We start from the raw sequence: 144,179 nt of genomic DNA, 5'->3' as shown, positions 1-144,179 counted from the left end.
AGTCTCTCATGGTTTATCTCCCCCTCCAATTTCCCCCAACTCCCTTTCCATCTCCCCATGTCCTCCATGTTATTCCTTATGTTCCACAAATAAGCAAAACTATATGATAATTGGCTCTCTCCTTGACTTATTTTACTCAGCATAATCTCTTCCAAACCCTTTTGATAAAGCCAGCATTACCTTGATCCCAAAACCAGACAAAGACCCCACCCAAAAGGAGAATTACTACCACTATTCCTGACAAAAATGGATGAAAATTTCTCACCAACATACTAGCCAATAGGATCCAATAATCCATTAAAAGTATGATTCATGGGGTGCCTGCATGGCTCAATTGGTTGGGCGTCTGCCTTTGGCTTGGGTTGTGATCCTGAAGTCCACATTTTTCATAGAACTGGAATGAATAATCCCCAAATTTGTATGGAAGCAGAAAAGAGCCCGAATAGCCAAAGGGATGTTGAAAAAGAAAACCATCACTGATGGCAATGCAATTGCAGACTTCAAGGTCTACTACAAAGCTGTAATATCAAGACAGTATGATCCTGGCACAAAAACAGACACAGAGATCAATGGAACAGAATAGGGAAACCAGAAATGGACCCTCAACTCTAGGGTCAACTAATGTTCCTCAAAGCAAGAAAGAATATCCAATGGCGGGGGCGGGGGGGAGTGTCTTCAATAAATGGTGTTGGGAACAAGGGAGAGCCATACGCAGAATAATGAAGCTGGACCATTTCCTTATACCATACACAAAAAATAGACTCCAAGTGGATGAAAGACCTCAATGTGAGACAGGAATTCATCCAAATCCTTGAGGAGAACAGAGGCAGCAGCCTCTTTGACCTCAACCACAGCAACTTCTTGCTAGACATATCTCCAAAGGCAAGGGAAACAAAAGCAAAAATGAATTGTTGGTATTTCATCAAGATAGCAAGCTTTTACACAGCAAAGGAAAGAGTCAACAAAACTAAAAGACCACAAAAAGAATGAGAGAAGATATTTTCAAATGACATATCAGATAAAGGGCTTGTATCCAAAATCCAGAAAGAACTTACCAAACTCAACACCCACAGAACAAATAATCCAATCAAGAAATGGGGCAGAGACATGAACAGACATTTCTCCAAAGAAGACATCCAAATGGCCAACAGACACTTAAAAAAGTGCTCAACATCCCTCAATATTAGGAAAATACAAATCAAATCCATAATGAGATACTACCTTACACCAGTCAGAATGGCTAAAATGAACAAGTCAGGATAAGACAGGTGTTGGTGAGGAGGTGAAGAAAGGGGAAGTGTTTTATACTGTTGGTAAGAATGCAAGCTGGTGAAGCCACCCTGGAAAACAATGTGGAGCTTCTTCAAGAAGTTGAAAATAGAGCTACCCTACAACCCTGCAACTGCACAACTGGGTCTTTAATCCAAAGATACAAATGTAGTGCTCTAAAGGGTCACCAGTACCCCAGTGTCTATAGCAGCAATGCCCACAAGAGCCAGAGTATGCAAAGAGCCCAGATGTCCATTGACAGATGAATGGATATATATGGGTATATATACCATTGAGTATTATGCAGCCATTAAAAAATTAAATCTTGGGGCACCTGGGTGGCTCAGTGGATTAAAGCCTCTGCCTTCTGCTCAGGTCATGGTTCCAGGGTCCTGGGATTGAGCCCTGCATAGGGCTCTCTGCTCAGCGGGGAGCCTACTTCTCCCCCTCTCTCTCTGCCTGCCTCTCTGCCCACTTGTGATCTCTCTCTGTCAAATAAATAAATAAAATTGTTTTTTTAAAAAAGAAATCTTGCCATTTGCAACAACATAGATGGAACTAGAGGGTATTATGCTAAGTGAAATAAGTCAATCGGAGAAGGACAATTATCATATGATCTCACTGATATATGGAATTTAAGAAACAAGACAGAGTATCATAGGGGAAGTGAGGAAAAAGGGAAGAAAGACAAAACCCAAGAGAGAGTCAAAGGAAAAGAGACACTTAATCTCAGGAAACAAACTGAGAGTTTCTGAAGGGGAGGGAGATGGGGGAATGGGGTGGCTGGGTGCTGGGCACGGAGAGAGTATGTGCTGTGGTGAGCACCGTGTGGTGTGTAAAACAAAGGATCTCAAACCTGTACCCCTGAAACAAATAACACATTGTATGATCATAATGACAAAGAAGTGAAAGAAAAACATTTAGAATACCAATGTAAACTACAAAAATAAATAAATAAATAATCTCACTGATAGCAAGCAAGCAAGCAAGCAAACAAGCGACTAAGCCACCTGGAGTCACCACACTCCAATTTCAAGCTAGATTACAAAGCTGTTGTCATCAAAACAGTACGGCACTGGCATAAAAACAGACACACAGGTCAATGGAACACAACAGAAAGCTTGGAAACTGATAATCATAGTACTTTTGGCAAAGTTTATTCATTAGTATATTAAAGGTATATTTAAACTTAGCTCTGACAGAATGATTAACTCTGAATGGGAATTTATAATAATGATGTCCTATTCCTATTAATTATAATAATGATGGATAATTCCAATAAATGCATTCATTTTTAAACGTGCTGTTTTATAGACATAAATATTATAAAATAAGGATGATTTAGAATCCACACTTTTAAGAAAAATTCAATTCACTTTAATAAACCTACCATGGAAAAGGAAATATAGATATCCATCATCACAACTGAGAACATCACAAAAGAAGACAGACAATCTGGTGTCTGGTGGAAGAGCAGGATACTACAAGTAGCTCTGCCCAAATGTTCAACCTGCTGAAGCTATAGATCCAGCTACTCATGTACAAAAACACAAAAAGATGTCAGAGAAAAGTCCTACTGAAGAGTATGAAGGCATCAACAGTGAAGTCCACACTGCATATATTCCGATAGGAAAAATATTTTCCCAACAAATAAACTGTAGATGAAAGAAAGAAAGGGGAAAGGAAGAGAGAAACTCCAGAAACTAACCCACACATGTATGGTCTTAACTTATGACGCAGCAGACGAAAATATACAATGGGGAAAGGACTGTCTCTTCAGTGAATGGTATTGGGAAATCTGGACACTAAATGTGGAAAAATGTGACTGGATCACTTTCTTACACCACACATACAAATTATGAATGGATGATTGACTTAAACCTAAGAACTGAATCTATGAACCTCCAAAAAGAAAACACAGGTAGTAGGTTTCTGGATACTGGTTTTGGGGAAGTGACGTTTACATCAGACACCAAAAGCAAAAATAAACAAGTGGAAGAACATCAAACTGAAATTTCTACATGACGAAAGAAACCATCAAACCCTTAAAGGAAACCTCCCCAATGAGAAAAATTATCTGCATATCCTATGTGTGAGAAGAGGCAAATATCCAAAATACACAAAATGCTCCTTCAAATCAAAATAAAAACTGGGGAGAATTTGTGAATAGATACTTTCCGAAGACGGCATACAGGTGGCCAACAGACACAGAGAGAGTTGTTCAACATCACTAATTGTTGTCAGGGAAACAGAAGTCAAAACCGCAATCAGCTATTACCTCACAAGTATGGGAACGGTAATTCTTCCAGGACAAACACCAGGTGTGTCAAGGTTGTGTATACAAGGGGACCCTGTGCACTGTTGGTGGGAACGGAAATTGGTGCAGCCACTGTGACAAACACTGTGGGGTTTCCAGAAAAAATTAGTAGAACTACCACATGACCTGGTAATTGCTCTACTGAGTATTTCTTAGGCAAACACAAAAACACTCCCTCCAAAAGAGAGATGCACTGCCATGTTCACGGCAGCATTATTCACAATAAACAGACATGGAAACATTGACCTTGGGAGCCTTATGCTAAGTAACTCACACACAGAAAGACAAACACCAGAGACTCTCATGGACATTCCACATGGGAAAAAAAAAAATACCGCATAGGTAATGAGAATAGATGGGTGGTTCCAGATTCAGGGATGGTGGGGGGAAACAGGTGAAGGTAGTCAAAGGTGCCATGTTTAAGTGATAAAATCCACCACAAGTCATGGAAAGTTCTATGTAGCATGGAGACAAAAGCTAACCCTGCAGGATGGGGTACAGGCCCTGCTACTTCAAAGGACAGTTTTCCTAGGAAACCTTTCACAGCAGAAAAGCTGTAAACAAAAAAAGGAATGACCATTCATTTCTACAGAAAAATGAGTGAGCATGTTCGGACACCAAAAGTTCCTTCTCTTTGGCTCTTCTTAGGCCTCAGGACACAACATCCCAATGGATACCCCAAATAAATGGAGATAAAGCACAGCAGATGCTCACAGACACGATTCAAAGCACTGGTGGCTGGATGTGGAGAGCAGTACCCAGGAAGGAGCTTGTTAGGATGCACGCCACCTCTGCAGTGGTTTCCCACAAAACAGATGCTGAACGCAATGCCCACTTTTTGACTTTTTTCACCAGAGAGAAACCCTCTTCAGGTTTCTTCTTGCTACCGGAGCTCGGTAATAACAGATCTTTCAAAAAAGCCAAGTGTCTTACGATGAGCTTTGAGAAAAGTGGGGAAGACTTGTACTTGAAAGTTGCTGAGGTGGTAGAAGTTCAGAGTTCTCCTGGACACAAACATCAGCAGGTCCACTGTGAAAGGCACCTTGCTCAGCAGGTGGAACATGGACTACCTCCTACCCCCAGAAACCTCGTTCACCTTGCTCGGGACAACCCACAAGATCTCAGAGTTACCGCAATTCCTCTTTTCTCCCATTTCCAATATCAAATCCATCAGCAAGTCCTGTGAGCTCCATCTCCAATAGGTACCCAGAATAGCACTAACCCCTCCTTCCAAGGCCGCCTGCCTTGTCCACACTGGAGCCCATCTCTTGCCTGAATTCCTGGAAATACTTCATCATTGACCTCAATTTGCTATCCTCCACCTTGTGTCATCTGTTCTCAACACTGTAGCCAGGATGGCCCAGTGAAACAGGGTCTCATGGGGTCACAGTCCTGCAATGGTTCTGTCATCCTACTGTCACCTTTCTAAGGTCATGTCCTAAGCTGTCTCCTATGGCCACAGGGCTTGCTTCTCCTGGACATACATGCTATGCTCCTGCCCCAGGGCCTTTGCATATGCATTCCCTTCCATTTATAAGGCTCTTGGTGTGATATCACTCACCTTCTTTAGAACTTGACTCAAGCACCACCTTTCTAGCAAAGTCCCACCTGGCCCCTATGTGAATATCAAGCACCACTGCCATCCCCCCTTCAGCACCCCAGCCCTGTCTCCTGCTTTCTATTCCCAGAGCAGTTATCCCAGTCACCAGGCCTTCTTGGCAAGGGGGAAACAGAGCACTACTTGGATGGTTTCACCACAGACTCCCTCCAATTTCCTAATCCAGAGCCCTGGGGGAAAAGGTGATCAGAGCTCTTGCACAGCCAGGATGCCCAGAACAATGGGTCCCCCTACGGCACCCTGAAGACCATCAGGAAAATGAGCAATAAGAGGAATCCACTTGCACATGAAACCTGAAACCAGACACCTTCCTACAATTCCAGGTGAGCACACACATGTCCTCACCTTGCCTGGTGTGCTCATCTGAGAAAGCTGAGCAGAGAAGCATCCCTGGGTCCAAATCTCCCTCTGGCCAAGGTCCTGGGAAACAGACATCTCTCCTCCCTGCACCAGCCAACTGTGACTGATGTCCGGCATCCTCCCATGCTGGGGCAGAATGGTGCACCTGTCCCTCTCTCCTGGAACGTCATCACAAACCAGGCTTTGCTGCACACTTTTCAGGAAGGAACCTGCAGCAGCAGCAGCAGGCTGCCCAGGTTCAGTCTCAGTCTCACATGTCAAGCCCTATGTGGAACTAGAGCTTCAAGGAGACTGGTATGCCATGTGGTTTTGGAACCTCATTGCAGGAGCTGAGATTTCAGTTCCAAATGAAAACTGGCTTCTTGCACACAGCACAGGAAAGTAATTTTCAGGGGTGTGGCTCTGGAAGAAGTGCTTCTGCTGGCAGAATTCACAGGCACAAGGAAGAGGACACCTTCAGGGCTTCATTGGAGGAAGCAAGGGGCACACTAGGCAAGAATCTGTAATGCTGCCTGTGGGCTGCTTCCCACCAAGCCTCCTGCTGAGAGGAGGACTGGAGAACCAAACAGGAAGCAAGTTTCCTATCACATCTGCAGCAGGAGAGCTGGCTGGGGAGCAGAGCCCCGTCCCTGGAGCAAGCTGGCCTGTGCATCAAGAGCGAAGGCCCACCACCACAGCCTCACAGTCTCCCAGCTATCTGGTCTGACTGCCCTGCCAGGCTCACACCTGCTGACACAGTAACTCCTAAGACCCAGAGACTGCTTTCCTCCCCAGCGCAATGCTGCTCACAGAGAAGCAAACTCCAGTCTCAGAAATGTGTTCAGCATTCAAAAGGCAGGAATGGGTCTGTTTAGGCAGATCAGCTTAGCAACTCTGTGTGCAGAAAAGTCAGACCACATCCTCCCTGAACATCAAAGCTTCCAAGTCCATACTTCAATCCCTCGCTTACTGGGCATGGAGCACCACATCAGCATGAACACTGCTCTTTCAAATCTCTTGTCTCCCATTCCTTCAAATCAGAAACCAAGCTCCAGTCTATATTCCCTATATTCCCTTCAGAGAGATCAGGAAAAGGATAGGATAAAACACTATGTGAGCACAACACACTTTTATCCAAATAGAATTCCATGTTCTTTCTCATGCAGGCAGCCTGACATCACCTGTGCTAATGAGAGGCACAAATTCAGTCCTCATAGATATAGTTGAGCTTTTGTTTTTCCTTTTGATATTTGGATTTCAAAGTCAATGTCTACATTGTTTTGTTAAAATAACAAGAGTCATAATGACATGGTCACGTAAAGGTCTGGATCTCCATAACCAGACAACATGGCTCTCGTTCAGACAAGGAGGAAGACACAACCTCTTCCCAGGAAGCAAAGCCCACACCCTCAGGCATCTTGACATGCCTCACAGGTGATGAGTTCCTTTGCTCCGTGGAGTTGTCCGAGTGCAAAGGATGCAGGCCCCCTCCAGGGTTCATTCTGTTTTCTTCATCAGTTCCCCAGTTCAAGTCACAAGGAACTCGCTGGGTCAGGTTCCAGGATGGGCCACCAAGTAAGCACCCTCACCCCCAGGGAAGAGTAGATGTTCTCTGGGAACACAATGAGCCCCTCCCTGAGCAACTCAACAACCTACACTCCTCCATTTGTCCTCCTCACAAAGGCCACTGGATCCTGTTAGAGCCCCACGCCTGTGCTTTACTTTAAAAAATATTTTCTAATATTGGAGTGTGTTTCACGGAAGAGAAAAACATGAGCACCCACAAAGAATTCTTCTAATATTTCAGGAGATTTGTTTCCCATTGTTTAATTAAAACAGGAAATAAAAATGCACAGATAGCTCCTTCCATCAGCAGACACGACTCACTGCAGTGACTTAGAGGAGAGCTGGAAATACAAGAGGAACAGATGTTCTGATGACCCATCACTTCCATCATCCAGGTCGTGAGACTCCACACATACCCAAAGAAAGAAGTCCAACCCAATGTCTTGGCTGGCAATGCAGAGAAGTCTGAACTGGAGGGACAGGGACAGACAAAGAGCATGTGTGTGTTGGCTGAGGCCAGTGGCACAGAAGAAGGGGCTCTGCCAGCTCACCGCCCGGGCCTCAGCCAGGAGCATGCTCACAGCCCTGACCTGTCACAACTGTCACATGGGAGACACACAACCACCCTTAGAGCCAGCCCTGCTCACACCCTCCTGCAGAATGCACTCCACTCTCCTCTGGGACCCCTGTCAGCTCTCCCCAGACCTGGTACTCCCTGTCTGCTGCAATACTCCAGGATTCCCACCTCTTGCCAAAATGACAGTGGCCCAAGGCTTTCATAAATGTGTCGTATTTCTCTCAACTCATCTTCCTACCTGGGCAAACTGCAAGTCACACATCAATGGAACATGAACATAATCTAAGTCTTTCATTGTAGAATTCTGAGGACTCCTTGTGCAACAAAATACTATAGCCTATGACGGGGGTTATAAAACTATTATTTACAGAATAATACCGCCCAAATCACCTCATTGTTAGTTGCTCTTCATTAGCCCGAAAGTTTCTGTGTAAAAAGCCTTTCCATAGGGGCGCCTGGGTGGCTCAGTGGGTTAAAGCCTCTGCCTTCGGCTCAGGTCATGATCCCAGGGTCCTGGGATCGAGCCCCACATCAGGCTCTCTGCTCAGCAGGGAGCCTGCTTCCCCCTCTTTCTGCCTGCCTCTCTGCCTACTTGTGATCTCTCTCTGTCAAATAAATAAATAAAATCTTTAAAAAAAAATCCTTTCCAAAGATATTACCTTCCAGCAATTTCACGAGGAAAAACAAACTCTGCAGGATAAGCTGACTCACCCAGCATCAGGCAAGCAGTTCCAGAATTCACTCCAGGGCTCCTGAAGTCCGCCAAGCCTCTGGAGGCCATCAGTGTGCCTCTATCCAGGAGAATTTCCAAAGAATCTCCTCTGACTCCACCACCAAAGAAACTACAGAGAAAGTACACCGCGTCAAAATATCTAGATGATACATTTAGTCAAACTAGAAAGTCAAGCTTTAAATGGTAAAAGCCTACTTTGAAACAGCTGAAAACAGATCTTAGATAAACTATGTGTTCTAAATTATTATTGGTTGACTGTACCTTTGAATCAGTATATTATGTTTTCCTCTCCCAGAAAGAGCTGAATTTCAATAAACCTTTTATGTTAACATGTTCCCCATAGAGTTAGAGTCGGACCTGCCAACAGTGTGTGTATTTTTCTAGCATCTATAAGACTATCTGAAATAAAATCATAGATTTTCAAAACTAAAAAAATAAAAAAAATAAATAAATAAATAAATAAATAAAAGCCTACTTTGAATAATTTTGAATTTTTCTTCTACCTTAATTGGAACTCTTGTGATGAAACACTAATCAGCTATGAAACATCACCTCTGACAAGTGGCAAGATATCATCCATGTCTCTGTCTGGCCACAAAAAGCCACTTAGATGGTGGCCTAGGACCACACCCCATGCCCAAGTGAACAAACGCTGTTAGACGAAGGATCAAATTATACGTTAAAAACACACAAAAAGTAAATCTCATCTTCCTTCTCTGATACAAGCGATTTCCTAGGAAACAGATGTTCAGATTACATTTTGTAAGAAGTAAATGAACAGAGAAAATGGTATTCCCTGTGATGTTCCACCTGCAGGGAAACTAAGTAACTCTTGCCCCAAATCCAGAATGGTGACAGCTACTTAAGTTTTGTTTTTGTTTTTTTTTTAAGATTTTATGTATTTATTTATTTGTCAGAGAAAGAGAGAGAGAAAGCACAAGCAGGCAGAGGCAGATAGAGAAGCAGGCTCCCTGCTGAGCAAGGAGCCCCACATGGGACTCGATCCCAGGAATCTGGGATCATGACCTGAGCCAGAGGCAGCGGCTTAGGCTTAACCGACTGAGCCACCCAGGCATCCCAGCTACTTAAGTTTTACTTGGTGGCTCAACTAGAGAAGAGAGAAAAGCCTTGGAGGTTTTGGTTAAAAAGAAGTCTTACCTCCAGTCCTGACACGTAAGTGACATTGAACCCAATGTACCTGCTACTTTCTCGGAACACTTATGTCCTGTGACAAGCTGCATGACTGAATCAGACACTGTTGTTCAAAATGTTGGGTCTCGTGGAGCCCGATCAGAGAAGAGTTGTCAGCTGGGGATGAGAAGGCCTCCCTGACCTAAGGCCGGCACATCTGCTTCTGTTCCTGGGAGAAGGGAAAACATAGACTTGTTTTCTTCTTTTCTTTCTTTTTTTTTTTTCTTTTTTAGAAACACATACTTGTTTCTTAAGTAGTACTTATCAACATTCGAAAGTAGACCAAGACTTTGTCTTTTTTGGAAAAAAGAAATTATCCTTCCAAAGGAACACCTCAACTCACCTGTTCCTCATGCAACTTGGGTGGGGTCTGATTTCCTCCAGCTTCCAGGCCCCCACCTGGAGGACAACACTCCTGCAGGATCCTTGACAGCCCATCACCACCATCCCCTGGGACACGGGGCACAATGCTAAAATTGGGGGATGGCCCTGGGGCTGTTACTGCCACACTTGTGTCATGGAGGGAGATGGGGACAGGATCCTGGAGGACCCTAAAGTGCGATCCTGACAGCCCATCACCACCAACCCCGCAGAAAGTTCACAAAATGTTGAAGCTGGGGAACTGTTCTGCGGCTTGTTAGCGCCACACGTGTGGGGTGTGGGGACCAGGGAAAACTCTGCTGAACTCAGGGTGCTGCTCAAGGTCCATTACCTGCACTGTGCCAGGGATGGGAGGCACCCCACTGAAGCTGGGGACTGTGGACTGTCTTTACATGCAGTCTTCCTGGGGAACATGGGAAATCCTGAAATGTACACAACCATCCCACAAAAGCTTGGGTGAGCGAGCGCCCTGGAATCCAGGGGTCTTGGGGAGAGGGCCAGTTGATGGACATCAGGCAGAAGAGATTTCAAGGGAAAAAGAAAACCCATCTGAGTCCCCACGATGAACATGCTTCATGTGCCCTTCGAGGACTCTACCCTGGGGACCGCCACGCCAGCGCAGAGCCCGCACTCACCGAAGCAGGACACCTGCCCAGGATCTCTCCCAGCTCCCCCGTGCCTGCGACACCTCTGCAAGCTGAGCTAGCTCTGGGTCCGCCCACCAAGGACATAGCTCCACCCCCACATGCTCATTGGTCAGGGAGGGTGATACCCTGAGCCCATTGGATGCCGCGCCTGCTGGTACCAGGCGACTCTCTTGCAGCTGCACCTCCCTGCTTTTGCACATAATCCCTGAGGCGGTGCCTCCGCGCTAGAAAACCTGGCTCTGTGGGGCAGCCCCTCCCTCAGACATCTGGTCGGAGACGCCTCTGGCTGCAGACCACCCTCAGAACCCTGTGCCTTCGGTTCCTGAGTGAGCCCTGCCTGCAGAGCTCTTCCTGGCTCCTGGCAAGGTCTGCTGGTCTCAAACCTTCCCTGGCTTGGGCTTTAGGAAATGCAAAGGTTGGGGCGCCTGGGTGGCTTGGTCATTAAGCCTCTGCCTTCAGCTCAGGACATGATCCCAGGGTACTCTGATGAACCGGCATCTGGCTCCCAGCTCAGCAGGAGGCTTGCTTCTCCCTCTCCCACTCCTCTCTGCTTGTGTTCGCTCTCTCACTGTGTCTCTGTCAAATAATAAATAAAATCTTAGGGGGAAAAAAAAGGAAATGCAATGGTTTCCCACATTTCCAAGGCAACTTTAAGACCCAAAAAGTAATGCTCTAAGCTGGAGGAGCTTCACGTTCTGGTCTCACCCGTGGAGTGGATAGTGCTTCTCAGACCTTCCGAGCATCCTTCTAGGATGAGCCCATTTGTGCTGGAATATATAAACATATGCTTGGTTCTGCAGGGAAGCTCCAGGATGAACCAGAACAACCGCCCTTCTGTGCTGTTGGAGTGGTGAACCAGGAACACTGACTTTGCACTTAAAAAGAAAACATATGGTTATTGTCGACAGTAAAGGAACAAACCCCTTTAAACATTTTGGAGAGAAAAGAAGAGAGTTTTATTCAAACCCAAGTCAAGACAGCTGTCTGGGAGACACAATCTTCACAAGGGTGGGAGTGCTCATGGGGAGGAACATTTGGGGCAGGTTTCTATATTTGGTCTGTTTTGTGTTATATATAGAGTGACACATCATCATGAGGAAGAACATTCCAGAAAGTTACAGATTTTTTCTTTCTTATGTTTTCAGTATGTGCAAGTCAGTATGGCTTTAATCTTATGGGAGCAGGAGAGGTCCTTTTGTTTTTCTTATCTTTATGTTTGCAATAGCATTTTTTTTTTTTTTGTTCTCTTTTTCTTCTCAAAGGAAGGAGATGTATAACATGTGCTTAGGGCAGAAATAGGGCCCAAGCTCTGAGGTTTTGCCCAGTCATTTTGAACTTGGTAAAATATTAAAGGATAGCTTCCCTGGGAGCCCAGGATCCGGGCTTATGGATGGTAAGAGACAAAAATTTCCTTTACCATTCTAATTACTACCAAAGAGAGGAACTTGAGACAAAAGCACCTTTAACAATCCTACTAAGAAATCAAAATGATGCCTACAGAAGTCTACCTGTTCCATGGTCAACACAGGTAACAGGTTTTCACAGAAGCTGGGCTCCTCCCTTTCTCCTGCCCAGATCTCTGAAACACACAGATAATTTAAAGTCAGAATTTTAGAACCTCCCAACAACTTAGAGATGTCTAGCACCATTCCCTTGGACTACAGAATAAAACAGAGTAGCTTATTGTTACAACACTAATCGAAACATGAAGTCCCCCTAAAGCTTGGATACACTGTCCTAGTTCTTTCCCTGCAGATTTTGACTAATGTAAGTCATGGTCATACCATATAAACACTATGACAGTTGGAAAGTAAGTAATCATGGGCAAGGGAATAGTTTACTAAAGTTTATAAGCATTGCCTCACTTTGTAGAAGAGGCTGAGCTGAGTGTTTTTAAACACTATTTCAGACCTGTCTTGCAGCACACTCTGAACATACCAGAACCTGAATCGTTTTTTAAAAAAATAGTTCTTTCAATAACTTTAATATCAGAAAAATATTATAATGTCTCTGCTCCTAGGGACCTTTGCATATCTTACTCAGAGGTCCTCCACGCTTAACAATCATAATGGGCAGAGGTAAAAAGGCCAGGTGAATTCATTCCAGTTGACCCCACAACAAGAAAATCCTCAGACTTGAGATGTCTCCAGATCAAGAAGACCATAGATAAGAAGGAAGTAGTACCATATATGGAATAACAAGGGATTTGCAGTCAGTTTGGGGATCTCACTTAGGTTTCTGACACTCAAATCCTCTGTGACTCAAATCATCTCTGAGCCCCTGTCTAGCCATCTAGAAAATGTGACTAATAATATCTACATCACAGTTTGGAAGTTTAAGAGGGAAAATTCCACAAAGAGCCGGAGTAATGACTCTCAAGAGCAGGTGCTCAGGAAGCCATGATTATGATTAAGGTTTATTTCTTTTCCAGAAGAAAGAACACAAGTTGGATCCGTGTTTCTAAGAGATGACTCACAAGATTATTTTCAAGCCTTAAGGAAGGTCAAGAACCAGTTATTGTGTCATATTTCACTCAGAAAGCATGCTGTTGGACTGGTGAGGACAATGCGATAGCTCCATCATCACTAGGGGTGTGGAGCTTCCCACTTCCATGCAGCCATATTGTCCCCGTTAGCTCAGGGACACCAGAAAGCACAGCTTGGGTCGGGGGCACCATCATCACTAGGAGTTTCCCATTTCCATATGGCCATGTTGTCCCTCTTAGCTCAGGGCTACCAAAAAGGGCAGCTGTGTGGGGACCACAGACCAAGGCTGTCAGGTGTGGCTGTGGCAGGCAGAACTCTGACTTAAGGCTCAAATCCTGTCTAGATAATCATGCTGCTCTTCACAGACAGAGTGCCATAGTCTGCAAGATCTGATGTAGGAAGGGTTGAAAATTTCCCATGTGCTTCCCTCTCTGGCCCTTAGGATATGTAACAAAGTTACATTTAATTTTAAAACATTGAGGGACTTTCCGGTTTTCTTCTCATTATGACTATGGTTCAATTCTCCTGTGGTCTAAGAATATAATCTAGTTAATTTCAGGCTTTAAGATGTGTAGACTTGCTTCATGGCCCAACATTTCATCTACTTGAGTAAATATGAGTAAATATCCTAAGACCACTTGAAAATAACGTATTCTGCACTTAATGTGTAATGTTCCATATATGTCAATTAGGTCACATTTGTTTTTGTTTTTTTTTTTTAAGATTTTTATTTATTTATTTGACAGAGAGAGAGATCACAAGTAGGCAGAGAGGCAGGCAGAGAGAGAGGAGGAAGCAGGCCCTCTGCAGAGCAGAGAGCCCGATGCGGGGCTCGATCCCAGGACCCCGAGATCACGACCCGAGCGGAAGGCAGCGGCTTAATCCACTGAGCCACCCAGGCGCCAATTAGGTCACATTTGTTACGACTGTTTCCTCTGCTTTTTCTATCAGATATTGAGAAAGATATATTAAAATCTGCAAACAATGCTACTCTAGTCAACGATGCATTGGAAAATCTACCAAGTGTTATAAGGCAAAAGAAACATAAAGAATTAAGAATTGAGGGGATAATTGTGACTATTCACAGATCATATGAGGTTGTACATAGAAAATATAAAATCATCTATAAATACACTATTAGAATTAAAAAATGAAAAACTTGCAAATCTTAGAGAAAGCAAGAAAACAATCCAGAAAGCAGCCCAGGGGAAGAGATTTCTTATGGATGGAGGAAGGAGCATCAGAATAATGTCTGCTTGTCCACAGAGACCTGGCAAGCCAGAAAGGGCTGGCAAGACATATTCAGGATATTAAATGAGAAGAACATGCAGCCAAGGACACCATATCCAGCAAGGCTGTCATTCAAAGAAGAAATAATACCTATTCTTGTGAAGCTGTTTCAAAACATAGGAACAGAAGTAAAATTTCCAAACTCATTCTATGAGGCCAGCATTGCCGTGATCTCAAAACCAGGCAAAGACCCCATCAAAAAGGAGAATTACAGAGCAACATCCCTGATGAACATGGATGCCAAAATACTCAACAAGATCCTAGCTAATAGGTTCCAACAATATATTAAAAGATTTATCCATCATGACCAACTGGAATTTATTCCTGGGATGCAAGTGTGTGGTTCAACATGGACAAATCAATCAACATGACAGAGCACATTAATAACAGAAGAGACAAGAACCATAGGATCCTCTCAATTAATGCAGAAAAAGCATTTGACAAAATACAGCACCCTTTCCTGATTAAAACTCTTCGGAAAGTAGGGATAGAGGGGACATTCCTCAGTTTCATAAAAACCATCTATGAAAAGCCCACAGCAAATACCATTTTCAATGGGGAAAAGATAAGGGCTTTATCCTTAAGATCAGGAACACAACAGGGATGCCCATTCTCACCACTACTGTTCAACATAGTTCTAGAAGTCCTAGCCTCAGAAATCAGACTACAAAAAAAAATAAAATTCAAATTGGCAAAGTCAAACTCTCTCTTCCCAGATGACATGATACTTTATGTGGAAAACGTAAGACTTCACTCCCAAATTACAAGAACTCAGGCCAGTTTGTATTTCTGTAGATCCTTTGGAGCTAGAATGCCCCCAGTGTCCCCGGGGGTCTGGGGTCAGGCCCAGCACACACCCTGATGCTGCCCTGTTGGAACCTCTGACGAGCCTCCTGGTCCCTTCCTCCAGAGACACCCCCTAGCCCCTGACAACTCCAGCCTGCTTCTTGGAACTCCTACTGCCCTTTCTGACCCCATCGTTCACTTTTCCCATCACTGCCCTCATAGAAAGTACATTGAACTACTTCCTATTCTGTCATTTAAATGTTTTTTGTCCTGTTTGCTGTGAAACAGTACCTTGCATCATCTACACTGATGTAGAATCCCTTGCCACACTGCCTGACTTCACTGTGCCCTCACAGTGTCATGGGGCTAGTGTCCTGGGCAAGGTCCTCAATAAACTGGCTCAGTGGTGGCAGTGAAGGCCTGAGCCAGGCACTGCTATTTGTGTGCAAGTAAGGCAGCACAGCCAAAAACCTTGGTTTGGGCTCAGAATTGTTCATGGCCCCTCAGCCACATCAGATGGCCTAGGGGTATAGCCTGAAGACACTGGCTAGTCCGGTGTTGCCCTGGGGAATCTCCATGGAACAGCCATTGTGTCCACTGGGGGAACTGCATAGGAGCGGGGACGATGGGAATCAGAACCCCTGAGATAGAATCTGTCTTGGAGACTGCCCAGAAATTCCTAGGAGTTCATTCCATAGTCTAGAATGAATCAATTCATCTAAAAACATTTCCTCATTTTAGAAAGCATGAGCCTCAAGCTCCAGTGAAGTTATTCTCCTAAGTCATCTTGGAAATCAGTGAAAGAGCCAGACTGCGATGGGAGATGGCCTCCAGAATGATCCCCCAGAGTGGCTTTATTAGAGCCACAATTACCCAGACTCTCCTAGGACTCTTCACAGAGCATCTTCTGGGAACAAAGGTCAGGTCAGAGACACAGAAACCTCTGGCAGTGGTTATAATGAGACTCTGGGATGTCAATGACACTAGGTTCCACCGAGGCTGGGGCACACAGAAGGACAGAGATTCCCCCTGATCATCAGGGTTTTGAGGGATGCCTGCTGCTCCAAGACCAAAGAGCTCAAAGCATTCATTTGCCAGGCATGCCATTCCAGCCAGGCATCTGTGAGAGATATACTCCAAGCAGAAAGGACAGACCAAAAGACAACAAATAACAGCCTTGTGTGACAAGTGGCACGACAGGGGAACTCAGGAGGACTGGGGGTGCAGCATTGGCCAGACCTGGGGTTTGGGGGACAGGAAACACTCCAGAAGGGGGCAAGGGGACCACAGGTGTTCCAGGAGGATGTCACAGATGTGCCCTTGGGTACACGTGTCAGCGTGACTGGGCATTGGCCAGACTGGAAATAACAGCAAGGGCATGGGGTGGTGTCCCTAAACTGTCTTCTGCAAGGCAAAAGTTTGGTCACGAGATTTCTTTCAGTACGATTTCATGTCACATGTGTCCATGAGTCCCTAAAGCTGATTGTGTAGAGCATGCAGTACGTAGTTGGCCATGGCTTTCAAACCTGAGATGCCAGGGCAGAGCACACTTGATCTTTCTTTTGGCGGCTTTCAGAGTAGGATGACTTTTCCCGACTTCCTCTTTGACCCCAGGACACTGAACAAAGGCAATACAGATCTACACTTGGAAAGATCGACAGAAATCTGCAAACCCAATATCTCACAGGAGCTAAAGGTTCAAGACCAGGGTGACAGAAGGGGAGGCCGATAGCAAGGAACCAAGGGAACACGTCATGTGCATGTGAGCAGGCTCACTTGTATAGCTGTTGGAAGCAAGCCATGCCTAACAGGAGGGAGTCCCACCTGCACCTGGTCTGCCTGTTTGCTGCCCTTGAGCGGAGCAGAGGATGGACTGAGCTGCATGTGGCTGTCGGGGGGAGATGGCCAGCTGGCCACAGAGGTTACCTGCCAAGTACCTATAGGACCAGCTCCTGGTCCTCAGCTAAGATGAAACAATCGTTATGTGCAGTGACCTATTTCCGGAGACAGATCATGTGCTTAGTGCTTTGGTGACTATATCCTCTCCCGTTGTATTTTTTTAAAAAACACCTTAGGTAGGTAAGATTGGCATATAAAAACTGTCCCTAGTTAATGTATGTAACTTGACCCTGACCCTAACTCTCATATCTAGTTAAGAGATACTCGATGTGGAATACTGCTCATAAATTAGAGGATGGTTTTTAGGAGCTAAGGACTTCAGGGACCAACCTTCTTCGGTCTTACTATTCTCCCTTGAATCCTGTAATTCGGAACCCATTCGGCCACGTGCTATCTGGAGAGTGGCCACACGGGGGCAGCGGTGAGTCAACAGTGCCCCAAACCCCAAGGGAAAGCCCATTCTTCCTTCACCCCGTCAAACCTTGTTCATTCAATGTTTGCAGATCATGGCAGAGATGAGGAAAAGTGTGACTTTGTTGAATTTTTTAAAAAGGAAACTAATTCTTTCAACCTGTTAAGAATAGAAGACGTTTTCTAAAATCTCAGCCTTGGAGAGCACGTGAAGGCCCAGGGACCTGGGAAAGGGCTATGACTATGGAATCTGCTCAGGTCTGCTTAGGAAACAAGGATGGCTTCTATTCCCCTTCTTTTCAGGAAGAATTTGTCTCAACTACCAGCACTGAATCCACACCAATAAAACAGTGCAAAATGGTGCCACTCAGAGGAAAACAAAGGAGAATCAACAGCCTCCAGAAACAGAGAAAGAGCCATACCCAGGAACCAAGAAGACAGACCACTAAGGCTCTGCTCAGGCCAGTATGCATTTCTGTAGATCCTCTGGAGCTAGATGCCCCCAGGACCCCAGGGGGTCATGAGTCAGGCAGAGTGCACACCCTGATGCTGCCCTGTTGGAATCCGTGACAAGCCTCCTGAGGTTTGACAAGCCTCCACCAAACACCCCCTACCCTGTGACACCATCCTGCTTCTTGGAACTCCCACTCAGGAACGGCCATGCAAAGTTGCCTAGTGGTCTCAGAAGGAAGCCACCTTCATAGAACAAACTTAATCTGGGAGGACTCCCAGTCCCTTGTCCTGGACACTAGGTTCCACTGAAGCTGGAGGCACACAGAAGGACAGAGACTCCCCCTGCCCATCAGGGTTTTGAGGGATGCCTGCTGTTCCAGGACCAAAGATCCCAAAACCATTCATCTGCCTGCCATCCAGCCAGGCATCTGTGAGAGAGATCTACTCCAAGCAGAAAGGGCAGACCGAGAAATAACGAATGACAGTCTTGTGTGACAAGTGACACCACCAGGGACACTCAGGACTGGGGTGCGCTAGGGGGGCCAGAAATCCTCCAGGATCACCTCCCATTGCCGACCAAGGCTTTCTTGTACTCAGTCCTCTGTGGAGCCCACCTCAGCCCTGGCAGATGGGCCTGCCATGCCCCTAGGCCATAACCCTAAGCCTGGGTTTGGTTCTCAGGCTTCTGTCCCGAGAGGCCTGGTCCCCAACCCATCCTGATAGTGGACCCCTGTGCCACACCCCCAGGAGTTCGCCTGCCGCCCTTTGGAGCTGCAGAGAACCCTCAGAGCGGGAGAATCCTGCATGTACCCCAGAGGTGACCCCCATACTCGGAGGCCCCCTGGGCCACAAACCCAGATTTGACACCCGTTTGAACCATGCCCTCCAACCAGCTCCCCAGCTATCCTGCCTCAGTGCCAGCAGATAGGGCCTGCCATTCACCGAGGCCCAAACCTAACTCTAGTTTGGGTTGTCAGTCTTCCATCCCCAGAAGCCTGGTCCCTAATCCCTCCAGATTGGCAACCCCTAGCCACACTCCAGGACTCTGCCTGCCACCCAGGAGGAGACTGTGCCATTGGGACCTGTGCCAAACCCTCAGACTGGAGAAACCTGCATGCCATCCTCAGGCCACCCCCACCTTCTGTGCCACCCTGGGCTACAAACCCAGAGCCCCAGGCTCAGCCTCCACCCTCCATTAACTTTGACCCCAGGGAGCTCGAGTCCCTGGTGGCCAACAGGGAAGCCGCCTGGACCCAGACCACAGTCATACATGTCCCAACACCCAGTGGGCACGATCCAGTATTGCCTCACAACAACGGCCAATTCGCACTAGTTTTCTGCCTAAATGAATGCCAATTTGGGCAGAAAGCTTGTGAGAATTGGTTGTGTACCCCGGTGAACTAGCTTTCAGCGGTGAGTGCATTTGGGGGCCCCGCATAGTCGTGGGCCCAAGCTTGCAAGAAAGCCCTCTAAATGCCAAGTGCAATTGCAGCGTGGATGGCCTCTGAACGCAGGTCAAGCCTGTCCTCTACTCTGCCCTCTGGGGAACCCGCCTTATACCTGGCAGATGGTGCCTGCCATGACCATAGGCCTTAACCCTAACCCTGAGTTGGGTTCGCAGGCTTTCGCCCAAGAGGCCTAGCCCTCAAGTCCTCCAGATTGGGGACCCCTGAGGCATACCGCAGGACTCAGCCTGCCACCCAGGAAGAAAGTGTGCCACTGGGAGCTGCAGGAAACCCTCAGAGCAGGAGAAACCTGCATGCCCACCTCAGGCAACCCTCACCTTCAGAGCCCCTTTCTGCCAAAAGAAGCCTGTGCCTGAGGCTCAGGCTCCAACACCATAACTCAACTCTGCCCCCAGGGAACTCGTCTCTGTGGGGAGCCTCTGGAAGCCAGGTGGGCCAGCTCCTGGTCTCGCATGACCACAACACGCACCTACCAACAAACGCTCTCATCCCAGGGCGGGAGTGTGGCCCGAAATGCTGCCCAACGCCAGCCAATTCCCACGAGCTTTCTGCCCAGATCGATGTCGATTTGGGCAGAAAGCTCGTGAGAATTGGCCTGAATGCCCCGGCGAACTCGCTTCCAGTGGCAGGGGCCTATGGAGGAACCTTCTGGTGAAGGCCCAGGGTCTCACGTGGTGTCCCCTGAAGGCTACAGGAAAGCGCTCTGAAGGGCGAGCGCATGCGCAGCCCCTTCTCCTACAAATGCAGGCCAAACAGGCCCTCTACCCAGCGCCCCTGGGAGCCCTCCTCAGCACCGTCAGGTGGGGCCTGCTAGGACCCTAGGCCTGACCCTAAACCTGGGTTGGGTCTCGGGCTTCCGGCCCCAGTAGGCCTGGGGACCCCTGAGCCATACCGCAGGACTCCTCCTGCCACCCCGGAGGAAACCGTGCCATTGGGAGCTGCGGGAAACAGAGCAAGAGAGGCCTGCACGCCCACCTCAGGCCACTGTGACTTTCGGTGCCCCATTCTGCCAAAAAAAGCCAGAGCCTCAGGCTCACACCGTAACTCAACTCAACTCTGCCCCTGGGGGGCCTCCAGGAGTTGGGACCAGCTTGCGGTCTCGCATGGCTGCAACACTCACCTACCGACAAACACACTCATCCCCGGCCAGGAGCGCGGCCCAAAATGCCACCCAACACCAGCCAATTCTCATGAGCTTTCTGTCCAAATTGATGTCGTTTTGGGCAGAATGCTCATGAGATTCGGCTGGAAACCCCTGGCGGAACTCGCTTCCGGTTGCCCCGGCCTCCAGGGAAACTGCCTGGTCTTGGCCGGAACTCTGCGAGAAAGCGCTCTAAAAGCCAGGTTTACGGGTGGTCAAACCCTCCCTTGATTCAGCCCCTGGGGTTTCATTTTCAGCGCTGGCAGATCTGGCTTGCCATGACCCTAGGCCCTACCCCGAACCCTAGGTTGGATTTTCAGGCTTCAGTCCCCAGAGGCCTCCTCCAAACCCTCCAGATTCGGGACCCCAGAGCCACACCCCAGGAGTCCGCTTGCCACCCAGATGGAAACTGTGCCATTTAGAGCTGTGCAGAACCCTTCAGAGCCAGAGAAACCCGCATGTCTCCCTGAGGACAACCCCACCTTCTGCAGGAGCCTGGCTACAAACCCATAGCCTGACACTCTGCCTGACCCCATCCTCAACTCAGCACCCCAGGGAACCCTCTTCAGCACTGGCAGATGGGGCCTGCACGCGCTTAGCTGAGCTCACCTCCTGTCCCCTAGAATGAAACCTTGCTATTTGGAACTGCGCAAACACCCAGAGGGATAAAAACCTTCATGGCCCCCTTAGGTCTCCTACACATTCAGTGGCCCTCAGGGACACAAACTCCAGCCTCAATGATGGCCTGACACCTGCCCTAACTTCAGATCCCAGGGAGATCACCTCAGTGTCTGCAGATCAGACCTGCCATGCCCTAGGCCCTATCCCTAACCCTAACTTGGGTTTTCAGACAATGGTCCCCAGAGCCCTGGCCCACAAGCCCTCTAGATTGGAGACTCGAGAGCTAAAAACCACAGGACTCTGCCTGCCCTCCAGAAGGAAACCGTGCCCTATGGAGCTACACAAAACCCCCAGATTAGGAGAATTTTGGATGGCTCCCAAGGCCACCCCCATTTTTGGAGGCCCACCATGGACACTAATGCACATTCTGACACTCAGCCTGAGCCCGCCCTCATCTGAGCCCCCAAGGTATCTTGCACCACAGCCAGCACATCTGGCTTGCCATGTCCCTAAACCCTAATCCTAACCCTAATTTGGGATTTCAGGCATCCATAACCAGAGGCCTGGTCTCAAATCCCTTCATATGCGGGACCCCTGAGTCACAAAACAGGACTCCTCCTGTCCCCCAGAATGAAACCTTGCTATCTGGAGCTGTGCAAATTTGGAGTCAGGATTTGGATTTGGAGTCAGGAGAACTGGATTACAGTGCAAACCCCATTATTCAGTATCTGTGAGATTTCTGGAAAGTCTCTGAATCTTTTTTGACTTCAGTTTCATCCTCCGTAAAATGAAACTATCAATACTTGCCTGGCTAACCAGTGAGTTGGTATGAGGATCAAATGCAATGAATTATGAATTTTAAAAGTACTATAGAAACATATTCATAATTTGTATTTATCTTTTGGTAAGCTTTGTGTGGATAATCGACGCACATATATCCAAGATGGGCAATTACTCTATCTTCTAAGTCCATCTAAACTCAAGAACCATTTAGTACAATTCCTGTGCAGTCAAGCACTTAATAGGTGTTTCTTGACAAAACTATCAAAAGTAATGAAACATTCCTTACCCAGAACTACTCCCCAAGGCACTTTTGTTAACCAGAAGAACATTCACCAGAACAGAGCAGCCTTAGGTTGAGGTATGGTCTATTCAACTAGTTTAAAAGGGCTGTAGTTAAAAAAAAAAAAAAAAAAAAAAAAAAAAAAAAAAGGGCTGTAGTTATGAGCACAGGAGCGTAGAGCCAGATGACCTGGGTTCAAATTTCAGCTCTCACATTCAGGAGCTAAATGATCTTAGACAAGTTACTTTAATTTCTTAGTGCCTTAATTTTCCCATCTGTGAAATGGGGTAATAGTACCAACTCCTTAGGGTTATTATGAGGATTAACAATGTTTCTGAAGTACTTTATGATACGTACCTGAAACAAAGTAAATATTATTTAAGGGTTTTAAAGATAAATTGAACAAGTGTGTGATTTCCTGGCATATATATGGGCATTTGGTTCTCCATATATAAAGTAATATCAAATTCTTCTCTTTTGGATGCTAGCCTAACTTTTTAAACTTTAGATTAAGGCTCAAGACAAAAATCGAATCTACATATATACACACAGACCCAAAATGGTGGGGTTTTTTAGTTATGTTTTTGGTGTATAGGTGATCAGTGAACCATAGGTCGTAAGAACTCTGTAAGGATTTCAAACTAGAAATGTTCTTCAATCCAAGGATCCCTAGTGTTCCCATCTCCCAATTTAAAACTAAAGACAGACAATATGCATAGTAAGAAACTTAAAATCTGTAGTAGGTAAATAGAACCTGAATATTTAAAGGTGTCTGATTTAGGAATCTCTCGGTGTTTCTATTCAGTATCAACGGATACCGACTCTTTAAGTAACTATTAACAATTAGCAATCAACTGACATGGAGGAGAGATGTTATTATAATGAAGCCTAAGGGACTCTACCGTGTTTTGGATAAAAAATAAAAAAACCTTTCCTATACTAAATAATGCTTCAATGCTCTATTCTGCCTGAGGCTTCCTGCCTCACACCCACTTCCTCTAAGAAAAATCAATGATTGGGCTAGGACAAGTAAAGACAGCTTACCTGACCTATTTTCCAATTTCCTTCTCTGCCAGAAAACCCATCTTGAATGAGTGAACTTTTGATGACAATGGTACTGGACTTAACAAGCATCAAGATGAAGGATATGAGGAAGAGAAGCTGACACAGAACTCAATGGTTAACAGCTCACAGTTGCATTATTTTTTATTTAATTTAATGCATTTCACAAATATTTACTGAGAAATCACTATCCATAAACAGAATCAAAATAAGATTTTTCAGTCTTCAAGAATTGAGTCATAAGAAAGACAACCACACAAAGTTAATACAAAATGAAACATATTAAAATATATTCATGACATAAAAGAGGATTTTAAAAAAAGCAATATCAAAGAAATTATTAAACAGAACTGGTTGAAGAAATCTGGAAATGCTTCCCGAGGGACATAGCATGTATAAATGCTCAAAGAGTGAATGAAACTATTTCTTTTTTCCTTTTATTAGAGTCAGGTTTTTTTTTTAATGTTTTTCTGATTATGAAAATACTACATGGTCATTGTGGAGGATTTTTTTTTTTTTGCCTATTTATTTACTTACTTTTTAAAAAACTTAAATTCAATTAATTAACATATAAGGTATTATTAGTTTCAGAGGTACAGTTCAGTGATTCATCAGTCTTATATAATACCCTGTGCTCATAACATCACATCATGGAGGATTTTTTTTAAATCCAAAAATGTACAAGGAAGAAAAAAAATCATCTGTAATCTCACCACATAGAGATAACAACCTTCCAGTACATATGAAGTGGGTTTGAATCTCAGCTCTGCTACTTTCAGTTTCCTTATCTATAAAATACCGATAACGATAGTACCTACCTCATAGAATTGTTGTGAGGATTAATTTAGGAACACTTAAATCTGTTTGTGGCACATAATAAATGCTCCAAAACGTTGGCAATTAATATGTAAAAACGCTATATGCAAGTATACATGCTTTAAATTAAAATGTCTTATTTATAAACTTTTTAAAAAAGACTTTATTTGATATGGAGAGAGATAGTGAGAGCACAAACAGGGGGAGCAGGCAGACAGGGAGGGCAAAGAAGCAGGCTCCCCACTGAGCAGGGATTCCTACTCCATTCGAGGACTCTGGGTTCAGGATCTGAGAGGAAGGCAGATGCTTAACCGACTGAGCCACGCAGGCATCCCTATGAACATTTTAAAGCTAGCACTTTATTTTTTTTTTTAAAGATTTTTATTTATTCATTTGACAGAGAGATCACAAGTAGGCAGAGAGGCAGGCAGAGAGAGAGGAAGGGAAGCAGGCTCCCTGCGGAGCAGAGAGCCCGATGCGGGGCTCGATCCCAGGACCCTGAGACCATGACCTGAGCTGAAGGGAGTGGCTTAATCCACTGAGCCACCCAGGCGCCCCTAAAGCTAGCACTTTATTAGTCTGAGATGAGAAAGCCAGACTGTAAAGTGATCAAATTTAACAACCCTTTCTGGTCCTCTTTGGTTGGATTCCACCAAGTGCTTCTTTATTTCAAAATAACGTAAGTTTTCAAAATTGAAAGATTTTTATAATCCTGGGTATTTAAACTACCATAAAGGGCCAATGTCATTAGATAAACTATAGATAAGCAGTAGATAATAGGTAAATGGGACATACATAGTCTGAACATATTAAAGATTTTGGAGCCACTCAGACTAGAATTAATATTGGGTTTCCACAGTCCATAGTTGACTGACACAGCTAATGTAAGAATCAATCTACGCAATTATCTACTTACTGAGTTTAACTACAGGCTGGCACTGTCCTATGTGCTAGACTCTGGAGATACACTGAAATAGGACAGGAATCCTTGCCTGACATTTTAAAACTACAAACGTGATGCAAAAGTGATGGAAAATATTGTATATATGAAATACCTGTTGTAGTGTCTTGCACACGGTGGGTCACTAAACAAATATAGCTGCTTAATTGTTACATTAATTGTATTCTACTTCTTTTCCGAATTTCTCTTCCCAAGTTTTGTTTGTTCCTCACTGTAGTCAGAGGGACTGCAACCTAGTCTGTATCCAGTAGTAAAATATCAACAATGAAACCTAAATACTGAGCACTTATCGTGTGCAAACATATATTATTCCCAGTCCTCACAAGAACCCTTTAAGGTCAGCACTATTGTTGTCCCCACTTTGTTAATGAGTAAATGGAGGTACAGATAGATTATGTAAAGTGCCTGAAACTGAGATCAAGTGTGGGAGGGGAAAGGGGTTAGGTTAGGGTGGGGATTCAAACGCGGACACCTTGAGCCCATACTGCCTCTGAATAAACGAAGCAACAGTGCCAGAAAAGTAACCTACGAGTAGAACTCCCTAAGAATGCTCTCCTTTTCGTGAACGGTAACATATTAGTACGTTTAAAGTGAAGCTTAGGAATTTTCAGCGCTCTTGCGAGGATCCTCACGCTCCCGGCCCCTGAACACGTGGCACCATAGAAGAGCAATTAAACGACTAAATCACACGTGGTTTGAACTACGTCATCTGGATCTCAAGAGCTCGGTACTCTAACCTACCAACTAGCTAATGAAGCCCTTATGGAACATTCTAAGCACACCTGACCGGCGGCGAGGACCCACGCGAGATTCAGCAGGATGGGAGGGACTCAAGCCGGACGCCCCATCCCGGCATGCACCACAGGCCTCGGCAAGCGCCCGGAAGCGCTGCCTGCCCATTGCATGCCGGGAGTTGTAGGCTCCCGGTCGGGGCCCGCGGGCTGTCGTCCGCACTCTCCATGAGGCTGCAAGCTGGCCCGCGCGGCGCCGACGCGGGGAGCGCGCTTCGCGCTGACTCAGCGGCGACGGAGGCGGCGGCGGCGGCGGCGTTAGCCGGCCCCTCGCGCTCTTTCCCTTCCTGGGGCGCCGACCCCGCCCGCCTGCTTGCTAGCTTGCCGGCCGGGCGCCACGCAAGAGAAGGCGCCAGGGGACGCGGAGCGGCGCGCGGCCCCAGCCACCTGGGTCTCCGGCGTTAGCGCTGCGGCCGTGGCGGAGGACGACGGCGACAAGGACGAGGGCCGCTCTCCCCGCTCCCTGCGTGTGGCATCGCTCCGCTCCGCTGACCAACCCTCGGGAGTGCAGGCGGGGAGGCGGGATGGAGTGATAGGGAAGGTGACTCGGAGCTCGGGGGCGGCGGGACTCGGACCCGGCTTGGTCCGCGCGAGGCTGCGGGGAAGTTGGCCGGGCGACCTGGCCCGGGGAGCCCCCCACTCCGGGTAGGGGTGCGGGCCGGGGGCCCTCCATGGCGCGCCCCGAGGCTGGGCGGACTGGGTGGGGGTGGGTACGAGCTGCGGCCGTCGCAGCGGAGCGCGTCCCGAGTGCGTGGCCGCCCGTTGCCGGGTGTTTCATCACCCAATTGCCACGAGGCTTCCTTTAGGGGAGGGACGGAGAGGGGGTGAGGAGGGGGCCAGGGCGGCCGAGGAGGGTCGGCGTCGTCTCTGGCCGCTAATGTAGTGAAAGTGGCCAGCGTCATTTGTAATAGCAGCGTGTCCCTCCAGTTTAGCTGCAGAGACCTCAAACTTGCTTTGCCTACCCCCCCCCACCCCGCCCCAGGACAAAAAGGAGAAAAGTGTTATTTCTGTGTAGTAATTTGCCAGCGCAGACACGCCATTTCTTCTCTTCCCTTCCTCACAGTTCTGTAGGGTAGACAAGCGTGATGTTTCCCTGTAACCAGAAGAAATGAGTACTTTTTGAAAGTGCTAATTAGTTGTTACTGGGGGAAGTTACGTTTTATTAAAGCGACTTGTCAGCGTGGTGTTAAAAGACTGGAAAGATTCAGTCCTGGTCTTTGAACGATCTCTAGTAGGTGTGGAGGAGTTGCCCCAGATTGTTTGATTTTTTATTTAATGGCTATCAAAGAAAAGTTAGGGCTTAATATTTTAAGTATGTTGCTTACCTTCTCCCAAAACATTTACTAGATGCATAATTGAAGTGTTTATCGCATTGTAACAAATGTTTAAGCCTGCACGTCTGTGCCACGTTAGAACGTAATGTGTTCATGCACAACCTTTAACTGAGGGAACTGTTACCTTTTCTGCACAGATTGTAACTTTTCAGTTGTTTGCACACGTGGGTAATTCACCGTTTTATGGTTATGTTGCACTGCATATTGATTATTATGCAAATTTCTTCTCTGTGGGGGATTCTTTCTGTACTGACAATTGTAACAAGTTTATGTTTCCTTAGGTTATTGATTGGCCAGGTTTTTTAAGACCTGTTTCTCTTCAGTGCTATTTCTCTTGATAGAATTAAAGTGACTCTACCAAGCTTAAGGAATTTTCCCTAAATTAGAGGAATCTTTTATAAGACTTTTTTTTTTTTAAGATTTATTTATTTGAGAGAGCACAAGTGGGGGGGGCAGGAGCGGGAGAAGCAGGCTCCCTGCTGAGAAGGGAGTGGGAAGAGAGAGATCTCAGGACCTTGGGATCAGGGCATGAGCCTAAGGCAGCCTGTTAAACTTGAAGCCACCCAGGAGCCCCATGGGACTTTTTTTTTTTTAAGATTTTATTTATTTGACAGAGAGCTGCACAGGCAGGGGGAGCAGAAAGCAGAGGGAGAGGGAGAAGCAGACTCCTTGCTGAGCAGGGAACCCTACTTGGCTTGATCCCAGCACCCTGGGATCATGACCTGAGCCAAAGGCAGATGCTTAACCAACTGAGCCACCCAAGTGCCCTGCCATAGGACTTTTTAACCTGGGATTCACAGAAATTCAAATTTTCTTTTTTGTGTACGCATTTTTTCCAGGGAATCATCAAATTTTCTAGTCGTTTATGGCAAGGTGGGAAGGAAAATCACTGCCTTTTTTTGCATTTTCCCATCTATTCAAATGCCCGTTTATTAGTATGAAATGATAAATCTGGACTGCTCCAAGTAGTTCCCATTCCGCGTGTGACTAGCTCTGAATTAAAATTATCTGTTGAGGGCCCACTATATGCCAGACATCCTTTACATACCTTACCTCACTGAGGTCTTTACAACTTTTGAGATAGATGGTCTTTCCCACTTCATCTCTATGATGAGCCCTCTCTAGGGCTCTCTCTTTCACATTTCCTAGTTGTCCATGTGGCCTCAGTTTGAAGATGACTAGATTGGAGTACAAACCCAGGTATTTCCAAACCCAAAGCTTATGTTGTACTATGTCTTAGAGATATAATGAGGAATATTTAAGACAGCCCTTTCCCTTTAAGATTATAGAGAGCAAACTGGTAAGTAGGCAGTGGTGACAACATAGCAGCACTTAAGAGGGGCATTTAATCCAGTTTGGAAGAATTGGACAATAGGGGTCAAAGAAGTGTTCTTGAAAGAGGACTTCTAAGCTGAATTTTGAAGGACAAGCAGGGGTTAACCAAGTAACAAGAAAAGCAGTGAGTCCAGCGATGAAAGGCAGAATACCACTGGCCTTGCAGGGTTGGGGGGCAGAATAGTGAGGAGTCATTCAAAAGAGTTTGCATCTTAACCCTGAGGGCAGTGGATCCTGCCTTGCTTTAGTCTGAACATATGATAGTAATCACAAGAGAAAGCTGAGCTTTTCCCTCAAAGGGCTCTCAGCACATACCCTGACTTACTTGTTTCAGGCACGCCCAGGGGAAGACAGAAAAGCATATTGTAGTTGGAGTCCTCTAACCTGGATCAGATACTGGCCTCACCGTTTCCAAAATGCTGTGTGCCCTCACCCCCTGCCTTTAGTCTCTTGGCTTCTTTAGGCTCTGATCTTATCTTTGGTTTATGATCATTAAACACACACACAAAGCTCTACAGCCTTTTGATGGGAGTAGTAGGCATGTTCTCCCTACCTCATAGGCATTGAGAGAATGTGATTTTCACATCATTTAGAATTTGTTCCTTGTTCCCTCAGTTATACATTCTATCAAAAACTAGGTTGCCTTTTGGGGCTTAATCGTGTTCTTATTTGAGAATGATAGACCCTATACTATGAAAAAGTGCATTGCTTTCCAAAGACTAAAAAAATGGTTTTTGAAATACATTTCTAAAATTATCCAGAATGTCTATTGTTTAAAAGTTAAATGACTGGTTTTTCACTCTTCTTCTTCTTCTTCTTTCGTTTGACTTATCTTGAAGTACTTGAGAGACTCTCAAGTAAGGATATTGAACTCCAAGTTTAACTATTTAGTCAACCACTCTAAGTTATTTTTTTTCCCTAAAGATTTGTGATATAGGTAAATGGAAGTAGGCAAATTAGTATAAGAATCTAGATGTGTTGTATTTTAATATAGTTGCAGAGTTGCACTTTTAAGTACTGGGGATGATTATACCACATAAATCAGATGCTTCTATTTAAAGTAGAAAAGAATTATTTTCTATACTTGATCCTGAAGAATAAGAAAATTTGAGAACATTAATTCCATATGTTAGATTTTTTGAAATTACACATTGTGGAGTATTTAGTAGGCACATTCTTCTGAGACTTACGTTCCTTTAGTTGTAATTTTGGGTAGTTTCAAAAGAAGTTCTTTCAACATTTACACTTTTTGCGTAATGTCATCCACTTGTTACGATATTCTGTATAAGCGTCAATTTTGTTTATCAAGTATTGTTTTCTTTCTCCTTTTTTTGTGTGTGTGCAGATGTTTGTGGATTCTTCTGTGGGATTAGAGGGCACGCCTGTTGTAATCAGAAAACTCCAAGAATAGCAGCAGGGATGGATGAACAGGCTCTTTTAGGGCTAAATCCAAATGCTGATTCTGACTTCAGACAAAGGGTAAGTTAAGTCAGCTTAATCAGTTTTTAAAGGTTGTTACTCCAAATTTGCACTAGAGGGCTTGGATTTAAAAACAAAATACATTTGATGATAAAGGTTGATTTATCAACCTGTTCATTGAGTAGAAATGGACAGAGACAAATTTGAGGTACTTGAATATATTCTGAATACAGAAACGGTAGCATTGTGATTGATGTTCTTTTTAGTTGGCTCAACAAAGGTATTAAAATCTGATGTGATTCAGGGCAGCTCTTTATGTCACATCAATCATTATTTCTAATTATTTAAAAGTTGCAGTGCAAAGGATTGCTCAAGGAACTCTCCATAATAGCAGATGTGCATATTTTATCTTTATATTTCCTGGCTTGGTCTGGACAAGTTGTTTAACCTTCGTGTTGGTGATATTTAGCGTCTTTGTTATTTACTCCAGGCAGACATGTAAATTAGTGGTTATGTATGCCATGTCTTAGGTTACATAAAATGATTAGATGACAAGGAATCCATTATGAGGTGCTGGAATATTTGAGCAAAAATAAACAATTAAACATGATGTAGGCTATACCTGTAATCAGGGCTATAGCTGAATGATAAAAGAAGAATTTAAAGAATAAGCCTATAATTAAGTTTTTTTAAAGACATGGGTGTTTTGAGGTATAGGGTAAGAGGAAGGAGAAGCATTTTTTCTTTCTGCTTCTCATAGCAAAGGATATTTTTTATAAATGACCTAATGAGGGTAACAGTCTCACTAAATATTATTGCAGTTTTTGTAGTGCTTTTAAGGAGAATTTTTTTTTAAAGATTTTATTTATTTTTGAGAGAGAGAGAAAATGTGAGTGAGCGGGCGTGAGCAGGAGGTAGGTGTGGAGGGAGAAGCAGACTCACCACTGAGTAGGGAGCCTGATGCAGGACACAGTCCCAGGACCCTAGGATCATGACCTGAGCCAAAGGTAGATGCTTAACCGACTGAGCCACCCAGGTGCCCAAGGAGAATTTTTTGGAAGAACTTTCTGAATTTTATTTTTTTTTTAAGGATTTTATTTACTTATTTGTCAGAGATAGAGACACTGCAAGTGCAGAGTGGGACAGAGGGAGAAGCAGGCCCTGCACTGAGCAAGGTGCCTGATGACCCTGGGATCATGAACTGAGCCGAAGGCAGATGCTTAACCCACTGAGCCACCCAGGCATCCCTGGAGAACTATTTTTAAGTAAAAAAACAAAACAAAACCTCAAGTGGTATCTAACATGGTTCTATGCCTCTGCTGTTAAATAAGTAACCAGCCATCCACATAAAGGGAAATAACAGGGATTGAGATTTAAGTAATCTGGCTACTAACAAGATACCTAACAAACTAGTTAGGACATCAAAAGACATTTAAAATCCATGTTTTTGCGGAGTTCCTGGGTGGCTCAGTTGGTTAAGCAACTGCCTTTGGCTCAGGTCATGATCCTAGAGTCCTGGGATCGAGTATCATGTCAGGCTCCCTGCTAATGGGTAGTCTGCTTTTCCCTCTGACCTCTCCCTTCTCATGCGCTCTCTCTCATTCTCTCTCTCAAATAAATAAATAAAATATTTTTAAAAATAAAACCCATGTTTTTGGATTGGGTGGCTCAGTTGGTTAAGGCTCTGCCTTCCGCCCAGGTCATGATCCCAGGGTGTTGGAATCAAGCTCCACATCAGGCTCCCTGCTCAGCGGGGAGTCTTTTTCACCTTCTCCTCCCTATTCATCCCTGCTCACGCTTGCATGCTTTCTCTCTCGCTCGCTATCTCTGTCCCTCTCTCTCTCAGATAAATAAAATCTTAAAAAATAAATAAAATAAAATAAAATAAAAGCCATGTTTCCTGTGTGTAGATAAATTTCTTTATTTAAGAGTTTGAGCTGCCTACCTTCAAAGCCTTAGTCACATAGTTGAAGTATCATAGATCTTTACCTTGGTGTTACATGACTATAACTAAAAGCCTTTATTATTTTGTTTAGTTATATAAATAGCCTTTTTTGTTAATTTTTTATGATCCTTTTTGGAAATCATTTGTTTTTTTGTTTGTTTTATTTTATAAGATTTTATTTATTTATTTGACAGAGACCCAGTGAGAGAGGAAATACAAGTAGGGGGAGTGGGAGAGGGAGAAGCTGGCTTCCCGCCAAGCAGGGAGCCCAATATGGGGCTTGATCCCAGGACGCTGGGATCATGACCTGAGCCGAAGGCAGAGGCTTAACCCACTGAGCCACCCAGGAACCCCGGAAATCATTTTGTTTTTTATTAAATACCAGTATCCAACAGATTTCTTAAATACACAATAATTTTCTTTTTCAGAAAAGTAAATCCAATGCATTGTTAGTGGTCTTAATACACAATTATGCTCTTTATCAATAAAAATGAGTTCTGTCAACTACAGGGTTTTTTTTCTTTTTTTTTCAGCTACAGGTTTATGTTAAGCTTCCAAATTCAGGCTTAATTTGATATCCATTAAGCCAACCTGAGTAACAGATTTAATTAGGACCAAAAAAAGAAGGAATCTTAAGGAAAGTGAATTCTGATCTGATGTTGGAAATCAAGAGTAGTGGAACATAATTCATTTTGATCATAACTGTCTGCCAACCCCAGTTCTCCAATGTCTGGCTATAGTTCTCTTTTTTCCAGGGACAGTAGCTAAAGTGACTCTTGCCACTTAGAGGCAGGAGCATTAGAGAAAAGGTATGAAATAGAAGAAAAGATGATAAAAGCTTTGACTTGTTCATAATTGCCACAGAATTTCACTTAAAAATGCCAGTAAACGCAGCATCTGGGTAGCACAGTTGGTTGAGCATCTGTCTCTTGGTCTCGGTCAGGTCATGATCTCAGGGGTGAGGGATCGAGCCCCACATTGGGGCTCTGCTCTCAGCTGAGAGTCTGCTTGAGATTATCTTTCTTCTTCTTTCCCTCTGCTCCTCCTCCCACACTTGCTTGCTCTTCCTCAGATAAATAAATTTTTTTTTTAAGATTTTATTTTTTTATTTGACAGACAGAGATCACAAGTAGGCAGAGAGGCAGGCAGAGAGGAGGAAGCAGGCTCCCTGCCGAGCAGAGAGCCCGATGCGGGGCTCGATCCCAGGACCCCAGGATCATGACCTGAGCCGAAGGCAGAGGCTTTAACCCACTGAGCCATCCAGGCGCCCCATCAAATAAATAAATCTTCTTAAAAAAACCAAAAGTGCTAGTAATGCATGCATTCAGAATGCAAAGACTTCAATTAAAAACTGAAAACTTTAATAAGACAGCAATTCCATTAAAAAAGTGAAAATAATATTAATTTTCACTTTTTTAATGGAATTGCTGTCTTTGGCTTAAAACTTGCTATTATTTAAAGAAAATGGTATGTCAGTGATAATTCTAGCAGCTGAATTCCCCCCCCCCTTCTTTTTTTGGTAAGTGAAATATTAGGTGGTAATGCAGCATACATGAGTGGCTTCCACCTTGTCCTTAAATGGGACAGTAAATGTTCCTAAAGGAGAACCTAGGTTTCAGGAATATTGTTAGTTGACAACTGAATTAGGTTCTTTGCAGCACCTGGCTTCTTCTATTCTTAATTTCCAAAGACAGCCATTATTTATACTTAAGATAATAACTGGTGATGTTCATCGACTTACCTTCATTTACGTGGATCTTATCAGTGGGAGCAGCCAGTGAGACCACAATGAAAACCCATTACCCGCTTCATACAACTCTAACAGAGCTTTTTTAATTTTTTTTTTAAAGACTTTATTTATTTATTTGACAGAGAGATCACAAGTAGGCAGAGAGGCAGGCAGAGAGAGAGAGAGGAGGAAGCAGGCTCCCTGCTGAGCAGAGAGCCCGATGCGGGACTCGATCCCAGGACCCTGAGATCATGACTTGAGCCGAAGGCAGCGGCTTAACCCACTGAGCCACCCAGGTGCCCGCTTTTTTGATTTCTTTTAAAATCTCTAACCTGGGGCGCCTGGGTGGCTCAGTCATTAAGCATCTGCCTTCGGCTCAGGTCTTGATCCCAGGGTCCTAGGATTAAGCCCTGCATTGGGCTCCTTGCTTGGCGGGAAGCCTGCTTCTCCCTCTACCACTCCCCCTGCTTGTGTTCCCTCTGTCTCTGTCGAATAAATAAATAAAATCTTTTAAAAAAATGAATAAGATCTCTAACCTAAAGGAAAAAAAAATTTATATCTTGACTCTGTGTTCGTATAGACTTACATAACTAAATATATATTTTTACTATATATAGTATCTATATGCACACACAACTAAAACAATTTACACAAAATAATTTTTATTTCAATCCTTGGAATGCATTTAATTTTTTAAAATAATTTTTTAAAATAAACATATAATGTATTATTAGCTCCAGGGGTACAGGTCTGTGAATCAAAATAAATTATTTTATTATGTGCAATGCACTCTGATATTGTTTTTCATTTTTTATTTTTTTTTTTTTTTTTTAAGATTTTTTATTTATTTATTTGACAGAGAGAGATCACAAGTAGGCAGAGAGGCAGGCAGAGAGAGAGGGGGAAGCAGGCTCCCTGCTGAGCGAAGAGCCCGATGCGGGGCTCGATCCCAGGACCCTGAGATCATGACCTGGGCCGAAGGCAGAGGCTTAACCCACTGAGCCACCCAGGCGCCCCTGTTTTTCATTTTTTTATTGCGGATCAAGACCTATAAAATTGATGTCATCACTAGTGGGACACAAACCACAGTTTTAAAGAATATTTACTAATTAAAATTAGGCTCCTCTAGGTGCGCCTCAGTGGCTCAGTCACTTAATTGTCTAACCCTCAATTTCAGCTCTGGTCATGATCTCAAGGTTGTGAGATTGAGCCCCACATAGGGCTCTGTGCTGGGAGTGGAGCCTACTTGGGAATCTTTCCTCCACCCTCAGCCCCTTCCTACCCCCTCTCTCTCCCTCTCTTAAAAAAAAAAAAAAAAGAGGTTCTTCTAATGCTTCTAATGCTTCTAAAAAAATCCTTCTAAAAAAAGAGGTTCTTCTAATGCTTCTAATGCTTAATGTTCTTTCTACATGATTTCGAAATCTGATGCTTTAAAATTATTTCACACTGTTTTTGTGTGATTTTCTTGACTGAGATACTTTTCACAGCTTGTTAGGATTACTGTTTGTCCATTGTCATATGTGACATCTGCATCTATCATTGATTCCAGTTGCAACATGCTAATGGAGAAGAGTAGCAGAAGTAGTTCTCATTTTCCCAACAATCTGGTAAAGAACCCATGGACTTGGTGCTGCATCCATTCTAGAGTATACTTTTTTTTTTTTTTTAAAGATTTTATTTAGTTATTTGATAGTGCAGTTGGGGGAACGAGGAGAAGAGAAGCAAGCTGCCCCCGCCCCCGCCATGGAGCAGGGAGCATAATGTGGGGTCCTATATCAAGATCCCAGGATCATGACCTGAGCTGAAGACAGATGCTTAACCAACCAGGTGCCCCTAGAGTATATCTACTCTTACAACAAAGCCCTGAATTCATGAAATGAGATACATTTCCTAAAGCTTTTCAATTTATTCATACTTTTCCAAAATTCATATCATACAGTTGGACTCTAATTTTGGTTTGGGTTTTTTTATTTTGTTTTTTGTGTGTGTGCTTTTTTTTTTTTTAGATTTTTATTATTTTATTTACTTTTATTTTTAATTAATTAATTTTTTAAACTAGGCTCCACACCCAGTGTAGTGCCTAACACAGGACTTGGCCTCAGAACCCTGAGAGCAAGACTTGAACTGAAATCAAGAGTTGAATGCTTAACTGACTGAGCCATACAGGCACCCCTGGTTTTTCTTTTTTTTTAAGATTTTTTTTTTTTAAGATTTTATTTATTTGAGAGAGAGAGAGAGCACGAGATGGGGGAGGGTCAAAGGGAGAAGCAGACTTCCTGCTGAGCAGGGACCCTGATGAGGGATTCTATCCCGGGACTCCAGGATCATGACCTGAACATAGCACTTGTGTATTTTTTCTCTTAATATTCATAATTACCCATTGAGGTCAGCAGGGCATTTTTATGTTGTCTCCTTTGCTATAAGGAAACAGATTTGAGTATCTAACTGATGGAATTTTTTTTTTAACTTAAACTTTTTTTCTAGGAATGATTAGTAGTTGCACTTATTCAGAAGCCAGAATACAGTGTTTTAGCTATTTTTCTTCAGGTTGACTGATTTATTATTGGTTAGCTACTCCTAGAATATTTTAATACCAGTAGGGCACTGAGATCAACTATTCCAAATGCATTTATACCTTTGCAATCTTACAGGCCCTGGCCTATTTTGAGCAGTTAAAGATTTCCCCAGATGCCTGGCAAGTGTGTGCAGAAGCTCTAGCCCAGAGGACATACAGGTAATTATAAGAAAATTTACATGACTTAGAGGAATTTAAATTTCTGTGAGACCTGTATTTAGAAAATGTTTTCATAAAAACATTTTTATGGCTTGTGTTTTGGAAAACCATTTAGTGTAGAAATGAGAAAAATAGTAAACCAGTAATTTGGCCATTCCAGGATTAACTTTCAGTAAAACTAGACTTTGTCTTATGCTGTGTACCTGACAGCAGATCCCAGCTGGAATACAGTACAATAAAAACTTAAGATGGGAAGTGATCGTTGGTTTTCTAAAAAGTTGGCAAAGGAGGTAATCATGAATTGTATGTATCTTGCATTTTTATTTTAATTTAAAGTTAGAAACTCTCAGTTGGCAATATTCTTATATTGGGCCAAGGTCTTTCCTTTATGTATATTCCATTAGCATTCACTTCATCTTTCTTGCAGAGACCACACTCAGTGATCCATTCTCTATAATTTCTACTTTCGATCTCTAGTGGATTGAGGAACAATTAGTACAGATTCCTAGACTTTTGGTTATTTTCTTCTACCTCTCCAAAGTCTTCTGGTTATCTAGGCCACATCAAATACACACAAGGTTTTTCCATTTTTAAAATTTCTTTTTATTTTAAATTTTATGTTGATTCTAGTTAGTTTACATGCAGTGTTGTGTTAGTTCCAGGTGTACAACAATGTAGTGATTCACCACTCCATACAACGCCCTGTGCTCATCACAGCAACTGCCCTCCTTAATCCCCATCATGTACTTAACTCATACCCATACCCTCCTTCCCCTCTGGTAACCATCAGTTTAAACTCTGTAGTTATATAAGTCTGTTTCTTGATTTGTCACTCTTTCTCTCCCTCATTTTTTTCCCTTTGTTCATTCTTTTGTTTCTTAAATTCCACATATGAGTGAAATCATAGGGTGTCTTTCTCTGACGGACTGATTTCACTTAGCGTTATATACTCTAGCTCCATCCATGTCATTGCAAGTGTCAAGATTTCACTCTTTTTATGGCTGAATAATAGTCCTGTGTTTTGTGTGTGTGTATGTGTAGGTGTATATGTGTGTGTACACCACATCTTTATCTATTCATCAATTAATGGACACTTGGGCCACTTTTATATATTGGCTATTATAAATAATGCTGGTATAAACATAGGGGTGCGTGTATCCCTTTCAATTAGTGTTCTAAGGTTTTTCCTTTTTGCAATATGACTTTCTATGAAGTCTTTCCAAAGCCTTCAACTTAATTTTTACAAAAATAGGCACTTTCACACACACTTCATATTAGTTTATATAATAGTTAATTCAGTTACTTAATTAAAAAAAGACCTACGACTGACATAGTAAGGCTTAGGGAAACACAGCTGACTAATGATAAGCAAACAACTCACTGGTGGGAATAGACGTTCCTGGATATTAGTGATGCTTCTAGCTGGCATCCTCAGCATGCTGTGGCTGTCATACTTGCCACCTTTTACAGTCAGAAGCAAGTGCTCTAGTGAGAGTTAATTTTGAGAACATATACTATATATCTGGGAGTATAGAAGACTGGCTTTTTTTTTTTTTTTTAATCTGGCTTTTAATTAAAGGATTCCTATAGTTTATTTTTTTTTTTTTAATTTTTTTTTTTTTTTTTTTTTTATTTGACAGAGAGAGATCACAAGTAGAGAGGCAGGCAGAGAGAGAGAGAGAGAGAGGGAAGCAGGCTCCCTGCTGAGCAGAGAGCCCGATGCGGGACTCGATCCCAGGACCCGGAGATCACGACCTGAGCCGAAGGCAGCGGCCTAACCCACTGAGCCACCCAGGCGCCCCCTATAGTTTATTTTTGAGTGGAAATAAGAGTCTTGTATACTTGATTTAAGGCTTCAATGTCATCCGTGTTAAGAATAGAAACCCTAGGGGTGCCTGGGTGGCTCAGTGGGTTAAAGCCTCTGCCTTCAGCTCAGGTCATGATCCCAGGGTCCTGGAATCAAGCCCCGCATCGGGCTCTCTGCTCAACAGGGAGCTTGCTTCCCCCTCTCTCTCTGCCTGCTTCTGTGCCTACTTGTGATCTCGGTCTGTCAAATAAATAAAATCTTTAAAAAAAAAAAAAAAGAATAGAAACCCTAAGTTCATTCTTACAAGAGGGGCTGATTAAACCTAACTTAAAACTTTTAAAGATTAAGTTTCATCTTCTTGTGTGTGAAATTACTTTATTTAATTAATTCATGTAGTCTGAGTTAAGATACTATCTATTCTTGTATTGACCAGTTAGCTTTATTTATGAAAATTGTCTTCCGTGATTAAGCCCGACCCAAACCAGCTGTCTTGGATGAACAGATTGTTGTTCACTAAAGAGATTTTTGTCAGAGATTGTAGCTGGCTCACTGTGAATAACTCTGTATCAACCCTGTAGAGACCTTGAGAGTAGATAATTGGTAGATTTCTGCCCTTTCTATACGGGCAGTATATTTGTAACTTGGTTTTCTGTATAAATATTGAGGCTGAACTACCAGTCTGTGTGACCCTGCTTGTTTTGGATTTGGCTGCAGTGGAACTATGTAGGATTGAATTTTAGGTATGACGAGTTACCATCTCTGATTTGACTCAATCCCTGGCTGTGTGACCATTTGTCATTTTACACCTAGCTTTTCTACTGTAAAATGTAGGAGTGGTTCCAGTAATCCTAATATCTAGAATTTAGGGAAGTTCCTTCTGTTTGCAGTATACTTAAGGTGCATCTTAATTTTTTTTCATTGTTTTGCTTATGAGATTTAATGGAACTATTGAGCATGAAATAATTAAGTTCTAAACAGTGTAATAAATGAGATCGCTAAGTAGAAAGTAAGTCAGAGGTCTTGTTTGAGAAACTTTTCAACTATGTTTCACTACTACTTTACTTTTTTTTTTTCTTTAAATTATATTCTGCTTATCTGATTTTCCTTTTTTCTTTTTCAGTGATGATCACGTAAAGTTTTTCTGCTTTCAAGTACTGGAACATCAAGTTAAATACAAGTAAGGCTTTTCTCACTGTTTTGACTCTGAAATATATGGGGAGAGGTCACTTTCTTTTTTTTTTTTTTTTTTTCTGCTCTCAGGACTCCTTTTTTTTTTTAATATTTTATTTATTTGACAGAGAGAGAGGTCACAACTAGGCAGAGAGAGAGGAGGAAGCAGGCTCCCCACGGAGCAGAGAGCCCGATGTGGGGCTCGATCCCAGGACCCTGAGACCATGACCTCAGCTGAAGGCAGAGGCCTAAACCACTGAGCCACCCAGGCGCCCCGGGAGAGGTCACTTTCTAAATTAGTTTTTCTCTCTTTGGGAAAATCTTAACACAGGCTATAAATGAGAGTGTATGAGACACATCCAGTTTATAGATGTGTTTTTGATTTATTCCAAAGTGTTTTAAAAACACTGAGTTAATTGATTACATGTAAAAAAATCCAGACATTTCACAGGAAAAATTCATTTCGAGCTTCTCTGGAAAAATCAGAAGATCTAGCAATGCCAGACCTGTTTCTGTAAGCCAACTCTGTTAGAGGTTAGTGGCAGCATGGCCACTTGTATTTAGAACCCTGCTTTAAATAAGCAAAAACAGTGAATCACTGCTTAGAGGACCCTTCATTTCGCCTATTGATTTATTCTGTAAGCCACAGACCTCAAAATGTAGATGTATTTCCATTTGACAAATTCCACAGCTGTCATTTTATTTTAACATAAACTGGATCACAAATCAAACTAAGATCAATGACGCTACCTGTCCGGCCCACCCCTATCTTTTCTTTTAAGCCTTGATGAGAAGCATTATCAGTTTCTTTTAGGAAATTTTAAGTAATTGAGTGTTACACAAATTTTCCCTTTCAGATATATGAGGCTGTTACTTTTTAAACCACAGACATCAAATACAGCTGTCATTATTTTTCTTCTCTATTTTGAACAGATACTCAGAACTAACTACTGTTCAACAACAACTAATTAGGGAGACGCTCGTATCTTGGCTTCAAGCTCAGGTAAAATAGTAATTTCATTCAGTATGTTAAGTTACCAGATATTTAAATTTTTAGTTTTGTGAGAGTTTAGAACTTTGCCTCAGAAATGTTCATCATTTATCCTCCCTTTGACCCCATACTTTTTTAGAAAGTGCTGATTTCAAAGATCTTGGGTATATGAAATTAAGCAGTAATTTAAAATTATATCAATCACTGAAACTTTTATGCTTTACATGACACGTTGTTGAAACCTTGGTTTTAAGGTAGGTTTTTTTTGTTGTTGTTAGTTTTATTTTGTTTTGTTTTTAACTACTCGACAAAAACAGATTTTTTTGCTCACTCCTAAAGGTGAGCCCTCCTAGACAGCTTCTTCACAAAGAGCCCTTTACAAGAGAGCCATTAGAATTCTTTATTCACATTATGTTCTTTTTTGTTAATTTTAATCTTAACATATGAAGCAGTTAGGTAGCTAGAATTTCTATTTTTCTTAAAGAACAAACAGAAGAAGAACAATTTAACTAGTAGAACCAAAAACTAGTAAAATTCTGCACATGAAACTTTAAAAGTATGAGAATAAGAAGTAAACATAGCACCTTTGTTTATTTTCCATCTGGGTAATCACTTAAATTACTTTGGTAATTTTCCAGCATATTTGTTGCATAGCTAATCTAGACCGTATTGAGGCTTGGTGAGTTTTTGCCTGTTGATCATAAATAGGAAAACTTTTTGAGACTTTACAGCTTACATTTAATTTCATGGTCTCTTTATCTTTGTCAGATGCTGAATCCCCAACCGGAGAAGACCTTTATACGAAATAAAGCGGCCCAAGTCTTCGCCTTACTTTTTGTTACAGAATATCTCACTAGATGGCCCAAATTTTTTTTTGACATTCTCTCAGTAGTGGACTTAAATCCAAGGGGAGTAGATCTGTACCTCCGAATCCTCATGGCTATTGATTCAGAGTTGGTGGATCGTGATGTGGTACATACATCAGAGGCAAGTAACTTCCCATTAATTGTTAATTCTTAATGTGGATTTTGTAGGAGATGTTGGGCACATAATAAAAAAAGCAGGAAGTCTTTCTTTGGAAACAAATTTTCTGTTCTTTCTACCTTTTTTTTTTTTTTTTTAAAGATTTTATTTATTTATTTGACAGAGAGAGATCACAAGTAGGCAGAGAGGCAGACAGAAAGAGAGGAGGAAGTAGGCTTCTGGCTGAGCAGAGAGCCCAATGCGGGCCTCGATCCCAGGACCTGGGATCATGACCTGAGCCGAAGGTAGAGGCTTTAACCCACTGAGCCACCCAGGTGCCCCATGCCTTTTTTTTTTTTTTTTTTAAAGCATATTTATTTTTTTAGTAATCTTCTACCTAGCGTGAGGCTCAAACTCATAACTCTGAGATCAGGAGTCTCATGCACTTCGAATTAAGCCACCTTCAAATTTTCTTAATAATTCTAAATTCAGAGGTACGGGTGGCTCAGTCGGTCATCTGCCTTTGACTCAGGTCATGATTCTGGGGTCTGGGATTGAGCCCTGCATCAAGCATTCTGCTCAGCGGGGAGTCTACTTCTCCCTCTCCCTCTGCCTTTGGCTCTGCCTGCTTGTTTTCTCTCTCTGTCAAATAAATGAAGTCTTAAAAAAAAATTCTGAATTTTCTTTAGTTTTGGGGGTTTTGTTTGTCTGTTTTTAAGTGAGGCTTGAACTCATGACCCTGAGATCAAGAGTCCCGTGTTCTATCAACTGAGCCAGCCAGGCACCTCTAAATTCACCCAGCATTTTGAATTTTGTTATACAAAGTAGCTTGAACTGGGCTTTCTTTTCCCCAAGTGTATGTTGAAATTAGAGTATTACTTTGGATTTTCTTACCTATGCAAGCAGTTTCTCCAATAAAATACACAAATTGGTTCTGTTTTATGAATTTCTAGAGAAATGTAGTCTATTTACTACTGCTATATAGTTACTGAGTGAGGAGGAATCATTGCTTATGAATCTACTAGTTTCTTCTGTATTCTCAGTAATAAAGCCTATCACCATAGTCTCTCTCTATTTATTATCCCATATAACTTTTTCTTTAATGTTAGCACAGTAGAAGTTGCTTGATTCAAAAAAAGAAAAGATCAGAAAGAAAAAAAGGAAATTGCTTGATTCAAATGTGTATAATAATTTAAGATCATTATATGTCATATAACTTTTTTTTTTTAAGATTTTGTTTATTTGAGGGGCGCCTGGGTGGCTCAGTGGGTTAAGCCGCTGCCTTCGGCTCAGGTCATGATCTCAGGGTCCTGGGATCGAGCCCCGCATCGGGCTCTCTGCTCCGCGGGGAGCCTGCTTCCTCCTCTCTCTCTGCCTACTTGTGATCTCTCTCTCTGTCAAATAAAAAAAAAAAAAAATCAAAAAAAAAAAAAAAATCAAAAAAAAAAAAAAAAAAAAAGATTTTGTTTATTTGACAGACAGAGATGATAAGTGGGCAGAGAGGCAGGCAGAGAGAGAGGAGGAAGCACGCTCCCTGCTGAGCAGAGAGCCTGATAGGGGGTTCGATCCCAGGACCCTAGGATCATGACCTGAGCTGAAGGCAGAGGCTTTAACCCACTGAGCCGCCCAGGCGCCCCTATGTCATATAACTTTAAAGGTTATTATCATACATTTAAATTATTGCCATTCCTGGGGCACCTGGGTGGTTCAGCATCAAACTCTTGATTTCGGCTCAGGTCGTGATCTCAGGATCATGAGATCAACCCTGGGTTGGACTTAACTCTGGATGTGAAGCCTGCTTAAGAGGCTGAGGGTGCTTCGGTGGCTCAGTCACTTAGGTATCTGCCCTTAGCTCAGGTCATGATCCCAGAGTCCTGGGATCAAGCCCTGTCTTAGGCTCCCTGTTCAGGAAATCTGTTTCTCCCTCTGCTTCTCCCCTGCTTGCTTGTGCTCTCTCTTTTCTCTCTCAAAACCTGCTGGGCATGGTGGCATGCGCCTATAGTCCCAGCTACTCGAAAGGCTGAAACAGGAGGATCGCTTGAGCCCAGGAGTTCTGGGCTGTAGTGCGATATGCCAGTCGGGTGTCCGCACTAAGTTCGGCATCAGTATGCTGACATCCCAGGAGTGGGGGACTACCAAGTTGCCTAAGGAGGGGTGAACCGGCCCAGGTCAGAAATGGAACAGATCAAATAAATAAAATCTTTTTATTTTAAAAAAAAGATTTTCTTTCTCTCCCTCTCCCCTTTCCCTCTCGCCTCACCCATCTCTCTCTATCCTTCTCTCAAAAAAAAAAAATTACTGCCATTGTTGGGGCACCTAGCTGGCTCAGTTGGTGCAACATGTGACTCGATCTCGGGGTTGTGAGTTTGAGGCCCTTTGTTGGTTATAGCGATAACTTAAAATCTTTTTCAAAATATATAAAAAATATATATTTTTTTATATTTCAATATATATATATATAAAATATATATTTTATATATATTTCAAAAATATAAAAAAATAGGGGTGCCTGGGTGGCTCAGTGCATTAAGCCTTTGCCTCTGGTGATGATCCTGGGGTCCTGGAATCGAGCCCCACATCAGGCTCTCTGCTCAGCTGGAAGCCTGCTTCTCCCTCTCCCTCTGGCTGCTGCTCTGCCTACTTCTACTCTTTCTCACTTTGTCAAATAAATAAAAATATTTAAAAATAAAAATAAAAAAATAAATTATTGCCATTTTGCAGAATTTATGGAGATACTGAGTCACTGTGTTGTACACTTGAAACTAATGTACCATCTTGTGTCAACTATACTAAAAAAAATCGTTTAAAAACAAATTTCCATTCTCTTAAGTAGTTTAAATATCATGTTTGCATAATATTAAGAAGTACCTTTTATCATATGCTTTAGGTTTCTAAGTAATGCTTATTCATAGTGTGTGTGTTGTTTTTTTTTAAGATTTTATTTATTTATTTGACAGATCACAGTAGGCAGAGAGGCAGGCAGAGAGAGAGGAGAAAGCAGGCTCCCCACTGAGCAGAGAGCCCGATGTGGGGCTCGATCCCAGGACCCTGAGACCATGACCTGAGCCACCGAGCCAAAGGCAGAGGCTTTAACCCACTGAGCCACCCAGGCGCCCCTGTAGTGTGTTTAATAAGGACTGAAATCTGGTTCTAAGGAATACAATGGAAAAAGGAAATTAAAAGAATCACAGGATATGATTTTAGAGTTGATAAGTAGGAAATAGTGGCAGGGAATGTGTTAACAAGTCTAGAAGTTTAATTGTGAGTTATTACTATGCACAAGTATTCAGATGTCACAACAGTTTGTGTGATAATCTACTTTGCACATAAGGTGTTTGGTTTTGTTTTTTAGGAGGCTCGTAGGAATACTCTAATAAAAGATACCATGAGGGAACAGTGCATTCCAAACTTGGTGGAATCATGGTACCAAATTTTACAAAATTATCAGTATACTAATTCAGAAGTGACATGTCAGTGCCTTGAAGTAGTTGGGGCTTATGTCTCTTGGATAGACTTATCCCTTATAGCCAATGATAGGTAAGTATACCTATACTTTAAAGATAGACCTACAGAATACAGTATGTAAAACTCATGAATTTGAAAACATTGTTAACAATTTTTTCCTCCTATTTCCAGGTTTATAAATATGCTGCTAGGTCATATGTCAATAGAAGTTCTACGGGAAGAAGCATGTGACTGTTTATTTGAAATTGTAAATAAAGGAATGGATCCTGTTGATAAAATGAAACTAGTAGAATCTTTGTGTCAAGTATTACAGTCTGCTGGATTTTTCAGCATTGACCAGGTCAGTAAATTTATGTATGAAATTTTGAGAATTGTTACAACAAATTAGGAAAGGTACTAATTTAAACATGCTTTCTTTTTCTTTTTCTTTTCTTTTTTTTTTTTTTAGTATTATAAATTCTCAGTGACTATAAGGAAATATTGTATCCAGAAAGCCATAATGTTATCTGTAGCATTGGCCCCCATAGTAGATTATACCAGTGATTAAACTTGAAATCTGGGATGGTACCTACAATTGTGGATTTCTAACAAACTTCAAGTTGATTCTGATACTACTGGTCTATACTTTACGTAGCAAAGAACTATACTATATATATGCCAATACATTTTGACCAAACTAGACTTAGTTATAAATATTACATTTTCACTATACTTTTGAATTGTTACTCATTTGAGCTTTTGGAATTTAGCTCCAACAGAATGAAGTCTCTGAGTGTGGTAAATAATTTAGAAACAGAATTTAAAGATTTCTATTTTACTGTGACAGTGATAAATTAGTAAGAAATTGTTTTGTTGTTATGTCAGCTTTAGTGTTGTTTTTGCTGACAGAAGAATAGTAACATTTTCTTACATTGTTAATAATTGTCTTATTTAGTCTGTGGTAAAAGGCCTAAAATGATGAAGGTAACATTCTTTCCGTATGAGAACATCAGAAGGATAATTAATGAAAAAAATCTGAAGTTTGAGTTCTGACACACTGGTATGACCTTAGGCAGGTAGTTATAATATCAGTTCTGTCACTTTGCAGCATAGTTAAGGCTCTAATTGTTATAGATTATTACACATACTGTAATATGACATAACTTATACAGCATGTTTACTAACTTGAGCAGTTTTGTGGGTTTTTTAAAAGATTTATTTTATTATTATTATTATTTATTATTTATTTATTTATTATCAAATATTTATTTATTTGACAGACAAAGATTACAAGTAGGCAGAGAGGCAGGCAGAGAGAGAGGAGGAAGCCGGCTCCCCACTGAGTAGGGATCATGACCTGAGCGGAGGCTTTAACCCACTGAACCACCTAGGTGCCCCTCACTTGAGCAGTTTAGAAGGAAGGTTTTGAAACCACAGTTCTTTTTTTTTAAGCTTTTATAAAATTGGCAATATCTGTAGTCCTATAACCATTAAAAAGAGTTGCTTGAAAGAGTACAAGTGGTCAATAATAGTTGAATTCAAATTCTAAAAATTTTTCAGTCCAGATGGTAGAATGGTTAAATGTCTAATGTTAGCTTAAAATTGAATCTTACATTGGGCATTTGATTCATACTAAAGTTCAGAGATTTTCTTCTTACTTTTATGTGGGTGGTTTTTTTGTTTGTTTGTTTGTTGTTTATGTGGGTGGTTTTAAATTGAGGTCTCTCTTGATTGCTTAATAGGAAGAAGATGTTGACTTTCTAGCCAGATTTTCTAAGCTGGTAAATGGAATGGGACAGTCATTGATAGTTAGTTGGACTAAGTTAATTAAGAATGGGGATATCAAGAATGCTCAAGAGGCACTACAAGCTATTGAAACAAAAGTGGCGCTGATGCTGCAGCTACTAATTCATGAGGATGATGACATCTCTTCTAACATTATTGGATTCTGTTACGATTATCTTCACATTTTGAAACAGGTGAGTCCTTGTTTTACTCTTTTTTGCCCAGTAGATAATATAAGCAAGCCATAGAGAATTGGAAAATACAGGAAAAATGAGAAGAAGAAAGTACCCATAATTCTACTAGCTAATGATATTTACTGTTAAATAGTAATGTATTTCCGTCTCTCCCCCGCCCCCCAACTCAATTTCTTAGCCAGAAAATGGGAATAGCCAAGTTCTAAAGTTCACTAGACTTCAACCAATTAAAAATTGGTAACTAATTAAAAGCTACAGGTTTAGGTTATTTTTTCATTTTGAATATGTTTTTATTATTTTTTTTTCCTTTTCTTTTTCTTTTTTTATTAAGTAGGCTTCACACCTAGCATGGAGCCCAGGGCAGGCCTTAAACTCATGAACCAGAGATCAAGATCTGAGCTGACATCAAGAGTCAGACGCTTGGGGCGCCTGGGTGGCTCAGTGGGTTAAAGCCTCTGCCTTCGGCTCAGGTCATGATCCCAGAGTCCTGGGATCGAGCTCCACGTTGGGCTCTCTGCTCAGCAGGGAGCCTGTTTCCTCCTCTCTCTCTGCCTGCCTCTGTGCCTACTTGTGATCTCTCTCTCTGTCAAATAAATAAATAAAATCTTAAAAAAAAAAAAAAGAGTCAGACACTTAACCGACTAAGCCACCCATGCACCCCTGTGTTTGTTTTAAATATAGTAGAAATCTTGTTAAACGTTTTTCATTATTTTAATTACATATAGAGCATTTCTTACAAGCAGATTTTTTCAATTAAAAATTTTGTCTTGGTGGGGCACCTGGGTGGCTCAGTGGTTTAAGCCGCTGCCTTCGGCTCAGGTCATGATCTCAGGGTCCTGGGATCGAGTCCCGCATTGGGCTCTCTGCTTGGCAGGGGGCCTGCTTCCCTCTCACTCTCTCTGCCTGCCTCTCTGCCTACTTGTGATCTCTCTCTGTCAAATAAATAAAAAATCTTTAAAAAAAAAAAATTTTTTTGTCTTGGAGAGTTGCTTCCACTAAGAACTTAAAATGTAGACGGTAATAGTCTCCTTATTATGGCTGATAGCCTTTTAAAAATTAGTAATTTCCCATTATGTCATTAGATGAGAAAACTATTCCTATTTAACTTACATTTGATTAGCTAAATCAAGTCAAGCTTAAAATACTAGCTTCCATGTTATTGTTATAAATGAAACACACATCTGCCTACATACCTTAAGAAATTTTAGGTAATGGGAAAGACATGAAGATATGAAAAAAGTTAAAATGACTCCTGGTAATGCCACTGTGTGTCTCTTAATGGACCTCTAGCTTTTTTTTTTTTGCCTTGCTTGAAAACAAGGGAAGACCATACTTTACTGTCCTATAAATTTCTTCAGTGAATATATTATAAATATGCTTAAAGTTAAAATTCATCTACATGTCGGGGCGCCTGGGTGGCTCAGTGGTTACATCCTCTGCCTTCGGCTCAGGTCATGATCCCCGGGTCCTGGGATCGAGCCCCACATCGGGCTTTCTGCTCAGCGAGGAGCCTGCTTCCTGCTCTCTCTCTCTGCCTGCCTCTCTGCCTACTTGTGGTCTCTGTCTATCAAATAAATAAAATCTTTAAAAAAAAATTCATCTACATGTCAAGTTATTTTTTTTATTTTATTTTTTTTATTTTTTTATACATGTCAAGTTATTTAGTAGAAATGGAATTGCTAGATCTTATGTTAGGTGCATTTGAAATATAGAAAGGTATTGCCAAACCTCCCTCCAAAGAAGTGTGCACATTTTAAAAGATCTTGATTGATTAGAAAAAAAAAATTTTTTTTAAAGATTTATTTATTTATTTATTTGACAGACAAGAGTTCACAAGTAGGCAGAGAGGCAGGCAGAGAGAGAGGAGGAAGCAGGCTCCCTGCTGAGCAGAGAGCCCGATGCGGGGCTCGATCCCAGAACCCTGGGATCATGACCTGAGCCGAAGGCAGCGGCTCAACCCACTGAGCCACCCAGGCGCCCCTAGAAAAATATTTTGAGGAGTGCTTGGGTGGATCACGTAGTTAAGAGTCTGCCTTGGGCTCAAGTCATGATCCTTGGGTCTTGGGATTGACCTTGCTCAGCAGGGAGTCTGCATCTCATGCTCCCATCTCCCACTCTCCACCCTGCTTGTGCTCCCTCTCAAATAAATAAACAAAATCTTAAAAATATTTTAATAAGCAAGTATGACTTTAGGAAACCTTATAAACTTATTGCTTGCTTTTTAACAGCTTCCAGTGCTCTCGGATCAGCAAAAAGCTAACGTAGAGGTAATTGACTTCTTTTTGCTTATAAACTGATACCAGAATCCATATCTGCAGTCTGTCTTGAAATGCAGCTTAATTTCAAAATATATCCGATAAAAGGAAACTGACAAAAGACATTTTATTCTTAATTTTAGGCAATCATGTTGGCCGTTATGAAAAAACTGACTTATGATGAAGAATATAACTTTGAAAATGAGGTAAGGATTTTACATTAGGGAGAATTCATTTTTAAGTCGTTATTTACTTATCTCAAGTTAACATTTTAAGTTTTGATTATTTTAGAGTGCTTTAAAGTAAGAAGTATTTTAATAATCACTTGTTTATCATTGACCTCAACCTTAGGTGGAATTAACAGAAGCTTCATAAGCCTTCATAATACCTTCAAAAAATACCTTTTTGATATTGTGTCCCTTTTTAAAACACTTTGTAGCATTGAACTTTGTAAAATATTGACAGTGTCATTGGTGATCACATTTCACTTTGTAATTATAAGAGTGATCATTTGAGGCCTGGGCAGTGGATTTCAGATTGTTAAGTGTGTGTGGGAAAGTACGAATGAGTCACTCAACTCTCTGGACTTGTTCCATTTATAAGTCTCATCCAGGGTTGCCAGTTTAGCCTCAAGTACAAGGATCATCATCAGGTGCTTTCTATCAACTCAAGCATGGCTTATACTGTTTTGCAACACACTAAGTGTTTAATTCCCCACCCGAGGCTTTCCAAAACCTTGGACTATAAAAAGATAGTGGTGATGATAACCAAAGCATTACACACTTGCAAAGAACCAGACTTGTTTATATATATATCCTCATTCATAGAGTATTACAAGATACAAGGAGTATGAGTAAGGTGGTGAAGTTATCATAAAGCCCAGTGTGAACCCATCTGGCTCTAGATTCTTGTCCTTAACCTCCTGCCTGTGTATACTGTTTCTGGCTCTAGGCTTTTGAGATCTAGGGCTATGTTCAGAAATGCTTCCTTGTGGGCAGGAGAGGAAAGGCTACTGACCATAATAAGTTTTCCTGTGTAAATAAATGTTAATGAAAAAATAAAAGTACATATTAAATTTAGAAACGCAGCAAACTATATGAGAACTAACCACGTATATGAATTTTAGGGTCTTAAAAGTTTTAAAATAATTTTAAAATATATCTTAGGGTGAAGATGAAGCCATGTTTGTAGAGTATAGAAAACAACTGAAGTTACTGTTGGACAGGCTTGCTCAAGTTTCACCAGAGTTACTGCTGGCTTCTGTGCGCCGAGTTTTTAGTTCTACGCTGCAGTAAGTTTGTTACTGTTTTTATAACAATTCTACCTCCTTCCTTTTCTCTGTGATATGGTCTACAATAAATGATTCACATAACTAATCTTTGTTACTTACTAAGATCTTTTTGTATCTCTGAACCAATGCATTTGTCTTCTTCTTTTTAATTCCAGTATAGTTAACGTAGTGTTATATTAGTTTTATGTGTGCATTGTAGTGTTTCAGCAGTTCTATACGTTGTTTATTGCTCGTCATAAGTGTACTCTTAATCCCCATCACGTATTTGACTCGTCGCCCCACCCACCTCCCCTTTAGAAACCATCTGTTTGTTCTCTGTCATGGAGTCTGTTTTTTGGTTTGTCTCTCTTTTTCCTCTTGGTTCATCTGTTTTGTTTCTTAAATTCCACATATGAGTGAAATCATAGGGTATTTGTTGTTCTCTGACTGGCTTATTTCCCTTAGCATGATACACTGTAGCTCCATCCATATCATTGTTATCTCCATTTATCATCCTCCTTGTGGGGTAACACTGCTCTTTGGAATGTAAACAAAAATGGATCACATCAGTTATTTCTGCTTTTGTGATGTGAATTTTGTTGCCTGTTAAAATTAATAATAGCTATGACTTCTTAAAGAGACTTTTGTCAGTGTTATAGAAAATGCTTATTCTCAGATCTCTTACATATACTCTCTTTGGTAGGAATTGGCAGACGACACGTTTTATGGAAGTTGAAGTAGCAATAAGATTGCTGTATATGCTGGCAGAAGCTCTTCCAGTGTCTCATGGTGCTCACTTCTCAGGTGATGTTTCAAAAGCTAGTGCTTTGCAGGATATGATGCGAACTGTAAGTATACTACAGATAATTTATTTTGAACATAATATTCTGTTTTCACTATAAGCTAGTGGGAGTTCTTTAATTTAGCATCTGTTAATACTGGGGCATTTTGATGTTACAATGAATAAGGACAGATTTCTTAACTTTTTCTTGCCCAGTTGGTAACATCAGGAGTTAGTTCCTATCAGCATACATCTGTGACATTGGAGTTCTTCGAAACTGTTGTTCGATATGAAAAGTTTTTTACAGTTGAACCTCAACACATTCCATGTGTATTAGTAAGTATACATTTGTTCTCCATTTCTGGGTTGGCTTTCTGTTTTTTGTTTTTCGATTTATTTCAGTTAATGAGCAGATAGGATTCTATCTTTATAACTTTTCCCAGAGCCAAAAGCTCTGAGAAACTCTTGAATATACTGAAACCAGCCCCTCCTCTATTTCTTTAAAATGGACAGTTTCTGGCTTAATAAGTCATCTAAAACAAGTCCTCAAGGGCTTTTTGGTGTCCTCAGGGATTATGTGTTATATATACCTGGTTCCTGTCTTCCAGGAGCTAAGAAGTAAAATTTGATGTGAACAAAAATACATTGTGACAATGCCAATAAAAATTTTAAGTAAAAGTGTCTCTCTTTCTTTAGATGGCTTTCTTAGATCATAGGGGTCTGCGGCATTCTAGTGCAAAAGTACGGAGCAGAACTGCTTACCTGTTTTCCAGATTTGTCAAATCTCTGAAGTAAGTACTAAACGTCAGCAGTTTACTTTTTGCTTTTAAGATTGTTAAATAAGACCTATATGTTATTTTCTAAAAGCCTGTGATAGATTTGGTTTTTTGTTTTGTTTTGTTTTTTTAGTTAGGTTTACTTTCTTGGTATCCTAATGTTACGACTTCTTTTACTTTTCATTAGCCATGTTCATCACTGCAAAATGGTTGTTTGCATATTTTTATTATATATAACACCTGTCATCATTAATGACATTAGTTATTTATTTAATGGTTTTATTGCTGTGGCTTACTCTCTGGTTTATTTAAAATGCTAAAGAATATATTTCTTAGAAGTAAATTTTTTTGACCTTTCTGTTTTGTGGTGTTTCTTACTAGTACCATTTTTTTGGTATGAAAACTCCTTGTTCTTAGACTTATAAGGTTGTAATTCTTAAAAATCCTAACTTATCTTAATGATAACATCTGGCTAGCTTAGAATTGAACTTTTTTTTAGTTCCATCCTCTTTAAAAGGCAATTTGGTATTTTGAGCACACTGGTTTATGTAATTGTGATTTTCCTTTTTTGCCTTTATTCAGTAAACAAATGAATCCTTTCATTGAGGATATTCTGAATAGAATACAAGATTTACTAGAGCTTTCTCCACCTGTAAGTATCTATCTTTCCAAATTACAGATTTCCCCCAAGTATCATTGATGCCACACCTACCTTTAGCCTTTAATGCTAATGCCTTGTAAACAGTTTTCTTAATGTGGGGTGATGGCAAAGATGAGGGGTTGTGTTAGTTCTGTTAGGTCCCTCATCAGAGTTGAGGGATTAGTTAGTTCTCTTTACCAAGATTCTGTTGATATTAGCAAACAAAGCATAGTAATAGAATTAATAAAAATTAAGGGGCACCTGGGTGGCACAGTCAGGTAAGCGTCCAACACTTAGTTCTCTGTCATAGAGAGAGGTTTTTCTTTTTTAAGATTTTATTTATTTATTTATTTGACAGAGAGAGAGATCACAGGTAGGCAAAGAGGCAGACAGAGAGAGGGAAGGGAAGCAGGCCTCGTGTGAGCAGAGAGCCCGATGCGGGGCTTGATCCCAGGACCCTGAGATCATGACCTGAGCTGAAGGCAGAGGCTTAACCCACTGAGCCACCCAGGTGCCCCCAACAGTTTTTGCTTGGGTCATGATCTCAGGTTTATGGATTCAAGCCCCCCCCACCCCACCCCACCAGTTGGGTTTTTCTCTCAGCACAGAGTTTGCTTGAGTTTCTCTCTCCCTCTCTCTCTATTCCCCCTGCCAATAAATAAATAAATCTTAAAAAAAGAAAGAATAAAAATGGAAAGGAGCTGACTGATAAATTTAGCTGAGTAAGATAAGGTCTGCCCTCTGTTAAATGTTGAAGTATTTTATGGAGAAGGAAAAATTCAATTTCTAAATTATTTCCTACTTAGTATAAGATCATATTAGCCATTCTAAGTGACTGCCAGGCTAAGTGATTAGCCTGCTAAGTGAATGCATTAGATTGAGTTTTGGGGGATAGCTTAAGGCTTTGGGTAAAATTTAAATGCTGATCGATATTTTGGTATTCATTTCGAAAGAAATATTTAAGTTGAGCCAACTATGTTTTGACTTCTACATGTTTTTATATACTGACATTGACCTTTTTTTTCATTTTGATAAAAGTTTCTATTGGAACAGCCACTTGAGAAATGTTAAACATAAAAATACTTTTATTTGGGGTGCCTGCATGGCTCAGTCATTAAGCGTCTGCCTTCAGCTCAGGTCATGATCCCAGGGTCCTGGGTTCGAGCCCCACATTGGGCTCCCTGCTGGGCAGGAAGCCAGCTTCTCCCTCTCCCACTCCCCCCTGCTTTTGTTCCCTCTCTCGCTGTGTCTCTTTCTGTCAAATAAGTAAAATCTTTAAAAAAAAAAAAACAAAACTTTTTTAAGTAAATATCAGTATTTAGGGTATAGTGATTACATAATTAGACTGCATTAAAGATTACTAATGAATTATGTGGTTAAATTATCTTTGCATATTACAGAACCCTATATATTAAAGTATCATTTGATTAATGCCTATTTTCCATGGCAGTTCACACTGACTTATAAGACTTAGGCATTCAGAAAGTCCTCAGGCACCTGGGTGGCTCAGTCCCTTAAGCATCTGACTTTTTTTTTTTTTTTTTTTTTTTTAAGATTTTATTTATTTATTTGACACAGAGAGAGAGCACAAGTAGGCAGAGAGGCAGGCAGAGAGAGAGGAGGAGGCAGGCTCCCTGCGGAGCAGAGAGCCCGATGTGGGGCTCGATCCCAGGACCCTGAGATCATGACCTGAGCCGAAGGCAGCGGCTTAATCCACTGAGCCACCCAGGTGCCCCAGCATCTGACTCTTGATGTCAGCTCAGATCTTGATCACAAGGTTGTGAGTTCAAGCCCTGTGTTGGGCTCCATGCTGGGCATGGAGCCTACTTTAAAAAAAAATTCCTGTTAGCCATGTTATCTTACCAATATTAGAAGTTTTTCATGTTTTTTATACCAGTCGTATAAACAAGGGCTGTAATCTCCTTTTAGTATATAAAAAGACTTCATTCAAATTGTGTTTACTGGATGTTGTCTGCTTAATAGGGTTTTAAGTATAAATTTTTTAACTACCTTATATAGCTCCTTTATCTTTGTTTTCTCAACTGCTACAGCAGTAATAGTCCTAGTGGTACTTAAATGCTTTAGCTGCTTTGATAGAGGGCATTACTGTGCTTGAATGAGAGGAACTGAATGAACAATGATAAACACCAATAGGACTGAATTTCTTTCTAGGAGAATGGTTACCAGTCTTTGTTGAGCAGCGATGATCAACTGTTTATTTATGAGACAGCTGGAGTGCTAATTGTTAATAGTGAATATCCAGCTGAACGGAAACAAGCCTTAATGAGAAATCTGTTGACCCCACTGATGGAGAAGTTTAAAATTCTGTTAGAAAAATTGATGCTGGCACAAGATGAAGAAAGACAGGCATCACTAGCAGACTGTCTGAACCATGCTGTTGGATTTGCCAGGTGAGTGTGATTATAATTAAAATTGTAAATTGAGTGTCTATACACACAAAGAACCATTTAATGGATTTGTTAGAATTGGGCATACACACCCATATTTCAAAGACCGAATTGTGGAGAGAATTATCTAAACCTTTCTTCTCTAAATCCAGTGAATTAGAAGATTTAGCTGAAGAAGGGAATAGATCACCTAACATTATGCATTTCTGGTTTGACAACTGTTTGAAGCATTAACTCCTCTGACTTCTTTAGTATAAACTGTTCATGTGTTTGGGGGATTAGCTGAAGAGTTTTTTGTTTTTGTTTTTCAAAAGAATATTTGTCAGAGAGCACAAGCAGTGAGGAGCAGCAGGCAGAGGGAGAAGCAGGCTGTCTGCTGAGCAAGGACCCTGATGTAGGGCTCAATCCCAGGACCCTGGGATCATGACCTGAGCCAAAAGCAGACAGATGCTTAACTGACTGAGCCACTCAGGTGTCCCTGGCTAAAGAGTTTATAGAACAGTGACATACTGGGACATCTTGGATCAGTCTTGGTACTGATAATCTTTTTTTTTTTTTTTTAAGATTTTTTATTTATTTATTTGACAGACAGAGATCACAAGTAGGCAGAGAGACAGGCAGAGAGAGAAGAAGGGAAGCAGGCTCCCTGCCAAGCAGAGAGCCTGATGCGGGGCTTGATTCCAGGACCCTGGGATCATGACCTGAGCCGAAAGCAGAGGCTTTAACCCACTGAGCTACCCAGGCACCCCAGTACTGATAATGTTGAGGCTTCTTTTTAGCTCTCTCATTTTGTCCTGAAGACTACCTAAGCTGCCTCTTCTTTCTCTCAGCCCATATATTTTATTGGCAAACAATAATAGTATGAAAGTTGTAGTGATTGCTGTTTGGAAGCTGCACAGAGAAATTGTTCTACAGAGTACTTCAGTGCGAAAGCTAATGTTAAGTTTTATAAATAACTTGATTCTAAAGATTGTTTACTAAATTTATTTTTTTATTTTATTTATTTTTTTAAAGATTTTATTTATTTGACAGTCAGAAAGCACAAGTAGGCAGAGAGGCAGGCAGAGATAGAGGGGGAAGCAGGCTCCCAGCTGAGCAGGGAGCCTGATGTGGGGCTTGATCCCAGGACTCCGGGATCATGACCTGAGCCGAAGGCAGAGGCTTTAACCCACTGAGCCACCCAGGCACCCCTGTTTACTAAATTTAAATCAGGAGTTTGTAGATTGTCTAGTACAGCCTAGTCATTGCAGTGGATTTTTTTTTCCTTTTTTTCTACGTACTTTATCAGTAGGATTTTAGTAAAACATTTAGGTGGGTTCTCATTAGAAGGCTTTTATCAATTACCTCTCATTCACTTAATTTGAACCCTTTCTGGAATGGCAACTGGAAGCAATAATAGTACAAATAGCCATATTAGTTAAAGATGGAAGCAGTCGTGACATAGAATGTAAACAATTGGCTTCTTGTTTTGTCAAATGTGTAATTAGCTCTGCATTATTTTTCATTACTCCATAAAATTTTTATTAAAGCAAAAAGTTAAAACTAGTTGCCTGATTTTGCTTGTGTAGCCGAACCAGCAAAGCTTTCAGCAACAAGCAGACTGTGAAACAGTGTGGCTGTTCCGAAGTTTATCTGGACTGTTTACAGACATTCTTGCCAGCTCTCAGTTGTCCCTTGCAAAAGGATATTCTCAGAAGTGGAGTTCGTACTTTCCTTCATCGCATGATTATTTGCCTAGAGGAAGAAGTTCTTCCATTCATCCCGTCTGCCTCAGAACACATGCTCAAAGATTGTGAAGCAAAAGACCTCCAGGAGTTCATTCCTCTTATCAACCAGATTACAGCCAAATTTAAGGTACCACAGACCTTTTAGAGCTCAGAGAATCTCCTGACTTACAAGTTAGATATATTGATCTTTAGACACATTTTTTGTTTTGTTTTAATAGAAGTCACTTGAGGGCATAGACCATAAATATTATTGTCATCTCCAGTGTCTCACACACTACCTGACACAGAGGCCATGCTTAATGGATGTTTGAATAAAAACAAACCTTATCTGCTCTGTGCAGAAGAAACAGTCTGCTATTTTAGAAAAGCAAATGAAAATGCCATTGAGTACTAAAATGTCTAGAGGTAAATAAAAACTTGAACCTTGGGTGCCCAAGCAGAAGTTTGAAGTTAATTCAGTATGCTAAAGTCAGTTTTATTGTACAAGGAAATGTAAAACAAGTATAAGCTGGCAAATAAAAATGGCTAACATGTAGTGCTTTCTGTTCAAAATCTGCTCTAAGCCTTTTTTTGTACATTTATTTATTTGATCCTCCTAATAGCCCTAGAGAGAACCATTGTATTTTATAGATGAAGAAACTGAAACACAGAAGTTAAGCAATTTGTATCAAGGCACATAAAGCCTTGAGAGCCCAGTCTTATAAATTCTGCATGTAATTTAGTAATAGAATTCATTTCTTGATAATTCACGGCAGTATTCAGTTGTGAAATATATCTGAATTCCTGGATTTTTGTGGGTTTGTTTGTTTGTTTTTGAGATTTTACTTATTTGACAGAGAGATAGCGAGGAAGCAAACACAAGGCCGGGGGAGGGAGAAGCAGGCTTCCTGCTGAGCAGGGAACCTCATGAGGCACTTGATCCCAGGACCCTAGGGTTAGGACCTGAGCCAAAGGCAGATGCTTAATGACTGAGCCACCCAGGCGCCCCTGAATCTTTATTATTTTAACCTGAGTCTTTAACTGTAGGAAATGAGTTGAACTAACAGTTTTGAAGATTTAAATAGTATATATGCTTAACAGATTTTTGTCCTGATACTGATATTTGCCAACAGAATTATGTAAATACATATCCTAAATAGAAACTCTGCATAAAGGCTTTATGTAAAATGTGTTTTTCTAAGTTTCATATTAATATTTTTCACATTTCTGAAATAGTAATTTTTGTTTTTTATCTTCAGATACAGGTATCTCCATTTTTACAGCAAATGTTCATGCCTCTACTTCATGCAATTTTTGAGGTATTGCTCCGACCAGCAGAAGAAAATGACCAGTCTGCTGCTTTAGAGAAGCAAATGTTGAGAAGGAGTTACTTTGCTTTCCTGCAAACAGTCACAGGCAGTGGAATGAGCGAAGTCATAGCAAATCAAGGTGGGACGCTGAGATTATCTGCTTGAGGCCTTGTTGCTGTTGTACATCAATATGAGAAAGAGCTAGTTGAAGTAAATACCGAACTTTTAAAGTGGTTGTGTTTGACCCTGGGGTGACAGTTCATTATTATCAAGGTGGGAATCAATTTCATGTAGAGGACCTTAAAAATAATTTGTATTCAGTTCCCTCTTTCCTAGGGCAGTATTCTTTAATTGATTCCTTGGTGGAATAAATAGCATGGTGGCAGCTTGTGAGCATTGACCTGACAGTTGAATCTTACTGGCCAGTTTGCCATTTCGAAATTAAAAGTAAATGGGACTAGCTCTTGCAGTGGCAGTATTGTAGCCAATGAGATTTATACAAGGTGCGATTGTTGCTAATTGAAAAATAAATGGGACTGTTTTAAGCAACATAGAGAATTTTGCTATGTAAGAAATCCAGAGAGCAATATAACAAGGGACTAGTTACTTTTCAGTGTTTTATGCTTAAAGTTTAAGATCCAGGTTAATAAAAATTGAGGGATCTTATCAATTCTGTAAATGGTTTTGTCTTGTTACACTATATGAAGTGAGAACTTCTACAAACCCAGCATTACCTTGATTCCAAAACCAAAGACCCCACTAAAAAAAGGAGAATTATAGAGCCAGTATCCCTGATGAACATGGAAGCAGAAGTTCTCAATAAAATACTAGTAAATTGAATCCAACAGTATATTTAAAGAATTATTCACCACGATCAAGTAGGATTTCTTCCTAGGCTGCAGGGGTGTTTCAATATTTGTAAGTCAGTCAGTGTGATACATGATATTAATAAAAGAAAGGATAGGAACTATATGATCCTGTCAATAGATGCAGAGAAAGCATTTGACAAAATACAGCATCTTTTCCTGCTAAAAATCCTCAGCAAGGGGCACCTGGCTGGCTCAGATGGTTGGGCATCTGCCTTCAGTTTGGGTCATGATCTGCGGGTCCTGGGATCAAGCCCATGTCAGGCTTCCAGCTCAGCAGGAATCTGCTTCTCCCTCTGTCTCTCCCCCTGCTTGTACTCTCTCAAATGAATAAATAAAATCTTTTTTTTTAAGGATTTTTATTTATTTTATTTTGAGAGACAGTGGCAGAGAGCATGACAGGGGGAGAAGGTCAGAGGGAGAAGCAGACTCCCTGTGGAGCAGGGAGCCCATTGCGGGACCTGATCGTGGGACTCCAGAATCATGACCCAAGCCGAAGGCAGTCGCTTAACCAACTGAACCACTCAGGTGCCCTGAATAAATAAAATCTTTAAAAACAAAACAAAACCTTCAACAAAGTAGGGATAAAGGTAACATACCTCAGCATCATAAGGCCATATATGAAAGATCCACAGCTAATATCATCCTTGGTGGTGAAAAACAGAGCCTTTCCCCCATGGTCAGGAACAAGACAGGGATATCCGCTTTCACCACATTTAACATAGTCCTGGAAGTCTTAGCCTCAGCAATCACATGGCCAAAAAAAATAAAGGCATCCAGATTGGCAAGGAAGAAGTCAAATTTACACTATTTGCAGATAACATGATACTCTGTAGAAAACCCAAAAGACTCCACCAAATAATTACTGGAATTTATACAGGAATTCAGCAAAGTCACAGGATATAAAACCAATGTGTAGAAATCTGTTGCATTTCTATATGCCAATACAAAGCAGCAGAAAAAGAAATCAAGGAATCGATCCCATTTGCAATTGCATCAAAAACAATAAGATACCTAGGAATAAATCTAACTAAAGAAGTAAAAGATCTATACTCTGAAAACTATAAAACACTTACGAAAGAAATTGAAGAGGACACAAAGAAATGGAAAAGCATTCCATGCTCATGAATTGGAAGACAAACACTGTTAAAATGTCCATATTGCTCAAAGCAATCTATGCAATGCAGTCTCCATCAAAATACCACCAGTATTTTCCAGAGTTATAAAAAACAATCCTGAAATTTATATGGAACCACAAAAGACCTTGAATAGCCAAAGCAATTCTGAAAAAGAAAAACCTGGATGGAGGTATCAGGATTCCAGATTTTCAGCTATATTACAAAACTGCAGTCATCAAGATAGTATAGTACTGGCATGAAAACAGACACCTAGATCAATGGAACAGAATAGAAATCCCAGAAATGAACCCATAACTATATGGTCAACTGATCTTTGACAAAGCAGGAAAGAATATCCAATGGAAAAAAGACAGTCTCAAAAAAAAAGACAGTCTCTCCAACAAATGGTGTTGGGAAAACCAGACAGCCACATGCAGAAGAAGGAAACTGGACCACCTTCCTACATCATACTCAAAAATAAATTCAGAATGGATAAAAGACCCAAATAGGAGACAGGAAACCATCAAAATCCTAGAGGAGAACCAAGTCAGAAACCTCTTTAACCTCAGCGGTAGCCACTCCTTACGAGACGCATCATCACAAGCAAGGAAACAAAAGGATCTTCATCAAGATAAAAAGCTTCGGCATGGCAAAAGGAAATAGTCAACAAAACCAAAAGACAACTGACAGAGTTGGAGAAGATCTTAGCAAATGTTTTATTAGATAAAGGGATGGTATTCAAAATCTATAAAGAACTTATCAAGCTCAACACCCAGAACAAATAACCAAGTTAAGAAGTGGGCAGAAGACATGAAGAGACACTGTTCTAAAAATGACATGGAGATGGCTAACAGACACATTCAAAGCTGCCCAACATCTCTCATCATCAGGGAAATGCAAATCAAAACCAGATGAGCTACCATCTCACACCTGTCAGGATGGCTAAAATTAACCCAAGAAACAACAGATGTTGGCAAGGATGTGGAGAAAAGGAAACACTCTCGCACTATTAGTGGGAATGTTAACGTGCAGCCATTCTGGAGAAGAGTATGGAAGTTCCTCAACAAGTTAAAAATAGAACTATCCTACGACCCAACAATTGCACTACTAGGTATTTACCCAGAGGATACAGAAATACAGATTTGAAGGGATACGTGCACCTGGATGTTTATAGCATCATTATTAACAGTAGCCAAACCAAAAGAGCCCAAATGTCCATGGACTGATGAAGGGATAAAAGTGTGGCAGATAAATACAATGGAATATTAGCTATCAAAAAATGAAATCTTGCTCTTTGCAACGACGTGGGTGGGAGCTAGAGTGTGTTATGCCAAGTGCAGTAAGTCAGAAAAAGACAAATACTTTTTTTACTCTCTTTTTTACTCTTGTGGAATTTAAGAAAGAAAACATATGGGAATGGGGAAAAGAAAGGAGAGAGCAAAACAAGCTGTAAAAGACTCAACTATAGATTACAAACAAGGTTGATGGAGGAAGGGGGGTGGGGGATGGTTTACATGGGAGATGGGTATTAAGGAAGGAACGTTATTATGAGCACTCAGTGTTGTATGTATGTATGTGTGTTGATGAATCACTGTATTCTACTCCAGAAACCAGTATTGCACTGTGTGTTAATGACCTAAAATGTAAATTAAAAAAAAAAAATTTAAATTTAAAAATAAAAATAAAAGCTAGTTAAATTACCCAAAAATAAAAATTAAAAGAAACAATGAGGGCCGCCTGGGTGGCTCAGTCAGTTAAGCTTCTATGATCCTAGAGTCCGGGGGTTGAGCCCCATATTGGGCTCCCTGCTCAGAAGGGACTTTGCTTCTGCCTCTGCCCTGCCCCTGCTCCATTTCTCTCTCTTTCTCAAATAAATAAATAAAAACTTTTACAAGAAAAGAAACAACAGAGCGCTTTAGGTTGCCTCTCTAGGTTGTTTTTAAAATTAAGCTTAGGGCTTCTGGGTATCTCAGTCAGTCTGTTAAGTGTCGGACCCTTGGTTTCAGCTCAGGTCATGATGTCAGGGTTGTGGGATGGATCCCCATGTCAGGTTCTCTGCTCAGTGGGAAGTCTATTGGAAGATTCTTCCTCTAACCTCACTCATGCTCTAAAATAAATTTTAAGATTAAACTCAAATTTTTATTTTTCTTCAGGTGCAGAGAATGTAGAACGAGTGCTAGTGACTGTTATCCAAGGAGCAGTTGAATATCCAGATCCAATTGCACAGAAAACCTGTTTTATCATCCTCTCCAAGTTGGTAGAACTCTGGGGTAAGAGCATTTAAAAAAATAAAAAAACAAAAAACTTCATTCCACAACCTGTTTCTTAAGACCCTTAGAGATGAAATGGAACCCTGGCTCTAACATAAGACAGGAGCTGGGAGCTAACTGTCCCCAGTGATAACTAATTGACTTTCTTTTTATACAAGATGAAAATTTGAATTCTCTTGACAGGAGGTAAAGATGGACCAGTGGGATTTGCTGATTTTGTTTATAAGCACATTGTCCCCGCATGTTTCCTAGCACCTTTAAAACAAACCTTTGACCTGGCAGATGCACAAACTGTGTTGGTAAGCACCTAGGAATCTTTGTTTACCTTGTGTACATCTTGTGTATTCTAACTCACAATTTCTTTAATGCCAGGCTGACTATATTAGTCTCATTGCCATTATTTTTAATTAATTTCAAATTAGGATTCATTTTTAAAAGGTTGATATTTTCTCAACCTTTTGTATATTCTTACTGAATCCTGATACTAAAGTTTCATATGTAAAATCCAGCTCCTTCAACCTGAACAGCCTCCAACTCCTTTTTCTAGGACCTTGAAAGTGTACATGAAGTAAGCACTTATTAAAACTTGATTGAGTTATTAGTTTTCTACTACTTTCAAATTCTAAACCTTGTACACAATGGTTTTTTCCTAACCATTAAGAGTAACTTTCTTTTGCTTGGACAGTAGTTTCCCTAATCTCATTTTCAGAATACTGATGTCAGGGAGAATCCATTCCTCATTTATGTAAAACCTAGATTTTATGATTTGATACGCTGGTGCATTAAGACAGCATTTTAAAATTTTTTTCCTTTTCCTATCCAACCCACTTATTCCATATGCCAATCACTTTCCTTCCTCTGTCCCTTGTTTGGGAGTAATTTTTAAAGAGCAGTGGACAGGGAAATAAAGAGACAAGTGGGATCAGTAACCAAAAATGAAGTGTATTAAAATACTCACACTTGTTTTTCATAGGCTTTATCTGAGTGTGCGGTGACATTGAAAACAATTCATCTCAAACGGGTAAGCCTTGTATTGTGTGACCCTTTGTTTTCATCATACGTGGAGATTTGTTATGGTTTTAGTTGTATTTGACTTGTCTTGTTACTATATCTTTTGTAAAATGTTGATTTAGTTCTTTTTTGAAGGTGGGGAAGAGGTTGAATGAAAGTAATGGTATCTATTACTATCCTTTATGTTTTAGGTAACAAGAAGTTTAAAATGTATGTTTGTTTTGGTTTGACAAATAATGTGAAAAATTGTAAAAAGATCCATGTTTCATGACTTAGTTGGCTTTTCACAGCCAGATTTCTCCAAATTCTTTTTTTTTTTTAAAGATTTTATTTATTTATTTGACAGAGAGAGATCATAAGTAGGTAGAGAGGCAGGCAAAGAGAGTGAGAGGGAAGCAGGCTCCCTGCCGAGCAGAGAGCCCGATGTGGGACTCGATCCCAGGACCCTGAGATCATGACCTGAGCCGAAGGCAGCGGCCTAAACCACTGAGCCACCCAGGCGCCCAGATTTCTCCAAATTCTTAAGTATTATAAATGGTTAGAGTTCTTCACTACTTTAGAAAGTTTTGTTCTCCTTGTCAGTCTAATCATTTGTAAAATTTTAAGTGATTCCGGGCTAAATCCAGTTGGTGACTTGTTTACCTGGTACAATATATTTTAGTAACATGAATTGATTGTCAACATTTAAAAATCAAGTACTAAGGTGCCCGGCTGGCTCATTCAGTGGAGCATGCAGCTCCTGATTTCAGGATTATGAGTTTGAGCCTCCTGTTGGGCATGGAGGCTACTTAAAAAAATAATAAAATTTTTAAAATAAAAATCAGATACTTCTTTTAAAAAGAATAATTCCGGTCTCCAACCTTCTCAAAGCCAGGATGCCAACAAAGAACTGGCATTCCCACAGAGCAGCTTTCCCCCACCCCTCAAAAAAGTATTCACCAGTCTCCACGCAGTCCACTCCCTCATTTGAACTTGAGTTTTTGATTCTGATACAGATTTGGAGGGTTTTCATTTCTGCAGTAATTTCTCTAGGCCTGCTGTATGCTAGGGTGAAGAGTATGTGGGACTAGGTGGGGGGGGGGGCGGGTGTAGCAGGGGAGCTGTCTAAAGATGAGTTAAGTTTAAAAGTCCCCCAATATTTTTAGGACTTAGAATCAGGAGATACACTGTGTAAATAACTCAGTAGGTTAAGTACTTGAATAGAAATAAATTAATACATCTATATTAAATGTAATATTGTGAGACTAAAGATGAGCAAGTAATTTGGCTCTGATGGCAATATGAGAAAGCCATAGGATAGAAGTAATCTTGATTGGGGCGCCTGGGTGGCTCAGTGGGTTAAAGCCTCTGCCTTTGGCTCAGGTCCTGAACCCAGGGATCAGGAGGAAGCAGGCTCCCCACGGATCGAGCCCCACATCGGGCTCTCTGCTCCGTGGGGAGCCTGCTTCCTCCTTTCTCTCTGCCTGCCTCTCTGCCTACTTGTGATCTCTGTCTGTCAAAATAATTCTTAAAAATTTTAAAATAAAAAAGTAGTCTCGGTTTCGTTGTGTTTTTTTTTTTTTTAAGGTTTTATTTGTTTGTCAGAGAGAGCACACAAGCAGGCAGAGGCAGAGAGGGAACCAGGCTCCCTGCTGAGCAGGGAGCCTAATTCGGGACTCGATCCTAGGACCCTGGGATCATGACCTGAGCCGAAGGCAGCGGCTTAACCAGCTGAGCCACCCAGGTGTCCCTTGGTTTTGTTTTTTGATAGGCTTTAGGACACATGTAGATTCATTGGACTGAGAGGAGGAGGAGCTGGCATTCTGGGCAAAGTTAAGCAGGTATATGAAGATAGAGCAGACGTTGCCTTGTAGATTTGATAGAAAATAATAGAATTATCCTGTTTAGCTAAAGTAGGGAGGTAAAAGTCATAGCTAAAAAGTAAAATAGGACTAGGTGGTAAAAAGCCTTGTGTCATATATGAAAAGTTGTGAAGTCAGTGGGCACTAGGGTTATAATTGAGGATAGCTTGAAGCAGATTCAGAGAGCAGTTTGGAATATGGGTCTGAAGCAGTTAGAACTAAATACTGATTTTGGAGTCCAACAGTATATAGTCAATGCAAAGTGGTAGGAACGAATGAGACTAAGACCAGAATAGAAAAAAACCCTGGCTAAAGCAAGAGTTAAGAGAAAGCTAGAAGTGTAACCAGAGGTATGAATGCTAAGAGAGGATGCTAGAAAGTCGAGGGGGGGGCACCTGGCTGGCTTAGTTGGTGAAGCATGTAGCTCTTAATCATGAGATTGTGAGTTTGAGCCCCATTTGGGTGTAGAGATTATTTAAAAATAAAGTCCTTTAAAAAAGGAAAATCAAGGAGGATGAAGAATGAATAGAAACAGTGAGAATGGTATTTGTAATTCCGAAATACTTGTCTGGTTTTTGGAAGCTCTAATTTAGGCACACAGAATTGACTCAAACAGAATATTCTATTTGAAAATGTTTCCCTTGGTTCTATTTTCTCATTTATTCATTTGACTGATTTTCTCTTGAGGTACACGTTTACTTTTCCTGATTTAAAAAAACAACAACAACACTCCATTTTTAAGTGAGAACAGTGGGGTTATATGAGGTGATGGGCAATGCATGGGCTCTAAATATAGGAGAGTACACTGAAGAAAAAGATGAAAGGCACCTGGCTGGCTCAGTCGGTAGAACATGCAACTCTTGATCTTGGGGCTGTGAGTTCAAGCCCCACAGTGGCTGTAGGGCTTACTTTAAAAAAGAGAGAAGGGGCGGGGGGTGGGGAAATAACTTGCATTTTGCAGTGAAATGGAGCAAAAAAAATATCTATATATATATATAGATATAATGCTAAGTAATGTTAACATGCAGTGAATGCTAAGCACTATTCTAAAATACTTATATTTCTTATTTATATTTCTTAACTTATCCACTCCTCACAATAACTCCATTTTTCGGATGGGGAAACTGAGACTCAGGTTAAGTAACCTCGAGTTACCAGAAATTTTGCCCAGTCAAGCCTCAAACCAAAGCAGTCTGACTCCAGACTATATTCTTCTTTTATAAGATTTTATATATTTATTTGATAGCACAAGCAGGGGGAGCAGCAGAGGGAGGGGGCAAAGCAGGCCCCCTCTGAGCAGGAAGCCCAATGGAGGGCTCCATCCCAGGATCCCAGGATCATGACCCAAGTCAAAGGCAGATGCTTAACCCACTGAGCCACTGAGGCGCCCCCAGACTATATTCTTAATCACAGTACCATACTGTTTTTGACATATACATGTATCATTCTAACTTCTTTTTATGCATCATTAATATCAAGATAATTCAGTTATAATTATCTTTTGGTTTTCAGGGCCCAGAATGTGTTCAGTATCTTCAACAAGAATATCTGCCTTCCTTGCAAGTAGCTCCAGAAATAATTCAGGTAAGAGCTGTCAGAGCAGACATGCCTCTTTTTTTTTTTTTTTTTTTTAAGATTTTATTTATTTATTGGACAGAGAGAGATCACAAGTAGGCAGAGAGGCAGGCAGAGAGAGTGAGAGGGAAGCAGGCTCCCTGCCGAGCAGAGAGCCCGATGTGGGACTCGATCCCAGGACCCTGAGATCATGACCTGAGCCGAAGGCAGCGGCTTAAACCACTGAGCCACCCAGGCGCCCGATGCCTCTTAATTCAATTAAAGAAATAAGACTGTGTAGTTCAGCCTAAATACTGATTCAAGAAAGTTAAACTGCGGGGCACCTGGGCGGCTCAGTAGGTTGAGCCTCTGCTTTCAGCTCAGGTCATAGTCTCGGGGTCCTGGGATCAAGCCCTGCATCAGGCTCTCTGCTCAGCAGGGAGCCTGCTTCCCCCTCTCTCTGCCTGCCTCTCTGCCTACTTGTGCACTCTCTCTCTGTCAAATGAATAAATAAAACCTTTTAAAAAAATTTTTTTTTTAAAAGAAAGTTAAACTGCATTTAGCTTGATGTTTCACTATTTACAGATCACAGAGTTCAAACTTCAGGGGAACATGAAATTGAATGGGAGAAAATTATATTTTTATATATAAAAAATTATATTTTTACTAACCTTTAACCAAAAGTTTAATTTCCTACCATTGTGTAGGTGACAAATCACAAATCACAGTAGCATTCACATTGCCTGTGACTTTGTCACCAGTAGAAATCACAGCTGTTTTTGTGTCACATTAGTTGTTCTAGGAATCTCACAATACTATTTATACTTCAGTATATTGAAATGAGTTCTGAAGATACACCACTAGACCTTGCTATCCGAGTCAGTCAGTAATAGTATTATTCCAACACATATCAAAAAATTTTTAATAATCATTTTGATAACCAAAGTTTCTTTTTTAATCCCTTATATTGTAAATTATAAATTTTAAAAAGCATTCTATAAAGAGTCCAGTAGGCTCCCCAGATTGCCAAAGGGCACTACAACACACAAACCTATTGAGAAGATTTGTGCTAGGTAGTTTATTTTACATATGCGAAGCTTATCAGTGCTTACTTTCTAAAACTGAAACTATATTGTGAAGTATCTGGAAAGCAATCTTACATTTTTACACTATTGCAGAGTAATTTTTTTAATGGCATTTGGTGATTTTCTTGGCATATAGTTACCTAGACTTGTCCAACAGCACATAGATCTAATTGAGGTATCAAAGTTTTGATTACAAATCTCTTCATCAGATTCTAGGAATTGTTTCTTCACCAATAGTGTTTTTAAAGTTTTTATGACATTTAGTGAAAGACAATGAAAAAATTGAATGAAAAATAGGATAGATCTTGCATAAGATTTATCATAAAGCTCATTTTTAATGAATTTATGATCTCTTATTTCATGACATACCATCTTTGAAGGTATTAATGAATTTTCTCAGCTATTGTTACATAAGGAAGGTAATGTTTTAATGAAAGCAATAAATTGCTAATTACTCAATGATCTTATTGCCCATCAAAAATAGAAATATACCAGATTGTTAAGCAAAATTATATTTCTGTCTGGGGTGCCTGGGTGGCTCAGTGGGTTAAAGCCTCTGCCTTCGGCTCAGGTCATGATCCCAGGGTCCTGGGATCGAGCCCCACATCGGGCTCTCTGCTCAGCAGGGAGCCTGCTTCCTCTTCTCTCTGACTGCCTCTCTGCCTACTTGTGATCTCGTCAAATAAATAAATAATCTTTAAAAAAAATTATATTTCTAATAATCTATAAAAAATAAGCATCCCCAGTTTTCCTTTTTTCATATGCCTTCTGACAACACTGTTAGCAGAATTCTATTAGACTTAACCTCTTTTTCTTTGGGTCAGTCTCTGTTCAGTTACCACTTTTACTAGGTGAGAACAGTCAGAGCAATGTAGTTTTTGTTCCGTTCTTCTCAGGCAAGAGTCAACCTTATTTAGGAGAGCCATGCTCTCAAAAGTGAAAGCAACCTGTATCTGAAAAGTATTACATTTGAAAATGCCATAGAACCTTTTTTGGTGAGGAGCTGTTCTAGTTGACTTTGATAAGTTATCATACTACTACTGTAGATTTAAAGCAACTTAAATGCCTTTTGACAGATGAATGGGTAAGTAAAATGTAGTATATACATACAATGGAATATTATTCAGCCTTAAAAGACATCTTCTCACTTGCTACAACATGAATGAACATTGAGGACATTATGCTAAATGAAATAAGCCAGTCACGGAAAGAGAGATATTGTGTAATTCCACCTAAATGGAATATCTAAAGTAGTCCAACCCTTAGGAACAGAAAGTAGAATGGTGGTGGCCAGGGGTTTGCAGGGGGAGGGGGAATTGATGGTCATTGGGTATAGTTTCAGTTTTACAAGGTGAAAAGTTCTAGAGGTCTATTGCACAACACTATGTATGTAGTTAATACTAGTGTACTATACATACAAAAACAGTGGTTAAGGGACACCTGGATGGCTCAGTGGGTTAAGCCTCTGCCTTTGGCTCAGGTCATGATCTCAGGATCCTGGGATTGAGCCCCGCATCTGGCTTTCTCCTCAGCAGGGAGCCCGCTTCCCCCTCTCTCTCTGCCTGCCTTTCTGCCTATTTGTGATTTCTCTCTCTGTGTCAAATAAAAAAAAAGTGATTAAGATGTTCAGTTATATGTTTTGTTGTTTTTTTAAACACAATTCAAAAAAGAAAACTGGATTTGAATTACAGTGAATTTAATACAATGAGATTCATTCTCTTTCTCTCCTCCTATCTCGGCCCCTCAGGAGTTTTGTCAAGCGCTTCAACAGCCTGATGCTAAAGTTTTTAAAAATTACTTAAAGGTAGGTATTTGGAAAACTTATATATCTTCATACCATCAGGTAATATTTTAGAGAGGAGAGAGAATACATATTACAGGATACTGTGTCCTACTGCAGCCTTACCAATCATTACTTATTTGGGGATGTCTTCTAAAACCTGCTTATAAAAATCTGTAGTTTTAAATGTTATATGTTAGAGTTTTCTATAAAGCCCCTTTCAACTGAGTTCTTAGATCATAAAAAGTGAGGTAAGCATACTGTGTACATGCTTGAACATACTATGAAAATGAGAGTCAATTTCCTTTTACAGTTTGTAATGTAATTAAGTAGGAAGTACAGGATTGAGACAGCAAGTACTGTTTAAGAACATGTGCCTAGGGTGCCTGGGTGGCTCAGTCATTGAGGTTCTACCTTCGGCTCAGGTCATGATGCCAGGGGTCCTGGGATAGAGCCCCTCATCGGGCTCTCTGCTCAGCAGGGAGCCTGCTTCCCCACTCTCTCTATCTGCCTCTCTGCTTACTTGTGATCTCTCTCTGTGTGTCAAATAAATAAATAAAATCTTTTAAAAAAAAGAGAGAGAGAACATGTGCCCATATTGAGTTGAAAGAAAGAAACTAAAAATATAAAAACAGAAGTATGAGTTACTTGGTTATATCCTGTTTTTGAAACTTTTGAATTATAAAACGGACAGAAAGAATCCTCAGATTGAGCAATCAAGGCTCTTTACATTCATAAATTGAACAGATTTTTTATTTTAAATATTTCAGGAGAGCACACGGGGGAGGAGCAGAGTGGGAGGGTAAAGGAAGGGAAAGAATCTTCAGCAGACTCTGCACTCAGCTTGGAGCCTGATCCAGACTTGATCTCACAACCCTGAAATCATGACCTGAGCCAAAACCAAGAGTTGGATACTTAACCAACTGAGCTACCCAGGAGCCCCATAAATTGAGTGAATTAAAAAAAAAAAAACTCTCCAGGTTCAGGTGCCTGGGTGGCTCAGTCGGTTGAGGGTCTGCATCCAGCTCAGGTCATGGTCCCAGGGTGCTGGGATCAAGCCCCGCATTGGGCTCCCTGCTCAGTGGAGAGCCTCCTTCTCCATCTCCCTCTGCCTGCTGTCTTGTGCTCTCTGTCAAATAAATAAATAAATAAAATCAGTCAGTAAATGAATAAAATAAAACCTCTCGAGGTATTCAAATTTACAATTTAAATCCGTGAGGCAGAACTGTCTTGCTTTCACCCAGGTAGTCATTCATTACTCCATGTTGGCTTTTTATGTAACAGGTACTATGCTAACTGCTGCAAATAACCATATGAGTTACTTTCCTTGCTGATAAAGAGCTGGAAATAAAATTGCAGTGTGACAAGATGAAGAACTGTTTTTTGTTTGTATTACCCTCATTCAACAAATTTGAGGACAAAACACTATGCTAAATATATTAGTAGCAGGTGACTTAATGAATAACCACCTGGTTCTTTTGTCTAAGGCATTCAGTAAAATTGATAAGTCAGGGCCTTTGCTGAGGAAGTAAGTGTGTGTTCTCCTTAACTTTGCTTCTGTAACATCTGTCCTTGTCCATTTTTTCCCTGGGAGTAGTTTGTCAGCTTAAACTGATGGGAGTTTGTGAGAAGAAGATTAGAAGGTACTGTTTAAGATTGGGAACGGTCCCCACTGCCATTTCCCTATAAAAGCGAAGTGCCTGTGGAGGTGACATCTGTTATATAACTGATCCAGCTGGTGAAAGGACTCACAAAAATTGTAACTTTCTATTAAAGGGATCTGTAACAGCCGATCCAGGTACAGTGTTGCAGGCTTGTGCTTCAAACACAGTAATTCATCCAGCTGTGTTTATAAAGTCTTCCTCCCAAGCCCAACTTTTTTTCAGTTTTTTTTCCAGGATAGCACTATTCTTGTTTTTGGGAACGTGCAGTTCCATCTTTTGTGCCTACTCTTTAGATGTGATCGATCCTTAGATCTTGCCGATTCTCTCCTCACTCTGAACTTGCTCTCTGTCTCCACTGCTGCTGCTCTGGTGTGGAGTTGGGTTCTCTCGTGCCGATATCCCTTCCCTTGTAGCCAAGCTGAGCTGTTGGAAAACCCTGAACAGTCCTCTAAAATTCATTCCCCTTATACTCTTCATAAACCTATACCGTTGATTAAAAATAAATTCATGTTTCTTAGTTTGACATTCAGGGTTTTTTGTTGTTGTTTCCTATTTCTGGTATTAGACTACCTTTCTGATTTCTCTTGCTGGAATGGTTTTTGCTGTTCTTGGTGTTCTTCAAAAATTCTGCCTTATTAGCTACCCTCCTCCTTTATGAATTCTACCCATTCTTTTTTTTTTTTTAAGATTTTATTTATTATTTGACAGAGATCCCAAGTAGACAGAGAGGCAGGCAGAGAGAGAGAGAGGGAAGCAGGCTCGCTGCTGAGCAGAGAGCCCGATGTGGGACTCGATCCCAGGACCCTGAGATCATGACCTGAGCTGAAGGCAGTGGCTTAACCCACTGAGCCACCCAGGTGCCCCGAATTCTACCCATTCTTTAGGCTTACTTCAAGCATGGTCTCTTTGTGAGGCTTTGTTTTGCTCATGTAATGATCATTCCTCTCTTTACTTAGTCAACAGATTATTTGTTAAATGAATGCCTGATCTGCTAGATGCTAAGGATACAATGATGAATACAGTCCTTCCTGAGTTTACAGCCAGTAGTGTTTCTAGTGCTCACTTAACTTATACCTAACTATGTGGGCTCCTGGCTGGCTTACTCTCAGGATCATGAGTTCGTGACCCACATTGGGTGCAGAGATTACTTAAAAATAAAATCTGTAAAAAATAAAAAATAAATAAAACAAAATCTGTATTTGAAGAAAAAAAATGTACATAAATAAGGAAGGTAGTATGTAATATTGGACCAATCACCAGCACAGCCTCTAGCCTATTCATTCATAGTCTCAAATGTTGAATTGCAAATATTTTTTTATAATCAAATAAATAGGAGCACCTTGGTGGCTTAGTGAGTTAAAGCCTCTGCCTTCGGCTTGAGTCATGATCCCGGGGTCCTGGGATCAAGCCCTGCATTGGGCTCTCTGCTCAGTGGGGAGCCTGCTTCCCCCTCTCTCTCTCTGCCTGCCTCTCTGCCTACCTGTGACCTCTGTCTGTCAGATGAATTAAAAAAAAAAATCTTTATAATCAAATAAATAGAAAATTCCTTAAGGGAACAAGCTGCTATCTTTAGCTTTGGTTTGTTTATTTCTTTCTCAAAATTTAATTGGCCTATATTAGCTATCACTGTGTGCCAATCAGCAAAAGGTATAAAGAGCATGTTTTCCTTTGACCACTTGAGTTCTCACATTAGCGTTAATAACCATATTTTCACAAGTTTCCCAACTAATGTCAACATAAGTTATCTCTAGATTTGATCAAATTGTCCAGAAAAGGAAGTTCTTGTACCATGTGTGGCTTTTTAAAGAATTAACATATAATGTTATTTGCTGCAGGGGTACAGGTCTGTGCCATGTGTGGATTTATGCAGTATGTGAAATGTTCTAAATACTGATTTTGTTTTACAAAAGGATGACTAGCACTTACTGACTTACAGCCATTCTTGAGGTAAAAGGTGACATCTTCTGACATCAGTACTAATTGTACTAATATTTTATTTACAGGTATTCTTCCAGAGAGCAAAGCCCTAAGGACTGGATCTCCCTGTGCCTACTTTATGATCAGGAATTCCAGTTGATTTATAAGGAAGCAGTTTTGTGTGCCATTCACACTGGTCTTTATAACATTGCTTTAAGCTTATTGCAGTATATGTATTGGGATTTCTCTGTAAAATGGGTGTAATTTTCTCTGAATATAGGTATGTGACAACAAGAGAAGTTGCTTGCATGCCAGTTCAAATTGTTCTATATAAAAATGCTGTTAAAAGATACAGCACGGTTATTCACGGTTATTCTAGTACCTTTTTTTTTTTTACTTGAAACGTTAAATCCTTTATAAAGACCATAGCAGGAAAACAGTGTACTTTTTTTTCAATTGCTAAATATAAAATGTTTGAAAATTTTAATTTTCTTTTATGTGTGCTGTCTCAAAATATGGGGGGAATATAACAGATCAAAACTAATTTTTCGTAGATAGCCATTACATTTCTTTAAACTATTTCGATGCCAATGTGGGATCTACGGAAGAGAATGGTTTCATAAATTAACTGATTTAAGAGTAGGTACCGGGGTTATACACTTTTTATAAAAAAATAAAAATAAATTTTACGTAGTGAAATCTACCAAGTCTTTTTTGGCATTATTATAAGTACTTTAGTTTTATTTTCTCATCTCTTTCTGATTTCTCATTTAAAGAATTGCACATATAAGCTTATAGATGGTTTATCTATGCTCCCAAAAGGTTACATGGAGCTTAATTCTCTCAGATTCTTTTTAAAATGCTTTAAAAAGCCTATTTCAATCTATTGCTAGAATTTAAAATCCAATTTTCCCCTCTTTTACTGAATTTTCTTGGGACACTGTACCCGTGTGTTAATGATGCTTACAAGGAGGTGCCCATTTAGTTACCAGAAGTACTTCTCCCCATTTTTATTCATGACCCTGCAAGAAAGCAAGAGGAAAATAATAGTAAATAGTATTAGGAAATTAAGAGAGGAGGGATAAACTGAGCAACAGAATTAAATTACTGTAGTCATTGGGGAGGGTATGTGGTATAATGAGCCCTGGATATTATAAGACTGATGAATCACAGACCTGTACCCCTGAAACAAATAATATATTACATGTTAACTGAATTCAAAGAAAGAACGATTACTACATTCATTTAAATTTGAATTTTACAAGCTCAAGATTTTAGGTGAGGGTTTTTTGTTTTTTTTAACCTTTGGCCTATGTGGTTCCCCTCCCTAAAGTTTTATTTAACCTTTGGCCCATGTGGTTCCCCTCCCTAAAGCTTCAGTGGTCTATAAACTCCCTAAAACTATTCTAAATTATATACATAAATCTTTCTTGGTGTTAATTGCAGTAGTGATTTTAAACATTTTCCTTACATTGTAGAATAAAATTACTAAACTAAATTAACTGTTAAACTAAATTAACTTTTAAAAAAATGATGGACGAAATGTGTATTATACTTAAATAAAAATGCTTTTAAGAATAGGTAAGTGAGGGGGACCTAGCTGGCTCAGTTGGGTAAAGCAGAGGACTCTCGATCTCAGGGTCATGAGTTTAACCCCCATGTTAGGCATAGAGCCTACTTTTTTTTCTTTCTTTTTTTTAAGATTTTATTTATCTAAAAGCATGAGCAGGGGGAGGGGCAGCAGGAGAGGGACAAGCAGACCCTGCTGAGCGCTAGCCTGATATGGGGCCAGATCCCAGAACCCTGAGATCATGACCTGAGCAACCCAGGCACCCTCATAGATCTTACTTTTAAAAAATAAATTCTCTCTAAAAAAAAAAAGAAAAAAAAAAAAAAGGGATACCTGGGTAGTTCAGTTAAGTATCCTACTCTTGATTTCGGCTCAGGTTATGATCTCAGGGTCATGGGATCAAGTCCCATATCAAGCTCTGTGCTAAGTGTGGAGCCTGCTTAAGATTCTTTATCCCTCTCCCTCACTCCCCCCCCCCACACTCGCTCATAAGTGCTCTCTCACTAAATAAATTAAAATGGGTAGGTGAAAGCTTGAGTGTTCCATTGATAAGCTTTCTTGTACTGTAGGAAAGATCATGGCATCTAGTGCAATAGCACTAATTTTTCAAAGTATACTAACAAGTCAGCATAGTGCTTAAGAGCTAAGACAGGTTGCAGATTTAAGTAGGTTCAATTAACAGTTCTACTAGTCACCTGGTTTTAAAAAGTTTAAGTGATTTAAATAGCTTCTCCATATCCATTTCCACATCCGTAAAATGGGGGAGATAATGGTAGCTACCTCACAACCAAGAATTTTAAGTATGAATAGCTTCTTATACTACCTGGGCACGAAGGCTTCATATTAGCTATGATCGCTGTACTATTAGTTCCATATATGTAAAGATGATGCCTTCTTTTTCGCTGTTTAAAGCCCTTCAAAAGATTTGTGTATGTTCAGGATCAAGAGAAAACAAGACATGGAAATTAAGAGTCTGCAGTAAAAGATAAACTTCATGTTCTATAGTCATGTATAATACCCATCTTTCCCTGAAGTTACCCAGAGCACTTTTTTTAGGGAGTACCATAGCAATTAGGAAATTCTGCTTCCTCATGAATTACTTACTTGTATTTAGTTTCCAGAAATAAGCCCCCAAATAATTGTCACGAGAGTGAATCTCACCTCTTGAAAGGTGAGGTCACTAAGGCAAAGACGGATTTGTGTGGCTTGACTATGGAACAATAAGGGTTTTAAGATGCCTGGTACTTATGTGCCTAATGGGTTATTTAAAGTCTTAAGTGTTAACATTAATTGGTTCACAAACAGCTCTACCTTTAAGAAAATACCTGTGGTATTTCAGTGATAAATATTTTGGTAAATGTGTGAATCAAGGCCTTTGGCTCAGCTAATTACATTTTCTCCCATAAAACTTTTGAGCTGTAGGTCTTACTGTTTTCAGGAACCTGGTCAGGTCCCCTTCTTGGTGTTAGATACAGAACTGAAATTGGTTGAATTGTATGCAGTAAATAGATTTGTTGTTAGAATGGTTCCATCTAACATTGGTTAATTAAATGATTCATTTTAACATTGTTTAAAAGTCTATAATAAAGTAACTTCCTTTGTAACAACGCATTACTGTGGACTTTTGTTATCTCCATTGTGCAAGGAACATAACAGACTTATGGGGCCGGGGGACGTGCTTAGAGTCAGTATTTGGTGAGGAGAGTTGGGACTGCAAACCCAAATGTGTTCCATTCAAAAGCCCCTGGTTTCCTATTTCATTCCTGGTTGCTGTAGTTCTCAACTGGGAAGAATTCTTCCTCGTCAGTCTTTTAAGTTTAGCCCTGCAACAGCCGGAGTCTCTCTGACCTCTCCCTGTGTTGAGAAAGGCTGCAGTGCAGTCAGTGGGCAGAAAGGATCACTCTAGGGAAGAGCTGCTTGATATCCTGGAGGCACGAGTATTCAGGACCTATTTCAGTCAAGTTCTCCAACACTGCCATTTTCCAAATACCGCGTAAAGAGGGAGTTAGGACAACTTCCATTCCTGACTTCCTCGCTCAATGCAAAAAAAATAAATAAATAAATAAGGAATTAAATGACCTTATTTACATTAAGAATTTCACGTCTGGGGGCGCCTGGGTGGCTCAGTGGGTTAAGCCGCTGCCTTCGGCTCAGGTCATGATCTCAGGGTCCTGGGATCGAGCCCCGCGTCGGGCTCTCTGCTCCGCAGGGAGCCTGCTTCCTCCTCTCTCTGCCTACCTCTCTGCCTACTTGTGATCTCTCTCTCTGTCAAAAAAATTAAATTTAATTTTAAAAAAAATTTTACGTCTGGATTATTCTGAGGCGATCATGGGACTCCACTGCAGCCAACACAGCCTTTAAAACACTTTAAGATCTATCCGTCCAGACCATGTTACTCCCCAGGGACCGCTTCGCACGTGTCCAGCATTCTGCACACCTGTGACTATTACAATGTTTGCAATCAGTTCAATGTCTGTCTTTCCCCCTGTCACCGCACGCCGCGCTCTGTCGGTGGCTCTCGAGGACGGGGCGGGATTTGCAGTTCTGGGAATCCGAAACTGCTCACTGCGCAGGGCTCCCTAGCTTCACCCTTAGGGTGAGGGAGGGGCAGGCAGAGGGTGTGGACCAGTTCCGACTCCAGGCAACCCCCAGGCTCCCCACCCCTCGCTACAAAGAACGTGGAAACCAGCAACCCCACCAGCCCCGGCCGCAGGGTAGGCGGCGGAGGCCGAGGCCCGTGCGACGGAGGCCAAGGCCCGTCCGGCGGACGTGCGCACGCGCACCGCGCGCGCCGGCCGTCGGTCACGTGGCCCCTGGCCAGGGCTCGCGAAGCCGGAAGTGTCCCGAGGCTCACGGAGGCCGCGAGAGCCCGCTGGAGGTGGTCCGACGGAGACCGGGCGCGGTAAGTGGGGCGGCGCGGGCAGAGGGGCCGAGCCGCACGGGGCACGGGCAGGGAGGCCCGCGGGGGCCGGCGCGGAGCGCTCCCGCCCCCTGTGGGAAATTGGGATGCTGAGTCAGAGCGGGGGCGGGGCGGGCGACCCGGGAAGCCCAGCAAGACCGGAGGCCGAGCCCTGCCGGGACCTTGGCTGGGTGGACGCCTCCCCCCCGGGTGTTTGGGGCGTCCGAAACCCGGTAGAATGGTCATGCGGGCCCGGTCCCTTCCACCTCTACTCGCCCCCCTGGGCGGCCCTCTGACCGGGGCCCTCCTGGGTCAGCGTTCAGCGACGTTGGGCACGAAGAAAGAGGTGGTGCTCATTACCGGGTATGGGCCCTGGCCGCCCCAGAGAGACGGATTCCCCCTTTTTTTTAAAAGAGTTTGACAGCTTTCTACCCCTTTATGAGCGTTGACACGAACCGCAGTGTTCAAATGGTTTGATTTTACAGATGATTCAAGAGACGTTTCGTTAGGGTTTTAGTGATGGTAACGGCGGGGATTGACTAACCGGAAGCTGGGAGCAGAAGACGTTTATGAGTATACACACATATAATGTGAATTCCCAAACATTTCCTTTGGGAAATTGCTGACGGGTTTATCTTCCAGTCCGTTTCCCAGGAATTTTCCGTAGATGGCTTCAAAACAAGGTCTACCCGTTAACTGACCAGTGCATAATCACTTTTTTCACTCTAGCACGCTGAATTATTAATATAGTGGTAGAGTTTGCAAATCCTTGAACTTTGTCCAGATGCCTGTCATCAAACTTGTTTTCATTCATAGACAAATGGTAACTTTCGTTTTGGACAGTATGAGGAAGTAGGCTTAAGGCAGGCACTAGTAACATACTTGTTGAGTGCCTGCCTATAGTGTATCAAAATTTGGGGAAGATTTAAAAAGCAAACACCTTGTAGATACGCTGAGTCATGTTTTAGCATGCTGTTTTTGTGGGTTTATTGGAAGATAGTTCCAAAAGACATTTCCCCTCATCATTGTGAAACTAGTCTTAAATCTTCATATAGAGAGCACATATCTTAGCTGATAAAAGTGCTTATATATTATTCACTAGGTACCTATGGGTACCTGACTCCACTATTTTACATTTACAGTTATCTCAGCACAGTTACAGTAACTAGGGAAGGTTTTTCATTATTGAAAAATATTTGAAAATACTGAAAAGATAGTTATTATTAACCTCAGCTGACAGATGTGTATTCCTTGTGAAAAGTGAATGGACCGTTCTTTATGTTTCTAATCCTTCTTGGAATACTGATAATCATTAATTCATCTGTCTGTCACCTAGTCTGTTCTAATGGACCACAAAGGGATATCAGGATCTGATTTGATCTGATATTACAGCAGATTTAATGTGGCATGGTGAGAATATTGTTTATGCTACTAATTTTTATTCCAACATGGAGCTCAAGTATTTTTAATATCCTTGTAGTGATGTAGTTTTCCAGTTATTAAAGGAGAAGGCTAGGTAGGGGTGATGCTTTTTTTTTAAATCAACTTTATTTTTTAGAGCAGTTTTAGATTTAGCAAAATTGAGCAGAAGATATAGAGTTTTTTTTTTTTAAGATTTTATTTATTTATTTGACAGACAGAGATCACAAGCAGGCAGAGAGAGAGGAGAAAGCAGGCTTCTCGTGGAGCAGAGAGCCCGATGTGGGGCTCGATCCCAGGACCCTGGGAACATGACCCGAGCCGAAGGCAGAGGCTCCAACCTACTGAGCCACCCAGGCACCCAGAAGATATAGAGATTTTACTTAATACATAATAGCATCCACTTGCTTATTTTTTAAGACTTTGGTAATATACACCTAATATGTGTATATTTATATACTTGGAGATTGGACAGATTATCCTTAATTTCACAAGAGTTAGCAACCTTTCAAGAATAAAAACTTTTGCACCTTTCCATTATGATTGTCAGGCACCATGCAGATGAAATTTTACCTTATGGGAATGTTATGCCATGGCAACAGTTGTTTTCATTAGTGTAGCCCTGCTCTTAAAGAAAAAAAGTAATTCTTTTCTATCCTTCTGTTATATTTTATGTTATGACTTTAAAACACCTTATAATACATCACTGACTAATCTTCCAAAAGGAAGATTTGAAGGAGGTAAGTGGCCAGTATCACTCTCCTGAGAAAGATAAAATTAGAAGGGAGATAGATATTTTATGCCGCCCGGGGATAAGTGAGTATATAAGATGTCATTGGTTAATGTTTTTTTCAGAGCCCACACGGCATTTTAGTCTTTAATATTGTTGGAAGCTTAGATTTTTACATTAGACTGCACTTTTCAGTTTAGCAATAACTAAGTTATGATCTTACTGGAGACTAAAAATAGCTAACATTTGTTCCTTAAATGTGTTGTTCCCTTAAAACAACATGCACTTTTTTTCTTCTCTCTTAGTTTAACAAGAACTCCTGACCAAGCCGAGATGCAGAGCACTTCTAATCATCTGTGGCTTTTATCTGATATTTTAGGCCAAGGAGCTACTGCAAATGTCTTTCGTGGAAGGCATAAGGTTGGTTCAGAGAAAACTGTGAAGGCTTTTTATCACTATATGTGTTCTCTTTTGGGAAGCACACTTGTACTGAAATGTGAGACTTGATGAGACGTGATGTTTTCGCTTATCCTGTCTAAAGAGAGTTCTTGTTTTTGTGGTTCAAGTATAGCTTGTGTTAGAGTTAGTGATACCTACCTGATGGTGGCAGAGGTTATGTGTTGGGAGTGGAGAAAAAGAGATTGGTTTAAAAAAGGGACTAGGAAGATTGGTGTTGTGCCTTTTGATTCTTTCCCCAACCTAGTCCTCATAGTGAATGACCTCACTAGCAGAGAAGTTCCTTATGGCAGTGAGTGCATTGGGGTGGGCTACAGATGAAGGAAGTATGCAAAGGCAGATGTATAGTTTGAGGGGAATCCACAGATGATTCTGTATGCTGTATTACAGCTTCTTGTCCTAGTAAACAGCATCCTACAAGGTAGATTGGAATAAAAAGAGATTATCAGCAAGGAGCCCACACTTAAAAGGCATGAGGTAAACAGAACTTGTTAGTGGAAGTGAGAATAGAATAAAAGGCTAATCTTGGAGGCACTTCAAGAACCTAAAAAGATTTTCTGTCAGATTCTATATTGGAAGATGAAATTAAAGATAATTAAAATAACTTAAAATGAAGAAATTTAAGATCATTAAAGTTTCTATTCTGGGAAGGAAGCTGGAAAAATAATAGAGAAAAAATCTTTTATAATGCAAATAATCCACTAATTTTTCAGCACTGTTAACTCTTTTTGACTAAATGATATTCAGAGACTTTTAAATTCTTATTTTCAGAAACAAGAGCTTTAAATATTTGAGTAAGGAGTTTCATGTTTTCCTATAGTTGTGTGATTGCCAGTCAGTTCTGTCAGAAACAATAAGATAAGCATTCAGAGGGGAGGGGCTGTTTCCTCTGAGGAGAGACGCTGACTGTAAACAGCTTCTGGTTCGTAGAAACTGAATCAGAAGTGTCGTACAGCTTTTAGCCTTTTTCCCTCTGATTCCAGAACAGTCCACAGGTTCTGGGTCCTTTATCAAGTCCATATGGTCAACTTTGGATATTCCTGCCCTAGAAATTGTTTTGTTTTATGCCCTGTGCCAAGAAGAAAAGAAAATGGGTGGTGACACAAGATTTAGTGTTGAGACCACATCTGACTATCTGTCTTCCTGTGACCCAAATTAACTTAACAAACTTTAATAATCACTTGGTACGTGACAGGCACTGTGACGGATCTAGTGAATATAACCACAAATAACATGCAGTTCCTTCCCACAAAGAGTTTGGGGTTTAGCTGGTGTTAGAAAGAATGTAAATTGGAAACTGATGGAATAATAGGTAGTCAGTAGTGACAGAAATGAGGTGAGGCATTTTCCATGTATTCTGGTCCTCTTTCCTTACTTAGATACTTGGTGTCCTTCATTTAAGTTCCTATATATAGTAGGCATTCTACAAATGTTTGTGGAATAAAAGAATGAAGAATGAGGACACATTAGACCACCTTAAGATAACCCAAAGTTCTTCAAAGGGAACGGAAATGTGTTTTATCCAATATAGTCAGAAGGCCTAAAATAAGGATTTGAGAGTCATGGGAATTTACTTAAAAGACTGTGAAGAGTCAGTTTAGTATTCAGTCCCAAGTATTCTTCCCAGGGATGTATTTTGAGAAATCATGTTTGTTCTCAGTGACATCAATTTCAAAGGTTTAGGACTATACCCGAAAATCCTGCTTGCCCTTAACTATTTAAGTTTTTTTTTTTTTCCAAGGTGCCTGGGTGGCTCAGTGGGTTAAGCCTCTGCCTTTGGCCAGGTCCATGATCCCGGGGTCCTGGGATTGAGCCCCGCATCAGGCTCTCTGCTCCGCGGGGAGCCTGCTTCCTCCTCTCTCTCTGCCTGCCTCTCTGCCTACTTGTGATCTCTGTCTGTCAAATAAATAAATAAAATCTTTAAAAAAAAATCATGGTGAAGTTAAAGGGAAGAGCTATAGGAAGGATGTGTTGATTTTCTTATATGTATACATTTAACCCTTAAACAACATGGGTTTGAACTGTGTGGGTCCACTTATGTGTGAATTTTGTCTTCAGTACATACAGTACAGAACTGTAAATGTATTTTCTTTTCCTTATGATTTCTTTTTTTTTTTAAGATTTTATTTATTTATTTGACAGACAGAGATCACAAATAGGCAGAGAGGAAGGCAGAGAGAGGAGGAAGCAGGCTCCCCACTGAGCAGAGAGTCCGACGTGGGGCTCGATCCCAGGACCCTGGGATCAGGACCTGAGCCGAAGGCAGAGGCTTTAACCCACTGAGCCACCCAGGCGCCCCTTCCTTATGATTTCTTATAACATTTTATTTTCTGGCTTTATTGTAAGGATACATGTAACATACAAAATATACGTTAATCAATTGTTTATATTCTTGGTAAGGCTGCAGCAATAAGCTATTGGTAGTTAAGTCTTTGAAGAGTCAAAGGTAAGTATGGATTTTTGACTGCACAGAGGGTCAGCACCCCTAACCCTCATTGTTCGAGGGTCAGCTATATGTAGATCCCAACTACATGGAGATCCTTTAAATATTCCTCCTCTATGCTTTGAGTTAGGGACAGTGAATGACAGGTGACTGTGCAGTTGAATAAAGGGAAAACAGTACATTCCCACACATATGCCAGTAATCTCACAGTTATGATTTGGACTACAAAAGTGTGGAAAATGCTAGCCTTGATCACAGTGGGCACTTTGCAATATTGTATTATTTTCCCCAGTTGCTCCTCTGTTAGGATTCTCCTAATTTTAGATTAAGTTGAAAATAAGTATCCTCAAGAGAAATCTTGGTGGTATATGTTGGTAGATAGATTTCGCAGTGTTCTTACTCTGGTTGAGCAAATAGGAAAACGGTGTATTTAAACTGTGGTTTGGTTGTTATTCTATTTTCATATTGTCTGAAAATGGGTGGTAAGCAAGAGTGAGGGAGGTGTGATCACGTCACATAGATTGTGGTCTCCAAATAGTGATCTTGATGAGAGGTTGTGAAGTGGTTAAATTTTTTTTTTAAGTTTTTATTTATTTATTTATCTGTCAGAGAGAGAGAGTGCAAACGCACAAGCAGGGCAGAGCGGCAAGCAGAGGTGGAGAGAGAAGCAGGCTCCCCGCCGAGCAAGGAGCCCGATGCGATGCAGGACTCCATCCCAGGACCCTGGAATAATGCCCTGAGCCGAAGGTGGCGGCTTAACCAACTGAGCCACCCAGGCGTCCCAGGCAGTTAAATGGTTTTAAGAGGAAAGGTCATGAGATTCTGAGTGAGAAAAAGATTGTGAGCTTCTGAGGTGATTGTGGCTATGAGCAGTGAATCTGTGTGGAAAGCTATGGAGAGGGCATCAAAGCAGGCATAGCACGAGATTCTGACAGACAGGCAGCCATGAGATATCTTTAGGCAGGTGGTGCTTAAACCCCAAAGTCAAAGAAGAAATGATCTTTCCACTTGCTTTTCCAGGGAAGTTCAACCTTGGATTATGGGAAAAGTAAGATTAAACTCTTAGAATCCGGACTGAGCAGCAAGGAGAGGCTTGCCACTTAGAATGACTGGGAGGAGGTGGGAGGGTCTGGAAGAGAGCCTTAAAGCAAAATTAATATGAAGAATATAAGAAGGTGATGTTTACCTGAAATTAAGCATTTGCACCTCTAAGAGTGCCTCCCAGCTACAGTTGTGCATTGTAATTTTCTTTGCAATCTACTTCAGTATTCCATGAGAGAGTGAGAGTGGGGTGCTGCAGGTACATCCATAGAGAAAAGGAAACATCTTTGATCCTCTAAGAGAAGGCTCTGTACAGAAACAATCTTGGGGCACCTGGGTGGCTCAGTGGTTAACTGTCTACCTTCGGCTCAGGTCATGATCCCAGGGTCCTGGGATTGAGCCCTGCATCGGGCTCCCTGCTCAGCAAGAAGCCTGCTTCTCTTTCTCCCACTCCTCCTGCATGTGTTCCCTCTCTTGCTGTGCCTCTCTCTGTCAAGTAAATAAATAAAATCTTTAAAAAGAAAAAAAAAAAAGAAAGAAAGAAACAATCTGCTCTAGTCATCTAGGTGAAGTTGCAGAAAGATCTCCAAGGCAGCAGTGATGCAATCCAATGAGGATAGGCTACTTGAACCTGACCAACTCCAGCTTCTACTTCCATACACACATCTGCACAAACACACAGTATTACAGCTAGGGAGTGGTGTTTTTGTTTTTTTGGGTTTTTTTTTTTAAGATTTTTTTTATTCTCTGACTGAGAGAGAGGGATTAGAGAGAAACATGCACAGAGGGAAGGGTCAAGGAAAAGGAAGAAGCAGGCTCCTCACCGAGCATGGAGCCCAACATGGGTCTCGATTCCAGGACCCTGGGATCATGTGTGTCAAAGGCAGAGGCTTAACCGAATGAGCCACCCAGGCACCCATTTTTCTTTTCCTTGACCCTTGACCCTTTTCTTTTCCTTTTTTTTAAGATTTTGTTAATTTATTTTGAGAGAGGGAGTGCACGTGTGTGCAATTGGGGGGAGGGGCAGAGAGAGAGAATCTTAAAGCAGACTTCCCACTGAGCGTGGAGCCTGATTCAGGGCTTAATTCTGTGACCCATGACATCGTGAATGGAGCTGAAACCAAGAGTAGGGCACTTAACTAACTGAACTAACTGAGCCACCTAGGTGCTCTGGAGTATTTCTTAATGGTTAATTTCATTACTTTGAGGTTTTTGGTTTTTTGTATTTTGAGATTTTATTTGTCGGAGGGAGAGAGAACATGAGCAGGGAGAGCTGCAGGCAGAACAAGTAGAGGGAGAAGCAGGCTCCCCACTGAGTAGGGAATTCGATGCAGGAATGGATCCCAGGACCCTATGGTGATGACCTGATCCAAAAGTGGATGCTTAACCGAATGAGCCATCCATGCATCCCTATTTTGAGCTTCTTAATGAAATTTTGCATATGGAATATAGTTTTCAATCTCTCTTTTCCTGTTTTGTTTAAATTGTTAAGCCCTGGAGAAACCCTTCTAAAATACTACTTTCCTATCTAAAGTATACTTTCACATTTGATATTACTAGAGCTCTTCTTATATGTGACTGTCTTTGCCTCATATAATGGAAGCTTTTTTTTTTTTTTAACTTTTATGTATTTATTTTTAAGTAGGCTGTAGGTCCAGTGTGGGGCTTGAACTCAAAACCCTAAGATCAACAGTTGCATGCTTTACTAACTAAGCCAGCCAGGTACCCCTGGAAGCTTTTTAATTTGAAAGAAAGCCTTTACTTCATTTCAAAGCATACAATTTTTTTTTTTAAATATTTTATTTATTTGACAGAGAGAAATCATAACTAGGCAGAGAGGCAGGCAGAGAGAGAGGAGGAAGCAGGCTCCCCGCTGAGCAGAGAGCCCAATGCAGGGCTCGATCCCAGGACCCTGGGACCATGACCCGAGCCGAAGGCAGAGGCCTTAACCCACTGAGCCACCCAGGTGCCCCTCAAAGCATACAATTTGAGAGAAATTTGGAGCAGCTGACTAATTGATTTTAGCTTTAAAAAAAATCAAGAGCTCTAGTACAGTTACCTATGCTTAAAAAATATTTGGGTGTTCTGTAAGATAAATAAATTGCTATAGTTAGTTCTAATAGTACCTTTTAATCTTCTTTATAATACTATAGATAAATAAAATTTTTCTCTTTTTTTTTTTTTTAGAAAACTGGTGACTTATTTGCTATCAAAGTATTTAATAACATAAGCTTCCTTCGTCCAGTGGATGTTCAAATGAGAGAATTTGAAGTGTTAAAAAAACTCAATCACAAAAATATTGTCAAATTATTTGCTATTGAAGAGGAGGTAAGTAGTCAAGCTTTAGTTAATCTTATTTATTGTAATTATTGCAATCCGGGAGAAATGACCTAATATAAAAAATTGTTTTATAAACAAGCTTTTTAAGTGATGAAAATTAGAACTCATATAACCAAATATCCTGTCTTCGAAGATTCTTTTTTTTTTTTTTTTTTTTTGTCTTCAAAGATTCTTCAAGAGATACAACAATGGAAATAAAGTATCATGGAATCAGAAAAAGTAGTATATTTCTTATACTAGGCTGTGGTTACCAGTATTAGAAATAAAAACTAAGTGAAGTTAAATTGACATAATTATAAAAGGAGCAAGTCAAACAATACGAAGAAGGCTTTGTAAAAGAATAAAAATCCTAGGAATCCAGAAATTAATACGTATATAAGTACATACTGTATATGTTAATACAGTATATAAAAGATACAATTGACTTTAGGAAGAAACTGAAAAGAAGAATGTCATTAGGAAGAAAAAAAGAATGTCATTAGGAAAATTATCTAGAAGTAATGGAAATAGAAATTTAGTTTAATCCCTCTAGATATGAACGAGTAATCAGTCAGATCACACTTTTTAAATAATAATTGGGCACTTTATATTCCTTATAATAGTGATTTCATTTTTAGTGAGTACTTCTTAGGAACTAATCAGAAATTTAAATATAGTTTTATGCACAAAGATGTTCATTGCTGCCCTGTTTATGATAAAGAATGGTTAAATAAATTAGAATATGTGATGGATAGTTACTCAGCTTGTTACGCTTGAGGTTAAGAATGTAGCCATCCAGGGGCACCTGGGTGGTGCAGTCATTCAAAGGCTGCCTTTGGCTCAGGTCATGATCCCAGGGTCATGGGATTGAGCCCTACATTGGGCTCCCTGCTTGGCAGGAAGTCGGCTTCTCTCTTTCCTACTCCCTCTGCTTGTGTTCCCTCTCTCATTGTGTCTGTCAAATAAATAAATAAAATCTTTAAAAAAAAAAAAAAAAAGAATGTAGTCTTCTATGTGCCAGGTTTGTTCAAGATCTCTGATACCAGCTGCAGAAGAGTTTGGGATACTGTACAAAGAGAACAGTCCCCAGAAGACTGTGCTTTTTCAGACACTAGCTGCAAGTTCACCAGTCCCCTAGGGCTACCATCACATCAGACCAGCTGGCTACAAATTTGGGGCTCCCCATGACTCTCCCCAGATTTTTTTTTTAAGATTTTATTTATTTATTTAACAGGGATTGAGATCACAAGTAGGCAGAGAGACAGGCAGAGGGAGAGGGGGAAGCAGGCTCCCTGCTGAGCAGAGAGCCAAATGCAGGGCTTGATCCCAGGACCCTGGGATCATGACCTGAGCCAAAGGCAAAGGCTTTAACCCACTGAGCCACCCAGGCATCCCCCAGATTTGATAATATGCTAGAATGTTGGATGACTCAGGATGCCTGGGTGGCTCAGTCAGTTAAGTGTGCAGCTCTTTTTTTTTTTTTTTTTAAAGATTTTATTTATTTGACAGAGAGAATGACAGTGAAAGAGGGAACACAAGCATGGGGAATGGAAGAGGGAGAAGCCAGCTTCTTGCCGAGCAGGGAGTCAGATTCAGGGCTCGATCCCTTGACCCTGGGATCATGACCTGAGCCAAAGGTAGATATTTAACAACTGAGCCACCCAGGTGCCCTGAATGTCCAACTCTTGATTTCCGCTCAGATCATGATCTCAGGGTCCTGGGATTGAGCCCCACATTGGCCCTGGAACTCTGCTTTCGGTTCTCTCCTTTTTCCCCTGCCCTGCCCCTCTGCTCATATGCTTTCTAAATAAATAAATAAGGTCTTAAAAAAAATAGAATGTTGAATGACTCAGAGAACTCAGGAAAGGAATGTAGTTACAGTTTTATTCTAGCAAAAGAAGACAGATTAGAACTAGTCAAAGGAAGAAATTCATAGAACAGAATATAGGAGGATTCTATAGGAGGATTCCAAACATGAATCTTTCTTTTCCTCGTAGCTACAGTACCTTCCTGGTATTGATGTATGATAGTGTACACAAAATATTGCCAGCCTCAGAAACTCACCTGAGCCTTTGGTGTCTAGAGTTTGTGTTGGGACTCAATCACATACTGCCTGCATGGCTGACCTTCAGTCTTTAGCCCTTTCCAGAAGTTCAGGCTAATACCTTTACTTGTGTTTTCCTTTGGAAATTGAGATGGACTTGTACATCCTAAAACCTCCATCATAAATCACATCATTAGACTGTTAATGGCCAAAGCCCCCATTCAGAGAAAGACTTCTAGCAGACAGGATACTCCAGATGCCTAGTAATCACCTGTTAGTAGCCAAAGCCAAAAAAAAGCCTAACCTCTCTTGGGGTGAAATTTATTCTTTACACAATAGTTAAGCAGTAATGAAAAGAGGTCTTTACCAAAGTTTTTAATTATCTGGAAACATGTTTATGTATAATGTTATGTCAGAAAAACAGGATTAAAAATAAATACACAGTGTAATCTTGAATATACAGTATCTTGTGTATCTCTTATGCGATTTGATAGATGAGAAATAGACTGAAAGGAAATGCACCAAAATATTAGCATAATTATCTCTAGGTAATGGAATTAGGGATATTTCCCAAATTTTCAACAATCAACATATTACTTCATTATTTAAAAACAAGTCTTTTAAAGTTATTTCTCTCTTTCTATAACTACTCAATAGTAGAGAAATTTAAAATAGTTTGTAAAAGGGGGCACCTGGATGACTCAGTTGGTTAAGTGGCTGCCTTCAACTCAGGTCATAATCTCAGGGTCCTGGAATCGGGTCCCGGTTCTGGCTGTCTGCTCAGTGAGGAGTCTGCTTCTCCCTCTGCCCCTCCCCTCAGTTCGTGTCCCCCCTCCCCATCAAATAAATAAATAAAATCTTTTTAAAAATAAATAAGATAGTTTATGAAAGTGTTTTGGGGGGGGGGGCACCTGAATAGCTCAGCTGTTTAAGTGACTGCCTTTGGCTCAAGTCATGCAGCTGGAGGCCCAGGATCAAATCCCATATCAGACTCCCAGCTCCCTGCTCAGTAGGAAGTCTGCGTCTCCCTTTGACCTTACCCCCTCTTGTGCTCTCTATCTGCTTCTCCCTCTGACTCCCCCTCTCATGCTGTCTCTCTCTCATATAAATAAAATCCTGGGGCGCCTGGTGGCTCAGTCGTTAAGAATCTGCCTTGGGCTCAGGTTGGAGCCCCAAGTTGGGCTCCCTTCTCGGGAGGAAGCCTTCTCCCTCTTCCATTCCCCCTGCTTGTATTCCCTGTCTTGCTGTTTCTCTTTCTATCAAATAAATAAATAAATAAAATCTAAAAAACAATAAAAGTGTTTTGGGGATATGCAGAAAAAATTATAAAAGGAAGGAAGGATAAAAAATTGGAAATAACCACAAAAAACATTGGAGATGAATACTGGATTTTAAGACTTATAATCACATTTTCAAGTTCCTGAACTGGGAACGTGTCTTATAATCAGTGTATATATGTAATTTGGTAGTATTTCTTTTTCCCTATAAAGCTGTTATTAAATTGGTGATGTATCTTATAATCAATGATGCATTAAAAGGTTTGAAACAAATCAGCAACTCATATGCAAATCAGCAAGCTCCGACTTTGCTGTGAGGGGGACCACTAGGCTCTTTTGCCATCTATTTGTTTTTAAGACTAGCACTTCATTCCCTGAAGTGGAAGAACTTGTCATGAGAAGAATTTCAAGTGTTTTAAGAGATCTGTTCAAACATTAATGTCCTAAATATACTATTATGTATTAGAAATTAAAATAATTTTTAAAGAACCATTATAACAATGTAGCAGTGATTTTTTTTCTATTTCAGATTTAGCCAGCTTTCATTGTGGTTTGATCATCTTTCAAAAACAAATCCAATAGGAATTTAGAAGCTGTTAATCATTATATGAGTATAGTCAATAGGTAGTTAACATATCCCAGGTAAAGCAATTCATAGTGCGTTCATTATTGTAGTATATTCTACATTTAAGTGAAATCAGATAAGTACTAGCCTATAATAAAAACTTTTATATTGAGCCCCAATCAGTGATTTTTTTTTTTTCCAGACAACAACAAGACATAAAGTGCTTATTATGGAATTTTGTCCATGCGGAAGTTTATACACTGTTTTAGAAGAGCCATCTAATGCCTATGGACTACCAGAGTCTGAATTTTTAATTGTTTTGCGAGATGTGGGTACGTTTGTTTATATGATTTTATAAATATATGTGTATGTAGATATATGTGTGATTTTACAGTTATATGTGTATATAATTTAATGACATAAGGGTTTTTTTTTTTTAAGATTTTATTTGAGAGACAGAAAGAGAGCACGAGTGGGGGGAGGAGCAGACTCCGCACTGAGCAGGGAGCCCGATGCCAGGCTCAATCCCAGTACCCTGGGATCATGACCTGAGCCAAAGGCAGATTATTAATCAGCTGAGTCACCCACGTGCCCCAATAATTTTTTTTTTTAAGTAGGCTCCAGGCTCAGCATGGAGCCCAACACGGGATTTGAACTCATGACCCCAAGATCAAGACCCAAGCCGTAATCGAGTCTCACCCTTAACCAACTGAGACACCTAGGTGCCCCTAATGACATAAGAATTTTAAATATATTATTTTTATATTCAAAACCGAAGATCTTTATGCAGTACTTTCTTAGATACAACAAGAGTATACATACACAAAGAAAAAATAGATAAGCTGAACTTCATCAACATTAAAAACATTTGTGTTTCAGAGGACAATATCAAGTAAGTGAAAAAGCCCACAGAACGAGAGAAGTTATTTACAAATCACATATACGATAAGGAATTTCAATTCTAACAACTTAATCAAAAGACAAATTACGCAATTTAAAAATGGGCAAAAAGAAAAAATAAGTAAATAAAAATGATAAACTTCTCTCCAAAGAAGGTGAACATATATGACCAATGAGAATGTAAAAAGAGAATCAAGATTATTAGTCATTAGGGAAATGCAGATCAAAACTACAAAGTGATACCACTTCATACTCACTAGCATGGCCAAATCAAAAAGATAAAATGGGCACCTGGGTGGCTCATTCCATTGAATGTCCAACTCTTGGTTTCAGCTCAGATGATGATCTCAGGGTCATGTGATCGAACCTGGTCTTGATCTCCTCCCTCAGCAGGGAGTCTGCTTAAGGTCCTCTCCCTCTGCCCCTCCCTCTACTCATGAATGTTCTGTCTCTCTTAATTAATTAATTATTTTTTTTAAAAAAAGACAACAAAAACAGGTGTTAGCAAGGATGTGAAAAAGTTGGACCCTAATATATAGGTGGTGGGATCATAAAAAGGTACAGCCACTTGGAAAAATAGTCTAGCAGTTCCTCAAAAGATTAAACATAGAATTACCATGTGACTTAGCAATTCCAATGCTAGGTATTTACCTACAAGAATTAAAAACTTGTCCACACAAAAACTTGTATACCAGTATTCCTAATAGCCAAAAATGGAAGTAGCCCAAGTGTCCATCAACTGATGTATAAATAAAATGTCCATTATCCATGCAATGACATATTACTCGTTCATGAAAAAGAAAAATGGGGCACTTGACTCGCTCAGTCGGTGGAGCATGTGACTCTTGATCTTGGGGTCATGAGTTGGGCCTAGAGCTTACTTAAAAAAAAAGAGAGAAAGTAATTATACATGCTATAAAATGGATGCACCTTGAAAAATGATGCTAAGTGAAGGAAACCAGACACAAAGGTCATAATATCTATGATTTTGTTCATATGAAATGTCCAGAATAGGCAAATCCATAGAAACAGAAAGCAGATTAGTCATTTCCAGGGGTTTGAGGGGATGGCAGGTATGAGGAGTGACTGCTAATGGGCATGGGTTTCTTTTTGGCATAATGAAAATGTTCTGAAAATAGTGATGGTCATACACTTTGACTCTTCGAAAAACTACTCAGTTGTATACTTTAAAAGGCTGAATTTTATGATACATGAATTTTATCTCAAAGCTATTTAAAAAAAAAAAAGAAAGAATATGGCAACCAAAGGGAATAATATCTTCTTGACGAGAAGTGAATCAGTATTTGAGGAATGGGAAAAGTCCAGTGATAAAGAAGGCATAAGGTTAGTGGGAATTCTTGAACTTGATAGTGGAAGAAGTGTGGAGACCCTTTAGGTGAGGATAAGATGAGAGAAAAAGAATACATGCATTTAACCAAGTAGAAGTTTAGATAATTGATGACTTCCTAAGTGTACAGGTAGCCCTGAATTTTCATAATTGAGTGTGATACCCATAAGCTTATTTTTGTATGTTATATTTGGACATTCATCTATCAGCTGTCAAATGTTTCAAACTAGTGTTCGGTGGCACTGCTTGTCAGTTAGCCAAAACAGATTAATTTCAGCAATGTAGCCCCTTTACCTTTAAAAAAAAAAAAAAAGGAAAATGACCTTTGAAGAATAGCTTTAAGCATATAAGAAATATATTCTTATGGAAGCCAGTCTGACACTTTGCCTCAGTTACTTTTTTACTGTTTTATATATTGAGTCCAGTTTACTATTTTACAGAATTTTTCTCCAAGCTAAAGAAATATGAAACTGTGGTGAAAGATTGGCAGTTTCTCAGGAATCATTATTCTTTTTTTTTGTTTTAAAGATTTTATTTATTTATTTGACAGAGATCACAAGTAGGCAGAAAGGCAGGCAGAGAGAGAGAGAGGAGGAAGCAGGCTCCCAGCTGAGCAGAGAGCCCGATGCACGGCTCGATCCCAGGACCCCGGGATCATGACCTGAGCTGAAGGCAGAGGCTTTAACCCACTGAGCCACCCAGGCACCTCAGGAATCATTATTCTTAGGTTTAGGCACATTACCCACATGTATATAACCAGAAGTAATTCAGGAAGTCTTTATGCTGAAGACCATTTTGTTCCATTTCCTGATAGTATTTAATTAAGAGAGATTGGACTCTTCCCTCAACCATATTGATCCTTATTCTTTTTTTTTTTTTTTATTTTACAGAGAGAGAGAGAGATCACAAGTAGGCAGAAAGAAAGGCAGAGAGAGGTGGGGAAGCAGGCTCCCCGCTGAGCAGAGAGCCCGATGTGGGGCTCGATCCCAGGACCCTGAGACCATGACCTGAGCCGCTGGCAGAGGCTTTACCCACTGAGCCACCCAGGCGCCCCTTGATCCTTATTCTTAAACTCTATTACTCAGACATGAGATATAAAATGTAAACACCATCTGTTATTTCTTTGGTAAAAATGATTTTAGACCAACTTACGGAAAAACATACTGAGTGAAAGTGGATGAATTTGATATGCATACACATGTACATAGATGCCTACATTATGATTTCCTTTGTTTTATTTTATCAAGTCGGTGGAATGAATCATCTCCGAGAGAATGGCATAGTGCACCGTGATATCAAGCCAGGGAATATCATGCGTGTTATAGGGGAAGATGGACAGTCTGTGTACAAACTCACAGATTTTGGTGCAGCTAGAGAATTAGAAGATGATGAGCAGTTTGTTTCTCTGTATGGCACAGAAGAATATTTGGTAAGTCCTGTATCACTTATTTAAAGCTGAATATATTGTAAATATGCGTGACTGGTCAACTATAAAATGTCACTAACTTTTACGACAAAAATTAAGCTTTTAATCTCATGTGTATGGTGTGTAGTGAGGGAATTAGATATTGCTATCTAGTGATGCTGTTATTTTTCTTTTAAAGATTCTTTTAAGTTTTATAACACTCAAGTTCTTTAATTTTTCTAATGCTGTGGATCTATATTAAGAGAAAAAGCCGTATATATGTTTCAGAAGCATGTAGCTAGTAAATGCTCCCTGTTTTGGATCACAGCAGTTAATATATATTATAAATTTGTTATAATGATACCCCTATAGAGCAAGTTTTGTTATAATTCTGAAGCAGAAGATTCTATTCAGGAGGTTGGTTATTGAAAGACAGGAACATTATTAGAAACACAAAAAATGAAATGCTTTTGAAAAGATCTAACTTGAAATGCTAGAAAGCTAGAAAAGCTCTGTGTTTAAAACTGTGCAGGTGTGTTTGTGTAAAGTTAGTAAGCATTTGAAACACTTAAGAAGTGGGGCCTGGGTGGCTCAGTGGGTTAAGTCTCTGCCTTTGGCTCAGGTCATGATCTCAGGGTCCTGGGATTGAGCCCCGCATCGGGCTCTCTGCTTGGCAGGGGGCCTGCTTCCCCCTCTCTCTGCCTGGCTCTCTGCCTACTTGTGATCTCTTTCTGTGTCAAATAAATAAATAAAATCTTAAAAAAAAAATACTTAAGAAAATATACTTAAAAGTAAGTATATTTAATTTTTCAAGGAACCACCATACTATTTTCCACAGTGGCTGTGCCAGTTTACATTCCCACCAACAGTGCCTGAAGATGCCCTTTTCTTTACATCCTTGCCAACACTTGTTATTTCTTGTCTTTTTATGCTAGCCATCCTGACCGGTGTGAGGTGGTATCTCATAGTTTAGATTTGCATTTCCCTGATGATGAGTGATGTTGAGCATCTTTCCCTGTGACCACTGGCCATCTGGATGTCTTCTTCAGAAAAATGTCTTTTCAGGTCTTCTGCCCATTTGTTAATTAGATGGCTTCTGGTTTTTTGGTTATGAGTTGTATGAGTTCTTCTTTTTTTCTTTTTAAGATTTTATTTTTAAATAATCTCTACACCAACAAGTGGCTTGAACCAACTCCCCAAGATCAAGAGTCGCAGATTCCACTGATTAAACCAGCCAGTTGCCCCTGTATGAGTTCTTTATATGTCTTGGATATTAACCCCTTACCAGAGATATCATTTGCAAATATCTTTACCCATTTAGTAGGTTGCCTTTTCTTTCATTGGTGGTTTCCTTTGCTATGCAAAAGCTTTTCATTTTGGTGTAGTCCCAGTAGTTTATTTTTGCTTTCATTTCCTTTGCCTGTGGTAACTACACATGTAGTGCTGAGCTTTGTGTAATGTATAGAATTTTGTTTATTTGGTTGGTTGGTTGGTTTTTTTAAAGATTTTTTTAATTTAGAATTTTTTGAAATATTTTATTTATTTATTTGACAGAGAGAGATCACAAGTGGACAGAGAGGCAGGCAGAGAGAGAGGGAAGAAGCAGGCTCCCTGCTGAGCAGAGAGCCTGATGCGGGGCTCAATTCCAGGACCCTGAGACCATGACCTGAGCCGAAGGCAGAGGCTTTAACCCACTGAGCCACCCAGGTGCCCCTAGAATTATTTTTTTAAAGTAGGCTACCCACCCAGTGTGGGGCTCAAACTCACAACCCTGAAATCAAGAGTTGCATGCTCTATCCACTGAGCCACCCAAGCACCCCTGTAATTACTGAATCACTGTGTTACATACCTGAAACCAATGTAACTAGTATGTCAACTATATTTCATTAACAAAAATTTAAAATAAGAAGTAAGTACATTTAACATGTAGTCAGGAAGTTTATAATAAAAAACTATCACTAATTGCTTGTGGCTCTGCAGTGGTTCAGTTGGTAGAGCATCTGACTCTTGATCTCAGGGTCATGAGTTTGAGTCCCAAGTTGGGTATAGGGATTACTTTAAAAAAAAAAAAAAAAGAAAGTCTTGCATTCTGTGACTTCTTTCCAGTTGGATTCTGCTATTGTAAACTTATACCATGAAGAATAAAGTGTAGCTGCCCCATAGCTTTATTCAGATTATTCTAAGTGTAGCGTGAATGAAGGTGTCTTAAATTGTTCTGTAAAATAAATAAATAAATAAATATTGTTCTGTTAACAGTATATAACCCCAAATTAGTCTGTACTTATATTTTTATAGTCTTTTAATAAGAATACCCCAAAATGGATTATATTCATCCAACAAGTATGTATGGGGTGCCTATTGTGTGCCAGGCACTGTTGGAGGCCCTGGAACTTCCATGGTGAATGAGATGCATGAGATTCCTGGGTTGGAGTTGAAGTTATAAGCAGAGGCTAGCCAGAACATACAGCCTAGTGGTTTCAACTCCACATGATCACTCCCTTTTTATAATAAATGTTTTACAATGTTCCCTTCAGTATCTTGAAATGAAATGCTTAGATATAATCAACCTGTATGCCTAATTAAGAAAATGACCTAATATCTTAATAATATTATATGGGAAAATAAAATCATATTTAATATGTCAAGTTTAGGAACAGCTTCACTAGCAGACATTAAAGAATCTGATGCTTGCACCTGTATGCATTACCACTTCCAGTGCAAGTACAGTGATCACTTGCATGTTCTATTAATGAGTCACACATCACAAATGGTGGTGTTGTCACTGGCATGATTTTCCAGAGCAGTGAGTAACTCTTCATGGTTTCTAACTAAACAAAGTAGGTTGACATAGAGCTGCATTCTTGTAGCTACAAAAATACTTTGTGTACAAATATATTTTATGTTTATATATCAGATGGAATGATAGACTTCTCACCTATACAAGTTATCTGGCAGGATATTCAGAAGTCATGCCGTAGGGCACCTGGCTGGCTCAGTCAGTAGAGGGTGGGACTCTGGATTTCAGGGTTGTGAGTTTGAGCCCCATTTTGGACATAGAGATGACAAAAGTCATGCTGGATATCAGAAGCTTATTTTTCAGAACTGTTCCCTGTTAATCAGGATGTCTTTCATCTCTGATCTCTGCCCACTCAATAGCAGTAGCTCTTCCCGTTTACCATGGAAAGCAAAACAGCCATTCCTTACCAGCCTTTATGAGGTTGACCATCCATTACCAACTATTATTCTTTCACATAGCCTTCTAGGACCAGAGTTTAGCTTTTGCTTTTTAACAAACTTAAAATGGAAAGAACACATGATTAGCTTAACTGCAGGAGTTCATGTTGTACTCCAGGATGAAATTTTGCTCTAATCTATCTCCTGTTCCATATTATGCCCAGCCCTGTTTTCAAATACAGTATACCAAAAGTTATTAAAAGAGTTAAATAAGGGGCGCCTGGGTGGCGCAGTGGGTTAAGGCCTCTGCCTTCGGCTCAGGGCATGATCCCAGGGTCCTGGGATTGAGCCCTGCATCGGGCTTCTGCTCAGCAGGGAGGTTGCTTCCTCCTCTCTCTGCCTACTTATGATCTCTATCTGTCCAATAAATAAGTAAAATCTTTAAAAAAAAAAAGGGAGGGGCACCTGAGTGGCTCAGTGGATTAAAGCCTCTGCCTTCAGCTCCGGTCATGATCCCAGGGTCCTGGGATCGAGCCCCGCTTTGGGCTCTCTGTTCAGCAGGGAGCCTGCTTCCTCCTCTATCTCTGCCTACTTGTGATCTGTCTGTCAAATAAATAAATAAAATCTTTAAAAAAAGAAAAGTTAAATAAAAACCTGAAGCTCAGCAATCTAGGGAAAAAATATATATATATTTATTTATTTGACAGAGAGAGATTACAAGCAGGCAGGCAGAAGGGGTGGGGAAGGAGGTTCCCTGCTGAGCTGAGAGCCCAACGTGGGGCTGAATCCCAGGACCCTGAGATCATGACCTGAGCTGAAGGCAGAGGCTTAACCCACTGAGCCACCCAGGTGCCCAACAGAAATATTTATATTTAAATGAAAAAATTTTTCATTTTGGAATTCCCAGGCCAGATGTTTAATCTCCCACCACCCTTTGTTTGTGAAAGTCCAAAGAAATCGTCAGCATTCATTCTTCCACCATTTTAATATGATGGATATTTTAATAATATAAACTGAGAGTTTTATAGTAGGTTTATTCTTATATTCCTATTCCAAGTGTGGAAGGCCAGACCCAGACCAAACCCTCCAGAAACACAAGTCTTACATTCAGGAGAGAGCCAGTGAACACACACACATCTAACCACCCTGTATTAAGCCAGTATCATTCAGTCACTCTGCAGGGAATTATACCAGTTAGGTAGTGTATTATTGCACCTTTTGAGGAGATTCCCCCTTTGTCTTCTTCTAGAATCGCTATATCTACTCCTTGTGTGCTAGAGGATTATCAGGCATATCCAGGTACTCGGTTCACAGCCCCATTTATACACTAAGTACCATCTGTTGGGTCAAAGGTCTGGCTAGCACTTCTCAGGGCAATAGTTTTATGTGCTACACCATAAAACAGCAAAACCACTTATACCCCATATGTCTGGTAGGCATAAGTTTGAACACTCAGTTCAAACCCCTCATGCTTATCACCTCTTTTGATTTTGCATTAAAATCTATTTTCCAGTCACCTGGATGGCTCTGTTGGTTAAGCAACTGCCTTCTACTCAGGTCATGATCAAGTCCCGCATCAGGCTCCCTGCTTGGCAGGAAGTCCGCTTCTCGCTCTGACCTCCTTTCTCATGTTCTCTCTCTCTCTCTCTCTCTCTCTCTCTCTTATTCTGTCTCAAATAAATAAAATCATAAAAAAAAAAAAGCGTATTTCCCAAAAGAGTATCCCCCATCCCCATCTCCCACCCCTCCCATACACCACACACAAAATCCAGGGATTGTGACCCTTTGGGAGTCAGACTCATAGATTGTGTTATTTATTTATTTATTTATTTATTTTATTTTATTTTTTTTTTTTTTAAGATTATTTATTTATTTATTTAACAGACAGAGATCACAAGTAGGCAGAGAGGCAGGCAGAGAGAGAGGAGGAAGCAGGCTCCCCAAGGAGCAGAGAGCCCGATGCGGGGCTCGATCCCAGGACTCTGAGATCATGACCTGAGCCGAAGGCAGCGGCTTAATCCACTGAGCCACCCAGGCGCCCCTAGATTGTGTTATTTAGAAACACCCTCCTAGTAGTGCCATTTGCATTGGTTCCCAGGCCCTTGGGCCACAGCCACATATCACAGTGTCATAAGGCATTTGTTTTGATTTGGATGATCAGATCTTTGGTCAACTCTGCTCTACTTTGGTCCATAATAACACTCTTGTAGCTTTATCTTTCAAGAATCTTAAAGTTCTAATGTGTCACTTCTGTGAAGGCAAATGTCAAGAGGCAAAGCATGCATGACTCCTGGTTATACTCTGCAGGGCTTAATGTCCACCAGAATCTCTGTCTGGATCTGTAAGCTCCTAAGCCATGTCTTCTAAGATTTGTCTCTACTCCAGAACTCTCGTATAGTGTCTCCTGGACTTAAAGTCATGTGTTCAACATCAGACCAGCTACTTGTCTGGGTTGCTCCATCCCAGTCAACCCAGTCAGTCTAGTCAGTGAAATAATTTTAGAAAATTTGACTTTTATCTCAGAGTCCAATCTGACTTGCTCTGATGGACTGCATGTCAGGGACGAGGAAAAGGAATCAAGGCTGCCTGAAAAGTTTGGGGTATAAGCAACTGGGTAGATAGTGGTACTGCTTACTTAGAGGGTAAAGATTAGAAGAAAACCAGTTTGAGAGTTTAAGACCAAGAGTCTATTTTAGATATGTGAAGTTTGAGCTACTTTTTAGATATTAGAGAAAACAGTAGAATATATGAATCTGGAGCTCAGGGCGGGAGATAGTTTTGGGAGTTAAAGTATTAGATAAGGGGCACCTGGGTGACTCAGTTGGTTAAGCATCTGCCTTCTGCTCAGGTCATGAACCTGGGGTCCTGGGATTGAGCCCCCATATTGGGATCTATGCTTAGCAGGAGCCTGCTTCTCCTTATGACTGCCACTCTACTCTGCCTATTTGTGCTGTCTCTCTCTCTCTCTCTGAAATAAATAAATAAAATGTTAGAGTGTATAAATAATACTTAATGCCATAGGCCTAAATAGGAGATGAGGAAATAAGACAGTTATAAATGTAAACAGCTATTTTGAGAAGTTTTACTATGATGGGAAGCAGAGAATTGGGTCATATGTAGAAAGGGTGGTGGGGTCAGTTTAGGGCTTTTTTTAAAAAAAAAGGGAGATCTTGGGGTGCCTGGGTGGCTCAGTGGGTTAAGCCTCTGCCTTAGGCTCAGGTCATGATCTCAGGGTCCTGGGATCGAGCCCCGCGTCGGGCTCTCTGCTCTGCGGGGAGCCTGCTTCCTCCTCTCTCTCTGCCTGCCTCTCTGCCTAGTTGTGCTTTCTCTCTGTCAAATAAATAAAATATTAAAAAAAAAAAAGATTAAAAAAAAAAAGAGGGAGATCTTAGAGGTGCCTGGGTGACTCTTGATTTCAGCTAAGGTCATGATCTTAGGATCGCAAGATCAAGTCATGTATCAGGCTCTGCATTGATTCTCTCCCCTACTCCTCCCGCCACCCCCTTCCAAAAAGAGAAGGAAAATGGGAGATCTTAAAGCATGTATGTAAGCTGAAAGGAATGATCCAATAGGGGGAAATTGATACTTAAAAGCGTTAATTGCAGGAACTGATTTCTGGAATTGGTGAGTCTCAATAAGGTGGGTTCCACAGCACAGATGGAAAAGTTAGTCCTTGACAGGAGCAGTTCCATCATAACTGGAAAGTAGGCCTGGAGTCTGGACACAGATTCAGATAGGTTGGTATTTGATAAAAGGCATAGGGAGAATTGATCTCTGATTGCTTCCATTTCCTCGCTGAAGTATGAAGTGAGGTTTCAAAATTGAGAATCAAAGAAGGGTAGTTTGGAGGCTTGAGGAGGGAAAAGAAAACATGAAATCGTCTTTTTAGATTGGGAAAGTGAAATCATAAGGAAAATGTGGTGGAATTTGTAGGTGTTATTGATTACCCATTTGTGTGTAATGTATTACTATAGAACACAAGTTCATTTCTTCATCCTTTTTTTAAAGCATCCTGATATGTATGAGAGAGCAGTACTGAGAAAAGATCATCAGAAGAAGTATGGAGCAACAGTTGATCTTTGGAGCATTGGGGTAACATTTTACCATGCAGCTACTGGATCCCTGCCATTTAGACCATTTGAAGGGCCACGTAGGAATAAGGAAGTGATGTAAGTGGTTTCTGTGTCTAAAATTCAAAACAATTTTAGAAATGTATTTCTGTCTTTGTGTCATCATACGTTAGGGGTGTATACTAATGAATATTGATTTTAGCTATCATTTCTGATGTATTAATCTATTCTGTTTTGAATAAGAATACAGCTTTATAAACTATATAGGCATAATTTTTCATATTGTGTTTAAGTATCTTATATACAAAGTGTAAATGGCATCAGCCTTTTGGTCCATTATTAAAAAATACCCTGCTTTCTGGAGTCTGTTTCAGCACACTGTTTATTTCTCTTTGTCTATTACTTATCAGGGTTTTTCATTTATATAACTGAAAAAAAAATAGTATTTCTGTTAGAACCATTACCAGATCTAAAAGAAATAAAATTTTAAAAACGGGGCACCTGGATGTCACAGTCGTTAAGCGTCTGCCTTTGGCTCAGGTCATGATCCCAGGGTCCTGGGATCAAGCCCTACATCAGGCTCACTGCTCGGCAGGATGCCTGCTTCTCCCTCTCCCACTCACCCTGCTTGTGTTCCCTCTCTAGCTGTGTTTCTCTCTGTCAACTAAATAAATAAAATCTTAAAAAAAATAAAATTAAAAAAGAAAGAAAAAAATTTTTACCCTGAACTGATCTGATTTTTTTTTACCATTTCAGAAATAACATTTAATATACATATATAACATTTAATAAGTTTTTTTCTAGTGTGGTTTCAGTCAAAAAGTGAATGTATTTTACTAGTACATTATACCTTTATGTACTGCCATAATTAATGGGAAATAGTTACTATGTATAAAATCACTGTTGTAAACCAAATAAAGGAGAAAAGAGAGAGGTTCCTGGGTAGTGTCTGCCTTCTACTCAGGAGATTAAGTGTCTGCCTTTGGCTCAGGTCATGATCCTGGGGTCCTAGGATTTTGCCCCACATCGGCCTCCTTGCTCAGCAGGGAGCCTGCTTTTCCCTCTTCCTCTGCCCTTTTACCCCAACCCCCGCCCTCCGTGCTCTCTCTGCTTTCTCTCTTAAGCTCGCGCTCTCAAATACATAAAATTTTAAAAAGCAAAAAGAAGGAAAGAGATGGAATTCTAGATATGAAAATTTTTTTTAAGATCTTATTTATTTGACAGAGGGAGAGAGAGAAGCAAGCAGGGTGAGGAGCAAGCAAAGGGAGAGGGAGAAGCAGGCTCCCAATCCCAGGACCCCGAGATCATGACCCGAGCTGAAGTCAGATGTTTAACTGACTGAGCCACCCAGGCACCCTTAGATGTAAAATTTTCTATAAACATCTGTACAATCATATATCTTTTTATGATAAAAGAAATTAGTGAATGAGCCTGTGTCGTGAGAAATAGCTAATCTATGTACACATAAAACTCTAAGGTTATAAATGTTGTTTAGAGCATGTTCTGGGACAGTAACTCACAGACATCCCAGTGTGTCCAATCAATCTTTAGATCTTAACATTTCTCTTAGACCTTTATTTTACCCCTGCATTTTGTAAGCAAACATGACTTCAGTAATCACAACTATAAAAATATAATCTTTCATCTAATCTTACTTCAGGAAATTGAGAGAGAAGGATATTTTTCTGTTTGTTGATTTGAGGAGGTAAAACCAACTGATACAATGACTTTTGCTAAAAGCTGGCTATCTAAATGTTCTCAGCAAGAACAGTCTGCATTTTCATGGAGGAAGACATCCATTACTGTACTGATGATTTTGGTATAACGTTATTTTGAGCTTGCTTTGTAGCAGTGCCCATTTTATAAAATCTCTTCATTAATGAAGGCTGAGTCAATTTGTGTTTTTCTCATTAAACATAAATTGTGCGTAACAGTTTAATCATGTTTTTGTCACACCTACACTTTAAAGCTTTTGCACATTTTGTGCTGCCCTAAAAATGGTTTAAATAAAAGCATGATGCTCCCTAATGAAGGAAACATGTGACTCATCAGCAGCTAGGAATACCTGATAATTTTGTCATCATGTGCACAGATATACCATTAGAAGAATTTCTTTTTTTTTTTTTTTTTAAGATTTTATTTATTTATTTGACAGATCACAAGTAGGCAGAGAGGCAGGCAGAGAGAGAGAGAGGAGGAAGCAGACTCCCTGCTGAGCAGAGAGCCCAATATGGGACTCGATCCCAGGACCCTAGGATCATGACCCAAGCTGAAGGCAGAGATTTCAACCCACTGAGCGCCACCCAGGCGCCCCAGAAGAATTTATTTCTTTATATGCACAGCTTTTCGTGAACACTGATAATGTTCCGAGGTGCTTGAAATAGTAATAAAGACTGTTTTACAATTGAAGGATGCTTTTGTTTCACATTATAGCAGTGTCGTTCCCTCAGCCTATCATTTACATTTTATTAGTGTATTTATATATGCATCTTAGCAAAATTAGTAAACCTTTACCAAATATTTTAAGGGTTCTGCCATCATTCTCTTCACTTCTTTTTTGCATTAACCTCACGTATCTCTACTTGTTCTTCCACAGTCAGATCTTTCTCATATGAATGCACCTTATTTTTCACATTAAATTCCTTCTGTGAAAAATATGTTAAGGCAAAACTCCTGCTGCCTCTCCTGTAGAAGCAAGCAAGTGGTCCAAATTAGCGGTACCTGGTGTCTTCTGCTTTTTTAGAGAATATATTGATACGCTCAGAGCACATTCAGCAAACGAACAAAAAATTACACTAGAAGGGCGTGTGGGTGGTTCAGTCAGTTGAGCGTCTGCCTTTGGCACAGGTCATGATCTCAGAGTCCTGGGATCGAGCCCCACTTCGGGGCTCCCCTGCTCAGCGGGCAGTCTGCTGTTCCCTCTGATCCTCCCCCATCTCATGCTCTCTCACTCTCTGTCAAATAAAAAAGTATTTTTTTTAAATATGCTAGAAATAATGTCTATAAGCTTATATAAGACTGCTGTATTATGTTTTGCATTTTCATCTGGAAAAAAGTATTTTTGAAAGCATGGAACCCTTCTTTTTCTCCCACTCTCAGGTTTTGTTTAGGAAAGTGCTGAAACCTGCCAGGCCTCTCTCATTGACTTGCTCCATCTTTATGGTATTCTTTTGCTTCCCCCTCCAGCTGTTTCTCTAGGCCATCTTTATTTTTGTCACCTACCTCAAGGATCCAGTTAAATTTGGCTTTTAATTTTGGTACACACGCCTATTCTTGTATGTGTTATGTATTTTTTCAGTTTGCAAAGAATCTTTGTGCTACTGTGCTGTGTATAGTGTTGTCTTCTTTTAAAAGAAAAAAAAGGTACTGTTCATTCTGCAGTAATTTCATAGTCCAGTTGACTGCCTTTGGATAATATGGGTAAAAGGGATTTTTATGGCCTAGAAACATTCTGTAACATAACTTTTTTTGTGTTTGCTCGATTTTTTCAGATGGAAAAATTAATGTTTTTGTTGTGAACATCAAGATGCTGTTATATGGCACTCTGAGATCCCAATGAAAATTAATTATGGCATATATAAAATAATCGTACAACCACTATTCTACTTCAGTCAGTCAGATTCAAAGTATTTTGATTGTTTTATGGATCCTGTGAACATCAATCACAAAGTTTCGTCTAGTAGATAATTGTAGGTGCAACTGAGGAAATATTTTTGCAAAGCCCATTGATATGCTATGAAATAATGAACTACTTATTTTATTCTGCATTTATTCCTCCCAAGGTATAAAATAATTACTGGAAAGCCTTCTGGTGCAATATCTGGTGTACAGAAAGCAGAAAATGGACCAATCGACTGGAGTGGAGACATGCCTATTTCTTGTAGTCTTTCTCGGTCAGTATGGTGTATCCAGTTCTCTTTTGCACTTTGATGTTTGAGATCTTTGTTGACTAAAATCGCAAATACTCAGTATGGTTTGGTTTGGGTTTTTTTTTAAAGATGTTACTATATTTTAGGCGTACTTTGAAGTGTGGTGTTCGTCTTTGTGGCAATGTAAAGATTTATAGATCTATATAAATAGTTTTGCCAGATCTCTATTAGGATACAGGGCAGACATTTTTGAGATTGCCTATCACTAGTCTTAGAATTCTGTCCAATGTAGAGATTTCACTTAGTACCTTGGTATATTTTGTACTGACCATCCGTATGGACAAGACCTCAGATACAGATAGCAATAACTAGAGTTCTAAAAAACAAACAGTCAAGAAGTTTAGGGGTTGCTCAGTCAGTTGGGCGGCTCCCTTCGGCTGGGTCATGATCCCAGGGTCCTGGGATCGAGTTCCGCATTGGGCTCCCTTCTCCGTGGAGAGCCTGTTTCTCCCTCTCCCACTGCCTGATGCTCTGCCTACTTGTGCTCTCTGTCAAATAAATAAAATATAAAAAAAAAAAAAAGTTTAGTATTCTCATTTTTTAAAGTATTTATATTATTGAAAAGGTGAGAATTAATACTTTTTACTACTTTTTTCACTATTTCAAATGTTCAGGTGGGTCTTATTTAACTTAGTAAGCAGAACTCAAAAAAATTTTATTGTCAGACATGAATTCTGTTACCACAAAGAAAAATTTAAGGAGAAAGAAATTTAGAGAGTAAATTATTTTAGGTTTTATTCTGGAAATAAACCCAAAACACTCATCAGTATTTAGAATTTCTGATTATTGAATTGACTTCCATTTTTCCTGAGTCTGGCAGTTATATAATCTACAAGTAACATAGGTTATGATTTACTGGCCTAACACCCATTGTAATTTGTGGGTACTTTTTTATTATTTTCTACAAATAAATAAATTTAAATATTTAATATTTTAAATATTAGCTATTACTCACTTAAACCATATATATCCATAAAACCATATATATCATAAGCTAATAAAATATCTATTACTGTTTTTTTTTTTGTTTTTGTTAATTTATATTTTTGATATCTGTGATACTCATTTTTTTTTTTTAAGATTTTATTTATTGGACAGACAGATCACAAGTAGGCAGAGAGGCCGGCAGAGAGAGAGGAGAAAGCAGGCTCCTTGCTGAGCAGAGGGCCCGATGCGGGGCTCGATCCCAGGACTCTGGGATCATGACCTGGGCCGAAGGCAGAGGCTTTAACCCACTGAGCCACCCAGGCGCCCCTGTGATACTCATTTAAACTAAGAGTTCTTCTAAAATCTTTTTGGGGGGCTTAAAAAAATTTTTTTTGGGTATAGTTTACACACAATGTTATTTATATAGTTTCAGGTGTACAACATGGTATAAAATCAGTTTTTGAGAACCACTATTCTGACAGTTTCATTTTTGTGTGTTTAAAAAAAGTCTCCAAAATGAAATTGGGTCATGCAGCCAGAATTATCCAGAGAAATTCATTTGATTGGAGAGCAGTAGTTGAACATTTTAATAATGGTTTGTGTTAAATTTTGTTTTAGAAAATATTCGTTTTTGGAATTCCAGGCAAAATTGATAAAATGTCCAAAGGGTCAGGAAGTGAGCACTGGCTAATCATTATATTGCTGAAATTCAGAATGAGTAATTTGACAATCTGAACTACAGATTATATATTTCAGGATGCAGGTGTTACCTGTCAGTCTTTAGCACACCACGTTACAAATTCTTTTATAAAAATTGCTTAGGTACCAGAAAGTATATTACATAATCTTTTTTTGAAATAGTAAGTATTTTAAGTACTACAAATCAGTAATGAAAACAACTATGGAAAACAGAACAACTGTTTAAAAAAAAAAAGAACAGTCATTATATGTATTAGCCAAGACTGGGTAGCAATCGAGAAAGACCTAATTCAGCTGGTTTAAGTGAAAAAGGATGTAGATTGACTTTGTAATTGCAAGTTCATGTGTGTATATGACTCAAAGCCCAGCTGAATCCTTGGACTCAGACTGTGACGTCAAGACTTGATCTCTTCAAATCATTCACATCTCCTTTTCTCTGATTCATCTTTGCTTTAGGTCAGGCTCTTTGCTGGCAGCCACAAGGTAACTGCTGCCATTCCTACACTCACATTCTCAAAGCTTTGAAAGCACAGTAGGAAGAGAGACCGATAGCAAAGATTTCTGGTTCTCATTTAACTAACTTGTGTGCTATCACCTGTCCATCTCTAAGTAATTGTAATTAAGCACACCAAGGAATTATTCCAGTGTCTGTTACATAGTCAAGAAAATATTTTAGGGGCACCTGGGTGGCTCAGTTAAGCGCCTGACTCTTGATTTCACATCAGGTCTTGGGGGTGGGAGGTGGGTGGGTGGGTGGGTGGGTGGGTGTGTGTGTGTGTGTGTGTGTGTGTGGAGTCTTTTTGAATGTATTGTATAATTCAGTGAAAGCATGAGAAAAAAATAAGTCTTGACTGTTGATTAACAGACCTGTACCCCTGAAGCAAATAATACATTATGTTAATTTAAAAAAACTTTACATTCTTTTTATTTTTTAAAAATTTAAGCTTATTAGTCAAAGATTATCTCTAGTTGAATTGGCACTCATTGATCTCTAGATGATACTAATTTTACTTCATAAAGAAATACACTACCAAAAAAACTATACTACAAAAGTATGTAAATTCAACATTAAAAATTATATATTGGAGAGCCATATTAAAATAATATTAAAGGGACACCTGGGTGGCTCAGTTGGTTAAGCGGCTGCCTTCGGCTCAGGTCATGATCCCAGCGTCCTGGGATCGAGTCCCCCATCGGGCTCCGTGCTCGGTGGGGAGCCTGCTTCTCTCTCTGTCTCTGCCTGCCACTCTGTCTGCCTCTCTGTCTGCCTGTGCTCACTCTCTCTCTCTCTCTCTCTGACAAATAAATAAATAAAATTTTAAAAAAAAATATTTAAAATAATATTAAAGACCTTGAAATTAAGCCATTATCTTATCCTCATCACTGCCTGGTTCTAATCCACTGATCTTGTCTTGATGGCGGTGGATGTATAACGTTGGGAGTGTTTGGAAAAGTGAGAAATCTTGGGAAGGAGCAAATAAAATAATCAGTAAAAGAGAAGTTAACATTAAATATACCATAACCTCTGATTCATTGACAAGTAATTTTTTTTAAGTTTTAAAAAAAATTTTTTTAAGATTTTATTTATTTGACAGAGATCACAAGTAGGCAGAGAGGCAGGCAGAGAGAGAGAGAGGAGGAAGCAGGCTCCCCGCTGAGCAGAGAGCCTGATATGGGGCTCCATCCCAGGACCCTGGGATCGTGACCTGAGCTGAAGGCAGAGGCTTTAACCTACTAAGCCACCCAGGCGCCTTGACAAGTAATTTTAAACCAACTACCTGACTTTTTGAAAAGTTGGCAGATTTTTTAAAATTTTAGAACAGGGGCGCCTAGGTGGTTTAGTCAGTTAAGTGTCTGCCTTTGACTCATGTCATGATCCCTAAGTCCCAGGATCAAGCTCCACATCAGGCTCCCTGCTCAGTGGGGAGCCTGCTTCTCCCTTTCCCTCTGCCCCTCACCCTGCTTATGCTGTCTATCTCTCTCTCTCAAATAATAAAATCTTTAAAAAAATTTTAGATCAATCTTAAGCAATAGCAGTTACTTTGATTTGTTGGTAGATATTAATATTTTTGTATTTAGAGAAAATGCAGCATTCACTTTTCAAGTAACTTTTTCAATACTATTTTAGGGGTCTTCAGGTTCTACTTACCCCTGTTCTTGCAAACATCCTGGAGGCAGATCAGGAAAAGTGTTGGGGTTTTGACCAGTTTTTTGCAGAAACTAGTGATATACTTCATCGAATGATAATTCATGTTTTTTCACTGCAACAAATGACAGCTCATAAGATTTATATTCACAGCTATAATACGTAAGTACCTCTTTATGTTTTCATCCTGTATCATAATGTTGTGTTTTATAATTATCTTTCTAAATTAGTAGAAGAAATGGAAAGGATGTCTCAGCTTCTCCAAAGGCACCCACTTCCTACTTAGGAAATTAAGCCTGTGTGCTTAGTAAATTCTTTTTCACTTATTTTTAGAGTGAAAGGATTAATTTTCTACTTTTATAAAATTTTGTAGTCAACTTGGTTTCTTCTTAAACTGCAGGTTTTACAAGACTGTTTTTGTTTCTATGCCTTCTCTCTTACATAATCACATAACCACAGATAACATCTACCAGTGAATGGGCTGGGTTAAGAGTGCTGCCCTGTCCGGGTTGCCTGGCTGGCTCAGTCAGAGGAGCCTGTGACTCTTGATCTCCAGTTCCTGATTTCAAACCCCATGTTAGGCAAAGAACCTACTTTAAAAAAAAAAAGAACAAAAATTTTGAGAGAATTACCCTGTCACTTAAAAAACATTAAAGCATATGTCTTAAATATAGTCAGTGTGTTATTATTTACATATGTGGCATAAACCCTGTATTAGGTGTTGGAAAAATAAGTATTTGTTTTACCTGAAAAAAGCACACATTATGCCTATATTATTTTTAAAAATCTACCTATTTGGGGCGCCTGGGTGGCTCAGTGGGTTAGGCCTCTGCCTTCGGCTCAGGTCATGGTCTCAGGGTCCTGGGATCGAGCCCCACATCGGGCTCTCTGCTTGGCAGGGAGCCTGCTTCCCCCTCTCTCTCTACTTGCCTCTCTATCTACTTGTGATCTCTCTATATATATCAAATAAATAAAATCTTTAAAAAAAAAAAATCTACCTATTTGACAGAACTGCATATAATTAAATACACACACACTTATATGTAAAACTAGGGAAATCTGAAATCATAGGTGGACTATATAAGAATCAATATCCTGGTTATAATATTACACTATAATATATGCAAGATGTTACCATTAGGGGAAACTGGGCAAAGAGTATACAGTATCAGTGGATATTTTTTCCTTAGAACTGCATGAATTGGGGCGCCTGGCTGGCTCAGTCGTTAAGCAGCTATCTTCGGCTCAGGTCATGATCGCAGGGTCCTAGGATTGAGCCCCGCATCGGGCTCTCTGCTCAGTGGGAACCCTGCTTCTCCCTGTCCCACCCCCCCTGCTTGTGTTCTCTCTCTCACTGTGTTTCTGTCTCTTTCTCTGTGTTTCTGTCTTTCTCTATGTGTCAGATAAAATCTTAAAAAAAAACAAAACTGCGTGAATCTACGGTGATCTCGAATGTTTTTTAAAATGAAGGGGTGTGGGGTGCCTGGGTGGCTCAGTGGGTTAGGGCCTCTGCCTTGGGCTCAGGTCATGATCCCAGGGTCCTGGGATTGAGCCCCACATCGGGCTCTCTGCTCAGTGGGGAGCCTGCTTCCTCTGATCTCTCTGCCTGCTTCTCTGCTGCGAGTGATCTCTGTCTGTCAAATAAATAAATAAATATTTTTTTAAAAATAAAAATAAATAACTAAATAAAATGAAGGGGAGGAGCACCTGGTGGCTCAGTGGGTTGAAGCCTCTGCCTTCGGCTCTGGTCATGATCCCGGGGTCCTGGGATCGAGCCCCACATCGGCTCTCTGCTCAGCAAGGAGCCTGCTTCCCTTCCTCCCTCTCCGCCCGCCTCTCTGCCTACTTGTGATCTCTGTCTGTCAAATAAATAAAATCTTTTATTTAAAAAATAAATAAAATAAAATGAAGGGGAAAAAAACATTACACCCATTCTGTGTACCTCAGTGTCTGTTTTGACAAGATTCAAATAGTTTTAATGTCTCATAAAACTTCAAAAAGAGACCTTTATTGGCAATTAATTTATCAAGGAGTAAAATCAATTAGATAAAATAATATTTTAGATTTTAATATGTAACATGTATAATAATATTATAAACATTAAATATAACATCAATATAATAAAATATTAATATAACATTAGGTTAGGTGGTATTATTCATCTTTGTTTTGGTATGTAATAGCATGAATAAATGTGTATCATAGAGGCAGCTAGGTGGTTCAGTCAGTTAAGCAGCCGACTCTTGATTTGGGCTCAGGTCATGATGATCTCAGGGCCCTGGGATCGAGCCCGGCGTCCCCAAGCCCGGCTCTGAGCATAGCAGGGAGTCTGCTTGTCCTTTTCTCTCCGCTCCTCCCCTGACTCAAGCTCTCTCTCAAATAAATAAGTAAAATCTTTTTAAAAGATTTAAAGATATATCATAGGTGCTGGCCATTATTTCATTTTCAGAATACATTTGAACATAAAAAAGCCCACCTAAGCCTGAGACAAATCACAGCATTGCTGAGGAAATGTTTCTTTGATTGCATAGGTCTGTCAAGGAGAATCTGCCTTTTTCCCCAAAATAATCATTTTGAAAAAAATCTGGTTTTATTCATTCATTTAACATATTCTACAGTCATATCTCAGAGACTGTTCTCAGCTGTTAAAGGGAGTAAGTTTTCCACAGGTCTGTGAGGTGGGTGATACTGCTTGTGTTTTATAGATGAGGAAACTTAGCACAAAGTAGTTAAGTAACTTAAGGTAACTCAGCAAGTACGTAAAACTGGAATTTGAACCCATGTAGTCTGATCCGGAGTCCGTGCTCCGAAGCGGTCTGCCGTGTTGGCTCCCCATTAGTAAACATTAAGAATCCTATATCTTACACTTATCCAACATGGTTATTCAGACATAAAAGTATTTTGGAATTGATAGCTGTCTAGACACGTTATCAGGTAGGTGAATGAAATCTTTAAAAAAAAAAAAAAACTTCTTACTCCACCCCAATTATGTTGTCCTTTTAAATTTTTCTCACACAGTGCTACTGTATTTCATGAACTGGTGTATAAACAAACCAAAATTATTTCTTCAAATCAAGAACTTATATATGAGGGACGACGTTTAGTCATCGAACCTGGAAGACTGGTACAGCATTTCCCTAAAACGACGGAAGAAAATCCCATCTTTGTAGTAAGTCGGGAACCTCTGAATACCGTAGGATTGATATATGAGAAAAGTAAGTGGGGATTTTCTTAGTGATCCTCCTAGCCATTAAAAAAAAATGATCTGTAGAAATAATTGGCATCTTCATAAAGCTTGATAATAGTAATGTAGAATTTTCATAAATACTACTATTTTGTAAATTAGTTGAATGAGACTAGTAATAAAATTAAAGGGCCTTTGTAGACTACAGAATTTGACCTTAAATATTGTTTCAAAAAATGGTAAAATAGGGGCACCAGGGCACCTCAGTGGGTTAAGTCTCTGCCTTTGGCCCAGGTCATGATCTCAGGGTCCTAGGATCAAGCCCCGCATCAGGCTCTCTGCTTAACAGGGAGCCTGCTTCCCTCTCTCTGTCAAATAAATAAATAAAATCTTTTTTAAAAAATGGTAAGAGGGGGCGCCTGGGTGGCTCAGTGGGTTAAAACCTCTGCCTTCAGCTCAGGTCATGATCCCAGAGTCCTGGGGTCGAGTCCCGCATCGGGCTCTCTGCTCAGCAGGGAGCCTGCTTCCCCCTCTCTCTCTGCCTGCCTCTCTGCCTACTTGTGATCTCTCTCTCTGTCAAATAAATAAATAAAATCTTTAAAAAATAAATAAATAAATAAATAAATAAATAAATAAATAAATAAATAAATAAATAATGGTAAGAGGGGTGCCTGGGTGGCTTAGTGGGTTAAAGCCTCTGCTTTCAGCTCAGGCCATGATCCCAGGGTCTTGGGATTGAGTCCCACATCCGGCTCTCTTCTCAGCATGGAGCCTGCTTCCCCCTCTCCCTCTACCTGTGTCTCTGCCTACTTGTGATCTCTGTCTGTCATAGTTTGCCATGTATGTTTTACTGTAGCTCTCTGCTCTTAGTATTTTACTAACACTCAAAATAACCTTTTGTATCATAAATATGAGCAAATTTTATTGTGTCCGGTGTGACTAGGACACTTTGCCAGGCTTTGGAGTCTAAGAAAAATTAGATCTACATTTTCAGATCTTCAATTATTAATCTTACCAGTGTGGGGAGGGTTTACCCAGATTTTTATCTTTTTGTTGTTTTTAAAGATTTTAAAGCCCCCAGATTTTTACTTTTCTGTTTGGGTCTTTGGGATTTGATTTAGATTTTAAAAGCAGCATTGAGTTTATTGCATAGAAATATATTTAAGAAAAAACTGAACTCTTTAGAAATACTTCAGAGAATTTCTTCATTGTTAAGGATTGAGTGCTAATTGTTTCAAGTGATTTTTTTTTTTTTAACCTGGAAAAGAACTTTGGGACTCCTGGGTGGCTCGGTAGGTTGAGTGTTTACCTTCAGGTCATGATCCCAGGGTCCTGGGATCAAGCCCTGCTTCAGGCTCCCTGCTCATCAGGGAGTCTCCTACTCCCCTCCCCCTGCTCCTGTGTATGTGCTCGCTCGCTCTCTTTCTCTCAGTGTCTCTCTCCCCCTCTCAAATAAATAAATAGTTTTTAAAAAAAGAACTTTAAAGAGTTTTGCTACTGATGTTTTAGAGGTTAATGTTTAATTTTGAAAATTGCTATATAAAGGATATAGTAACCTATTCAAAATAATTTATTTCTGATTTTAATTATTTTACTTCATATTTCAGTTTCCCTCCCTAAAGTACATCCACGTTACGATTTAGATGGGGATGCTAGCATGGCTAAGGTTAGTATTTAATTAAATTACTATGAAAAAAAATTACTCTGTAAACATGTGAATTAAAATTGTCAGTAGTGGAAACAGTAAAATAAATTATCTTTACATATGTGTATGTGATCTAGGAAATTATTCATTTAAATGAAATATTTATATATATATTTATATATTTATATATAAATATATAAGCTGGAAAGTTGTTATGTAGAAGTTTTTTTTAATCCTGTACCACAAATTAGCACCAAATATTGTGTTTCTTCATTAGGCAATAACAGGAGTTGTGTGTTATGCCTGTAAGGTTGCCAGTACCTTGCTGCTTTATCAGGAATTAATGCGAAAGGGGATACGATGGTTGATGTAAGTAAGAAATTGAAATTTGAAAATAAGTGGTAACCACCCCATCATTGATACTTTACTTCTTCAGACTAGGTAGGGTCAAGTGCTTGGGGAGTTTTATTGTTTTGTTTGGTTTCGTTTTTAAAAACTTTGTTTTTAAGTAATCTCTGCACGCATTGGTGGGGCTTGAACTCAGTGACCCTGAGATCAAGAGTCACATGCTCTTCCAGCAAAACCAGCCGGGTGTCCCTTGGGTTTGATTATGATACATTTGTTCCACATTTGGTTACAAAACATTTAGGCGTCTGGGTGGCTCAGTGGGTTAAGCCTCTGCCTTCTGCTCAGGTCATGGTCTCAGTGTCCTGGGACCGAGCCCCACGTCAGGCTCTCTGCTTGGTGGGGTGCCTGCTTCCCCCTCTCCCTCTGCCTGCCTCTCTGCCTACTTGTGATATCTCTCTCTCTATGTCAAATAAATAAATAAAATCTGAAAAAAAAAATTAGCAACTGTTTTTTCATTTGATACCTACAAGAACCTTATGAGACAGATAGGACAAATAGTATCTGAATTTTAAAACATGCCACACTGTACAATGTGATGGTAAATGAAATCTTTTTCCAAGGACCTTGACTGGGGCTGTCATTTCACTGTCTTGGTAGGCTTTGTCATTTTTTGTTTTATGTTTTATTTGTTTTGTTCTTTAAGATTTTATTTATTTAATTGAGAGAGAGAAAGAGCATGAGCAAGGGGAAGAGGGAGAGGGAGAAGCAGGCTTTCTGCTGAACAGGGGAGCCCATCACAGGGCTTGACTCCAGGACCCTAGGACCCCAGGACCCCAGGACCATGACCTGAGCCAAAGGCAGACACTTAACTGACTGAGCTACCCAGCTGCCCTGGCTTTGGCATTATTATAATGCAGTACAATCTGTACTTGTTCTAGAGTTTATGTCCTCAGAATCTTTTCTTTCTTGCCTTTTTCCCAAATGAAGCATACATTCAACTTTATTTTTCTAATAGCATTATTGAGCTGCAATTCACATACTGTTTAATTCACCCATTTTTAAGTGTATAATTCAGTGGTTTTTAGTACATTCAGAGTTGTACAGCCATCACCACTCATTATAAATTATTTTTGTCACCCCAAAAAGAAATCCTGTGCCCATTAGCAGCCACACTATATTTCCCCCATAACCTCCTATCCCCAGGCAACCACAAATATGCTTTCTATCTATATAGATTTGCCTATTCTAGACTGTTCACGTAAGTGAAATTATACAGTGAAATACCCACTCACTTTGACAAGCAATAAAAAACTTTTTCTTTTTTACTGAATCACTTAATATAGTTACTCTAGGTCAGAATATTGATCATCTAGTTAAGTATTCTCTTCCCTGAAAGTAACCCTAAGGAATGTTCTGTGGATGAGTATGACTTGCCCTTTTTTACCTTTCATGATTTGTAGATGCAGTCTTTCACTTGCTAGCACCAGAGAACAAATAGTCTGCCTTGAACGTCGTGCCTCCAGTTTCTATACATCATTTGAGGCGTTTGAATTTTATATACACATAGTACTGGCCTCATGTTCCCTGGGCTCATAATGCTGCTTGGCTTTCATGCTTGTGACAGTTTATGTATATCTGCCTCACACCTATTCATCCTTTCTTGCAAAAACATGTACAAAGTGTTTCATCATTCTCATTCTGCTGGTGCTTTAAGAAGAAAGAAGAATGACACTTTTTTTTGCCTGTCAACCTTTATGTTAAATCCATAAATTGATGGGGTTTTTTAGGTGTTCACATACCCAGCTTGTAAGCCTATGCTTTTTTCTTTCTATTAAAGAGGGTCTTCATTTTTACTGAATAATTTCTAGAAAACTCTTAAGTGTTGAGTCTGTTTACTTTTGTGGTGTTGTTACTTACTCTCTCATGTTCATGCAGTTGTTATCTATCACAGTCACTGCTCCATAAAGCTTGGATTTCTTATACCTAGTAACTTGTAGTTTAGTAAGCCATGAGAAAATAGTTTTTTGGTTTTGGGTTTTTTTAAATAGTTTTTAAGATAGATCACTGTTGGTAAACTTTTTCAGTTAGTGAATATTTTAGACTCCATGAGCTACATAAGTTCTCTTTGGGATTTTTGTTTTTTTTAAAGATCTTATTTATTTGACTGAGGGAGACACAGCAAGAGAGGGAACACAGGAAGGGGGGAATGGGAGAGGGAGAAGCAGGCTTCGTGCTGGGGAGGGAGCCCGATGTGGGGCTCGATCCCAGGACCTGGGATCATGACCTGAGCCAACGGCAGATGCTTAACGACTGAGCCACCCAGGCACCCCTCTCTTCTTTGTTTTTACTTTGTTTTTATAACCTTTGAAAATATAAATGTCATCCTTAGCAAAAACAGGTTTGGTTTGTTGACCTTTAATGTAAACCAAAAGCTCTTCAGTTTTATTATTTACTATGTCATTCTGCTTCTTGAGAGATCGTAATAATAATTTAAATTAATTCTGGTGGTATAAGGTATAATGCTGTTTAGCTTATTCATGTGATTATAGATTTGTTTTTAATTCCTTAATATAATTTTAATGCCTTAGATTTCCAAACTCTTAATAGGTAGTAATTAATAGTTTGTGTCCTGGAAAAGCATAGGGGTCACAGTGATGCTTTCAGTAATAAAAAGTGAATTGGCAAGACTCAGCCCAAGGCAGGGAGGAAATGAACTGGCTTTCATAATATAACAAGATTGTTAATAAATTTGTCTGAACAATAGTGACAGTAGTGTAATTAGTGATAGGAGAAAACAAATAATTCTTTAAAAAAAAACAAAAAACAGGGGCACCTGGGTGACTCAGTCATTAAGCATCTGCCTTTGGCTCAGGTCATGATCCGGGATCCTAGGATCAAGTCCCTGCTCAGCTGGAAGTCTGCTTCTCCCTTTCCCACTCCCCTTGTTTGAATTCCTTCTCTTGCTGTCTGTCTCTCTGGCAAATAAATTGAATGTTTTTAGAAAAAAAATCATTCATTAGATAAAGTAATGAAAATATTATTATTTTTTAGAGAATTAGTTAAAGATGATTATAATGAAACTGTTCACAAAAAGACAGAAGTTGTGATCACATTGGATTTCTGCATCAGAAACATTGAAAAAACTGTGAAAGTGTGAGTAGATTACTTCCATACTAATAGTGGTTAAAATGTTAAATATTGTCCCATTTCTCTTTCATTTATTTAGTTATCTTTGGCATCATACAGTATGCTGTGCAAATAATATTAAGATACAACCTTAGATTAAGTTAATTCCTTGCAAAGACAAAATTTAGTCTTCTCAGTAAGAAAAGAACATCGGTGACATTGTCTCCTACCCTTTGCAAAGGAAAAGGTAATCTGACATAGAAACGTCTCATTTTTTAACCTTGGAAAAGCAGCCACTCTGAATAGGAAAATACAAAAACTGCAGTCAACAAAGGAAGTGGGAAGGGGTGTTCGGAACTGTGTTTTGGTAGGATTTACAGAATTTGGGGATTACTTTTAGTTTACTAGTACTTATTAATTAATCTTATCACTGAGACTATTTTTTGAAACAGAATATTTTAGATTTCCCTGTTCCTGGGCTGTATTATTTATATTGCAGAGGAAATATAATAAATGAAATCAGTGTGTACTGTTGACCGCCATTCTGCAATCTAGTATTTTGACTGTTTTCTTGGCATAAGACTGTTGGAAATTCCTTCTTAGCAGAGACATCAGCTTTTTTTGGAATCTGTTGCTTGTAGGCTTTGCATTCAATATTTTATTCTCAAATAGTGGTGATAAAAACTCAGATATAATTTATAAAACATCTTTTAAAATCTATGTATTCATTATGCTCATTTAATTTTTCCATAATTGTTTTTTATACAGATACGAAAAGTTGATGAAGATCAACCTAGAAGCAGCAGAATTAGGTGAAATTTCAGACATACACACCAAATTGTTGAGAGTAAGTGTTTACAAAATTATGACAATCTTTGGTTTGCTACGCTAATGGTTAACTATGCTAATAGGTCTATTTGACTTTTGCAACAACTCTATGAGATACAGAGTATTAACCATATTTTACAGGTAAAGAATCAAGCTTAATTGAATGATGGAAAGTATTTTGCATGTTTTTTTAAGAAAGGATATTTAGTGTAAGAAATGCTTTATAAAATGTATTAATACTAGTTAATCTCTTATTTTATTACCATGTGGTACTCTTTGTGGAAAATCAAACCAAGAAACTGTCCTTGCATTTAAAAATAAAAATAATTTTTTTGACTTTGAATTGCCGTAATCTACAAAAGAAATATAATTCAGACTGTAGACTCCATTGGCAATGTATCATTTCTGTATTTTGCTAATCTGGATCTGAACCCACTGGTTTTATTTAGCTTTCCAGTTCTCAGGGAACAATAGAAACCAGTCTTCAGGATATTGAAAGCAAATTATCTCCAGGTGGATTGCTGGCAGATACATGGGCCCATCAAGAAGGCACTCATCCAAAAGATAGACAGTAGGTTATATAATTTTATTGGTAGTGTCTGCTCTTATTATTAAATGTCCTTTTTCACATTGACACAATTAATTTATTTGGATTTTTTTTCCTTATATAGTGTAGAAAAGCTACAAGTCCTGCTAAATTGCATCACAGAGATTTACTATCAGTTCAAAAAAGACAAAGCAGAACGTAGTAAGTAAAATTTTTATTAATCTAATGAATCAGCTCTACTAGTTGTAATTCAGGTGAATTAATTTGGTATATTTATAAGGGTGGCTCCTTATTTCAGAGACTTGATTCTGTTGAGAAGGAGGTTGAATATACTAAAAATTATTCTTAAAACCAATGTTTTTTGAGTATTTTAAATTAAGAGTCCTGAACTCTAAAATCTCTAGAGCCCAGTCATGTAACAAAAGGGAACGAGATTGGAGGAGAAGAGAGGAGATACCCATCTGAAGGGGAGAGTCACTACTCAGATTCATGAAATTCATTGCACCAAAATCTTCCTATTCTTAAGAGAAGCTGGAAATACAGATTTTATTAGAATATCCGTGGGTACCTGGCTGGCTCAGTCAGTGGAGCATGCAGCTCTTGATCTCGGGGTCATGGGTTTGAACCCCACATTGGTTGTAGAGATCACTTAAATAAATAAATCTTTAAAAGAAAGAAATATCCTGATTTTTAAATGTTGGCAGTTAATTTTTTTTATGTTAACACTGTAAAGATCAATTTAAAACGTTTGTAAGCTATATATCTAACCCATGGGTAGTAAGTTTGTGTCATCTACTCTAAACTTAGCTTTTTCGAAGTCATACTCTCAAAAGAAAAAGAAGTGTGCATGATTTTGTGATTCTATATTTGCAGAAGTGATATTTCTTATTTTTAGGATTAGCTTACAATGAAGAACAGATCCACAAATTCGATAAGTAAGTGCCCTTATTGTGTTTAATAATTATTTCTGGTTATGTAATTAATACAGTTCCTCTTAAAGTTGAAATTAATTCAGATAAAAAGTACATTTTTAATCTTGGCTTTAAGGAATTGTTAGTGTGTGTGCATATATTTGAGGCTCACTTTGTCTGGTCCCGGTTGAGAGGTTAAGGAGAAGGGAGAATGATGTAGAAGGGAATCTTCTACATCATGTGCTTTGATTGCAGAAGGATAGATAATAGAGAATGTAGGCAAGGACAGAATTAACCACTTTCTTAACCTTAACTTCATTAAGTAAATATTTTCTGACCATTCTCCATCATGAACCTTCTCTTTCACATCTTGCTGCTATAATGGCTATCTTAGAAACCTTTGGCTTGGGGCGCCTGGGTGGCTCAGTGGATTAAGCCACTGCCTTCGACTCAGGTCATGATCTCAGGGTCCTGGGATCGAGCCCCGCATCGGCCTTTCTGCTCCACAGGGAGCCTGCTTCCTCCTCTCTCTCTGCCTGCCTCTCTGCCTACTTGTGATCTCTCTCTCTGTCAAATAAATAAATAAAATCTTTTAAAAAAAAAAAAAAGAAACCTTTGGCTTTCTACTATCAATGTTCTAAAGCCAGAATAGTCATTATTAAGAAACATGAATTTTATGTATTTGAAAAGTTTCTAATATTGGAAATAGAAACCATCACATTGGTTTAAGCATGTGATTATTTCTAAATTATAGGCAAAAACTGTATTACCATGCAACAAAAGCTATGACCCACTTTACAGACGAATGCGTTAAAAAATATGAGGCATTTTTGGATAAGTCAGAAGAATGGATGAGGTAAGGAACCTTAGTGGCTGACTGCGCAAAGTACAATTCAGTGTACATTGTATATTTTAAGTAAGATAGTATTTCATTAGACTGCTTACTAATTGATTCTTTTTGGTTTTTAGAAAGATGCTTCACCTTAGGAAACAGTTATTATCCTTAACTAATCAGTGTTTTGATATTGAAGAAGAAGTATCAAAGTATCAAGACTATACAAATGAGGTATAACTATCAAAAGTGTCCAGAAAAAAATCTTTTTCCTATTAGGAAGAAACCTTTCTTCTCAGTTTATATTTGAAATGATTGAAAAGAGAGAAGTAGGATTTAATACACCTTATATTCAGTTCTGTTTGCCCATTTCTAATATGTGTTTTGAACCAAATTTTCAGAACTTAGATATTTTACACTTAAAAGCATCTGATAAAATAAAAAATTTAAAAATTATTTTTAAAAGCATCTGATAGACCATTCTTTTTAATCATCTATGAAAAGAACCTTTTTTAAAGTGGTGGTTTAAGTACTGTATCATTCACAGATTTGAAATTAAAATTTAAAGCTATAAGGGCTTACTAAATTGTGTAACATTTGGGGCACCTGGGTGGTTCCAGTTAGTTAATAGCCGTCTACCTTCAGCTTGCATCCTGATCCCAGGGTCTTGGGATCTCAGCAGGGAGCCTACTTCTCCCTCTCCCTTTGTCTCTGGGCTTGCCACTCCCCCTGCTTGTGCTCTCTGTCAGATAAATAAATCAAATCTTTAAAAAAACAAAAGCAAAAAAGGTGTAACCTTTAATGTAAGATCTGTAGTTTATACTTTGTTCAGTGATTGATTTAGGTTTTTTTGATGTTTCAGTTACAAGAAACTTTGCCCCAGAAAATGTTTGCAGCCTCCAGTGGAATCAAACATACCATGACCCCAATTTATCCATGTTCTAATACATTAGTGGAAATGACTCTTGGGTAAGAGATTTATTATTTGGTAACTATGATGTTTTTATTCATTTTTATTTCAGTTTGTGATCTTGATCTTTTATTTTGAAATTTTTGGTATTTGTTGTGAATACATTTGTTAATGGTATTTAATGCCTTAGTTCAATCTAGAGAACTAAAACATATTAATAGAATTCTAAAACATTTGCATACTTTCTTTGAGCAGAGACATTGATACTTGTTTTCTTTGTATAGTATGAAGAAATTAAAGGAAGAAATGGAAGGGGTGGTTAAAGAACTTGCTGAAAATAATCATATCTTAGAAAGGTAAGTAATGCAAATATTAACTCTGCCCTGTGATTTTATGTGCAGTGGAATGCATATAGATCTATATTTGTACCTGTCTGTCTTCCTTTTTAATTAGGTTAAAGTAGTGGGGAAAGGATATAAAGTCAGAACCCTTTTGTTTTGTGATTTCCATGGTGCCCTTTAATGTGTTTGGGGTTGCTTGGATAAAGACAAGTCAACTGTGATTGATTCCATTGTATAGTAGCACTGGTTAATAGAATTATTTGCTAATTTGAATCCGTTTATGAAACTGAAAATCTTTTGCACATTATTTTTCATACATCTTCTCATTAGAATTGTAATTTATTGGGGTTCCTGGGTGGCTCAGTGGGTTAAGCATACCACTCGATTTTGGCTCAGGTCATGATCTCAGGTTCAGGAGATGGAGCCCTGCCTCGGACTCTGTGCTTGGTGGGGAATACGCTTGAAGATTTCTATCGCTCTGCCCATCCCCATGCTTATTCAATCTAAATAAATAAATTTAGAATCATTATTTTTAAAATACTTATTTGAGAGAGTGCACATGCACAAGTGAGAGGTGGGCAAAATGAGAGGGGGAGAGAGAATCTCAAGGAGATGCCCTGGTGAGCTCAGAGCCTGAGGCTGGGCTTGATCTCCCAAACCTGAGATCATGACCTGAGCCAAAATCAAGAGACAGAGGCTTAATCGACTAAGCCACTCAGGCACCCCAAATGTTACCTCTTTTTTTAATGTTACCATTTTTAATGTATGCTGATTTATTTGGTAAAAACTGATACCTTGTTTTAATTGGCATTTCTTTGGTTAATAGTGATATGAAAGCATCTTTTTATGTTTTATTCAAATTTGTGTGTGTGAATTGCCTTTTGGTTTTTAAATCTTTTTTTTTCTGTTGGTTTATAGCAATTACATAGTAATTATCTAACCTTTTTATAGTACCCAACTTAGTTTTTTCACAACTTGAGCTAAATATCAGCAAGACTATTAAGATATGCTTTCACAAACTTACATTGAATCTCTTCTGCCTTGTGACATAAAATCCCACTTCTTAAAACATGTCCCATAAGTCACTTTACCATTTTATTTGCAAATTTATTTGACAATATGTGAGTGATATAACATGGCATTATCACAGCTTAAATGTTAAATGACTTCTTAAGGATTTTCGCCAGAACTAATAATGGACTTCAGGTCTTGACCACTGTCTCCATGTGGCTGTCTCATTATCACTTCATTTCTTCTGTATCTAAAATCTCATCATACCACTCTTCCCAACTCAGTTTCCCCTCCAATTTCCTCATTCTCTCCAGTGGAACCACCTTTTCCCTGATCCCTTGAACATACGTTATTTTAGATACTAACTCTTTTGCTGCCTTTCATCAATTTGGTGATCTTCCTTCAGAATGTTTCCATATTCCCCCTCTTGGCCTCATCAGACCTCCTTCCCCCTCACATAGGAGCTGTGGTGATAACCTACCATCTCTCTTCTTAAGACCAGGCTCTTCCCATCTGTCATGGCTATTATAGCCCAAACAATCTTCCCAAACACTATCTACTGACATACTCCTTCGGCTCAGAAATTTCTAAACTCCTGTTACCTAAAAGGTCAAATCTAAAGTCACACTTGAATTCAAAGAATAGAATACTCTGGCCCAGCTCATTCACTCAACTTTACTTCCTGCTGGCCCCTAAAATAACATTCTGCTCTAGAACAGCAAAGTTGCATTCCTTACTCTCCGTTGAGATGTCACACTTACTCCCAACTTCTTACCTTTGGTTTTCTAAATCCCACCCCACCAAAAAAAATTTACCCAGTTTTTCCTAATACTTCCTAGATCACATCCCTCATCCTTTTCTCTGAAGAAGTCCTCCCATTGGGGCGCCTGGCTGGCTCAGTGGGTTAAGCCTCTGCCTTCGGCTCAGGTCATGATCTCAGGGTCCTGGAATCGAGCCCCACATCGGGCTCTCTGCTCAGCAGGGAACCTGCTTCCCCCTCTCTCTCTGCCTACCTCTCTGCCTACTTGTGATCTCTGTCAAATAAATAAATAAAATCTTTAAAAAAAAAAAAAAAAAAAAAGAAGTCCTCCCATTGATTTGAGATTCCATATTAAAACCTAATCCATTTTCTGGGGCTCCTGGGTGGCTTGGTCAGTTAAGCATCTACCATTGACTCAGGTCATGATCTGGGATGGGTCTGGGATCAAGTCCTACATCCGGCTCCCTGCTCAGTGTGGAGCCTGCTTCGCCCTCTCCCTCTGCTCCTTCCCCTGCTTGGGTGCTTGCTCTCTCTCTCTCTGTCAAAAAAATAAGTAAATAAATATCTTAAAAAAAAAAGGGGGGGGGGGGCGCCTGGGTGGCTCAGTGGGTTAAGCCGCTGCCTTCGGCTCAGGTCATGATCTCAGGGTCCTGGGATCGAGTCCTGCATTGGGCTCTCTGCTCAGTGGCAAGCCTGCTTCCCTCTCTCTCTGTCTGCCTGCCTCTCTGTCTACTTGTGATCTCTCTCTGTCAAATAAATAAATAAAATCTTTAAAAAAAAAAAAAAAAGTCCTTCCAAGCCACTGATTGTTTTTCACATATTATTTTTTCACATATTTATAATAATACCACTGTGTTTCAGTAAGAAATAGAGCAAATCATAGTTGCTTAAACTCTTTAATAGCTTACTCGTCTGAAAAGTCTCCTATATTCTTCTTTAAAATGTTGGGGCCAAATAAAGGAATCATCTGAGATTTCCTTTTCTCTTTTGTGTTTTAGGTTTGGCTCTTTAACCATGGATGGCGGCCTTCGAAATGTTGACTGTCTTTAGCTTTCTGGGAAGTTTGAGAACAGTTTTAATTTGCACAAGAAAATAATGCTGGGGCATTAAATGAATGCCTCTGTAAATGGTCTCTTATTTCTACAATTCAGTATTTGATGTGGTCATGTAAATATGTACAATATTGTAAATACATAAAAAAAGATATAAATTTTTGGCTGCTGTTAAGATGTAATTTTACCTTTTGACATTTATAATTAAATGAGGACATTTGACCTCAGTGAGCACTAGAAGAAAGCCATGACCAATATGTTGAAATACTGATCCTCTACTCTTCTGAGTGAGGCTGAGTTCTACATCTCTGACTGCCTACTGGAAACATTTTTTAAATGGAACCAAAATTGTCATCCTTACAGATTAGAAAAGACTGATAGTTGACTTGCTTATAAGTGATAGAATGGAGAAGTGGCTTCTTTGGGTGAGGAGCCGAACTGAACCACTGTTTCACTAGGATCACAATTTTGGGGGAAGGGTAAAGTGACATTTCATTCTCCAAGTTGCCCAGAACCCAGTTATCGTCACATGTGTTTAATTTCAGATAAATTATTGAGCAGAATTTTTAAAGTGATTTAATTATTAAGAACTCTTCATTTTATTTTGGCCATAAGTGTGTAACTGTCACAAAACTTTTAGGATTATTTCCACTATTTCAAGCTGTATATGTTTTGTTTAATTTCTGCTTACTCCATCATGAAAAAATATCAATAAATTTCTCAATTTTAATGTAAAAGTTTGTATTTTTCTGTGTATAGCAGTTTGAGAAACAAAAGTTGTCTTTTGAAAGAAATAATATCTGTGGTGGTGGTAAATCATTCTCAGACTACTGGATGCAAGGACAGTTTTGTTTCTCTTCTAAATCTGATTCTAGTTTAGTGTAAGTTCTACAATAAATTTATGCTATCCAAACCCAAAGGGAATATTCTCTTTGAAACATCTATTGAGAGTCGTATATTAAAGGATGTCCTCAGCAAGAAGTTATTTCATCCAACAAGGTTGTGGTTCCGATTTCGGTCTTGGTTTCTGACTTACCAGATTATTGAAGTGTGATTATGCACAACCTGCATATCATGAAGATAGCATGTCCCAAAGAGTAAATAAATTTGAGTAACATGAACATTGGGAAGCTGAAAATGGATTAAGTTTTGTTTTCTTTTTTTTTCCTAAAGATTTTATTTATTTGACAGAGACCGGGACAGAGGGAACATAAGCAGAGGGAGTGAGAGAGGGGGAGGCAGGCTTCCCACTGAGCAAGGAGCCCAACTCGGGGCTACATCCCAAGACCCTGGGATCATGACCTGAGCCAAAGGTAGACGTTAACAGCTGAGCCACCCAGGTGCCCTTGAAAATGGATTAGGTTTTAATTTGAAATCTCAAATCAATGTATTATTGTAGTAGAGAATTTTTTTTTTTAAGATTTTATTTATTTATTTGACAGACAGAGATCACAAGCAGGTAGAGAGGAAGGCAGAGAGAGAGAGGAGGAAGCAGGCTCCCTGCGGAGCAGAGAGCCCGATGCGGGGCTCGATCCCAGGACCCTGGGATCATGACCTGAGCCGAAGGCAGAGGCTTTAACCCACTGAGCCACCCAGGCGCCCCTGTAGTAGAGAATTTTTAAGTATCACCCATACATACTGTAGAAATACATGCATGGGGCACCTGGGTGGCTCAGTCGGTTTAGCAACTGCCTTCAGCTCAGGTCACAATCCTGGAGTCCAGGGACTGAGTCCCACATCAGTCTCCTTCTCAGCAGGGAGTCTGCTTCTCCCTCTGACCCTCCCCTGTCTTGTGCTTTCTCTCTCTCTCTCCATCTCAAATAAATAAAATCTTAAAAAAAAAAAAAAAGAAGAATGTGTGGGTGAATGGTCCCTGTCAAGAATACCTGTTTAGTCTGAGAGTTTCTGAGTGAGGGGATGTTTGTTTAATCCCTCTTGATTTTAATTTTCCATTGGACTATCTAACATATATGTATTTGATTGTATAATTTAAATGTCCACGTCACTGAACGTTAGGTAAAATTTTACTTTTATTATGTGATCATTTCACATATTTGCAAAATTCGTTTTCAGCACCTCTAGAAAGATTACCAATAAATAAACCCATGCTGTGGGGATTGAATTTTTATGAGTTGTATTGACAAGAACAAATCCATTCCACATGAATATCGGTTAAGATTTAATGTTTTAGGGGCACCTGAGTGGCTCAGTGGGTTAAAGCCTCTGCCTTTGGCTCAGGTCATTGTCCCAGGGTCCCGGGATCGAGCCCCGCATTGGGCTCTCTGTTTGGCAGGAAGCATGCTTACCTTCCTCTCTCTGCCTCTCTCTCTGCCTACTTGTGATCTCTGTCTATCAAATAAATAAAATCTTAAAAACAAAGCAAAACAAAACTCAGAAGTGCTGAAAATACAAAGTGTTGAAAATATAAGGGAGTTGTAACACTATTGTTTTAGCTGGATCTATCATTCATGTCCCGTTTTTTTTTTTTTAAAGATTTTATTTGAGAGCGAGAGAGAAAGAATAGGGTATGAGCAGGTTAAGGGGCAGAGCGAGAAGCAGACTCCCTACTGATCAGGAAGCCCCACACGGGACTCGATCCTAGGGTCCTGGGATCATGACCTAAGCTGAGGATAGACACTTAACCAACTGAGCCACCCAGGTGCCCCCACATCCCATTTTTAAGAACACTAAACTTGGGGCTCCTGGCTGTCTCAGAAGAGCATGCAACACTTGATCTTGGGGTCGAGTTTGAGCCCTATATTGGGGATAGAGATTACTAAAAATAAATAAACAAAGATCTAAGTATCTTCAAAAGTCTTACACTGTTGTTTTATTTGGACTTCCTCCCCAATTGTCACTTACAGGAAGACTCAAAGTCCAAATCCTAAGGAAATACCAAAAATGGAATAGGAAACAAAGACAGCGACATGGAAATAAAAACTGATAATAATACAGTTTGTGTTTTTTAGCATACAAATCAGCACCAAAGATTTAGTGTGGTATATAAAAGCACAACTCAGATACTACATCAGGATGTTAAGGGACTAAGCAAGCTATCCTAAGTTTCTTTTGACAAAAAGCACAAGGACTAGTGTTTAAACATAGCTTCAGGTGGGATGACCAGAACCTCAGTTGCAGTTGTTTAGTAGAGAGCTAAACATTGGTGTCTGCTGAAATAATACACAATAATGTTAAAGGTCTAGAAAAATATTCAGCTAAGGGTCAAATTCCAAAACGGGACCCTAGCAAGAATCTTTGTTCTTTTACACATTTCTTGGCTTCTAGGAATCAAATTTTTTTTTCCAGGATAAATTCCTGCCAGACTTTAAAACACATATGATGTTTTCACTGGAAAAGTTTTCAGTTTGTACAAAATAAAACATTTTTAATTTGTACAAAACAAATGCAATCAAGGCTATGGCTTTGGGAGGTAGCTTGTGAATCACCAAGTCCTACAAATTGCCTTGAAATTCTGCTGGATGCTAAACTTTAGTGGATGCTGCTAACTTTGCTCCTCCATGAAAGTAATTGTGTTTTTTTGAAAGGGGGAGGGGGGTCTAGCTTAAAAATTATCAAGTGTTATAATAGGTTAGAGTTTCTGAAGCTTAAAACTCTTTCTTTAGAAAGAACATCTATTAATACAGTTTCTAGTTATGAGGGCTAAGGTCTAAAGGACAAACCAAAGGAATGACAGGGGAAGGGGATTTAGGGCTAACAGGTGGTCCCCAGACATATTGGCTGGAAGAGAGTTCACAGCTAAAGTGTCATATGTGGGTGTTACTGTGTTTTCCTCATCCATATTTTCTATAGGGAGTCATTCTGGAACATTCATAGTTTTAGCTATGGCCATTAGAAGTGACTTCAACAAGACCTTCAGAAGAATAGCCCGTCTCTTTTACTGGTTCCCCAAATCACTGACCTGCTCAAAGAATTGGAAATCCAAGTTGGTGTGGAGCCAAGGTAGAGGTAAGTTATCTCAAGCAAATTCTTCATTTCAGATACTTTTTTTTCCGTTGCTAATATGGAGCCTCCCTCAAGTATGGAGAAAAAATAAAGCTTGTAAGGCATTATTTAAAATGACTAAGGAAAAACTGAGAAAATGAAAGCAGTTTGAAGGTGAGGTATTAAAAGCCATGAACATTTCTGTAATTCAAATTTTATGCTTCGTAGTCATTTAGGTTCAAAGAAGTTTTCTAGAGAAAGATGGAGAATCTTTAGCTTTAAAAAAATAGCTTTTATTTTCAGTGAGCCTTAATTTGCTTATAGAATTAAAATACCTCAGAACACATGGAAAAGAATTAATGACAGTAAGTTTCTCCTCCTCCTAGAAAACTAAAGAGGTCAATGGACCTTATATATCTTTGGTTGGGGTCAGATTATGCAGCATATTTTAGTTGGGGGTTTTGTTTTGTTTTGGGGGCGGTTCAGTCAGGTATTGATGTGGGATTTTTAAACACTTTAAATACACTACCACATAAAGCTGTGCATTTTCTACCTAGTCCTGCCTGAAGGGAGTGTAGAAAGGTCAGAGGAGGGGGGGAATGGAGGGAGTAAATGCAAGTCTAGTGTCTGGAGCGCCTCCTGCAGGAGGAGGTTGGACACAGCCCCTGGAGCAAGGTGAGCAAATTCTCTTTATAATGTTTCAGCCTGAAGTGGAATTAAAATTATAGTCGTGTGTTTTTGACACCCATATAGGTATGTGTCTTATGTAAGTGCTTAACGTTTTCCCCTTGTCTGGTAAATTATCAAACATCGTCCTCTGATATGATAGATGATCCAAAACCAGATCCTCTCCCGCACCCCCTGCCAAGTAAGCTCTAGACCCAGTGTGAGGCTTGAACTCACATCCCCTAGATCAAGAGTCACATGCTCTACCAACTGAGCCAGCCAGGCACCCCCAGATCCTCTTTTATTTAAAACAGAAATGACGGGACTCCTGGGTGGCTCAATTGGTTGGACGACTGCCTTCGGCTCAGGTCATGATCCCAGAGTCTCAGGATCAAGTCCTGCATCAGGCTCCCAGCTGCACGGAGAGTCTGCTTCTTCCTCTGACCTTCTCCTCGCTCATGCGCTCTCTCACTGTCTCTCTCTCAAATAAATAAAACCTTTTTTTAAAAAAATTCTAAAACAGAAATGACTATGATCTATAAACACTAAGGAAGATATCTGATAAATCTATAAAATGTGAGGCCTAGTATAATTCAAGCATCTATTGTTCCTTTAATATTTTATTTTATGCTTTTTTCACTGTCAAAATATGGGGAATCTATGTTTCAAAGTCCCTCTGTTCATATATATCATCTTTCAGATATGGAATAATATAATTTGCATGTCAGAAGCCCCAAGAGAACGTAGAAACCCTTTCGTTTTATTTTTTAAATTTTCTTTCTTTATTTTAAGTGATCTCTACACCAAACATGAGGCTCAAACTCAAAACCCTGAGATCAAAAGTCACATACTCTTCTGACCAAGCCAACCACGCACCCCTCCAGTGGTTTCATTTTAAAGATGAGTAAATTGCCTCCAAATGGTTAAATAATGTAGCCTTCCAAACAACTACACAGGAGGAAACAGAAGTTTATCCTACACTGTGATTGTTGATCCAGTGCCCTTGTTACGGCACCACAGTGCTAAGTGTGGTGCGTGCGCATTGGAGAATGTGAACATATAAACCCTCACAGAATATTTCACACAGAGCCTTCATCGATGGGGCATCTATCCCTAGAAAGTGAGGTTATTTATTCTTCCAAAGTAGAGCTTGCTAGTATTATTAGTTTGGAGATTAATAGCCTGTTTCCAGAAATCTTTTACTCACAGTCTGATAAAATAAAGTCTTTCGATGAGATATTACCCCATTCTAAGGAGATTATTTAAATATTTGCCTCACAGGGGCTCCTGGCTATCTCAGTCGGTTGAGGGCCTACACTTGATTTTTGGCTCAGGTCATGATCTCAGGGTTCTCAGAGCCCCGTATGGGGCTCTGCACTCAGTGGGAAGTCTGCTTGAGGATTCTCTCCCTCTCTCTCAGACCCTCCCCCTGCTCATTGCTTGCAGGCTTGCTCTCTCTCATTTTTTTTTTCAAAGATTCCATTTATTTATTTGACAGACAGGGATCACAAGTAGGCAGAGAGGAAGGCAGAGAGAGAAGAAGGGAAGCAGGCTCCCTGCCAAGCAGAGAGCCTGACGCAGGGCCCGATTCCAGGACTCCGGGACCATAACCTGAGCCGAAGGCAGAGGCCCCAACCCACTGAGCCACCCAGGCACCCCTCTCTTTCGCTTTAAAATGAATAAATCTTTTTTAAAATAAATAAATATGTGCCTTACAGAATCCTATCCCCTCAAAAACAAAAACTCTCTCTCATCCTGTCTCCAATGTTTTAACACAATATTTTGTATAGTAGACAGTTAATTGCTGTTTTTCTTACTGAATTTACTTACAAAGACAGCCATATGGGAACTGAGTTGGATGGGTTAAGAATGGATTGACTTTTAGAAATCAGCTGATCCCTTGCTCCAGCCTTTCCTGTAGATCGAAGCATTGTGGCCACCTACAGAAGAAAACTCAACATCAGGTCACCTCTTCAGGATTAAACTCGTTCTGTCACTCATCAATATCTTATGGTGTAAAGGTGCCACAGAAATTTGTCATGGGTTCCCTACATACCTCTATCCTAGCCAACCCCACATGAAAACTTAAATGGTCTCAAGGCAAGACCTGTGGTTGATATTTTAATGCTAAGTAAGTATGTGTAACTTTAGCTCACTCTCCTTTATTTCTTCTCTATTTCCCCACCTTAGAAAGTAGTAAGTTATACCAAAGCATAAGCTAGGAAGAAATATACAAAGACAGTCACAAATATGAATTCAGTACATATTTTAAGCACCTCATTAATCTCTGGTCTTGAAGGGAAAGAATGGGGAGATGTGTATGAGAAAGTCCACATTCAGTGGCCTGGAGCCCTTTCTGATCAAGTCGAGAAGCCTAAGCAATGTGTGAAAACCACAGAGCTCAGAAGCCTGGGTGTCCGAGGGGGAGAGCACAGAACTGTGGTGTCAGACCTTGCTTCTGCAGCTGAGAGCTCCATGGCTCCGAGCAAGCCGCTGGGATTTCTCATCCGTAAAGTGGAAGGATTGGACTTGATCTGAAAGATTCCTTCCAGCTTTGTAAATGCCATGACCCTGAGATACAGGAATATAGATAAAGCAGCTGCAGAGTTGCTGAAGAGAGCAGAAAAAGGGGACGTTTTCTGAAGTCAAACAGCATGTCCCCATGTCACTCATCTACAGAATCAGGACTGCATCAGGAATCGTCCGTGTATCTGAGAACTTACATGAAATCCTGTTTAAGGAGCTTACATGTCAAATGCATACAGGCCCTTTTTTGAAACAAACATGAGATCTAGACTCTCCATACATAAAGATGAGCCCCAGCCTTTAGGCTCCTACATGTTGAAATTGGCCTCGTTTTGAGATGAGTCTCAGGGAAGGAAGGGTACCAGGGGGCTCTTTCATACCAAAGATCTCCTCTGTTCCTCCCTCTCACCTTTTAGCCCCAGGTTGTAGCAGGCAACTCAGTGAAATTTGGTGACTGAATGAAAATCTCTTGCTTCCTATATGGAAGCAGATGTGAGCACACCTGGAATACCCAGAAAACCACCGCCCTCCCATGGTGAAGAAGACAAGGGGAGAGCTGCTCACCAGACAGCAGCCCATTTGTGCCCAGTGTTGCCTGGCTGCCATGGGCAGCCCTAGAGGAGGAGCCCTGATGAGGACACCGCACGCCCCTTGCAGGTGAAGAATAGAGAGTAGGCTGTGATCTCCGGGTAGGGTTTACTTCCTGCCATCAGTGAGGGAACATGCGGGCTGACGTACAAGATGACATCACAAAATCTATAAGGCCTATCCTGTACTCGGTGGTCTACGAGAAGCAAACTCTCTCTGACTCTAAGCGAAGGGAGCAAGCTCAAGACCCGTCTGACACTATCGCTGTCAAAGGCTGCTCGTCTTCGCTCTGCCTGCCACACCCCCTGCTCATGCGCGCATGCGCTCACGCACACGCGCGCTTCCTCTCTTGACAAAATCTAAAAGAAAGAAAAATATACTGGACAAGGAGACAGAAGACAGGAAAGGGTGTTAAAAGCTAGATTTCACTGAAGGTACCAAAGTCTGATTAGAATTCTCAAACTCAGGAGAGAATAATAAACCCAGCTCTGAAGGGCCTGAGATCATCAGAGTCCAGATGGAGTGCAAAACTGATGCCGTCAGAGACAGAGAGGCCTTGAGCAGGTTAAGGCTCCGGGGTCTTAGATATGCGTGTTATTACTGAGGCAGGGGGCCCCAGTAGAAGCAGTCAGGGTCTTGGACAAATCTCAAAGACCTCCAAATCGTCCTTGTTCATTCACCCTTAGCCTCGTGTAGACAGACCTGCAGACTATACAATAAGGGATTCCTCACACCAGAGCGATCGTGGGATGTCTCCCCAAAGAAATGGTAGGTCGTACAGGACTGGAGGGGGAGAAAGTTGGTGGTTAGGGCAAATGGGGATGAAGCAGTGTTCTGATAGGCACAAAGCAGGACTATGTGTAGAGGGATCAGCGTTGCGTCTGGATTGTGAAGTGGACCCAGGCTCCTATGTCCCTGGAAACCACAAAGTTAAGGTGACTGTGGAATGTCATGGCAGGAACATCCTTATCTCAAGTTGTGCACCTGAACTGGAAGTTAAAGTTACCTTGTTGTGTCAAAATGACTTAGACCTTCTAGGCAGAAGTGTGATGTTTCATTCTTACAGGTCCTATTTCTTATCAGCAAAATTTCCCACGCTGCCTAGCTTGAGGGATTTTTCTGGGGGCATTATGACATGTTATTAATGGCAGTGTGGGAGAAACGTTAGCAATTATCTGTTTATCTTCCCAGACTGATGAATCATAGGAGAGAGTTTAACTTTCCCAGTCCAAGCGACTTTGTACTATCTCATTAGAAATTCTTCCTCTATTTTTCAGTAGCCTCCCAATACAATTTTACATATAATGAAACATTTCAGATAACCTATCACTTCCACTTTCCACACTTCCCCCAACCCTAGAACACTCCTGTTCCCATTTGGATATGTTCTTCAACTCTGGTTGACCCTTTATCATGGGAATTCCCTTGACATAGTTCAGGAGTCCTATTTATTGTTTGTTTTGTTTACTCCTTCCCTATAGTGGACAACATCTAGTAGCTTTCTGTAACAAGGGCTCATGAAAGGCATTTCATGTTTCATCTTCAGAAATTCCCCCAAGAAAGTGCTTTGAAATGGGTCTTTTTAAGGTTATTTATTTGGGGGATGCCTGGGTGGCTCATTTGATTAAGCATCTGCCTTCAGCTCATGTCATGATCCCAAGGTCTTGGGATCGAGTCCCACATCAAGCTCCCTGTTTAGCGAGGGGTCTGCTTGTCCCTCTGCCTGCTGCCCCTGTTCTCTCTCTTTCTCTCTCTCACAAATAAATAAAATCTTTAAAAATAATAATAGTATTATTTATTTGGGGCGCCTGGGTGATGCAGTCAGGTTTGGGCCGGGATTGTGACCTCAGGGTGGTGATCTCAGGGTCGTGAGATCAGGCCCAAGTCTAGCCTTAAGCTCAGTGCAGATTCTGCTTGGGACTCTCTCTCCCACTCCCTCTACCCTTTACCCCTCCCTTTCACCCCTTCCCCTCCTGGTGCACATAAGTGTTCTCTCTCTCTCTCTCTCTCTCAAATAAATAAATCTTTAAGATTATTTATTTAACTAGACACTCGCTGGGCTCTTTCAAGCTGGAAACACATGTCTTTCAGTTCTGGGAAGATTTCTTGCATTATTTCTTTGTAAATTCCCTACCTTCTGAGTTTTCTATTCTCTTTAAGGTTATCAGGCCTCTTAGATTGATCCTCTAGCAGTTTCTCTCCTGGGCCACCTCTGACTTTTCGTCATGCATTATCCTAGCAGCTGGTTGTGTGCTCCATGGGGATGGAAATATGTTTTACTCGTTACCCTCAGTCCCTTTCCCAGGACCAAACAAGTTCTGGGAAATTACCTATAAACCTAAGAAACTCTAGAGGGACCAGAATTGCTTATTTTCAGTTTTGGAAGCCTTAGTTAAATAATTACTTAAGAAAAAGAGAAATATCAGGAATTAAAGGGACTGAAAAGTAATGAACAATTTACTGTAGCCTCTTCTGGCTCATAGCACCTGGGCTGGTCTGCTGTTTGCTTTTCATTTATTTTTATTTATTTATTCTTTTCTATTTGAAGAGATAGAGAACAAGCAGGGGGAGTAGCAGAGGGAGAGGGAGAAGCAGGCTCCCTTCTGAGCAGGGACCCCAATGCAGGACTCGATCTGAGGACCTTGAGATCAAGACCTGAGCCAAAGGCAGGCACTTAACCGACTGAGCCACCCAGGCATCCCTGCCCTTTGTTTTTGTGCATGCTGTGAAGAAAGACCTGGTGAAACAGATTATTTGAGAAGTAGTGGGATGTTAAGCTGGTTAAGAGAGCAAACTTTCTGTAAGTATTTCACTAAATTATTTTTAACAAAAACCATTGCTGATTATAAAATTAAATGTTCATCAATTTCATTAAAAGGAACTGAGGGGCATCTGGCTGGCTCAGTCAGTGGAGCATGTGATTCTTTTTTTTTTTTTTTAAGATTTTATTATTTGACAGAGAGAGAGATCACAAGTATGCAGAGAGGCAGGCAGAGAGAGAGGAGGAAGCAGGCTCCCTGCTGAGCAGGGAGCCCGATTCGGGGCTCGATCCCAGCACCCTGGGATCATGAGCTGAGCCAAAGGCAGAGGCTTAACCCGCTGAGCCACCCAGGTGCCCCTGGAGCATGTGATTCTTAATCTTTGGGGTTATAAAATCGAGCTCCACACTGGGTATAGAGATCACTTTAAAAAAAATTTTTTTTAGAAGATTGTATCCATTCATTTGACAGAGAGAGACACAGCAACAGAGGGAACACAAGCAGGGGGAGTGGGAGAGGGAGAAGAAGGCTCCCCACCGAGCAAGGAGCCCGATGCAGGGTTTGATTCTAGGATCCTGGGATCATGACCAGAGCCAAAGGCCCAACGACTGAGCCTCCCAGGCATGCCGTCAAAAATAAAATCTTAAAAACAAAAACAAAAACAAAAAAGGAACTCTCAGGATCGTGAGATCGGGCCTAGTGTCAGATTCCTTGCTCAGCTGAAAGTCTTCTTGAGTTTCTCTCTCCCTCTCACTCAGCCCCACAGCTCTCTCCCCGCACTTTCTCTCTCTCCAAAAAAATCAAGAAATCTTAAAAAAAAAAAAAGGAACTGAAGTCTTACCTATTTTGTAAAGCTGGTCACCAGAAAATTAGTTCTTTTTTCTTTTCTTTCTCTTTTTTCCAGTAAATTAGTTTTAATTTTGTATGTAGAATGTATGTAAAAGTAAGAAACCAAATTTATTGGGGCGCCTGGGTGGCTCAGTGGGTTAAAGCCTCTGCCTTCGGCTCAGGTCATGATCTCAGGGTCCTGGGATCAAGCCCCGCATCGGGCTCTCTGCTCAGCAGGGAGTCTGCTTCCCCCCCCCCTCTCTGTCTGCCTCTCTGCCTACTTGTGATCTCTGTCCATCTAATAAATAAATAAAATCTTTAAAAAAAGAGAGAGAAAAAAAGAAACCAAATTTGTTAAACAATCTGAAATCCAGATTTATTTATTCAAACTGACATTGTATGACGCACACAAAAAAGAGTGAATATACAAACACACACACACACACACACACATCCACACATATATAATATAGGTATAAAGCTTATATTAGACTTCTAAATATTGCTACTCCTGGGGAGTGAGATTGGAAGTTGAAACAGGGAAAAACGAGGAACTTTTCTTTTTACTCTCTATTGGGTTTTTTTTTTTCTTAATACGGAGGGAGGTTTTTTTTTAAGATTAATTGATGTATTTGAGAGAGAGAGTGCACAGGCGTATGATGATGGGGGGTGGAGAGAGACGAGCAGACTCCCCCCTGAATGGGAAGTGCTACTAGGGGCTCCATCCCACAATCCGAAATCATGACCTGAGCCAAAATCAAGAGTTGGATGCTTGACCAACTGAGTCACCCAGGCAACCCTAAAATGATTAATTATCCATAGCTAATGAGAACAAAAAACTAATTAGGAAGTCAAAATCTTTTGCAGGATGGATTTCAATTCAGCACATTCTATGGCTGGCAGCGCACTCACTGGCCTCTGATGTAGTCCACCATGAAAGATTCTGTGGTCAGTGAGTTTAGAAGCACTACATACCATTATCCCCTTGGGGACACCCAACATAAATTAGCATGTTCAAGTTCTGCAGTAAACTACTTAACTTTATTGAACCACTTTTTCAAAACACTTTTTCATTTAATTTTGGCTTCAGTGTATTTACTTTTGTCTGTCTCTCACTCTCTCCCTTCCCTCCCTCCCTTCCTTCCTTCTTTCTTAAGTTTTATTTTTATTTAAGTAATCTCTACACCCAACGTGGGGCTTGAACTCTTGACTCTGAGATGAAGAGTTGCATGCTCTTCTGACCGAACCAGCCAGGTACCCCTATTGTCTTTTTCTTAATAGAATATCCAGTAGACACCAAGAACATAGTCAAAAGGAGATGTGGTGCAGGGTGTGGGTCGTGAAAGATAACAGAAATGGCATAGTATGACCCAGACACTTTTATCACCAAACATCATCTAGAGGGAGCACATGTTGGAAAAAGCTTGCCGATTCTGACTTTTCTTCCGTAACTAGAAGCTTGAAACTCCTACAAGTCACAAGATTGATTCTAAGTGAGTACATGATTTGAAGGCCTCTCTCCTGTGTTCTTCACGTTATCTTCAAAAATATATTAGTTCTTAAGCCAATAGTAATCTGACCAGCATTCACCTGGCAAGCGGTGAGGAAGATTGACTGGAAAGGACCATGAGAGTTGACAGAAATGTGTTAGATCTTCACTGGGGTAGTGGTTACATAGGTGTGTACCTCAGAACTTGGCCAGCTGAAAACCTGTGCATTTCCTTGTATGTAAACTCCACCACAAGAATGTCAACTCTGAAGAGATTTTAGATCAGAGCAGCATTGTGATGAAGAGCACCAGTGTTAGAACCAAACCGGCCAGGTTCATAATCCCACCCCACCAGCTTCCACATGTGACCTTGGTCAATTTCCTCAGTCTATCTCTAAAATGGGCAGCATAATAGTACCTCTCTTGTAGGATTATTTGTGAGGACTGAGTGAGTTGATAAAAATAATATATTTATATCAGAAACTGGCACAAAAGTACTCAATAGATGTTAGTTTCTACTTCTGGTTATAAGTATATATGGTGCATTTAGAAAAGCTGCTAATTTTTGATTCCTTAAAGAAAAAAAGAAAGTGTGTTGTAGGTTTCCAGACTGGAAGCCTAGATACACGTGTTAAATATGAATGTGGTGTTTCAGTTCTCTGGTTTTCTGTTACTATTCCTGCCAGCTAAAAGATTATTGAGGTCATTACTGAAAAGGGGACACTGGAAAAAAAAAAAAGAGAAACAAAATAACTGATTGCAATAGGGGTGTTATATAGTCCCTGGAGAGTCTACATTAAAGTCTTAAAATAGATGAATTTCAAACGTCTGTGAGCCCAGCAACAAACGCCAAAATAGACAAGTGGGACTACATCAAAGTAAAAAGTTTCTGCACAGCAAACAATCAGTAGAGTACAAAGGCAGTCTATGGAATGGGAGAAAACATATACACCATATACTCCATAAGGAGAAAATTTCCAAAATATATAAGGAACTCATACAACTCAATAGCAAAAAACTAATAACCCAGTTTTGGGATGGCCAAAGGATTTGAATAAACATTTCTCCAAAGAAGACACACAGATGGCCAACAGGTACATGTAAAGGAACTTGATATCATTCATCATCAGGGAAAAGCAAATCAAAACCACAATGAGGTACCACCTCCCATATGTTAGGATGGGCATTATCAAAGAGATAAAAAAAACAAGTGTTGGTGAGGGCGTAGAGAAATTGGAACCCTTATACTCCACTGGGGACACAACAAGTGCACATAGAAAACAGTAGGAATGGGCACCTGGGTGGGTCAGTCAGCCGAGCCTCCATCTGACTCTTGGTTTTGGTTCCAGTCATGATCTCAGGGACGACTGCCGCATCAGGCTCCACAGTCAGTGGGGAGTCTGCTGGAGATTCTCTCCCTCTGTGCTTCCTCCCCAGCCCCGCACTCACACACACTCTCTCTTTCTGTCTCAAATAAATAAATCCTTACCCCCCCACAAAATAGGAAAATAGTATGGAGTTTTCTCAAAAAATTAAAATAGAACTACCATATGTTGCAGCATCCCAAGTCTCAGTATTTATCCCTTCCAAAAGTGAAATCAGGATCTCAAAGAGATTTTGACACTCCGCCAGTTATTACAGCACTATTCACAATAACCAAGATAGGGAAACAACCTAAGTGTCCATTGACAGATGAATGGGTAAAAAAAAATGTGGTATATACATAGGATGGAATATTATCTAGCCTTTAAAAATAAGGAAATCTGGCAATATGTAACAATATGGATGAATCTTGAGTATATTGTACTAAGTGAAATAAACCAGTCACAGAAGGATAACTAATTCATGATTCCATTTCTGTGAGATATCTAAAATAGTCAAACTCATAGAAGCAAAGAACAGAATGGTGGTTGCCAGGGGCTTGGAAGAGAGAAAAGGAGGAATTGCTAGTCGATGGGCATAAAATTTCAGTTATGCGAGATGAATAAATTCTAGACATCTGCTGTACATTGTCCCTATAGATAACAATCCTGTACACTTAAAATCTATTAAGAGGATAGATCTCATGTTAAATGTTTTTACCACAATAAGAAAAAAATTTTTAGGTTTACTTATTAAGTAATTGACCCCAACATGGGGCTTGAACTCACAACCCCAAGATCAAGGGTCACATGCTTTACTGAGCCAGTCAAGCACCCCTAAAATTTTTTTCTAAATGTATTGTTTAAGGTTTTATTTATTTATCTGAGAGAGAGAGAGAGCACACAAACGATGGGAGGAACAGGCAGGGAGGGAGATGGATAAGCCGACTCTACAGAGATCATGGAGCCTGACACAGGGCTCAGTGCCAGGACTCTGAGATCATGACCGGAGCTGAAACTAAAAGTCAGATGCTCAACTGACTGATTCACCCGGGCACCCCCCCAAAAAAGTTTTTTAAGATTTATTTACTGGGGTGCCTGGGTGGCAGTTAAGAATCTGCCTTCAGTTCAGGTCATGATCCCAGGGTCCTGCAATTGAGCCCTGTGTCGGGCTCCCTGCTCAGTGGGGAACCTGCTTCTCCCTCCTCCCTCTGCCTCTCCCTCCACTGGTGCTCTCCCTTGCTCCCTCTGGAGGGGCAGAGGGAGAGAGAGAGAAAGTAAATCTTCAAGCACACTCCATGCTGAGCGGGGAGCCCAACTAGGGGCTCTGAGATCATGACCTGAGCCGAAGCCAAGAGCTGGTGCCCAACTGACTATACCACCCAGGCACCCTATAAAAATGTTTTTCAATGTTTTAAGAGCCCAAAGGAGCTAGAGTCAGCCGTTCTTTAGAGTAAGTGGACGTGCTGTCAACTGACTAAATTTAGGGCTCCCAGTTGTAGCTTGCTGATGAAAGAAGTCCATCCACAAATAGGGAGCAGGTGAGTGGACTGAGCCACATTTATGGCACTCAGCTACAAATGGCTTTCAGGGTCATCGGTGGAAGTGTGTGGAGCTCCCCAGTTATGGCCCGAAATGGTGCAGAGACTTAGCCTCCCGCCTCACCCAAGAACTGGACCCAGTAGCACATCCTGGTTGCCTCCAATGTTCGGGACCAGCCCCCACCTTCCATTCCCCGCCGTCATGCTCAACCACGCCCCGTGCCGGCTGTGCCACTCACACAGACAGGCAGGAGATGACAGACAGGGAGCTGAGGAGTGCTCTTTGAGAGAGAAATCCGTCCCCCACTGCTTGGACAGAGCCAAGAAATCAACATCCCTCCCATGCGGCTAAGATTGGGATCCCGATCAGATGATGACATTTCTGGCTTTTTCTCACCTCCCCACTGGCCCACAACTGCCTTTGATCTGTCCTCATTGTCGAAGGGCTGTACTAAGAAGACAAAGACTCTGAAAATAGGTACATCTTCTTAGGCCAAAATTAAAGTCAGAGAAGTCTTAACTTTGAAAGTCCTCACCTGGTAAAGTCATGCAGACAAATTACATGTGGGTCCTAGAACATGCACAAAGGAAGAAAGGATCGTGTCCACGGGTATCGGGTTGGTAGGTAATAGTTTTCTTCCTTCCATATGCCTTATATGGTTCTGTTTTCCAAAGTTTCATCGTGGTCATTACCATTTTTGGAATGATGACTCTGTGTCCTTGGCCTCTGCTGCAACACTGCTGGTCTCCTGACTCCCCTCCCCATTTTATTTTGACCAAAGAAGGAATCAGAGAAGCTCAAAGCCTCAAAGAGTCTCACCCAGATCCCACAGATGAAAAGAGTCAGAGGCCAGGGAAAGGTTTGGTAGTCTCAGCCGTGCCTGACTTGGGAGCGCTCCCCCCGCCTCCTTGAGTCCCTTGCCCCAAATAGCGGAAACACAGCCCTTCTACTTGCTGGCTTGATTCATCTCCAGGACAGAAGAGGAGTCTGTGAAATTATACAAAGTTCAACTTGTGAAGCTTCAAAATTTTAATTTCACACTTGGAAGTTCTTTGGAAACAGCAAGCTTTTTTGGAACACCAGGAGGCATGAAAGCAAATGCCTTTGGAATGCACCGTGTTTCTGGTGACACGGTTTTCCAGACGCCTCTGTGAGATGCATTCAAAGTAGAGAACACCTTTGAAAATACCAAAAGCCCTATGTGACAGGATAGAGCTTCCCCAGGCCCCAGACTATTCTTTCTTTCTCTGTTTCTTTTCTTTTCTTTTTTTTTTTTTTTTGAGAGTGCATATAAAATAAAAACAGAAATTGCAACAGAACTTCTGTTCTCCAGATGTCAAGTCTATTATTTTCAGCTCAGCCCCTGCAGTGGGGAGCGCAGGGAGAAATTGGCAGTGACCCATCTTCAGCTTCTTTTAGCCCCCGTGGTAGGCCCGTGGTAGGATGTGCTCAGTGCTGTTGGTGAAATACGCGGTTAACATTTTTTAAATAATAAATAGATAAATCTATTTATTTTACCTATTTATCTTTTTAAATTTTATTTATCTATTTGAGAGAGGGAGGGAGGGAGAGGGAGCAGGGGTGGGGGTAGGGGCAGAGGAGAGGGAGAAGCAGGCTCCCCACTGAGCAGGGAGCATGACGCAGGGCTCTATCCCAGGATCCTGAGCTCATGATGCTTAACCAACTGGACCACCCAGGCGCCCCTGCAGTTAACATTTTTTCATCCCTCGCCTTACCTCGTCTTCCTCCCACCGAGCCCAGCTTGCACACATAGAGCATTTAATTAAGTCTCTTGTCAAAAGCACTTTTAGGATTGGCCACCCTCCGATGGTTGGTTGATCTGCCCTCTTAGACTTTGTGCCAAGAGAACTTCGATCTCGCTGTTGAGAAGGCAGTGCAAGCTGGGTCCCAGGAGTGCCAACCCAAGGCATTAAGAGACTGCAAGTCTCCCCCATCCCACCCCCAAAGTTATATACTCTTGGCTGGGATCTCCAGAGCCATCCACCTACTCAGTTTCAGCTAAAGAGGCCAAGGATACAGAAGTTTCTCTGTCCTGGCAGGGGTTTAAGGTGTAACAAAACGTACCACTTGAAAAATCTGGTTCCCTGGTAAAGGGGGGAAAAGACATATCCCCTCCATTCCCTCCCTCCCACTACTCTGGCTGCTGAGCCCCTCTGGGAATCCAGAAATAGGTTGTTGCTTCTAGACCCTAGAAGGGTAGACTCTACATTCCCCAAATCCAGGGTAATGGGATTGGGGAGGGGAGTGCAGTGCTAATTGATTTCTGGGCAAAGGAGGATGCCAAATTTTTTAAACTGCCACTCTGTTCTTTTTCTGAAATTCCATTTTCTTTTTATTTGCTCTAAAGAAAGGGCTTCCTTATATAGGCATTGCCTCATGGATAAAGATGTTCTCTAATGTTCCAAAGAGCTCCCTCCTTGCCCCACACACCCACCAGCCTGTGGCAGGAGCTTTCTGTGAGGACCAGCTCCCCAAATTTACAAATGATCAGAGTCACTTGTAGACTTGACTTGTAGACTAAGACCAAAGCCCCTGAACTCTGGGATGGCTTCAGGAAGGAGAAGCCAAACCAGCTGCAACAAGGACAAGAGTTTTGTCCTGCGCCACACCCCAGTTGAGGCAGGGGACCCATTCAGGCAGGACTGAAGGGCTGGTGGTGGGGAAGGAGGTCCCAAGTCCCACCGGATGTTGACAGAGACACGACGCTGTCATTTGCTAGCTGGTCTTCTTGCTCTAAATCATCCTTCTTTCCTTCCTTCAGGCGCCAAGCTTCCCCCAGAGTGATGTTTCTAAAATACAGAGCTACACTCCGTTCTCTGGCTTCTAGTCCCTACAGCTTTGGTTCCAACTGTTGTTCTACTTCCAGGCCACTCTTTTAGCACGTCTGACTAGCAAAACTATGCCTGGAGAATGAGAAACTCTTTCCCTCATTGCCTCTTTGGAAAAAAAAAAAAAAACCACACAGATTCTTTCCCTTCGTTTTCAGCCTTTGTAAGCCCCTTACCCTTAGCCCACTTGTGCTACTAATGAGCCTGGCTTGGGGGGCGGGGGGCAGAAGCGGGGGCGAAGGGGCTGCAGCTGGTGAGATCCTACAAGTCCTTCATATGTTGGCTCCACACTGAAGTTTTTCAAAGTCAACTTTCCTCCGGTTCTCTGCATTGGAGTTTCTTTTATTACTGGTAGGTGACCAGGGACAACAGATCTGCTGTCAGAACAGCCTTGAGAATGAAGATCAGCTGGTCCCTCATGACTGCTGTGATGGGCGTGAAAGGAGCAGTTGAAGGAGACACGAGGTCCAGGCATTACTTTTGTCCCTCAGGCTGAGAAAAGCCTCAAGTGTGAGGGGAGAGCCAAGTGAGCTCACGTCCCAACGGTGACTCATTCTTTTTTTTTTTTTTAAGATTTTATTTATTTATTTGACAGACAGGGATCACAAGCAGGCAGAGAGGCAGACAGAGAGAGAGGAAGGGAAGCAGATTCCCCGCTGAGCAGAGAGCCCAACGCGGGACTCCATCCCAGGACCCTGAGATCATGACCTGAGCCGAAGGCAGAGGCTTTAACTCACTGAGCCACCCAGGTGCCCCAGTGGTGACTCATTCTTGTAATTATTCCTCGGGCTGCCGCCGTCTCTCAACCTGAGACTGTAGGTCCACCTGCTGCAGAACTACCTGGGCTGAGCTGTGAAGCCTCGCATTCCCACACCCCTCCAATCTGACGCCCAGGACTTCTGAAGGAAGGGCTGAGAACCTGCAGTTTTTTGTTTTTTTAGAAGATTTTATTTATTTATTTCACAGACAGAGATCACAAGTAGGCAGAGAGGCAGGCAGAAAGAGAGGAGGAAGCAGGCTCCCCGCCAAGCAGAGAGCCCAATGAGGGACTCGATCCCAAGACCCTGAGATCATGACCCGAGCCAAAGGCAGAGGCTTTAACCCACTGAGCCACCCAGGCATCCCAGAACCTGCAGTTTTAACATGCTCCCCAGATAATGCTCTTGCTGGCCCTGGCGGAGACGCATTAAGCCCCTGATTCCCGTCTTTGTGTCTCATGAGTTCTCTGCAGTCCATCCAGATTGCCAGTGGAGCACAAGGACTAGGAGCATGGCTTGAGGTCAGACCCTGGCTCTGCCACATACTGGCAAATGACAGTAAGAAAGCCCCAGTGTCCTCCTCTCTAAAATAAAGGTGATCGTGATAGCACTTACCACGTAGGATTGCTTTTTAAAAACAAGGAGGGGAAGCTGGCTGGCTCATTCAGGGGAACATGTGACTCTTGATCTTAGGGCTGTGAGTTTGAGCCCCATGCTGGGTGTAGAGATTACTTAAAAAATAAAAGAACTAAAAAAATTAATGCAGGGGTGCCTGCCTTGGTCTGTAGACCATGCAACTCTCTCTCTCACTCTCTTTTTTTTTTTTTTTTTTTTGAGCTCTTAATCTCAGGGCCAAGAGTTCAAGCCCCACGTTGCTCCTCAAGGCTACTTAAAAAAGAAAAAATGAGGGACACCTGGGACACCTAGGTGGCTCAGTCGGTTAAGCATCTGCCTTTGTCTCAGGTCATCCCTGGGATCAAGTCCCACATCAGACCCCTTGCTCTAAGGAAGGCCTGCTGCTCCCCCTGC

At 40.5% G+C, this 144,179-nt stretch overlaps 2 protein-coding genes and 1 long non-coding RNA gene across 4 annotated transcripts; 2 read left to right on the top strand and 1 right to left on the bottom strand.

Annotated features, from left to right (window-relative positions):
• Positions 1 to 8,401: 8,401 nt before the first annotated feature.
• On the bottom strand, positions 8,402 to 10,686 carry LOC123947217. The gene is made up of 3 exons (XR_006819723.1): positions 10,627 to 10,686; positions 9,578 to 9,779; positions 8,402 to 8,528 (listed from the first exon to the last, which is right to left on the bottom strand). It is a non-coding gene; the product is annotated as an uncharacterized LOC123947217 (long non-coding RNA).
• Positions 10,687 to 26,055: 15,369 nt separating this feature from the next.
• XPOT (exportin for tRNA) lies at positions 26,056 to 73,403 on the top strand. 2 transcript variants are annotated; one of them, XM_046012187.1, is made up of 25 exons: positions 26,056 to 26,425; positions 29,899 to 30,032; positions 36,298 to 36,380; positions 39,308 to 39,364; positions 40,291 to 40,360; positions 41,117 to 41,335; positions 44,664 to 44,848; positions 44,948 to 45,116; positions 46,498 to 46,734; positions 48,963 to 49,001; positions 49,133 to 49,195; positions 50,156 to 50,280; positions 50,963 to 51,107; positions 51,257 to 51,376; positions 51,737 to 51,831; positions 52,399 to 52,468; positions 54,629 to 54,867; positions 56,433 to 56,718; positions 57,830 to 58,019; positions 62,018 to 62,134; positions 62,318 to 62,433; positions 63,108 to 63,155; positions 66,499 to 66,570; positions 69,373 to 69,429; positions 73,073 to 73,403. In XM_046012187.1, the coding sequence occupies exons 2-25, from the start codon at positions 29,973 to 29,975 to the stop codon at positions 73,097 to 73,099; spliced, it is 2,889 nt and encodes a 962-aa protein (XP_045868143.1). In that variant the 5' UTR covers positions 26,056 to 26,425; positions 29,899 to 29,972; the 3' UTR covers positions 73,100 to 73,403. The 2 variants fall into 2 exon arrangements, with proteins under 2 accessions (XP_045868143.1, XP_045868144.1); XM_046012188.1 differs by having other exon boundaries at positions 26,056 to 26,529.
• Positions 73,404 to 77,338: 3,935 nt separating this feature from the next.
• TBK1 (TANK binding kinase 1) lies at positions 77,339 to 124,727 on the top strand. The gene is made up of 21 exons (XM_046013066.1): positions 77,339 to 77,458; positions 79,910 to 80,024; positions 85,732 to 85,872; positions 89,952 to 90,081; positions 93,245 to 93,426; positions 100,585 to 100,745; positions 104,429 to 104,539; positions 108,330 to 108,509; positions 111,366 to 111,562; positions 113,139 to 113,197; positions 113,454 to 113,545; positions 116,576 to 116,677; positions 117,419 to 117,497; positions 117,928 to 118,049; positions 118,150 to 118,226; positions 118,921 to 118,960; positions 119,691 to 119,792; positions 119,906 to 120,002; positions 120,631 to 120,737; positions 120,963 to 121,034; positions 123,789 to 124,727. The coding sequence occupies exons 2-21, from the start codon at positions 79,938 to 79,940 to the stop codon at positions 123,838 to 123,840; spliced, it is 2,190 nt and encodes a 729-aa protein (XP_045869022.1). The 5' UTR covers positions 77,339 to 77,458; positions 79,910 to 79,937; the 3' UTR covers positions 123,841 to 124,727.
• Positions 124,728 to 144,179: the final 19,452 nt, after the last annotated feature.

This window comes from Meles meles, chromosome 7, assembly GCF_922984935.1.
Source record: "Meles meles chromosome 7, mMelMel3.1 paternal haplotype, whole genome shotgun sequence".
NCBI lineage: Eukaryota > Metazoa > Chordata > Mammalia > Carnivora > Mustelidae > Meles > Meles meles.
Note: the sequence above shows the minus strand (reverse complement) of the source record. Positions and strands in the feature narration are given on the sequence as shown.

Bases quoted from the DNA above. Each gene is read 5' to 3' on its own strand.
- XPOT (XM_046012187.1), top strand. From the start codon at position 29,973: ATGGATGAACAGGCTCTTTTAGGGCTAAATCCAAATGCTGATTCTGAC. The intron at 39,365-40,290 runs GTAAGGCTTTTC...TATTTTGAACAG, and splicing joins GAACATCAAGTTAAATACAA to ATACTCAGAACTAACTACTG. The intron at 45,117-46,497 runs GTCAGTAAATTT...ATTGCTTAATAG, and splicing joins GATTTTTCAGCATTGACCAG to GAAGAAGATGTTGACTTTCT.
- TBK1 (XM_046013066.1), top strand. From the start codon at position 79,938: ATGCAGAGCACTTCTAATCATCTGTGGCTTTTATCTGATATTTTAGGC. The intron at 108,510-111,365 runs GTAAGTACCTCT...TTTCTCACACAG, and splicing joins TATATTCACAGCTATAATAC to TGCTACTGTATTTCATGAAC. The intron at 119,793-119,905 runs GTAAGGAACCTT...TTTGGTTTTTAG, and splicing joins AAGTCAGAAGAATGGATGAG to AAAGATGCTTCACCTTAGGA.